General features: G+C 43.8%; 1 protein-coding gene across 2 annotated transcripts; it reads left to right on the top strand.

Annotated features, from left to right (window-relative positions):
• Positions 1–33,737: 33,737 nt before the first annotated feature.
• Positions 33,738–132,319, top strand: PTGFRN (prostaglandin F2 receptor inhibitor). Of its 2 annotated transcripts, XM_030580813.1 has the most exons (9): positions 33,738–33,837; positions 71,244–71,609; positions 72,733–73,152; positions 79,880–80,263; positions 85,229–85,651; positions 99,765–100,184; positions 111,763–111,870; positions 120,838–121,143; positions 127,299–132,319. In XM_030580813.1, the coding sequence occupies exons 1-9, from the start codon at positions 33,786–33,788 to the stop codon at positions 127,463–127,465; spliced, it is 2,646 nt and encodes an 881-aa protein (XP_030436673.1). In that variant the 5' UTR covers positions 33,738–33,785; the 3' UTR covers positions 127,466–132,319. The 2 variants fall into 2 exon arrangements, with proteins under 2 accessions (XP_030436673.1, XP_030436682.1); XM_030580822.1 differs by lacking the exon at positions 72,733–73,152.
• Positions 132,320–144,179: the final 11,860 nt, after the last annotated feature.

Below are 144,179 nucleotides of genomic sequence, written 5' to 3'. Positions count from 1 at the left end.
CTCACTCGTCCGATCCACTGTGCAGCGAGGGGTGGGGGGACCATGGCTGCACACAGGCAAGCTGCATAGGGACCAGGGTGGAATCCACATTGCTGTAGAAGACCCTCCTTCTCTTCCCAGGTAACACGCAGCAGTGATATATCTTGCAGTAGGAAACCCTGTTGAGAATTTAGGGATACTACTCAGTGCAGGGTGCCAGGTTCGCGGCACCCCCCCCCCCCGCCAGCAGGTCGCCAGCACCGCGGTGTGTTCCGGTCTCCCCCCTCCCCGCCAGCAGGTTGCCAGCACCACGGTGCGTTCCGGTCTCCCCTCCCCCCCCCCGCATCAGCAGGTCGCCAGCACCGCGGTGCGTTCCGGTCTCCCCCCCACCTGCCAGCCGGTCGCCAGCACCGCGGTGCGTTCCGGTCTCCCCACCCCCAGCAGGCTGACAGTTCCGCGGACCGCCCCCTCCCGCCAGCAGGTCGCCAGCTTCATGTTCCCTACTGTCCCCTGTGCAGGCCACCAGCTACCTCCTCTACCCAGTGCAGATAAACCCCAGTGAGCCATCAGTCAGTTCCTCCTCCCAGGTGAAGTCGGGGCAGAAACACTCACCCCATTTCTCGCCATGCCTTCACTTCCCTGGCCTCTCTGTGTTATGTTAGGTATGTGGGAATGATGCTACAAAAAGTCTACAAACTCCTTCACTGTGTGATAATAAACAATGTAGCCTCTGTGTATTACATGTTTCTATCTATGTTTTTTTTAGTGACCTTGACTAATGCAGCCGGATCACCGGCCTCACGTCGGTTGCAGAACTTGAGAAAAAATCAGCGAAAATCAAAAGAAGAATTGATCAAAGCAGTTATGAATCACTACAACAGAGAAAGTAGGAAGACGCAGGAATGGAGAGAGAAAATGTATGAGTGGAGGCAAACACAAAGCAGGAGAAAGGAATTGGCTACCAAAAAAACCTCAAAGCACTCGATAAGCCTCCTGGCTCGCCAAACTGACTCTTTCGAGTCTCTCGTAGCCATGCAGGCAGATCTGTACCGTGGTAACCCACAATCCTCCCAAAGCTCTCTTTCTTGTTCCCCAGTATTTGCACAAAACACCTTTCTCCAGCAGCCAGTTTCTTATTACCCCCAGCTGCCCCCAACACCTGTACGATCACCTACCAGCCCTGATAACTACAATCCTTACCCTGTGCACTCCACCCCCATTACTCTGCAGCATAGTAATCCTGAAGTGCAGCAGACATTGAACAGCAATCTAAACAGGACATATTCAAACCTCTGAATGTACAGTCAACCACCCTAACCCCCCTGGCCTTTTATGTACTGTACTTTGAATAAAGGATTTTATGGCTTTTACAATACTTTTTATTATTGCAGAAAGTGGTAAATACTGTACTCCAAGGTAGAAAGGAGCACAGCAAAGGCACCAAACATTACTGTTGGCTCTCAGCATCAAATTGCTCCCTTAAGGCATCCCTAATCCTTGAAGCCCTTTCCTGGGCCTCTCTAGTAGCTCTGCTCTCTGGCTGTGCAAATTCAGCCTCTAGGCGTCGAACCTCGTAGGTCCATTCCTCACTGAATCTTTCACCCTTCCCTTCACAAATATTATGGAGGGTACAGCACACGGATATAACAGCGGAGATGCTGCTTTCCCCCAAATCTAGCTTCCCATAAAGACACCTCCAGCAGGCTTTCAAACGGCCAAAAGCACACTCCACAGTCATTCTGCACCGGCTCAGCCTCTAGTTGAACCGGTCCTTGCTCCTGTCAAGCTTCCCTGTATACGGTTTCATGAGCCAAGGCATTAAGGGGTAAGCGGGGTCTTCAAGGATCACAGTGGGCATTTCGACGTCCCTTACTGTGATCTTGCGGTCTGGGAAAAAAATCCCGGCCCTCAGCTTCCTGAACAGGGCACTGTTCCGAAAGATGCATGCATCATGCACCTTTCCAGGCCATCCTGAGTAAATGTCAGTGAAACGCCCACGGTGATCCACAAGCGCTTGCAGAACCATGGAGAAATACCCCTTGCGATTAACGTACTCTGATGCCAGGTGAGGTGGTGACAGAATAGGAATATGCGTCCCATCTATTGCCCCTCCACAGTTAGGGAAACCCATTTGTGCAAAGCCATCCACAATGTCCTGCACGTTCCCCACAGTCACAGTTCTTAGCAGGGTGCGATTAATGGCTGTGCAAACTTGCATCAGCACCATTCCAACGGTGGATTTTCCCACTCCAAACTGGTTCGCCACCGATCGGAAGCTGTCTGGAGTTGCCAGCTTCCAGATTGCAATAGTCACCCACTTCTCCACTGGCAGGGCAGCTCTCAATCTCGTGTCCCTGCGCCGCAGGGTAGGGGCGAGCTCAGCACACAGTCCCATGAAAGTGGCTTTTCTTATCTGAAAGTTCTGCAGCCACTGCTTGTCATCCCAGACTTGCAGGATGATGTGATCCCACCACTCAGTGATGGTTTCCCGAGCCCAAAGGCGCCGTTCCACGGTGCTGAGCACGTCTGTTACTGCCACAAGCAATTGAGTGTCTTGAGCGTCAGGCGTTTCAGTATCATTGTCTGACTCCTCACTGTCACTTTGCAGCTGAAGGAATAGCTCCACTGCCATGCGTGATGTGCTGGCAACATTCATTAGCAAGGTCCTCAGCAGCTCAGGCTCCATTTGTAACAGAAATCTCAGAAATCGTGCTGCAGACTCACAATGCCGCCAAACTGCTCGGAATGTGTAGCAAAGCAACACAGGGCGTTGGAACAGGAAGCGGAAAGACCCGCACACTTCCTTCCCCTTCCCACAAGCCACAGCGCCAAAATGGGACGAGGTGCTCTGTGGGATAGCTGCCCACAGTGCACCACTCCCAACAGCGCTGCAAGTGCTGCAAATGTGGCCACACTGCAGTGCTGGTAGCTGTCAGTGTGGCCACACTGCAGCGCTGGCCCTACACAGCTGTACGAACACAGCTGTAACTACCAGCGCTGCAGAATTGTAAGTGTAGCCATACCCTCAGTTTCCCAGTTCAGTCACTTTATTCTCTCTAGTATCTTAAAAATCCATTCTCTCTTCTCATGGTCCTTGTATAATTGCTGAAATGCCTTTCATCACCCTGGCCTTCTCTCACCTTTATTACTTTAGCCTTCCCCCACCTGGAGTCTCTCACATCTCCCTACTCAAGTCTGTCCAAAGTGCTGCTGCTGACATTTTCTGCCCCTTGCTCCGACCATGTTCTCACCCTCTTTAAATCCGTCCACGACCTTCCTGATTCTTACTGCACTGGATTCAAGTTCCTCCTCATTTCATAGCCCTACATAATCAGGCCTGTTATCTCTGCTCTCAAGTCCTCTTCCTGTTATAGCGCTCCCCTGAATACTCCCACCTTATTCCTCCCACTCTTGCCTAGTTGCCTTCTGTTACCTGTGCCTGAAAGATTCTCCCTGCCCTCATCCACTAAGTGCCCTCTTTCTCTTCATTCAAAGTTCGCCTCAGCACTCACTTCTTCAAGCAAACCCTCTTCTCTTTTTCTCATCAGTAATCCCCCCACACTTCCTTCCTCTTGAGCTTTTACCTTATTCAGAGACTGCAAGTCTTTTGGGGCAGGGAATGTGGCTTATTGGTGACTGCACATTTCTGCGTACATTTATAGTCCTAAATAAATATTTTATAACCATAACTCAACTTTGCCATTTAATGGCTATGATGAGAGTTCTGCTCAGTACTCCTCCATGGGAGAAAAGAGGTTCAGGGGAAGGAAAGGTGGTAGTTGGGACTGCAGCTAGTGAAACATAACTCTGAGTTTCCCTGTTGCACCCTCTGTTTCTAGACATCTTTTTTGAAACTTTGTGTTTCCACAGAACATAATCTTTAAGGGAATGGGAAGTACAACCTGCCCTGTACAAACTCATCAATTACATGAATCCTATTATTTGTTTCCCCTTCTCCTCCAATCTGGCCCACTTGGTAAATCTCACCTTTTAGACTGTAACCTCTCTGCGGCAGGGGTTGTCATTTATTCTGTGTTGATGCAGAGTCTGGCACAACATGGCTGAGGCTTTGAGGTGCTACCAACAATATACATGTTAGATGATGATGATGTACCACAATCCTGACCCAGGCATGGCTATGCTTGCAGATGTAGAGTGCTATGAGCAGGGCCGGCTTTAGGAACTACGGGACCTGATTCGAATACCCGGCAGCGGTCTGAGTCTTCTGCACTTTGGCAGTGGGGGGGTCCTTTCCTTGTTCCGAGTCTTCCGTGGACCCCCCGCTGCCGAAATGCTGCCAAAGACCCGGACCATTTCTGCGTGAATAAAAAAAAATTTAAAAATTAAAAAGGCGCCGTGGGTGCGGGGCCCTCTTAGGCATGGGGTCTGATTCTGGGGAATCAGAGGAATCGGCCTAAAGCTGGCCCTGGCTGTGAGTTAAACTCGCCTTCGTAGAGCACAGTAGGGAAAGCGCTGCAGTCTGTCCACATTGACAGCTTCAGGTGCCCTGGCATGGCCACATTTGGGGCACTTGCAGCGGCATTGGGAGCAGTGCATTATGGGCAGCTATCTCAGCATGCAAGTGACTGAAATGTGTTTTTCAAATGGGGGATGGGTGGGGTGGAGTGTGACAGGGAGTGTGTTGTGTGTATGTGGGGGGGAGAGAGTGGGTTTTTGGGGTGCTGAGAGTGTGTCAGCATGCTGTCTTGTAAGTTCAGACCTCGCTCTCCCTCTCCTGCCTCTTTCTCACTCACTCAAAGCAAACAGTAAATGTTCTTTTTCCTTGGAGCTGATAAGCAGCCGGCTTCTCCAAAACGGAGCTTTGAAAGGGCATTTCTGCATTCCTGCAGCTGATTTCACAACAATGACAAGAGGTGGCCACTTGACTTGAGAGGATTATGGGATGTTTCTGGAGGCTGATCACAGCACAATAATGCAACACCTCATTCACACTGGCGCTGCCGCTCCAGCGGGTGTGCAGCAAACATTATTCCACTCGCCGAGGTGAAGTACCAGCAGCGCTGTAGCTGCAGAGTCAGAGCGCTCTACGTGCCTTGCCAGTGTGGACAGGGAGTGAGCTAGGGTGCCCGGGGCTGCTTTATTGCTCTGTAACTTGCAAGTCCAGCCAAGGCCCCAGAGGGAGTACTTACAGTGGAGAAACTGTGGTCTCCATGACCCATTCAGTCTTTGGCCCCTGGGCTGTCACCACCCAGAAGGGGTCAGCTTTGATGGCTGGTTCTGTGTTGTGAATCGTGTCCACCAGGAATGGGATTGAGACCATCTATCCCCCTCCCCACCAATTCATGTCACTCAACGACCCACCAAACAGCCAGAAGATGGCAACAGCTCTTGGTTGAGAGGGCTTATGTTTAAAAAGACAAGCAATACCTGATGTCTTTTACAACTAAAAGCTAATTGATGCAGCCCTACTGTAGGGGTGAATCCTTAGATCATGCTGTGTGATACTCACAACACTTTCTTCATGGAAAAAGTGCAATGATTATTCACCAGAGACCCAAAAACATTCACTATGGTCTGATTTTTAGAAACTTTTTGCTGTTTCATTGTCTCTAGTCAGTGAATGCTGCTGGTCCTCTCTGAAACTTTCTAACAGGAGCTCTAGTCTGATGTAGAGCAGGACATGGGAAAAACAGCTCCTATGTAAATGCGCGGCAAAAACAGGAGACATTCCACGCTGTTGGAAATAAAGTTTTCTACATTATTTTTAATTGCTCTGTTTAATTTACTGCTCATAAAATGACCAAACACACTGTTAAATTAACCCAAATAGGAACAGAATGCGGACGTTAAAAATAATCTATTTTACCAAACAGTTCCTATGAGAATCTCCTGCCTCTTTCATGCCCGTATCTTGCTGGGCCTCATGTATGGAGTGCAACTCTACATCATCAGACTGCCATACGGTGGCTTCCAATGTGACTGTTTAATGGGTTGGTTGTTTTTTAATGACGTCAGATACTTTGAAAACCACTGAGATTTATTGGAATGCTCCTATGTTATGGCAGTGGTGACTTGTCAAGGTAGGTGGTGGTAGTGGTGATGACACTTATTCTAACCACTAATTCCCATTACAAATATCTCTTCTGTTTTACAGGGGGAATACCTGAGCAGGCCATACCCAGGACAATAACCTTTATAACAGAAAGTGCTACGGACGTTTTTGTGACCAGATAGTAAGGACTTCAGTTTTAACCAGATGTTTAGTAAGAAGGCATCTCCCAGCACCATACCAAGCTATGAGTTCTATTAAAATATTCTTTCCCATTATATAATAATATCTTATAGCAGGGAACAGTTGGCAGGGACGAACTAACAGATCTTTACCATCCTTAAATTCTCTGATTTTTAAGAGAGTATGTTTTGAATGTGGCATTAGATCGCAAGCTCTTTGGCGCAAGGGCCACATCTTACATGTTTGTGCAGCACCTGGCACAACAGTGCTCCTGTGCTGGTTGGGACTCTGAGCATGATCTCCATACAAAAGAATAATGACGATATCTTGGCTGCTTGCAAATTGAAAAGGGAGAGATGGCATGCTAAGACTTGTAGTCTCTATCAGCCACACATTGTATTCAAATTAATGGTGGCTGAAATTTGTTCCAATGTATGTAAATTAGTTGCATCTCACAGGCTCTCGGGAAGCTGCCAAGGTATGGTGGGTTTTGTTGTTGTGGTGGGTTTTGTTTGTTTTGTGGCTGGAGAAAGTTTGGGCATCATTAAAATGGCATTTCCTTTCCCCAGTGCTACAGCAAGGGCAATTTAAGGCTGGCTTCCTTGCGATATCATTGTACAGGATGCTCACAGTGTATTTGTGATGTGCACTTTGCAGGCAGTTCAGCAGCTCGCTGCTCTCACTCAGAGAGACAGCGAGAAAGGATCTCGGTTCTGTGTCATGTTTCCTGCCGACAGAGACTGTATTTCTTAACCTGTCCAGACATGCTAAGGAAGCATTTGTGTGATCTGACAAGCCCATCCCACAAGAACACAAGAAAAGAGCAAAAGAGGCAGATGGAAGACAAAACATCCTTTTAGAAAGATCAGAACTTCTAAAAAATTAATCTAGAGAATGTTTCTCCGCCAATGGGATTTCACTAAACCATTGATCTGAATCATGCCACAGATGGTAATGTCTTTCAAAGTGTTAGGAAAACACAGGTCTCGACCCTCAGTTTCCTTGCATCGCAATTTCTGATCCAGAAACACAATGAGCCCAAAAAGGAAGAGCATGTAAAAGCTGCCGTTCAGCAGCATTGCTATTAAAGATCTGAATAGCTGCCTCGTGGATGGGAAAATTGCCCCCCTTTTGTTTAGCACAGCAGTTTGAATAGGTTCGCTGAGTAAAATGCACGAGGCACTGCCAACATACTGTGAAATCTATAATGCTGCTTTTAAGTTTAAGACTTCAATTGGCATTGCTCTGCGTGGGGATGACCAACTTGACAGAAGGCGATCCCAGTTATGACGTCGGCAGCAACGGCGCTCCAACTGTCAATCAGTCTGCAACCGGTTTTAGGCTAAGTTAGATGTTTGCAGGAAGAATCAGAAGTTATGAAATTAAGTGCTTTACGATGGTGTTTATTGGATACATAACTAGCTATCATCCATCTATGGTCTCTGAGCACAATATCTGAGCACCTCTCAATGTATTCATCCTCCCCAGTCCCAAGGCCAGTGTGAGATAGGGAATTGCTATTCTCCTCATTTTACAGTTGGGGAACTAAGGCACAGAGAGACTTGGTGATTTTCTCAAGGTCACACAGGAAGTCTGTGGCAGAGCAGGGACTTGAACCCAGGTCTCCCAACGCCAATGTTAGTCCATAACCATTGGACCATCCTGCCTCTCTAAAGCACCCATTTGGAATTCCTTAACAAAGATGCTCAACTTAGTAAAAATGTTATACACACAACTGCATTAAAAGGACCTTGTTAGGGTTGCAAAGGCAAGCACTCCAAAGTTAGGAAAATGCCAGAATTGAAAAGAAAAGAAAAGAAAAGAAACAGAATTGAGCAGAAAAGAAACGGTCTGACAACAGACTGAGGGGTTGAGCGGCTGTTTTTAGGAGAGCAGACACCAGAGAAGAGATTACTAATATCCTTTCACTTGGAATTTTCATAAAAGTGGATTGAGGAAAATGCACTTTTCTTCAAGCCACATAATGCCTGGCAGACTCACAGCATAGAGAAAGTGGATGTTTCTGTTACTGATATCATCCTTGGTCTTACTAAGCCACCAATGATAGAAAAATGCATTATCTGAGGAACTGTCCACCTCCATCTACACACAATATGGCTCTAATTACATTCAAAAAGATCTGATGACAAGTTAGGGCTTGAGCCAACAGCCAATGTCCTTTCAAATCCATGGAAAGACTCCTGTTGACTTTAGTGGGCATTGGCTCAGGCGCCATAACCTACAAAAAAGTATGAATCACTGGAATCCCCTGCAGAGTTGCATAAAAGATCAGATGCTGCTCCCTGTTAAGTACTGGGCGATTTGGCCCCAATGTCAGTGGGAGCAGAATCAAGCCCCAAATGCAGTGAGTAGCAGGAAATAGCTCTGTCAAAATAGCACCTTGAAGTTCCTGGTTTACACTGCCTTTCTTATTTGCAGATCAAATGTGTGGTGTGTGTACATATGTAGCTATATGACTGACTTACCTACTGCGCCTTCATGTTTCTAAGGCGTCTGCCTGCCTGCAAGGGCAGCTGCCGGTTGTGTTCAGTTCAGAAGATACAGAATTGTTAATCACTCACTTTCTTGTTTGGAGGCTTCATATTTGTTCTTTGTTTGTTTGCTTGTTGTTTCCTTCATCTACATATATGGGCCAGATTGTCAATCGCTATTAATTTGCATAGTTCCCTGGAAGCCAGGGATTGAAACTAGCTAAGAAGCTGGCCTGTTGTCTTTTTGCTCTTTGTGTCCAGGAAAAACAACAATCCAAGCTAATTCTTGTAACTGGCAATGCTGAAAATTGTAATCTAGCTGTGCTCTATCTCATACAGACTGAATGAAATAGAGAGTCTGCTCTTCGAACTGAGCTGACAATATTGTTGCACAAGAAGAGACTCCAGGTGGGGGGAAGAGAGAGAGAGAGAGAGAGAGAGAGAGAGAGAGAGAAAACTGTGCTGGCTGTGTGGAGCCACAAGGAATTTAAAACACATTGAATCATTATGAAACTCATCTTATGTCACTGAGCAGTTATGATTCCAAGACACAATGAACAGAAATGCCAAATAAGGAAGGGCCATTATTTTGCAAAGTTACTTTGCTGACTGTAACCACACTTGAATCTGTGAACACTCTGGGGACTTGAGTATGTGAGAGAGAGCATTTTTTAAGAAGTAAGAATTGTTAGAAATAAACAAAAGAGCCTAAGGTGCTTTTTTGTATGGCTTTTGTCTAAGACTGTAGGTTTAAAAACTATAATATAGTAAGTGATTAGTCCATACTTTGACAAATTGTTTAGATATGTTGAAAAATATAGATGAAAAATGGCTGTAACCTCCCATTGTCCAATGCTTCCTTCCTCTTTGTTACCAAAATGTATTATGCACAGTGACTGTGTGTGAGCAGTAAATGGACTGATAGTGCAATTAATCCAATTAGAAACCCATGAATGGAGAGAGATTTCTATATATCACATCAGCAGTTACAGATTTGCTAAGCAACACCACTTTTTGATAAATGACCAAGTCAACTTTCTCAGCTGACCTCTTTGGAGCACATAGCATGTTATCTGAAGAAAAGGGTGCAATCTAGAAAACTTTAGTGCACTGTCTGCTAGGTAAATAACATAACCTTCTCAATACTAGTTGGCTACTGCAGGTATATAGCAGTGGTGAAAGAGGGGTTGAAGGTTTAGTTCCATTCAGATAAGCACCCAGAAGTTTGCTGATTAGTGGGTAGTTTCTTCAGCTGTGTGCAGGGCCTTGGATGACTATCCGAAGTTAACAAAATTAAGGTCCATCTGTCTCACAATGTGAGGATTTCTTCCTCCTTTAGGTTCTAGGCCTTGGAGTTCACATGGATCCATAATCTGAACATGAAGCAGTGATGAGTGAAACTTAAAAGATTTGATGCGTCAGTTCAAGTAAATAAACTTAACTTTTGGGGTATCTGAATCTGTTGTGTGTGCAAAACTGGACTAGAAATGGCAAGTGAACAACCTGTTTCATGGTATCCTGCTACTTTCTCTAATGGTCCTTGCTAGACCGCAGCAATGCTAAATCAAGTATAATATTGTCAAACCTCTGAAAAAGGTCAGATTGGGCTTGATTTAAGTTTGGGGGAGGATAGAAAGGAGAAAATTTGGAAGACAGATTATTTATCCACATCAAGTTCTCCAATTTGTTATAAAGTATTTGGGAACATTAAATCCAAATTCTACTTAACTTATGAGCTGAAGTGGCTCACTGAATCAGAGAGAACATAACCATTACAGATGTTTTTTGTGCGTGTTTGACACCAGAGCAGGAGGCAGGGCAAATTGATGTCTATTTAACCTGGCTTATAGTTACTGGATATACTCCTATGCTTCCAGTCGTTGTCGCGTCAGGCTTCCTTTTTGGAGATGCAGAAGGCAGCTGCCTGGATTTCAGCTCTTTTGGGATTTTTGATTTTCTGAGGTCATTTAGACAGCAGCATTGTGACTAGGGCTGTCAAGCGATTACAAAAATTAATCACAATTAATTTCACTGTTAAGCAATAATAGAATACCATTTATTTAAATGTTTTTTGATGTTTTCTACATTTTCAAATATATTGATTTCAATTACAACACAGAATACAAAGTGTACAGTGCTCACTTTCTATTTATTTTTAAATAAAAATATTTGCACTGTAAAAAACAAAAGAAACAGTATATTTCAATTCACCTAATACAAGTACTGTAGTGCAATCTCTATCATGAAAGTTGAACTTACAAATGTTGAATTATGTACAAAAAAAAACTGCATTCAAAAATAAAACAATGTAAAACTTTAGAGCCTACAAGTCTACTCAGTCCTACTTCAGCTAATTGCTCAGACAAACAAATTTGGTTGCATTTCTTGTCTACAATGTCACCTGAAAGTGAGACCAGGCATTTGCATGGCACTATTGTAACCAGCGTTGCAAGATATTTACGTGCCAGATGTGCTAAAGATTCATATGTACCATCATGCTTCAACCATCATTTCAGAGGATATGAAATGCTGATGACAGGTTCTGCTCGATAACAATCCAAAGCAGAGCGGACTAATGCATGTTCATTTTCATCATCTGAGTAAGATACCCCCAGCAGAAGGTTGATTTTTTTGTTTTGTTTGTTTTTTGTTTTTGGTTGTTCAGGTTCTATAATTTCTGCATCAGATTGTTGCTCTTTTTTTAGAAATCTCACATTGGTGCCATCTTTGTGTTCTGTCAAATCTGCAGTGGCAGTGTTCATATGTCAAACAACATGTGCTAGGTCATCATCTGAGACTGCTATAACATTAAATATATAGCAGAATGTGGGTAAAACAGAGCAGAGGGCATACAATTCTCCCCCAAGGAGTTCAGTCACAAATTTAATTAATGCACTATTTTTTTAACGAACATCATCAGCATGGAAGCATGTCCTCTGGAATGGTGGCTGAAGCACAAACGTTTAGCATATCTGGCATGTCAATACTTTGCAACACCAGTTACAAAAGTACCTTGCGAATGCCTGGTCTCACTTTCAGGTGACGTAAATAAGAAGCAGGCAGCAAGTTTTTCTTTGTTATGGAGACATACCCTAAGATAGTGTTTCTCAACCAGGGGTACATGCACCCCTCAGGGTACGCAGGGGTCTTCCAGGGGTACATCAACTCATCTAGATATTTGCTTAGTTTTACAACAGGCTACATAAACAGCACTTGTGAAGTCAGTACAAACTATAATTTCATATAAGCAATGACTTGTTTATTCTACTCTATATATTGTACACTGAAATGTCAGCAAAATATTTGTTTCAATTGATTTATTTTATAACTATATGGTAAAAATGAAAAAGTGAGCAATTTCTCAGTAATAGTTGCTGTGACGCTTTTGTTTTTTTATGACTGATTTTGTAAGCAAGTAGTTTTTAAGTGAGGTGAAACGTGGGGATACACAAGACAAATCAGACTCCTGAAAGGGGTACAATAGTCTGGAAAGATTGAGAACCACAGCTCTAAGAGGCCCAACTGAGAATGGGGACCCATTGTGCTAGGCCCTGTACATATACACAGAGACAGTCCCTGCCTTGAAGAGCTCACTATCTAAATCAGTGATGATCAGGAGCTGCAAGTGGATCTTTAATGCATTTCCTGCAGCTCTTTGCAGGACATGATATTAAAACACTGTGTAGTTTAATTATTAACTAATCAGGATGCTTTTACTATGTTATTAACCAATCGTAGACTATCTGGTCAATCATTCTGCTGTGAGAATTGTATATAAATACAAAAATAGTAAACGAAACTATGAATTCACACTACTATGGCTGTTTTGGGTAATGTTGATTACCAGTTTGGCTCCTCAACCGGTGAGGTCTGAGTATCACTGTTGTAAATTGGCAAGGTAGAGGAAGAGAAAGGAAGGCCTGTCATCTCCATTTATGGAGAATTGAGGTGCAGAGAGATTAAGTGATTTGGGAAAGGTCACACAGGAAAGGGTCAGGAAATGAACTCAGGTCACCTGAGTCCCAGCCCAGTGACTTAATCAGTCCTTCCTGGTCCCAACTGTCCTGCCAAAGCACAGCGGTGGTGGGAAAGAACCAACACACACAGAAAACAGGGCATTTTAATTTGTGACTAAATAAAACCCGTCTCTAAATTCTCTGTGGTAGTAGGGGAACTGGCCCCTTGGTGGGCTACATATCAATTTACTAGTGTGGCTTCTCCTTAGAAATTCATCACTCAGGCAGAAACACAAAGAAACAAATGGTGGGGGAGAACCAAGAGTTCAATATTTCATAATAAGCTCTCTCTCTGGTAGCAGCAGCTGCAGTTTCTCCTCTGAGTTCTTTTCTGTTTTTTGTCTGAAAGAATCAGCAGCTGCTTAGGAAATATTCCAAAAAGATTCATTGAGAAGTTCCTAGTTGCTCTTCAAATATTACTTGACAGAATCAAGCTCTTTGGGGGCAGGGACTATCTTCTTTCTTCTACATTATATTTGGACAATATGCTCATCTAAGAGTATGTAATATGGGGAGGATAAACCCAGAAGGTTATAGAAGACTCAGAAACCAGTTTTTCATGTCATAAAAGGGAAAACAATTTGTTACTTTAAGGGGCCTATTTAATTTATTGAAAATTCCCTGCTAAACCATTCTGCTTTCCACCTTGGAGTATGCAGGAATGGTGGAACAGGTGACACCAATGGAAGGGTCAATCTGGAGTGTTAGAATTCAGAATACTCTAAAAGTCTTACCTTTAGGATGGATTAGCCAATGACATTTGGTTCTGATGAAGGAATACTACTACTTGGTTTTGTATTGGTTGTGTGGTGTCAGCTGATATCCTGTTGGCAAGTTTGAGGGGGAGAGTTCTTCGGAATAGCACAGAATTGTCTCTCATATGCTATCCTATTATTGTTCTCATTCACCTTTGACCCTTCGTTATGATTACTACCAAACAGGAATTTTTCTACAGCTACTCAGGGCTCTGGCTGAGAGAGATACCAGGCCTGATCGCAATCAGAAAGCTTATAAAGAATCTTCCTGTTATACAGGCCACAGAGGAAGATAAGTTGGCAGCATTTTCAGAGAGCATGATGACCCCGTGGCACAGGGCTGGCCTTACCATGAGGTGAACTGAGGCGGCCACTTCAGGTGCCAGACTGTGTTTGTGGGGGCGCCACTAGGACCCGGAGTGTATAAAATTGTGTCTGCTGCTGGTGCATATGTATTATCTCTGCTCTAGATGCACAGAGATGGTGGAGTGCTGTGCTGGAGGAAGGAGGGCACAAGAGACATAACAGGCAGGCAGGAGAAAAGGTGAGGGAGAATAACAGAAAGCAGCAGGAGCTGCAGGGAGAGAGATGAGGAGGAGCCTTTTATGTACCTCTCTAGCATCGCCAGGAGCCTAGACTGATTAACACCAGCTTCTCAGGGAGTTTCCTGTTTCCTGCTGCTTCCCTGAACTCACCTGAGGAGAACAGGCAGTCAGCTGAAGCAGTAGGAGCCAGTTAGGCCCTTAAGACGCTGATATCTTCTCTCACTCAGGCCCTGCTACTGGCCTGCTTATTTGTCCCCTTCAGTTGAGTGTTGAGAGCCAGTATAGCTGGCATAGAACAACAGTCATGAGTGAAAGAAAAAAATGCCCCCCTGGGGCAGCATTCAGAAAAAGAAAGAAAGCAAAGGAAGCTTTTCTATCTAAGCAGGAAGGAGCTCTCCTGAGATACATAGGCACAAATGTTCATGGTGAGCCTTCCGACCCCAGTGAGGATATGAGTGGTAAAGAGATGCCTGATATTCCAGTTAGTCAGAGTGCAGGTGACCTGGCAGCTACTGCAGCATCCATATCTCCATCTTAAATGGATGTAACCATGCACATTCCTGAATAAAAGTGTAGATCAGAGAGGAGTGTGGTGGAGGTGCAAGAAACAGCTGCTGCTGAGTTTAGTTCCTTAAGTCAAGATGATCCAGGACTGTGGACCCACTTAAGCAGTAGCCTGAGGGACTTCCTTGTAATGCATGGGCCACAGCAAGTGAAAAACTTCATGTTCCCCAAAGACAATGAAAATAGAAGGTTCCATCCAACACATTACTGGCATGAAATCCCCAATGGTGACAAAGTGGAGAGGCCATCGCTTATGTACTCAAAAACCCAGAATGCTGCATACTGTTTTTGTTGCACACTCTTCCAATCTAATGTTCCAGCCACATTAGGTTCTACAGGAACAAAGGACGGGAAAAATATGGCTAGAAATCTGGCATGCCATGAGAAGGCAGCAAATCACCAGAGAGCATTCCATAGGTGGAAAGCGCTTGAGATGAGACTAAGGTTAAAGGCCACCATAGATGATCAGCATCAAGAGAAGATTGCATCAGAGTCTTTTTACTGGCAAAATGTTCTGAAAAGGCTCATTGCCATTGTGAGAATGCTTGCTATCCAAAACCTAGCACTGTGTGGCACTTCAGATCAGCTGTATGTGCCGAACAATGGAAACTTCCTTAAAATTGTGGAGCTGGTGGCTGAGTTTGATGTTGCATCTAAGAGTCACCACCCAAGAAATGTACATGCACCACTATCTTGGAAAAACAATTCAAAATGAGATCATACAGTTACTGGCAACAAAAGTCAAACAGAAGATTGTGGCAGATCTGAAGTCAGCAAGATATTACTCTGTTATTCTGGACTGCACACCTGACATCAGCCATACGGAACAAATTACTTTAATGGTGCATTTTGTAACAGCAACAGAACCTAGTGAAAATGTCCCTGCAATGATGACTGTCCGAGAGCATTTTCTAGAATTTATTGACATTAATGATACAACAGGAGCTGGTATGACAAATGTGGTTCTTAAAAAGCTGAAAGGTACGGGAATTGCGATAGCTGATGTGAGAGGTCAGGGCTACGATAATGGTGCCAACATGAGAGGAAAGAACAGGAGTGCAGACACGGATCTGAGAGTTAAACCCTCAAGCTTTTTTTGTCTCATTCATTGAACTTGATGGTCAGTGATGCAGCATCAGCTTCCAGTGAGACTGCTGAATTTTTTAATGTAATTCAAAGCATCCATCTATTTTTCTGCATCAACTCATCGATGGCAAATTTTGAAGCAGCATCTGGGAACATCCTCTCTGACACTGAAACCACTGAGTGCCACACGATGGGAAAGTTGAATGGAGGCGATAAAGCCTATCAAACACCAAACTGGGAAGATAGATGATGCCATAGTTGCCATTATGGAGGATAATGCTATGACAGGAACTGTTCGTGGGAGAACAGTGGCAGAGGGAAATGGAATCACCAGAAACATACATAACTTCAAATTTCTATGTGACTTAGTTTTGTGGCATGGCATACTGTTTGAAAGAAATGTTGTTGTAAGCAAGAGAGTCCAAGGTGTTGACCTTTATATATCTGGAGCAATGGAACAACTGGACAAAGCAAAGTCATACCTACAGTCTTACCAGTCAGATAAGGGATTTCAAAATGTTCTGAAGAGTGCACAGAAGTTGGCAGAGGAACTTCACACTGAAACTATTTTCCCACCCATTCAAGAATACAAGTCACCAAAGAAGAAGACATTTTGATTATGAGGCACAGGATAATCCCATAAGAAATCCCAGGCAACAATTCAAAGTTTAATTCTTTAACCGGTGCTAGATTGTGCAATACAATCAGTTGAAGAACATATCATACAGCTCAAGGAACACAGCAGTATATTTGGGATGTTGTATGATATTCCAAAACTCCTCACTATACCTGAAGAAGACCTACACCAGCAATGCAGGGCACTAGAGACTGTGTTGACACATGATGACATGCGTGATATTGATGCAGACAAGAAAAGTTACATTTGCTGTTCAGTCGTTTGAAAGTTAAGTGCTACTTAAATTTTTTGAACAAGGCATTTTAAGTTGTTAGTTCTCCTTTATTGGGATAGGTAGCAGAGCAGTACAATGAGAGGAATAGAACAGGAAGAAGGCACAATTGAGACCTTTCAAAGTTTTGGCCCAAGTGAGGGTGCATGGGGGCATCATTTGAGCTCCCTGCCTCAGGTGGCAAAATGTTGTGGTCTGGCATTGCCGTGGCAGCTAGGACCTGTCAACCTCAAGAGTGAGTCTTATGTGTATGGGAGACAGAACTTCTCTGCAACTGGCCCATGACTGTGGAACTAACTTCCAGAAGCAGAATACATTTTCCCACTTCTTAGGATCCAATTTATTATAACCATTCATATTCTAACTTACATCAAAACAATCTTCGCCTGCTCCACAATATCTTCAGTCCTTTGCTGGGCGAAACAGTTCTTTCCAAGCACTCAGGTCCTGCTACATGGGATTTCCTAAAGACACTCTGCTTCAGGTTTCTGCTCCAGTTCCTCACTTCAGGTAGCTTGAGCCAGGTTTTTTCACTTTGCTGGTATGGTGAGTCCCTTCTCCAGCCCTCTTTGACCTTGGGTCCCTTCTGGAACCTCTGCAGGATCCTTCTATAAGTCTCCGTCCTTGGTTACCCTTGTATTAGGGCTTCACCCCCCGCTTGCTTGCTCTTTGCTCCCCACATTCCTCTGAGCAGGGGAGCTCAGGCACACTTGAGAGTTTTCTGGAAAGCGCCCCCCCCAACTCTTCTTAATCTTTGATCTCTCTCTCTCTCTCTCTCTGATGGCGTAGGCTCACCCTTCTAGGAAGCCATGCCTTTGGGTTACTATCATGTGATGATCGAGCCCATGTCCAGGTCCAACTGCATCACCCGTGACTGGATGACAAGGCATGGGTAAAGCTGAGCCCAATCTCTTAAAGGATCAGCCCACCTTGCGACAACTGCTGTGATGCTCACAGACTATGTGCTAGATAATACCAAGGCTCCGAAGCCTCACTGAACAATGTCAAATGCATAGCTGGAATTGAGTTTGACTCACCTGTGTGTTAGCGTTGTTAAAATAGATGTTAAGTGATAAGAATGTGTGGACTGTTTAGACTTTATGAAATGCTTGAATATTACTGCATGCATTAATCTCACTTATAATATCTGTATTGTATGCTATAAGGTAATAATTAAATGTTTGTAGCTATAAAAGTGTTTGCTCTAAAACTGTAGACCTCCACTGTCAGGCGAGAAGCATTACCAAATAAGTTTGCCACACCAGGTATCCCCTTCTGCCCAACAAAAGAAGACCTGCAGACACCAGACAAACCATTGTGGGACATCAGCGCATAAAAGACTTTCATTAGTTCTCCCACCATCACCACCACACATGAAGAGGAGATGTGCAGAAATCCTTGTTCCATCAGACTGAACTCTGGAGGAAAGGCATACAAATCCCTATAAAGAAAATTTATCACATTTATCACTATGCTGCTTGGAATTTGGAGAGGACAATATTTCTGAGCATAAGCAAGGGATCCCAAAGCTGTTTAGCTTGGGTTAGCCTCAAAGGACATATAGAGCTTGCGCATTAAAGCAGCTTCTATTACTTTTTGAAACCTCAGACAGTCTTAGGTTTACCTAATATAACCTTGTAAACAACTCTCATTTCTTTTTCCTAGTTAATACATCTTTAGTACGTTTATTACAGGATTGGCTACAAGCATTGTTTTTAGTGAGAGATCTAAGGTACAATTGACCTGGGGTGACTGCCTGGTCCTTTGGGACTGGGAGTAACGTGAATAATATTGTGGATTTTTGGTGTAAAGGACCACCTATCACAAAGGCAGGCTCATCTAGGTGGCAAGATAGATGTCTGGAGGGCCCAAGGGGATGGTTTGTCACTCCATGGAAAAGCTGTTATGGTGCTTTAGGAGTTCACACTTGTTACTTGCTTGGTGAAATTGCATTATAGAACATACCACTAGTCTGGGGTTTGTACCCTGTTCTGGTGACAGTGTGCCCTGACATTAGCACTCATGGTCATGAGCTACTCTAGACAGCTTCACATCCACAAACCTCAGTGTGATCAGAACTAAATGCATTTCTTCAATCTAACTTTCCCTTGGTATCCTTGCCAAAATAATACTTTTCTTTAGATAACAAAAAAGAACCCCCCTCCCATTGTCGTCTCAAGCCAGAGATGTAGGATTGTTCTGTTTCAGCCAGATATAAGTGAAAATGGACACGTTGGCAAGTCTCTGACAGATGTTTTATGCACTGCATTCAATAGGGACCACTGCTTCATGTTCTCTAATCTTATCCAAAATTACCTCCAGATAGGTTGCTTGGTTTGTGTTATACGGAAATAAATCACTGGCTCTTTGGTGCCCACCACTCTGGAATCTTGTATATTGGGTATTTAAACTCTAGGGAATGTGACAGAGTGAACTTGGGGTTAACAGCTTCTGCTACTGGCGCTCATTTGTAAGCAATGGAAAAATCCTGACTCTTCCTCCATATTGGAATGTGTCCAACAGGCCTGGAACCTTGTGACTCTGTGCAGATCAGCACAGTTATAATCTGAGAAGGCGTACATGTTTGTGCATGTGGTGTTCTCTGCCAAATTATTTTAACAAAAACAAAATAAGATTGTAAACTAGAATGTTCCCTCAAGAGAAAAGTTGATGAACTTATTCCTTTCTTTTATTTTCTCTTTCTTTTGTTTCATTTTTTTCTGGTTGTATTCATTACCTGCTTAAGTATTATGTTACCACTTAATATTACTGTAGGAAAATAACACTCTTACTGTATTTTGTCAGCTTCGTTCATGAAGCTTTCTATTATTTTACAGCAATAAAAATAAAATCAATGATAGAATCTCCACTCCCAAATAACAAAGTGAGATGCAGAGATTTGCTTGTGTTGGCTTTAATAAGTATGATGGGTGTAATCTAAGAAGATTAGCTACATTAACTAATTAAACAGGAGCTCCTTGGTATCTAAGAAGTTTGTGAGACCTTGTTTTGCCCAGCCTGGGCCTTTCTTTTCTGCCATTTTTTCTTTGGGCCCTTTCATTCCTGAGCACCCAGTGACAAATTGTTCTGAGGATGCATGGATGTTACTTGATAACCTGCTTCTGGATTTGTGATGGATGGAATGTCTGTAGAACCAAGTAGATGACACTGGAATTCTCCCTCTCCTGTGCCCTGTTAGCTCACCTGAGCTACAGTTATTCAAAGGGCATGTATACAGACAATATAAATGGGAGGGTCACTGCTTCAAATAACATATAGTCTAACTCAGACCAGTCCTGTGCAGGGGACAGCTGTTCAGGTCTGAAAAGGTGCAGACGTAATCACAGAGGAGACGAACGTAGGAAAGCCTCTCGATAAGTTGGTTTGAGGAAAGATTTGTAAGAAGACAGGGTGATGGGAAGTGGGAGGCTGTTCCAACTGAAGCAGGGAAGAGCCTGAAAAGAAGCCTGTAGCCAAGAGTGGGGGAAGGAGTTTTAACTTTTGGAACTAGACTCCTCCATTCAATGATCTCATTTGTGAAATGCCAACATTTCCAGATCTTTGTTCAAGGCATTAGGAGCAACTCTTCCAATGGCCAAGCCTCTATTTCAGTTGTGAGAATTATTCTCATGGCCAGAGAAACAGTCATCACCTCTATGTTCGCACTTCCAGATCTAAACATGTCTTTGCAGCAGCTCCCTCCTCTTTCTGTGCAGCCTAGGACAGTCACCATCTGGGCATGCCCTAAAGGAAATCTTCCCAGGCAGAGCCTCCTCCTGACTCATTCCACTCCAGCAAGCACAGCACCTGCTTATTGCTGTTAAGAGAGAGCTAGGAGCCCCTACAATTGCTGGCTGGGAAATCCCTGCTGAAAGAAAAAGCCTGCACCTTCCTCTCTACAGTGGCCTTTTCTGATCAAACTTTATTCCAAGAATGGAGAGAGTTTCTGTTGCTGATCATCTGGGCTTGTCTCATGACTGTGTAGAATCCAACTAGAAAGAGCCAGTTTCCTGAAGGCTCTCATACATGCCAGTAATGATCTCAGACTCGCATAACTCCTCCAAAAACAGGGCCTGATGCTCTCTCATAGTAACTAAACCGCCATAACAAACGTACATCCCTTGTGGCTGCCCAGCTCACCTGATCCCCCATGACAAGCTCTGTATGTTCTAAGATATGTTTTCAGTCCTCTTTCAAGGGGGTCAACCTTTCTACTGCCCTCCCCATCCCTATGGCAAACACACTGCTCCCTCTCCCCCTTCTCAGCTAGATTCAATATTCCAAAACCTCACTTTTGTACAGGATAGAGGAACAGCAGGCCAATCTAAAGATCCCATGGCCTGAGGCCATTGCAAGAGAATTCAGAATAGCCAAAGGTTCCTGTATGTTCCAATGATTGAGAGAAAGCTTGAGCCCAATTCTTCTGTCCATTTGTACATTGTAACTTCATTGAATTGAATGGAGCGCCAAAAACAATATAAAGGAATAATGATTCAACCTTCTTGCCTGTAGCCTCTATGTGCAGACCTGAACTGTACAGCTTTTGTGATATATTCCAAACTGTTCAAAGCCTAGCTATGGGGATTGTTTTAAACAACGTTAACATTATTTATTAATTTTGTTTCTACAGACCAATCACCTTCTCTCCTAAAACAAGTAACCCATATCTTGGATTGGTGTGCGCTAATCATTCCACAATGATACTAATTTTGATGCCTATGATATGTGCATCTCTTTGAGGCTTTTCCTAGCACATTACAATCTCTCTTACAGCTAAATTCTGCCCTGGTGTAAGAGGGCCACAGGCAGACTTGGTTGCTCAACTAACTTGGGCATACAGTATTAAGGCCTTTATGTGCCAAGAGCAAGACCTTGAAATGAATCTCTTTTCTTACTGGCAACTGGTATAGCTCATAGTGTGGGCACTTGCTCCTCTGCCAAGACACTCACAGTATATTTCATCTTATGATAATGCACCGTCCTTTTCGTACCTAATAATTTGGCCTTTTGGACTCTCTTGGTCACCAGACATGCTTATTGTTCTCCCAAATGGCCGCATTCGAAGCCAGTTGTTGAAGTGGAATACAAGTTTTACAAAGGCACAGCTGCATTGGGCAGTATCATAAAGTTCTGCAGAATTCCCCAGCGAAAGGCTAATTGGAAGGATTGGTAACAGATATGGCTACAGTGAGAAGTGATCATGCAAGCTACCTTTCCGAAAATTCTCCAAGACTCTCGCCAGAAGTGTTGGACGAGCTGACAAGGCTGCTGCATCATAGATACCCAAAACAGCTGCAGGGTCAAGAGCAAAATGTCCGACTCTGGAATCAATGAGTCCTTATGCAAACACTCAAGAATGACATGCCAACCAATAGATTTGCAGGGCAGTGTGCAATAGCTTGTTATCAAATGCCCCCTGGCAGTGAAGACTGAGACATCTGCAATTCCTGACCCATTTTCCTGCTGGCTTGATAACTAGCTAATTGGTCACCCAATGGGGAAGCAAAATAGAGAGAGAGGCACCAAATCACAACGAGCAAGAGATGCTGAAGCATGAAGAGGCTCCTAGAAAGAAATGAAGGGAAATGCATACACAGGTTGTCTTGTATACTGTTATTATTTAAGCATCACACTCTCTGAGTTGCTACTGGACCTGTGTGAAAAATTTTGCCATGTTGTCTGTGAATTTTTATCTTGCTTTTATTTTGCATGCATTTGCATCTTCTATTGTATGCTTGAAGTTTCAAGTTAAAATGAACCTAAAAGTACATATCAAAACCCACCAAAGCTGCCAAGTTTTCCTTAGTTTTCATCTGAAACCAGAAAGGTCTCCTTAGCATCCCCTCCTCTGGTCTCAGCAGAGAGGGAAGATCCCCACAATTCTGGTCTCTGGAGCAGCCTTTGCAACAGGATCTCTGCTCTGCAGGATTCAGTTCTTCCTAATGGCCCTGACCTCCCTTCCATTTTTTTTGAGGCTGACCAATGGTCCTCACTTCCCTCAACCCAGACTCCAGGATCAGACAAGATGCCTTTTAGGTTCCTAGCATGCTTTGGGGCCAGCCAGCATCTTGACGTGTCTCTGTAACCTGCAAGTCTCTAGCTATTATAGCTACAATTGATTTAGGAGTCTATATATGGATTTAGCAGTGTAACTTTAGGCACTGGGTTTTAAAATTTACACTGCTAAATCCATGCGTAGACACTTAAATGGTGTGTGTGTGTGTGTTCAGCATTTCTGAAAACTCAAGCTACCTATAATTAAGTCAGCATGTTTTAATATCATGCAACTTATATTGATCTGTCTACATCTGGATTTAAAAATCTAACTTTAGGCACCCAGATTTGAAAATTTAGCCTATATGCTGTGTCAAGGAATCTTGTAAGGAGTCTAGCATGAAGTTGATCATGAAGTCTGAGAAAGAGTTTATGAAGTAATGATTCCTGCAGAAAACAATGTCTGCCTGCTTCTTTCGAAGGACCCAGACTTCTTCTGAATTCATAATACATTCCTGCCTTGCAGAGCAGCTGTAACACTAAATTCATTAAGTTTGTAAAGTGCTTTGAGAGCCTCAACTGGAATGTGCTAGAGAAGTAAAAGGTATTCCTAATTATGACTAGTATTATTTTATTACATTGGGCATTTTTCCCAAAAGTAGAATCTAGTCTATGATTAGTAATAAACAGCACTTAGGCCCAATTCAGGAAAGCATTTAAGTACAGTATGTACTTAAGTGCTTTCCTGGATAGGGATGGACTTAAACTCATGCTTAAGTGTTTTCCTCAATGAGGCCCTTGTCTAGGACACTGAAGCTTATTTTATTGAGAAGGGGAATGTTGGCCAAGTCGAGTGCTGTTTGAATAATATTGTCAAATAGTTTATTTGACCACTTTCTTCTGTAAATTCTCAAATAAATCATTCACAAATATTTTTCTTCATGATTTGGCTAACTACATATGGCTGAACAATATTTATCAAACAAATTACTCACACATTTTCCCATCAGTCAGCAATAACATATTCCAATTTTTTTTTCTAAATATACTATTTGGCCAGCTCTATCCAGGACAAATTAACATAATGCCTATTCTCTTTATCAAATGCCAAGATGATCTTATCATGGACAGCTCAACAGAGGCAAGTTTTAGTGTGTATTATATAATGGGAAAGCTGAGCTTTTCACAATTCTTTGTGAAATGTCTGCTGTTCCCTATATTTCTATTCTGCTACTGAGATCGGAATGACAACAGGGGCATGCATTTTTCATCCAAATGGATACCAAGCATATTACAAAACTGATTGTAGAGTGTACAATACGTAGGAATCATGCCATCCACCACTGAAATGAAACAACTTCTGGAGTAGAACATGGAAGCTGTTTAATATTGCATGGCAAGACAACAACAGTTTAGGACAAGAAGTGAAGATTACTGTACTCAGCTGAAACTACAAGAGGAACTAGAGGAAGCATGCAATCAAGCAAAATGGAATTTGGTCAGTACAGTGGGGGGTCATTCCTCTAGCTCTTGAGAAAAATGCCAAAGAATGTTTAATGATCATGCATGGTCAAGACCAAGACGGCACTTCTGCCTGTAATATATCTCCCTGTACAATGCTACGGCACTGGTTCAGTATGGAGTCAGGATGAAGAGTGGCAACTAATGAATTGCCATCTTCACTTCCTACTGCACCCTGGATTTGGTGCAGAGGTCTATGCAAATACAGACTTTACTCACAATCTAAGCCTGGTAGGGCAGCTGGAAAATAGAATTCCCATTCCATGAAAAATGTCATGTTTTTAAAAAAAATGTCATCCAGAACAAGAGCAAAATATAAAAAACCCCACAAAACCAACAACAACAACAAAAAGGACATTTTTCACCTGAACAATTTCCAAGAAAAATTGAGTTTTAGAAGAACTTAAACAGAATTTTCCAGCTATCTGGCTGGAAGGCTCTTTTCAGTTTCAGGGGCTCTCTGCTTCTGCAGCCCCAGACCTTCGGGGTGGGGGATGAGGGGGCAGGTAAGGGCCAGGGAGGCATTCTGCAGAAAAGCTTTTGTCAGTTTCACTGGCAGAAAGTGAACTGGACAGGAACTTCCCAGACACGCAGCTGCTGAGCTGTCATTTGGAGTTTTCCAATGGAAAATTGAATTTTTTGGCAAAACTGAAACTTTCCTGCAGAAAATTTTGGTTTTGCAACAGGGCATCTTTTGTTGGAAAATCATTTTGATAAGAGAAATGTGACCAGCTCTATAAGATTTGTGCTGAGGTAACAAACTAGGAGGACACTTAGTTAGAGCCATAGTCCCTTCAATTTGTTTTGATTCCCTCCGTGAACTACTACAGAGAGGGATTTGCTGGGGAAGGGAGAGTGAGTTGTTTGTGTATATGGGCGATGAAGGGTTCTTGTTTCACTGATGGTGAATGAGTGCTGTTTTTGCTGCGTGGGAATAAATGGGGCTTGGTTTAAGGTGTATATATGCAGTACTGCCAACCCCATTCATTCAAAAATCATGAGTCAGACCACAGCAAGTCATGTGACTGGCTTACAAATCATGCAACTATAAAAAAATATGTTGGGTTCTTTTTATTTGCTTTCTGAGGTCCAGATCCTCAATGGGAATTAGGTGCCTAAATATCTTTGAGGATCTGGACCTGAGCCTTTAGAGGTAATTTGGGTCATGTTTTCAAACTTTTCTCCACAACCAGGAGGGCTAAACACTAACTTACTCACTTGATCACTTGACTCCAAAAACGTTCAGTGTCACATGTTTGAGTGGGTAGAGACAGTGAGTTTGTTTCAGATTCCAGGGTATGTTCATAGAGGCTTTTGAGAGATTGCTTAGGGCTTGGGGGCAAGGCTGCCAAGTGTCATGCATCTCACAGGATGCTCATACAACTACAGGTGCCCCTCCCCTTGGATTCTCATGCATCCAGCTGGGAGGCAACAGGTATTCCCTAGATGTTGTTCCTTCCTGTTATTGGTAGGCACTGTGGTGCCTGCTGAGCAGGTGGCTAAGTGTCTTTCTGTCTCTCTGGTCTCTGTTTCCCCTCGGAGTTAGTAGCCACCATAGAGCAGCTGCCAGAAGCAAGCTGAGCAGAGCAGATGCAGCAGGACAAAAGGCCAGGCAAGGGGCTTCCCTGCCCAAGGTTCTTTCCCTCCTTCTTCTGCATTCCCACTAACATTATGAACTTCCTCTCCCCAAGTTAGGGTTGCTGGGTGCTTACGTGCATGGGCCCTTCTGCCACCTGCTTCTAGGGAGTGTTGAGCTTCGACTCATACTTGCTCCAATACTCCAGGGTGAGTTTGTATGTATCTACACCAGTAGTGGGCATCCTGCAGCCCGCAGGACACACACGGCCTGTCAGGGTAATCTGCTGGCGGGCCATAACAGTTTGTTTACATTGACCATCTGCAGGCACAGTCGCCCACAGCTCCCAGTGGCTGCGGTTCACTGTTCCTGGCCAATAGGAGCTGCAGGACATGGCGGCCAGCATGTCTCTGTAGCCTGCACCACTTCTCGCAGCTCCCATTGGCCAGGAATGACAAACCTCAGCCACTGGGAGCTGTGGGCAGCCGTGCAAATGTAAACAAATGGTCTCTTGGCCCACCAGCGAATTACCGATGGGCTGTGTGTGGGCCACAGGTTGCCCACCACTGATCTACACCATCTCTGCCCTCTACTACTTAAGCAGGGAGAATAACTGACTCTTGTCCACAGAGGTGAAAGTAAGCCAGTACAAGCCGGTACGGCATACCGGCAAGAGCCAGTACGCTGTGCCGGACTGTACTGGCTTTTGCTGTGGGGATTTAAAGGGCTCTGGGCTCCCTGTTGCAGCTGGCAGCCCAGAGCCCTTTAACCCCCCCCCCGCCTGTGGCTTCGGCGGCCGGGCTGGGGCCGGATTTAAAGGGCTCTGGGGTGCCACGGCTGCAGTCAGCCCAGAATCCTTTAAACCCCCCACCGCAGCTGAGATTTAAAGGAATCAGAGCTCCCCGCTGCTGCGGGCAGCCCAGAGCCCTTTGAATCCCGGCTGCAGCTCCGGTAGCCAGGCTGTGGCCAGGATTTAAAGGGCTTGGAGCTCCTCTCAGCGGCAAGAGCTCTTGGCCCTTTAAATACCTGCCCCAGCCCCGCAAAGCTCAGGGTTCCCTGTGGCAGCCGGAGCCCCGGGCCCTTTAATTTGCCCCTGAGCTCTGGGGTGCTCCCAGCTACCTCTGCAGCTGGGAGGCCCTGGTTGATTTAAAGGCCCTGGGTCTCCCAGCCACAGCTGGTGTCCCAGGGCCTTTAAATCTTGAGAGGCCATGCCCCTTCTGGATTAGGCCACGCCCCCCTCAGGACTCCGGCAGTACCGGTAAATCCTGTAAATTACTTTCACCCCTGCCTGTCCACAAGAAATATCAGGCATGGGGCTTTACCAAACTTGGCAATTGTGGAGTGGTGTGAATGTGGAGTATGTGCATCGTACTTCAGGATCACTGTGTGTGTGTACATACTATAACCTAACCCTCAAGTCTGGACACTTCCCTGTGATACGGTTGTATAAAATGAGAGATGCCTTCAGCCCAATAATTACAGAGCACTCAGTGTTCGAAGAAATGTCAGTAAACTATTCTGCAACAGCATCAGTAAAAGAATAATACAGTATCTAACCAACAACAACGTAATGCATGAAAGTCAAATTGGATTCCTTCCTGAGAAACAAACCCCTGACCACATATTTACTCTGCATGTCATAAACAAATATGTAGAAAAAAACCAACCAGCCAAACAGGGGAAAATATTTGCCTGCTTTATAGATATTTAAAAAATTTTGATTCAGTCTGGCTCTCAGGACTGAACCTTAAGATGCTACAAAATGAAATCAGTGGGAAAATTTGACATAATTAAATCCATGTACCAATCCATCAAATGTGAGATAAAAATAAACAAGCAACCAATCTTTCAAGCAATGAAGAAAAGTAAAACAGGGAACCTCAGCCATGCTCTTTGCAACTTACACATTCAATGAATGATCAATCTCATGGAAACACATTCAAGGTTCCCACTAAACACAAAGTTAAAGGATCTACATCTTCAATGTCTTTTACCTTTATGGAGTCATTTACACCTGTGCAAAATGAATGCAATATACTAACAAATCAGAATGGCAATGTTTTTCACTTCCCTTGCACTGGTGTAAATGACTACACAAGGGATAGGGCAATTCTGAATTGGGCCTTTGCAGCTGGGCCTTATAATAAATGCCTTTGGACGCTTCAGACTGGCTATTGAAGCACCACATGGAAAAGCTATTCAGGCCTCCTATGACATAATAGACTCATAGACTTTAGGGTCAGAAGAGATCAATGTGATCATCTAGTCTGACCTCCTGCACAAAGCAGGCCACAGAACCCTACCCATCCACTTCTATAACAAACCCAAACCTATGTCCAAGTTATTGAAGTCTTCAAATTGTGGTTTGAAGATCTCAAGCTGCAGAGAATCCACCAGCAAGTGACCCATGCCCCATGCTGCAGAGGAAGGCGAAAAACCTCCAGGGCCTCTGCCAATCTGACCCGGAGGAAAATTCCTTCCCGACCCCAAATATGGGGATCAGCTAAACCCTGAGCATGTGGGCAAGACTCACCAGCCAGCACTCAGGAAAGAATTCTCTGTAATAACTCAGATCCCATCCCATCACCGACCACTGGGCATACTTATCTGCTGATAATCAAAGATCAATTGCCCAAATTAAGCTATCCCATCATACCATCCCTTCCATAAATTTATCAAGCTTAGTCTTAAAGCCAGATATGTCTTTTGCCCCCACTACTCCCCTTGGAAGGCTGTTCCAGAACTTCACTCCTCTAATAGTTAGAAACCTTCATCTAATTTCCAGTCTAAACTTCCTAATGTCCAGTTTATACCCATTTGTTCTTGTGTCCACATTGGTACTAAGCTTAAATAATTCCTTTCCCTCCCTAATATTAATCCCTCTGATATATTTATAAAGAGCAAGCATATCCCCCCTCAGCCTTCTTTTGGCTAAACTAAACAAGCCAAGCTCTTTGAGTCTCCTTTCATATGACAGGTTTTCCATTCCTCGGGTCATCCTAGTAGCCCGTCTCTGAACCTGTTCCAGTTTGAATTCATCCTTCTTAAACATGGAAGACCAGAACTGCACACAGTATTCCAGATGAGGTCTCACCAGTGCTTTATATAACGGTACTAACACCTCCTTATCTTTGCTGGAAATACCTCGCCTGATGCATCCTAAAACCGCATTAGCTTTTTTAACGGCCATATCACATTGGCGGCTCATAGTCATCCTGTGATCAACCAATACTCCAAGGTCCTTCTCCTCCTCTGTTGCTTCCAACTGATGTGTCCCCAATGTATATCTAAAATTCTTATTATTAATCCCTAAGTGCATGACCTTGCACTTTTCACTATAAAATTTCATCCTATTGCTATTACTCCAGTTTACAAGGTCATCCAGATCTTCCTGTATGATATCCCGGTCCTTCTCCGTGCTAGCAATACCCCCCAGCTTTGTGTCATCCGCAAACTTTATTAGCACATTCCAGATTTTTGTGCCAAGGTCAGTAATAAAAAGGTTAAATAAGATTGGTCCCAAAACCGATCCTTGAGGAACTCCACTAGTAACCTCCTTCCAGCCTGACAGTTCACCCTTCAGTACGACCCATTGTAGTCTCCCCTTTAAATAGTTCCTTATCCACCTTTCAATTTTCATATTGATCCCCATCTTTTCCAATTTAATTAATAACTCCCCATGTGGAACCGTGTCAAATGCCTTACTGAAATCGAGGTAAATTAGGTCTACTGCATTTCCTTTGTCTAAATAATCTGTCACCTTCTCGAAGAAGGAGATCAGGTTGGTTTGGCACGATCTATCTTTAGTAAAACCATGTTGTAATTTGTCCCAATTACCATTGACCTCAATGTCCTTAACTACTTTCTCCTTCAAAAATTTTTCCAAGACCTTACATGCTACAGATGTCAAACTAACAGGCCTATAGTTACTCGGATCACTTTTTTTCCCTTTCTTAAAGATAGGAACTACGTTAGCAATTCTCCAGTCGTACGGTACAACCCCCGAGTTTACCGATTCATTAAAAATTCTCGCTAATGGGCTTGCAATTTCATGCGCCAGTTCCTTTAATATTCTTGGATGAAGATTGTCTGGGCCCTCCGATTTTGTCCCATTAAACTGTTCAACTTTGGCTTCTACCTCAGATGTGGTAATATCCACCTCCATATCCTCATTCCCGTTTGTCATCCTTCCATTATCCCTAAGCTCCTCATTAGCCTTATTAAAGACTGAGGCAAAGTATTTATTTAGATATTGGGCCATGCCTAGGTTATCCTTAGCCTCCATTCCATCCTCAGTGTTTAGCGATCCCACTTCTTCTTTCTTTGTTTTCTTCTTATTTATATGGCTATAGAACCTTTTACTATTGGTTTTAATTCCCTTTGCAAGGTCCAACTCTACTTGGCTTTTAGCCTTTCTCACTTTATCCCTACATGTTCTGACCTCACTAAGGTAGCTTTCCTTGCTAATCCCACCCTTCTTCCACTCTTTGTAGGCCTTCTGCTTTTTCTTAATCACCTCTCTGAGATGCTTGCTCATCCAGCTTGTCTACAACTCCTGCCTATGATTTTTTTCCCCTTTCTTGGGATGCAGGCTTCTGAAAGTTTCTGCAGCTTTGACTTGAAGTAATTCCAGGCCTCCTCCGCATTTAGAGCCACAAGTTCTTCAGGCCAGTCCACTTCCCTAATTTCCTTAATTCTTTAAAGTTAGCCCTTGAGAAGTCAAAAACCCTAGTCCCAGATCTATTTTTGTTTATCCTTCCATATAGTTTGAACTGAATTAGCTCATGATCACTCGAACCAAGGTTGTCCCCTACAACCATTTCTTCTATGAGGTCCTCACTACTCACCAAAACCAAATCTAAAATGGCATCCCCTCTTGCTGGTTCTTCAACTACTTGGTGAAGAAATCCATCTGCTATCACATCTAGAAAAATCTGAGCCCTATTATTCTTGCTAGCACTTGTCCTCCAGTCTATATCTGGGAAGTTAAAGTCTCCCATGATCACACATTTCCTATTAGTGTTTACTTCATTAAAAACATTAAAGAGCTCTCTATCCATATCCAAATCAGATCCCGGCGGTCTGTAGCACACCCCAAGCACTATCTCAGGGGAGGCTCTGGTAGTTTTCTTTCCCACAACTCTGATAAAACTGCTAAAAGTATTCAATGGTAGAATTCAGGCTATGAATCAGTGTTCATCAGCTAGAGATGGAAACGGAGACACAAAGCACAGTGAAAACTGAGATTCTGATCCTGCAAATGCTGGCATATATGAGCATAATTTTATGTACATGGCTAATCTCATTGAAATCAGTGGGACTGCACATGCAAGTAAAGTTAAGCACATGGGTAAGTACTTGCAGGACTGATGCTTGAGAGAGAAAGGACTGTTAAACCAATGTGATAGAGGACAGTGGAGGTAGAGAGAAATCTTCTAGTCTATTTTCCAAATTACAGGAGCTTGCAAATTATCAGATTAAGGTAATTGATTGGGGGGAAAAACAGCATAACCCCGAAAGAAAGGAATGCTACAGCAGAGCTAATCAGGTGTAGGCAGTAATGACAGATGAACATGGGATAATATCAATATCCTGGATATCCTTCTTCAGACAGATGTTTGTGGCTTCTGTCTTATTCACACTTTGGAAGCACTGGTTTAGTCTGTCCTGTCAATGAACCATTGTTCAATTGAACTGAAAAATTCTCTTACCCAGAAGCAAAGTCTGGAGCTCAACTTTGCCAACCAAATTCACTAAACGGCACTAAAAGCCCAACAGAAATTGGACACACACAATTCTGCAAACAAATTCTACATGTGTGGAGGAACCCCAGGGATACTGGTGGCAGGGCAGAAACAGCGTAATTCATCTTCCTAATCAATTTACAAGAAGAATCCATCTTAGCCAATGCTCCTTCCACTGCAAAGCACTAGAGGATTAAGAACTAATCCAAACTAAAACAAAATCCATTCCTGTAATCACACCCAGGTCTCAACAATACTAACGTCCTGAGCAGAGAAGGAAACATTCTGGCATCAAACCAAAGAATACTCAAAACCTAAACCACCAGTTGATTGCACAAAGCACTGGGAAGAAAAAAACAAACCCAACAAGCTAGACTGCTGAAGATCCTTGCACAGTCAAACTTGCAAACCTGAGGCAGGCTCCTCTTACCAAACAACTGATAATCAGTAACCCAGGTGGGGATCAGGAGGCATAAAGCATAATTGGAAGAGAGATGAGAAACAACTTGTACTGTGGCAAAGGAACTGAAACAGAAGATAGTGTCCAAAATACTAGAGTCCAAGAAATATTTCCTCAGTCAGGTTTCCTCAATAATTTAATAATTTAATTTTCCTTAATAATTTAACTAACCCAGGGAAAAATGAGACAGCAGAGATAGCATGACTAGATTGTGAAGAAGCCTGTCACTAAATCTGTGGGGAGCCATCAAGGTACTGATTGAACTCCCAAAAGACTGTAGAAGCTCATGGGGAGATGCTTGGTGTACAGTAGGGGTTCTCAAACTTCACTGCACTGCTACCCCCTTCTGACAACAAAAATTAGTACATGACCCAGAAGCGGAGACTGAAGCCTGAGCCGGCCCAAGCCCCGCTGCCCCAGGCAGGGGAGGGACCAAACCCCTAGGACTGCAGCCCCAGGCACAGGGCCTCTAACCTGAGCCCCGCTACCGAGGCTAAAGCCCTCAGGCTTCAGTTTCAGCCCCAGGCAGTGCAACTTGGATTTTGGCCCTGGGCCCCAGCAAGACTAATGCCAGCCTTGGTGACCCCCATTAAAATGGGGTCATGGCCTACTTTGGGGTCCCAACCCACAGTTTGAGAACCCTGGTGTATGGTGTTGGGGAATAACCCCAAAACACACTGTGAAGTCCTGTCCTGAGGGGACAGATTCCTGACACCTCTCACATGGAGCTGAGGGTCTGTCATGGCACCACTTCTATGGCTAAAGTATTATGGAACAGATGAATGAACCGTTTCAGACATGGATGTACTTGGTGAGAAGAGAGAGGATGGGGACCCCTCTGTGACTAGGGGTGTCACCCAGAGAGTACGTGTGTGTGGAGGAGGAGGGAAACCTCTCTGAGATCAGGGAAATTCCTCCTCACTGGTGTGTGTATGTGAGGGTGTGTGTGTGTAGGCAGGGGGAGGGAGGATGAGTGTGTGTTCAGGCAGGGGAAAATTAGTGTGTGTGTGTGTAGGCAGGGGGAGATGACTGTGTGTGTATAGGCAGGGGAAGGTGTGTATGTGTAGGCAGGGGGAGGATGAGTGTGTGTTGAGGCAGGAGGGGGTGATGTGTATGTGTTTATATGTAGGCAGATGGGGGATGAGCACCTCCCACTGACCAGGGTACACTGCTTCCCCCATGTCTGGGACCAAGACAGGGCGGCCCAGAGGATTCAAGGGGCCTGGCGCAAAGCAATTTCAGCAGCCCCTTCCATAAAAAAAAAAAAGAAGTTGCATTACTATAGAATTCTATATTCTCGTGGGGGCCCCTGTGGGGCCTGGGGCAAATTGCTGCATTTGCCCCCCTCCCCTCTGGGCAGCCCTGGACCAAGAGGTCCCCCTTCCCTATTTCTGTCCCTTCCAGGGGCGAGCCCCCATCATGTCACGGGATGTGGGGAGAAGAGGAGGGTGGAAGCTCTCAATGGAGCAGGATTTCCCTTCCCCTCGCTGTGACCAGGCACCCCCCCGGGCAGGGGTTACCCCAGCGTGTGGGGGAATCTCCTCCGCTGGAGCAGGGCATCCCCTCCTGGGGTGGGCGGGGCTCCGGTGCGAGCGGGGCTCCAGGGCGGGCGGGTGGCCGGCTCTCTCCTCCCCTTTAAGGGGGCGGGGGCCGGGCCGGACCCCAGCACCTCCCCCGGTACCTGTGGGAGGGGGAGCGGGGGCGGGGGCTGGCAAAGTTTGTCTCTGTGGTTGGCTGCGCGGCGCGGCCGGGCGGCTCCAAGCCCGGGTAGCGAACGAGCGGAGCGGCGCGGGCAGGCGCCGGGGCGCGTGGTGCGGGGCTCTCTCGGGTCGGCGGCGGGGCCAAGCTGCTGGGCGCGGGCTCCCCCGGCTGGTCGGTGCCCGCGGGCTGGAGCCGGGCGGGGGGCTCCGGGTCCGAGCAGCCTCTTCCGCCCCGCACGCAGCCTGGCCAGCATGGGGCACCGCGTGGGGAGCGCGCCCCTCCTCCTCCTCCTGCTGCTGCTGGGTGAGCCCCTGCGCGGGGTCATGGGAGCGGGGCGGGCGCGGGGGGTTACTGGGGAGCGGGCGCTGGGTCCCCACGGGAATATTACCTCCCCTCCCTTCGCTGTGTAACTCCGCGGAGCGGCTGCTGCGGCGCTGCCCCGGCCAGGGGGGTTTCAGGCGAGCTGTCCCCTGGGGAGTCCCGGCTCCTTGCGGTGGCCACGCCTGCGCTGGGTGCCCCCTCCGCTGTGGGCTCAGCTGTGCGAGGCAGCGCGTTTGCGGCGCCGAGGCACTGACCCTGGATTTGCTCTGCAGCTGGAGCTGCCCCCCCCCTGCCTCCCTCCCAGAAAAGCGCACAGCCCCGAGGAGTCCCCCCCCCCGGGTTGTATTGATCCATGGAGCTGAGAGTGGCTGGCTTCCTCTCCTGCCTTGCATGTTGGCAGGGCCTGAGGGAAGCTCACCTTGAGCCCCTCCCTTTGGGCTAGGGAGCTTGGCACGGGTTGGCCTGTGATCGTTTATATCCTGCTTCCCGACGGTGCGTTTGTTTCTTGGAAGGGGTGGGGGATTAGGGAGTCATTGAACTTTCCAGTCACTTACTAGTCCCAGTATTGTAGTTCAAAGTAAAGCTGCTGCTTCCCTGAGTTCATGCCCTGTGCACATTGCTGTGATTCAGCCCTTCTTAACCTCTGCCAGGTTCCTTTCTCTCATTGTTTGGTTATTGACTCTGCCATGGCAATGTCTCCAGCATTTGTTTTTACTTCATGTTTTTTTTGCTATGACAGCTAGGCTTAAAAAAATGCAGAACCCTTCTACTGGAACCAGGCAAGGTAACAGTAGAAAGGGCTGGCATAGCTCAGGAGGGAATCCAGCTCCTACCCTGGCATTCAAAGGCTCGCTGGCACTGATTTTAGCCTTGTTAACGACCATTCTGAATCTATCAAACTGATTAACTCTTAGCACATCTGTAATTACTTATTAAAGTATAAATCTCCTGAGTAGCTATGCTAGGTATGGGTGACAGTGCTAGACAAGACAGGAGGTGTACTCTGTGCTTCTGCCTTGGTCTCTAAATACTGTGTTGTTTTTTTCTCTGTAGATTTAATGACACTTTTTTAATTGTCAGATAAGCTGTGTGAGCGCAAATAACCCCAAAGCAGTTAATTGAGATCAGTAATCTCTTGCTGTACTGGCATTCATTTTAAAGACTAGATAGTATGCTCCCTATGACTCTTACAGCTTCAATAAAATAACTGAGACATGCAAAATACTGCTTTTTCCTCCTCTTTAAAAAGAGACTGAAATACTCTTGTGCATTTCAGTGTAGCCTGTATACAGTGTATAGTCAGCCTGTGGAATTAATTTCCATAGGAGGTCAGGGATATAGAGTGTAGCTGAATGTATAAGGAGGTGGGATAACTTTGACATTATAGTAGTAATTACCAATTCTACTAGACTGTAGAAAAGTACTATCTGTTCAAGATAAGGGTAATGAAATCTTATACTTCAGAGTCAGGAAGAGATTTTTCTCCTGTACAAGCACAGTTGGCAAGGAACGTTATAGGAGTGTTTCAAGCTTCCTCTGAAATGCTGGATATTGGCTACTACCAAAGCCAGAATACTGGACTTGATAGTACAATGATTTTGTGTGATACATCAAATGTTATGTTCCTGTGTTCACCTGTAACAACATATGAGCTCCCTGGGTAATTGATTAGCTTACCTTTTGTAGTACTGTTTATTTTTTGACAGTCTATCACTGACAGTGGGCAAAAATGAAGATGATTTCTGCCTCGATCATACAATCAAGTATTTTTTGCAGATGTATTAAATGTGTGTTTTGCAACTGACAATAGCATTGGAGTAGGGGTATATTTAAGTAGAGACCAAAGATTGCTCAAGTGTGAACAGAATTACACACAGTATTTAAATGATGCTGCATTATATCCATTTAATTGGATAGCAGTACTAGAGGTGTTGCTGCATTGTTGTTATATGCAGGACTTGAATAGTCTATTTTATTATTTGCTTGTAGCAGATGGGTGCTAAGCCATTGATTTTTTACAGAATTTAACCTTTCATTTAAACAAAACAAATTTTCTAGCCTTCATGGCTGTTAAGTTAACCTCCTGAATGTGAGCTCTTAGTTTTGTCTTCCTGAGGCTGCAGACAGAGTATGCTCTGCCTTACAAACAGCTGAGGTGTATCATAGAATATCAAGGTTGGAAGGGACCTCAGGAGGTCATCTAGTCCAGCCCCCTGCTCAGAGCGGGACCAATCCCCAGATCCCTTAGTGGCCTTCTCAAGGGTTGAACTCACAGCCCTGGGTTTAGCAGGTTAATGCTCAAACCACTGAGCTTTTCCCTAGGCTGGGCTTCTCAGCAGGCTATTGTTTCTGGGCCTCAAAGGGGTTGTGTGTGTGCATGCATTTTACTAAATGGAGTCTGGGTTTATCAAAAAAAAAAAAAAAATCCCTGAGTGTAACACTGATTTTACATGGTGCTTTAGAAACTAAATCTTATGTTAAGATAAGCCCCAAAGGCTTTTGAAGGGTAGTGCTGCCTTTGTAGGAGATACAATGTGAATGAAATGTCCCTTTAAAGTGTGACCTAATGGCCAGCAGCAGACTAGAAGGCTATGTTCATAGAATGGTTTGCTTGAGCACTCTGGGTGGGTATAGCTGCTTGTTGATTTTTCCCTTATGTTGGGGATTGTTCTATTAAAACTAGAAATGCTGCTGTTACCCAGAAGCTCCTGAGCCAACATTGCCTGGTGAGAAGGTATAAGTGTTTAGGCATGGTTTTCTTCTGGTATAAACTGCTTAGAGCTGAGGGTAACTTAGAACAGAGGGAAGCTGGGCTTCACTTGGAGAAGTACTTTTCTTCATACTGGGAAGAACAGAGTTTCTACTTTTGCTAACCAGTGGTGCATTTTCAATCAGTTAAATGTGTAATAAGTGCAGGTAACAAAATCTTTCTCTTGCACCAAACAACTATCCTTTAAAGAACTGTTTTTCTGACGTTCAGTTTGTTCAGTGAGAGCTTTTTTATAAGTGCAACGGGGAGAGGATTTTGGAGTTTAGAAAAGTTGTTCACTGCTTATGTGCCCTTCATAGGGGTTTGTACTGTGCACACTAGTGTAGTGCAGCTCAAGATACGTGTGACTGAAGCACTTGTCTGCCAGATTAGGAATAACTTTTATATTCTTAGCAGAGCCAATAGCTATTTAATGAAAACGACCACCATCACAGCTGCCAGTGAGGGGCCTATTAGTGCCAGTCTCAGCAGAGAAGCTGTGAAGTCTGAACTCTCCTCTCTCCTGGCTTAGGTCTCTCTGGGACACTGGGAGGGGAAATTTGCTCTGCTGTTGCCCATGTTTTCAATCTGCAGGGCTGTCAAGCCAACACCGTTGGTCAGTATGAAAATTACTCAGAAAAGAAAAACATCCAGGATAGGACCCTGTTCTTTAATAATCTTGTGATTATTTTATTATTTCTGGCATTTGGTGTGTGTTTAATCAGCAACCTGAATAACTGCCAGCTCTTTCATTCTTAATTATTTAAAAGTATCATAAGTATTTAAACTTAATTTAAAAAACAGAGCTTGCCCTTATTTGTGTGAGAAGGAGCTTGGGAAAAGCAGATGGAGACAATAGTCAGGTTCCATTACTGGCATATCTGCTCTGCATCCAAACATACAGTGTTCTTCATTGCCAAGAAGCCCTTGCAACAGCTCCTCTCCTCTGTAATTCCAGAGATCTGTCCAGCATTACAGATCCCTGCCAGAAACCTTCTGGTATGGACCTCAGGTTATTTGTTATGACTTTCACCTGAAATTGTTTGGTTTCTCAACTGCTACAACAATTAATAATTTGAATCAAAGATTGAATTAAAACTTGGCAGTTAAAGGCTTCCAATAATTAGTCACCTGTGTATTGTTATAATTGTCAACCTCAAGCCTTTTCTAGTCATTTTCAGCAATGGGGGAGCTTACCAAACCTAATACAGTGAAACCAGCACTGAGCTCTCTAATCCTCTACCTCACTGGCATGCTTCTGCTGGCAGGCTTTTTATTCTACCACTTGGAGTAAGAGAGGGGAAAAGGGCAGTCCCCTCATTGGTGTTTGGAGGAGTGGGAGACATCACTCCAGTTCCTTTCCTCCTCCTCTCCCCCCCAGAGATGGATGAAAGTCCCACCAGGAGGGGAGTATCCAGCCCGGTCTTTGTCATCTTTAGAAAGGGGAAGTATTTTCCACATAATCTTGTTTGTCTGTCTGATTTATGTTCTTGGAGGGCGGAGTTAGGAAAGCAGGGGTGGGAGGAAGAGATGGGAGGCACAGCTATTTATCCTCATCCCCCTTCCACAATTTGCCCCTGACAAGGTTGTAAGATGTTTCTTCCCCTGTATTCCAGGCTGACTTTCACCAGGGGGGAGTGCTGCTTTCTCCTATATCTGCTTGTGCCCTCCCACCCCACCTGACAGGCTGGCAAATAGTAGCTTATCCTCATCCTTTCCCATCCTTGGTGTGATGTTTCTCAAAAGCCCATTCAAAAGTTCAGCGTGGAAGTAGTTAGCACATATGTTTGTTTCCTAGAACTGCCCCCTCTCCTCCTGCCACCCTTGATTGTTGCTCTTTAAAGCAGCAGCCTGTAGTCTTCAGGTAGCTACTGCTGTGGTTGGCCCAGTGCCCTGCTGCTGATGCATAAGCCTACCTGAGCAAGAGGTAGGATAAAAAGTGAGGGTCAATTTTTAAAAAAAGTGCAGCCATACTCTACTGAAAGGAACCCCTTTAAAGAGGGTACATGTGCATGTAAAAGTCAAGCTTATTACAGAAACTCCATTTTTCCTATGATGATTTGTTTCATGGACTTTACAGAACTCTATAGATACTGTTGCAGGGCTATATTTTCTGCAGTACCTCCTTAATGTTAATAGACGTTCATAGGTCCATCTAATAACTCTAAAATTTTTCACCCAAATCAAATAAAATGGTCCTTATTACACACACTTGTGTGTAACAAATTTGGAAGTTTTCTTTAGAGCGCTGCAGTTACAAGAACTCATTTTTAGAAAGTGGAAAATGTAATTGTCTTTTGAATGTTTCAGAAGTCATTTTAGTGCTTTTGGTAAAGTCACATGTTGGAGGAGGGTACAGATTATTCTGATCTGTCTAGAGACCAATCGTTAGAAATTCCAGTCAAAAATGCTTTATATGTATTTAACCTCGTTGGGTCAGAATCAGGCTTATAATGGAGTATTTCACAGCTTTAACAGTCACTATCTTGTAGCTCAATAATTCTCCAAAACAAATGGACAAAAAACCCCTACATTAAAATGGAATTAAGTTTAAAAATATATATCAGTTTAAGAATAAAAAAAATTAGAGGGCTGTTGCAATTATACCCAAACTTATAAGAACCAGGAAGGGTCCACAGGAGTAGGCATGGAGTTTGTCGTCTGCACAGTTTGTAAGACAAAAATGCTTATGGATGCTGAATGTTTCATTTTGATAAATTATATTTCTTGAGCTTTTTTGGTGATTGGGGTGGTTTAGTGAGGGTTGTCATCTAAACTGCATTAGCACTCCAAGAGTACCAAGCCTTTTGCCAATACATGTGCCACAGTTCTGGAGAAAATAGTTATAGAAAGACACACCAGCATCAAGTTCTTGGACATCACGATTAGCTTCAACAATGTAGCTCTACGGACAACTATATATAAGAAACCCACAGATCACCACACTTACTTTCACAGATCTAGTAAACATTTCTTACTGTGTCTGGAGTGATATCTATAACAGTGGTTCTCAACCTTTCCAAACTAGATGTACCCCTTTCAGGTGTCTGATCTGTGTTGTGTATCCCAACTTGCACTTCACTTAAAAACTACTTACTTACAAAATCAGACATCAAAATACAAAAGTGTCACAGCACACTATTACTGAGAAATTGCTTACTTTCTCATTTTTACCATATAATTATAAAATAAATCAATTGGAATATAAATATTGTACTTACATTTCACTGTATAGTGTTTATACAGACAATGACTTGTTTATACTGCTCTGAAATTTTAGTTTGTACTGACTTTGCTAGTGCTTTTTATGTAGTCTGTTGTAAAACTAGCCAAATATCTTGATGAGTTGATGTAGCCCCTGGAAGATCCGTGTACCCCCAGGGAGACGTGTCCCCCTGGTTGAGAACCACTGATCTGTGACTAAGCACTCAGATATCACAGAATATGTTCTAAAGAGAGAGTCTGGGATCCACACTTAAAACTGCCTCACTGAAAAATGATGCTCCATGGGAGAAGTAGATCACATCATGGAACCGGTCATCCAAATACACCGAGAAAAGCTGCTTCTATAGAGAAATAAAATCCCCTGCCACTGCGCACCCCTACTTGTCACCTGCTGCCCCATCCTGGAGCCTATGTGGGGTATTATTAAACAATTACAACTCAGACTCAATGGAAAATCTGTCCCAAACACTCTCTTCTGGCCTTCAAATAATTCCCCAGCCTCACCAAGCTCATCAGCAGAAGCAGGCTCCCCACAGACTAGGACCCACCAACTCAAGCAGCCACAGCCCCTGCCACAAGAACAGATTCAGAATCTGCAGACATCTCTCTACTGTTACCATGATCAGTACCACCCACAATATACCTTTCAAGATCCCTGGGTCCTATATGTGGCGTACATCATCTAGTGCACTAAATACTCCAATAACAACTATGTGGGTAAAATGAGACAATCACTATGTTTTCAAATGAACTCGCACAGAAAAATGATAAAAGACAAAAGCCCCATCTTTCCTGTGAGCAAACGCTTTTCACAAAATGATCACTGTGTATCTGACCTCTCAGTCCTCGGTGTGAAAGGAGACCTGTGCAATGCCCTCAAAAGATGAGCCCAGGAACTTAAATTTATAATTCTGCTAGACACCAAAATTCATGGTCTAATAATGGCAGTGGATTTGTAGCTCATTACAACAATCTGTAACCCACTAACCCTCCTTTGTCCTCTGACTGTAGAGGTGTTAACTGCCTGTTTCACCTTGAATGGTCTCTTGCAACATGTAAACTCCTTATCTGTTCCACCCTTATTATTACCGCATCCATCCTGTCTCACTTATAAAAAGACAGACTGACAAAAGTTTGGAGAAAAGGGATGTAATGTGTAAGCGACTTGGTCCGGACATTGATGGGTGTACAACTTTTATTTTTTGCTCTTCGGAGCACAAGGTATCTGGTTTACCAACCATTTTGGTGTTCACTAACAAGTTAATTCAGTCCAAAAGTTCCATGTTTTCGGAAACCCTTGAGGTTCGTATATTTGCAGAAATAACTCTAAAAGTAACCAGCTAACTGTAAAGGCCTGATGCATCAGATTGTTTTATTCTTTTGACCTTAATGTAAACTGTTATTTTCTAGACCAAAACACTTTTGAGATAGGATTTTCTAGATCACAATGTGAGGGCACCTAGAGCCTTGGATACATAGCTTTCTTTTTTAAATCTTAATAGATAAAACCTAAGAGATTTGAAAAGTGAATAACTACTAAATTTTAGAAGTTCCATATCTCAAAACTGGCTTATCTGATTCAACTTGGACTTTAATTTTTTTTTTAAAAGGATCTTCCCTGGACTGAGTAAGCAGGACAAGGCAAACAGGATAGAGCTTTTTTTCAGAGTTAGATGAGGTTTCGAAAGGTGGGCTTATAATGGAAATCATCTCACAATCTTAATTATGGAGTCACTACCGTGTACTATAATTAAGTTTAACATCCTTAAAGGAGATTTGACTAAGAGGTGGGGCAATGTCACTAAACTTCAAGAAGGGGATTTTAAAAAGAAAAAGAAAAGAGGTAGTCAGAGCCTTATGGGGGAAGTTAGTAGGCTAGAATCACTACAGTAGGGTTGTTATGGAGGCTGCTTAAGACATACTGTAGAGCATCATGGAAGACTTTTCTATTCCAAAACATAAAAAGGAAACAAATGGAGGAAGAATCCTAGCATGGCTGTGTTAATGTATAGGAGTTTATCGAGATGGAGCTCCAGCCTAAGCAATGCTAATAGAACAGAATTGTTCTATGCAGTGTTGTTGTTGTTATTGTTGTACCACAATATTAGAGAGACTAGCTGGTGAGAGAGTATTTTTTTTACTAGACCAACTTCTGTTGGTGAGAGAGAGAGAAGCTTTCAAGTTTAAGACGAATTGTGTATGTTCGAGCGTGTATCTCTTTCAGTAGCAGAAGCTGGTCCAATAGAAGATATTACCTCTCCCATCTTGCCCCCCAGAATAATTGTTGACCGTTAACTGGTGATTAAGAACCTGATCCAAAGCACTTGCCCAGGGAAAAGTGCAAATGAAATCATTGGTAATTCTGCCTGTGGAGGGGAATACAGTTCCGTATAAGTGCCAGGAGGAAATCTGAAAAAGCAAAGCCAAATATAACTTTTATGTTTCATTTGAAATGAGAAATTTGTGGAAAGTTCAGTGGGTTCATAATATCCCCAGACTATAGAAGGGGCAATCTGAGATTATAAGGAGACTGCATCTTGCTTTACCAAAGAGGATGATGAGAAAATAACTGCTGGAGAGGTTTTTTTTCAGGTAGTGAAGGTGAAATAGTATCACAGAGAAGTATCAAGAAGTGATGAAACAGGTCAAAATTTAACTGGACTTGATGGTATTTGTGTGTGTTCTAAAAGAACTGAAGAATCAACTGAGCTGCTAACAAAAATAACTAATAAGGAGGAGACTGAAAGTTGGCCAGTACTGTAATCTACCTTTAAAATGGACCTAATGATGGTTTTTGGAATTCATTGACTGGTGAAGTTCAGTACCAGGATTAATAGCTGGGGAACTAGTTAGATTGAATTCTATGACACTCTATGAATATTAAAGGGACAAACTACACAGCAGTTCATACACAGAGCTGCTAGCAGTGCCTATAGTTCAGGTTGCCTAACACTTTCCAGTATAAGACCATGTTTGGAACACTTTGCCTCAGGAGGTTGTGGAAGCACCTTCACTGGAGGTTTTCAGAAGGAGGCTGGATAGCCATCTCTCTTGGATGGCTTAGACACAACAATGCTGCATCTTGGCAGGGGGTTAGACTAGATCAGTGGTTCTCAACCAGGGGTACGTGTACCCATTGGAGAATACCGAGTTCTTCCGGAAGGGGTACATCAACTCATCCAGATATTTGCTTAGTTTTACAATAGGCTACATAAAAAGCACTAGCAAAGTCAGTGCAAGCTAAAATTTCATACAGACAATGACTTGTTTATACTGCTCTATATACTGTACACTGAAATGTAAGTACAATATTTATATTCCAATTGAGCTATTTTATAATTATATGGTAAAAATGAGAAAGTGAGCCATTTTTCAGTAACAGTTGCTGTGACACTTTTGTATTTTTGTTTGATTTTTGTAAGCAAGTAGTTTTTAAGTGAGGCGATACTTGGGGGTACGCAAGACCAATCAGAAACAGTAGTCTGGAAAGGTTGAGAGCCACTGGACTAGATGACCCTTGCAGTCTCCTCTAGCCCTATGATTCTCTGTTTCAGTTATTTATAACTAGGGTTGGCTGAAATTTATTTTTCAGTTTTTCATAATTTTGATGGCTAATACCTACACTTTAAGCATTTCTTTAGATTTGTATCAATTTAACTTTTCATAGTTGTGAGAAATTATGAAGGGAGGGATCAGACAATATTTTATGACAGTAAATGTTGAGATTCAAAAAGTTAAAGCTTCATAACTATCAAAACACAAATGATCAATGTCACATGTCAAAATATAAAAGTAAATATTCTCAAGTCAAACTGTAATAAGTTCTCAAGCAGCATTTTTCTTACTTTTCTTATCTGTATTTTCAATGATTATAGATGGAAAGATTCTTTGTTGGTTTGGCTGTGTACAGAGAAATTGATTTTATTGATAAAAGTCAAATCCTTCCAAGTTTACTTATAACATTGCCAAACTTTAATCATTCAGGCTAAAATTTTCCATGCTGGGTGTCTGCTCAGGCTGAATCGTTTTTTTTTGTTTGTTTGTTTTTTGAAAGTTTAAGCAAAAATAGTTTTTCTGACCAGATTATTTTGCTCATATTAAAAAGAATCTTTACAGCTTCTAAGCTGAGAAGTAATGTACATTCATGCTTTGGAGCAAAGACCTGAAATTTGGCCCAGAAGTTGCCTTTGTGTCAGGAATGTGCCTTTTGCCTTTGCTGAAAAATGCCCCAGTTTGGCCAAATTATAAGCTTTAGAAAAGTATTGTTTATCATCTGTAATAATAACCATAAGCAATACTCACCTACATTCTCCAGGGGCATTTCTTTCTGCTTTTTGCAGCACTCAGCATTTCCCGATCTTGTTGTTCAGAGATAAAGAAAAAATAAGGGACTTCCCTTGTAATAAGAGCCTGTTAGCAGCCCTACTTGTGACCATGCATTGGAGAACGCAGCTGCCTTGGCTGGCAGGGTCTTAACTCTCAGACGAGCTAGCCCCTGCTAACCTTGCCAGTCTCAAAAGATCAGTCAGCAAAGTAATAGGCCTAAAGCCGATTCAGGGTACATTCCATCCTTGGCTCAAATGTGCCTTTTTTTTTTTTTCTTGATATGTTGTGGCCATGGGGAATCTTTGAACAGGTTAGAACCATAGTGCTTTCCCATACAGTCTGCTTGCTTTGGACTGAATGCTGCAGAAGAGAGAGTTGTCATCAGCTGGGGTTCAGTGTTTGTGACAGGGGTTGCCAGCCTCTGGCATGTGGCTCGCTAGGGTAAGCACCCTGGTGGGCCAGGCCATTTTGTTTACCTGCCGCGTCAGCCGTTTCGGCCGATCGCGGCTCCCACTGGCCGCGGTTTGCTGTCCCAGGCCAATGGGGGTGGCAGGAAGCGGCATGGGCCAAGGGATGTGCTTTCCGCTGCCCCCATTGGCCTGGGACGGCAAACCGTGGCCAGTGGGACCTGACATTGGCCGAACCTGCCGACGTGACAGGTAAACAAACTGTCCCGGCCCGCCAGGGTGCTTACCCTGGCAAGCCATGTGCCAGAGGTTGCTGACCCCTGGTTTGTGACATAGGACACATGCTTGTTCTTGCTGGCCTGTTCACTAGTTTGCACTGACACGTTACCCTTTATGATAAGCAGTGTATCCTCTAGCTATGGAATTTGCCTTAGAACCCCTGCTGTAAAATGGAACTATTCAGCAGACTCTAAACTCTTGTTTTAAAAATGTTTCTGGCCCATATGTTGGCAAAGAATATCTGCCAAATATGTAGCATACTTGAACCAATCCAGCACTCTTCCTGGATTTTCAGACAATCCAAAATCATTTAGTGAGAAGTGACCTGTTTCTCCTCATCTGGGTGTTAACTCTGAAGCTTAAAGATGACCATTTAAATCCCAACTCTAACTATATCACTGCTGATCATTATAATAGCAATATATCCAGCTAATGTACTTATCCACTGTGGTTGAATACAGTGACTGGTATTGAGTAGTGGGTCACTGAGATAGACGTTTACTATTGAGAACTGCTGGGATGGACTGAGGTGTTCAAAGTTCCTTCCTGTCTACTCTAACCCTACCCATAGCATGAGGAATGGAGGGTGGAAAGAGATGATGCATCTCCCTCCCCATTGGCAAAAACATCTTCTGCCTCCTTGGCACCAAAAAACCACTACTGTTCCCTACCCAGATGTCAAAGCCTCTAGCCTGTCCCCTGACAAGAGGAAGTGGGTATTCACCCACGAAAGCTCATGCTCCAAAACTTCTGTTAGTCTATAAGGTGCCACAGGACTCTTTGCTGCTCTGACAAGCGTTGTATTTTTAGTGCTAAATCCCTATGCCACAATGAATATTTGGGGTCAGCATAAAAGAAACGGACCTTAGTGTCTAAGTAACACAGAGTGCTACATTGCTAGTATTGTGCATTTCTTGTTTAATTCAGTTTTAAAAAAAATCAAATTTACTTGCATTTGCTGCAGATTTTCCAGTCTGCTGCAGAAACTAGGTGACTTGCCTCAAACTCCAGGTGTAGATTTGGCCCAAGGCATGTGGGACCTTAACTTTTTAGCTTGCTTAAGGGCAGTGAGATTTCGTCCAGGTGTTTATATGCTCCTTTGGTGACCAACTGTTCAGGTGACAAAGCTCTGACCAGTGACATTTCTTCAACAGATCCTTCTTTTCAGCCTTTAAAAAAAAAAAAAAAAAAAAAAAAAAAAGGCAAGCAAGCCTGACAGTTTATTTTGGTAGCTTAGAAACGGTGCTTCTTTGGGGGCGAGGTAGGTTTGGCTGCCTTATATCTTTGGGAGACCTAGCACAAATAGGGGGCTGAGTAGACCTGTCTAGGTTATTGACCAAGTGCTGGGCAAGTTGTACTGATAAGTGTTTGTCAGTTATACACAGCTATTGACAAATGTGCGTTTGGGAATACTGGGAGGAACATGAAGTGTAATAAGGTGACAGACTGTGGGCACTGAAAATAGGCTGTTTCAAAAACAGGGGAAGAGTGTTTGTTTTCTTCTGCAAGCGAAGAATGAGGTAGGAAAACCTTCACCAAGGAACAGTCCTTGCAGAGGGTGAGAGAGAGCACGTCCAAGCTTTGCTGCTTTCATGCAGCACTAGGAAGGGAACTTGAAACAGCAGATCTTGAGAAGTCACCTTGCCTATTACTCACCAGTGCTGAGTAGTAAACTTTCCCTAGGAATTGAGGGATCTAATGGATTTCTTCAGAACATAAGCTTTAATTCAAAACAAAGTCTGAATGGGCCCTGGGGACTGTAATTCTTTCCCAGCTATTAGAGGTAGTCCTCTTGGCTATGGTGAGGCACACTGGTAATGGACAGCATAGGAAAAACTTGCACTGCTATTGTCCCTGCTCTCTGTCCTGTGGGTAATTAAAGGACTTTGGTGTCCAGGACTGAGTTGAGCACCTCTTACTAGCACTTCACCTTCCCCTGCTCCCCACAGTTTTATTTTCTATGTATTTATACAGTAATTTGAAAGACTAGTGAATTGACAATTATTTCCATTAAATGCAGCTAAGAGTGACCTTAACAAGCATGTGGGGTAACTGACTCCCAAACCCAAGAACTTCTCTTAGATGTTGTTCACATACCATCATCTTATGATAGAAAACCCACCTGACAATCTTCTTGACTCTGGGGAGAGACCCCAGTAAGCAATTCCAGGTGGCTCATTCTGTGTTTTATATCCTTAAACTTTTTTCTTCTCTAACTCTGTGTAAAAGCTGCAATTGGCCATGGTTGCACATGTAAGCTATTTAAAGGGAAGGTCAAGACTTGGTCTCCAAGGTGCATGATTTTATTGGAGGTTAACAGAGAATTCCGTTTTGCCCCTAATAATTTCCCATATTGAGAGGTGCCCAAACTTCGCCCAGTAGAAGACTGAAGTGGCAACTTGCAGGAGCTTCACAAGTTCTCCAGAATCGTGTAAAACAGCAGATGCAGTTCAGATATATTGTTGTGGTCCATGGAGACTATGGGTTCCTCCGTATAAGTGTCACTTAAATCAAGGTGGTATGTTACCTTTTGAGATCTATAGTTTCTCTAGGTCACTCTGTAGCTGTGGCTCTGCTTCAGCAGTCTCTGCAATAAATGCAATAGTGTGGATCTATTCCAGTCTGTTATACTGAAATTGCATTACTATTTCTGAAAAAGATGACATGAATGCGCTGAGCTTGATTTTATAAAAAGCTGATAGTGCCTGCTGAGAAACTTGAATAGCTTTCTATTTAGAGTGATAATTTTGCTTATGTGGCACATAATTCTGTCTTTCCAAAACTTCATCTGTTTCCTCTTTATTATTAGGCTCTTGTAGGAAAATGACATCTCATCTGGCTTTTTTAGAATTTATCTGTTTCTACACTTGAAATCATAATCCTGTCTTCTATTCTTGTTTTCCCTTTCTTCTTCCAGTTGAATCTACTGCTTCTGTCCAAAGTGCTTTCTTCCCAGTGCCAGAATTGCAAAACGGATGAGGCTCTTATTGGTCTCTCTTGGGTGCGGCTTCTCCTGGGAAATTGCTATGGGCAGCAGCCATAGTAGAGTGATATTCTGTCTTTAAAATGTGAGAGGTGAGGAATCATGAGACAGCCATGGGCCTGTGCTGAATTTAAGCTGTTTACTGAGGATTAAGACCAGTGTTTTGTGTACTCCCTGTCTCACCAGGCCTAAATTATGCCATAATTATAATCATTTGATTTATTACCCTTATGATATTTTTTGCCACATACATGCTGAAATAGGCAGCACGTAGAAGTTTCGGCATAAACGTCAAGTAAACTCAAAACCAGAGGTTTTGAATTAGCCATGAAAATGGGTATTAGTGCAGTATGCCTTCTACTTATTTTGAAGTGCAGTTTGCTTAAAATCTTCATTTTTAGACTATCTCAACGTAATGCTTCCATGTTTTCAATCTGTGGCTTAAATTTGTATTTCTGATATGAACTTCAGAAGCTGCTGACGGGGATGAGGTGAAGACTTCGGTTGTGGGGGCTGTTGACATCCAAGAAGGGATTGGGGAAATGTATGCCATATTGCCATGAGGGTTGCTAACAGTCCCTTATTACAAAGGACATCCCCTATTTTTTCATCTCTGTATATTAAGATCAGGAGTTGCTGAGTGCCGCAAAAAGCAACACCCTTGGCGAATGTAGGGGAATACTGCTTGTTGTTTGTTTTATTTATTATTAATAATGATAATATTGGGAGGAGGGGTGAGGGTGCTAAGAAAACAGACCCTTATTTTTGAAATACAATGTTGGCAACCCTAGTGTCAGTGCCATCCAGGTTCAGCTAAGCTCGTGGCACTGGGAGGTTCTCTTCCTTCCTTCCTCTTTCTGGGCAGGGGTGGAAGTGACCTGGAGTTCCGTTTTCCTTCAAAACTTTCTGGAGCTCTGTTCCAACAACCCTTGATCCCTTCCAGCATCTTCACTCCACCCTCAAATCTGCATCCAACAAAAGCAAATAAGTACATTTGTTGGATGTTTCTGCTACAGCTAGCAATGAAATAATTAATAAGGATACTACATTTGCTGTCTTTAGCTTCAGTGTTCAGACCCACTAGAACAGACTGAGACTCAGAGCTGCTGTCTCAGGCTGTGCATAGATTCATGACTGCATTGGTTTACATTAGGTCTGTGTTTGGGAGGGTATTCTCACCAACCAGAGGAGCTAAATGTTAACTTCTTAAAAACTAGATTCTGTCAGAGGGTGGATTCTGCAGCTGTGTAAACACAGGGCTGTGATTATCACTTCAAGTTGAGAACAAGCTATATAAGTAAAGGTGTTTCATTAAGGCCAAAGGTCTTTTCTTCCAAATTGTTTATATTATAAATACTGTAGTAGCAACCAGATGCCCAGTCACAATTAGGGCTGTGGTGTGCTAGACACTGAACAAGTGCATAAGAAGTATGTAATTCTTGCCATAAAGAATTTATAAACTTGAGTAGAGTGTGTATATGGTAACTCTCACAAACTTAAACACAGCCTGTTCTGAATATTTTGTAATCTAACTCTGACTAATGCAGTGTGAGAACAGCTTTATTAGAGACTTATAAAGACATATAATAATCAGAGAGACAGATACACCTGCCAGATAGATCACGAACAGTTAATTCATTACATTTATATAGGGGCTTTCCAACGGGATCCCAAAGAACTTTAGAAGCGTTCACTGACTGCAAATTATATATGCTTTATAGGAACTGAATCTCCCATAAATTAATGCATCCACCAATAGAGTGAAAAAACACAATAATATGAAATGAATCAGGACAGGACAGAAAGTGATGAATATCCTAACTGAGACTACAGGTAATTGTCCTTGTAAACTGGTTAAATGCAAGGTGTGTGTCTTGACGAACAAAAGGGGTGTTTGTTTTTTAATTAATGTTTTAAGCTAACATGATTGAAAAAACACCCCTATCAATGTAGAGCTAAGGGTGAGCACTTGTACTTTTTTGGTGCAACGAACACATACTGTGTATATAGATTTACAGTTGAACCTACCAACTAGTAGGTTACAAAGTGTACAACTTGCATAAAATATTTTACAGTATGAAGCCTCTTCTGTTTGAATATTTTGAAATGTCTTAATGTGATGGCGGTATCTCCTGGGAAATGTTGTTCAGATCACTAATTTTTTTTTTCAATTCAGTTCCTGTTGCTGAGAAATTAGGGAAGGAAAAAAATGACTTGTTAATTAGGACCACACAAATGTAGCTCTTTGTTAGTTCTCAAGAGGCAAGATAAGTACTTGTTAGTTACTTTTTTGATTGCTCTTATAAGAGTAATAACTGATTTACTGTTTAATAATTAACTAAACAAACTTTATTTCAAGGTGGTGGAGTTAACATGACTGATTCCGGGGTATAAACAAGGAGGTAAAATCATACTTTGAGATACAATAGAATAAAAAAATTATTTACCAGAGAAAATGAACAGGAATCTTACTTTTAAGCTTCAAAGCAGGAATTGCAAACAATGAAGAAATAATAAATATCTGTTTTAATAGGTTTACATAGGAAGGACCTGTCAGACTTTTTGTTGTGGCTTTTAAATCTATCAACATGTATCTTGTTGGCTTTAGACATGGCCTAGATGCAAAGTTGTGTTTTTGCTTAAAAATAAAGATTTTTTTTTTTAATGTTCAGAAATCTGTGATAACTTGATAGGTTTTTCTGTTGCAGCTGTTTCTAAGAGATAATTATATCATAGCTCTTTCCCTCCAGCTCACTGGGTTTTGTGGATGTTAACACCTCAGAGTTATCATGGGATTATCATGGGACATGAGTGGGGGGGCCATTTTCTCACATCAGGCAGGTTTATTGTTTGTTCATCATTTATTTTTTGGTTAATGTTTTTGGTCAGAGCATTCAGCTTTTTTGCATGGGAGGTCAAAGGATCAGAAGTAGCTAGGCAACTCTTGGGTTTAAGTTGGTGCTGGGTAAATGCTATGGAAAATCTGTTTTGCTTTTTTTCCCTCTTTTTGTGGGGTGGGAGGTTGTTTGCCTCATGTCTTTCAAAACATGAGTACTCCTGTTCTCTTTGTCACAAAGACCAGGGTGGGAGTCCCTTGGTACGATTGTTACGATACTCTGATAAGGATCAGAAACTAGCCCTGGGTTTGATGGCACAGTTGTATGCATTTGTCGGCTGACCTAATCAAAAACACTTTTCTGAAAACCTGGTTCCAATAGAATTGTGCAACTCCTTTGTAACCTGAGCGCTACTCACAGTCAGATGGGCCAGCTCGGGGAGCTGATTATAATGGCTGTATTTTAGTTTTTTAAATAGCATCTTCCATTCAGAAGGGTCTCAAAGAGCTTTACAGAATATATATATATTAATAATTTCATAGTATCTTTTATAAGTCTGGGGGACCATCATACATATTCTTTAGGTGCCCCCCCCCCATTTTACTTTATTTTTACAGGCTTTGGTGGAGAGTCCTGAGCTCAGGATCCTGCTATAATTGTTCCCCCTTCTGCTTCTCTCATCAGTCCTTGTGTGTGTATGTGAGGAGGAGGGGCGGTGGGTGCTAATCCTGAAGTCCTGATCAAATTCCAGTTTGAATACAGCAGAAAATTACTAACTCAACTCCCCTCCTCTTGATTTTAAATGAGAATTTCTTCACTTTCTGTCTTTAGCTGCTGTCAGTGTTGTGCTGCGCTGTTTAACAGCTGCCATGCCATGGTGAGAAGTGGCTGCTTTTCAGTGATGGGTGAAGTGATTCCTTTGTAGAAATGGATATACAGGATCGGCGCTAGAGGTTTGAGCGCCCTAGGCGGACGGCAATTCACCGCCCCGTGCGCTGGTCCCACGGCTCTGCTGGAGCTGCTGCAGTGGTGCCTGCGGAGGGTCCGGTGCTCCGCGGCTCCGGTGGAGCTGCCGCAGTCGTGCCTGTGGGAGGCCCACCAGAGCCGCGCAAGCAGCCAACCGTCCGCAGGCACGACTGCGGCAGCTCCACCGGAGCCGCGGAGCACCGGACCCTCCGCAGGCACCACTGCGGCAGCTCCACCGGAGCCACCTGCTGCTCCCTGCGGCAAAATGGCGGCCACCATTTATTCTGGCGCCCTAGGCGATTGCCTAGGCTGCCTAAATGGTAGCACCGGCCCTGTGGATATAGTGATTAGCATAAGGCTGCCAAGATCTGAAGTAGTCACAGGCCACACCCTCATGAGGAGGGCTGCTGCTGATTTTTGTTGTTGTTAATTTTTAGGCAAATGAGGTGTATCCCCTCTGGCTCCTGAACAGTTGCTCGCATGCTCTGTGGTTGGGTAAAGCTTGGTTCTGGAGCTTTTTGCTCATGAAAGCTGCAGGCATTATGATGTCTTAGACTTTACATGACAGAGATGAGCAAGACATATTGGTGTCATAACATTTCTTCCCAGATCTGGACCTTAGCGTCCAAAATATGGGTGTTAGCATGAAAACCTCCAAGCTTAGTTACCAGCTTGGACCTGGTAACACTGCCACCAGCTAGGAATTATACAGTGCCTAGCTCACTGTGGTCTCCCCAAAACCTTCCCTGGGGGACCCTCAGACTCAGATGCCTTGAGCCTTACAACAAAGGGAAATAAGCCCCTCCCCTTGTTTCCTTGTTACTTCCTCCCAGGCTCCCCTCCCTGGATGACCCTAGGAGATTCCTGGCTTCCAGTCCTGGAAACACAAGTACCGAGAGATCTAATCTCTCTTCCCCGTCACCCAGAGGGTATGCAAAGTCAGGCTTAGTAAATCTAACACAAAGAGATTTTCCCCCTGACTTCTTCCTCCCACCAATTCCCTGGTGAGCTGCAGACTCAATTCCCTGGAGTCCCCGCTAAAGAAAAACTCAACAGGTCTTAAAAAGAAAGCTTTATATAAAAAAAGAAAGAAAAGGGCATTAAAAATATTCTCTGTAATAAGGTGACAATACGCAGGGTCAATTAAAAGAAAAAATGAATAAACAGCCTTATCCAAAAAGAATACAATTTAAAACATTCCAGCAACTACACACATGTAAATACAAAAGAAAACAATATAAACCTATTGTCTTACTATCCCTGTACTTACAACTTGGAAACAAAAGATTAGAAAGCCAGGAGATAGAAAAATCACTCTCAGAGCTGAGAGGGTCAGACCCAAGACAAAGAACAAAGAACTCACACCCAAAACTTCCCTCCACCCAGATTTGAAAAAGTCTTGTTTCCTGATTGGTCCTGTGGTCAGGTGTTGGGTTCCCTGTGTTAACCCTTTACAGGTAAAAGAACATTAACCCTTAGCTATCTGTTTATGACAGGCGGAAAGGACTGGATATGGACACCCCTCCTCCTCCGTGCAGCAAAGGGTTGTTTGTTTTTTTGGCTGTAGCAATAGCATTGTTTTGTTACTGTATTGATTCTTATAAACATACAAGCTGATTCTCAGTTTTAGTTACTAAACAATTTCAGGTACTTACATAATACAAATATTAGCTACTTACCATCTACCTAACTGTAATAAAGAGAATTCTCTTTCCATTTGCAGGATGACAAACAAGCTAGTACAACCTAGAACAATCCTACAACTATATCAGCAGCCAAACAAAATAACGTGATCTCCCCCCATCCTAATATTAAACAATTCCTCTGCTGGCCCCAAAGTCCAAGATTCTATACATTTTTTTTTCTGCTCCTTTACTACAATCTCTCTCCTCACCCTGTCTGTCTACCAGTTTGTTTGATTCTCCATTCCCTTTGTTCTTGAAGGAGTTCTTCTAAAATTCCATGCTTCCTTTTTCACACTCCCCGCTGACTCATGCTTTGAAAGTGAAGTCTCCTCAGGGCTCCCCTGCTCTGTTCGCACAGAGAATGAGACTGAGTTAGTCCTAACTGATGTGTTCTGCCTTAGGTTGCTGTTCCAGGTTCCCAGTCTTGGACACTATGTGGTGATGGTGGCCATATAAATATCTAGTTAAATGATAGGCATAGTCAGCAGGCTGGTTTGCAAAAACATCTGGTAGTACTTCAGAAATGTGCTGTGAGGCAGTGGGGTCTTGTCATAACATTTTTTCCCAGATCTGGACCTTAGCGTCCAAAATATGGGTGTTAGCATGAAAACCTCCAAGCTTAGTTTCCAGCTTGGACCTGGTAATTGCTGCCACCAGCCAGGAAGAGAGAGAGATATTTTCTGTCTTGCCTGGGTTTGGGGGACAAAGAGAGATCAATGCTCCTGACATCCAGACTCTGAGGAGATTAGCATAGTAAATAGTGCTGCTCTGCATGACCTGAAATTGGCTCTTAAGTGCTGATTAGGATCCATTGGTTGTGAGAGAATGGGTCTGAAACTGGTAGTCTTTGTTGGTTTTCCAGATTGTCACTGTACTCATGAGGTGGCAGTTCGCCTTGCACCAGGAAGATGCCCAAAAGCCCTTCAGTAAGGGCTATTAAATTACAGGAGCACCATCTTGTAGGAGATGCATTAAACTTAGTAATCACACATTTGCTTTCTTCTTTGCCAGAGTGCATGGCTTTCAGGCTTCTTGATCAGTGAAGAGGCAGCATGATGTGGTGGAATAAACACTGTGCTGGAAACCAGGAATTCTTGGTTTCCTATTCCTGACTGTCACTGACTTATTGCATGACCTTGGGTAAGTCAGTTAATATCCCTGGATAGCAAAATACTCATATTATATCAACTGTCAGTAATGGGGTATCTGAACTGCTTGTGGGGAGATGGCTCAGGACATTTTATCATCATGCTATACAAACCATGCTCTGTTTTCATTGTTTGTGCCTTAACTTGGTCCTTAGAATGGTTGTTTTTACAGTGAAAGTGGACCCCGAACTAATACAATGAAGATGGATCCCTAGACAATAAAATCTTCTTCTGTAGGAATTTACAGTCTGAACGCTAGTTCATCACCAGCTTGTCACTGCAGTTTTGCCTCATGGCAAATAGTTTGCAAATGCACTCTCAGGCCATGGCTACACTCACACTTTACAGCGCTGCAACTTTCGCGCTCAGGGGTGTGAAAAAACACCCCCCTGAGCGCTGCAAGATACAGCGCTGTAAAGCCTCAGTGTAATCAGGGCGGCAGCGCTGGGAGCACAGCTCCCAGCTCTGCACGCTACACCCGTAAGGGATGTGGTTTACATGCAGCGCTGGGAGAGCTCTCTCCCAGCGCTGCCGCTCTGACTACACTCACACTTCAAAGTGCTGCCGCGGCAGCACTCCTGCAGCGCTGCCGGGGCAGCGCTTTGAAATTCCAAATGTAGCCATACCCTCAGACTTGGTACCATGGTGGTCCTGCACTCTCTGTTTCACTGTTTGTTTAGCACTTCCAGCAAACGCACTGCCTGGTCTCTCATCACCTCAGTCATCAACACAGATTATGTAAACAGGGAAGAAACGGCTGCTCAAGAGAGTCAGGGCCCAAGGTCAGTGGGAGAGGCTAGAGCTTGACATGCATGTTTTGGGTTGGTCAGTTTTGTGGCTGCTGTTGCATGTATTCTGGCTCTGCTGGATGGTTCTATTTTGTAATAATGCCAGTTTTTGTCACCCAAAGTGCAGCTTGCTAGAAGATCAGGCTACCCGGAGACTGATTTCAAATGGTTTTTCAAAAGAGGATTGAAAACTTATTGGAGAAGAAAAGGGGGAAGATGAGATTATGGGCATGTCTAGACCAGGAAAAATGGTAGTATTTATTCCTCCAACATGTTGGCTGACACATTTTAGTTAACATGACTTTACAGTAGAACCTCAGAATTACGAACACCTCGGGAATGGAGTTTGTTCATATCTCTGAAATGTTCATAACTCTGAACAAAACATTACAGTTGTTCTTTCAAAAGTTTACAACTGAACATTGACTTAATTCAGCTTTGAAACTTTACTGTGCAGAAGAAAAATGCTGCTTTCCCTTTATTTTTTTTTTTAGTAGTTTACATTTATCACAGTACTGTATTTTCTTTTTTTGTCTCTGCTGCTGCCTGATTGCATACTTTCCATTCCAAATGAGGTGTATGGTTGACAGGTCAGTTCACAACTCTGAGGCTTTACTGTATGAGACCTTCCACCTAGTATAGATTGGATGATGAGGGAGCCAAGGGTTGACAGGTGTTGTGTTTCTAAAAGTGACCTTCCCTGTCTATGCGAGGTGTAAAGTCCTTTGTAAAATCATGTTGGTTAAAATATGAGTCAATGTCTTAAATAATGACCATTTCTATATCTACATAGACTCATAGACTCATAGGTCAGAAGGGACCAATCTGATCATCTAGTCTGACCTCCTGCACAAGGCAGGCCACAGAACCCCACCCATCCAATTTTATAAAAACCCCTATCCCAGGACCGAGTTATTGAAATCTTCAAAATTGGTTTGAAGACCTCAAGCTGCAGAGAAACCACCAGCAAGCGACCCGTGCCCCACGCTGCAGGGAAAGGCAAAAAACCTCCAGGGCCCCTGCCAATCCGCCCTGGAGGAAAATTCCTTCCCGACCCCAAATATGGCGATCAGCTAAACCCTGAGCATGTGGGCAAGAGTCACCAGCCAGCACCCAAGAAGGAATTCTCTGCAGTAACTCAGTTCCCATTCCATCCAACATCTCCCCGCAGACCATTGAGCAGACCTATCTGGTGGTAATCCAAGATCAATTGCCCAAATTAACAATCCTATCATAACATCCCCTCCATATACTTATCAAGCTTTGTCTTAAAGCCAGGAAAGTCTTTTGTCCCCACTACTTCCCTCGGAAGGCTGTTCCAGAACTTCACTCCCCTAATGGTTAGAAACCTTCGTCTAATTTCAAGTCTAAACTTCCTAATATCCAGTTTATACCCATTCGTCCTCGTGCCTACATTAGTACTAAACTTAAATAATTCCTCTCCCTCCCTAACGTTAACCCCCCTGATATATTTATATAGAGCAAGCATATCCCCCCGCAGACTTCTTTTGGCCAGGCTAAACAAGCCAAGCTCTTTGAGTCTCCTTTCATAAGGCAGTTTTTCCATTCCTCGGATCATCCTTGTAGCCTGTCTCTGAACCTGTTCCAGTTTGAATTCATCCTTCTTGAACATGGGACACCAGAACTGCACACAGTATTCCAGATGGGGTCTCACCAACGCCTTGTATAACGGTACTAACACCTCCTTATCCTTGCAGGAAATACCCCGCCTGATACATCCCAAAATCGCATTTGCTTTTTTAACAGCCATATCACATTGGCGACTCATAGTCATCCTGCTATCAACCAGTACCCCAAGGTCCTTCTCCTCCTCCGTCGCTTCCAACTGATGCGCCCCCAACGTATATCCAAAATTCTTATTATTAATTCCTAAATGCATAACCTTGCACTTTTCACTATTGTATTTCATCCTATTTCTATTACTCTAGTTTATAAGGTGGTTCAGATCTTCCTGAATAGTATCCCTGTCCTTCTCCGTGTTAGCAATACCCCCCAGCTTCGTGTCATCCGCAAACTTTATTAGCACATTCCCGCTCTTTGTGCCAAGGTCAGTAATAAAAAGGTTAAATAAGATCGGTCCCAAAACCGATCCTTGAGGGACTCCACTAGTGACCTCCTTCCAGCCTGACAATTCACCTTTCAATACGACCCTCTGGAGTCTCCCCTTTAACCAGTTCCTTATCCACCTTACAACTTTCATATTCATTCCCATCTTTTCCAATTTGACTAACAGTTCCCCGTGCGGAACCGTGTCGAACGCCTTTTATGCACAGATAAAACCTAACGATGGTGGATACACTGGCCCAGATGGTCTTTTCCAATCTCAAAATTGTCCTTTAAGAACAATGGCTTAGATTTAGTGCCCAAGCTCTGTGCTGTACAATCCACAAAAATAGTCACTTACATGTCAAAATGCATTGGGACTGCTCCTCTCAGGCTGTGTTCTTTCAGAAGAACTGCTGAGAGGACTGCTCCTCTCAGCGGCAAAGCTGTGCCACTGTAAGGCCACCTGTGTAGCTGCTCTGTGCCATCAGGAGAAAGCTCTCCTGCCAGCATAATTAAACTGCTCTCAAAGAGTGGCAGTAGCTATGTCGGCAGGAAAGCGTCTCCTGCTGACATAGCACTGTCCACACCGGCGCTTTTGTGTTGGTCAGAGTTGTGAAAAAGCACACCTGACCAACAAAAAGTTGGACCAAAAAAGTGCTAGTGTAGACATAGCCTCAGTTACACAACAGCTTAGGAAAGAACTGGAATAATAAATACTGTATAACAAAGTAGCTACTGTATAACAAACGAGCTATTATTGAACAGCTGATTTTAATCCTGTAAATTCTAGTTGGCAGACATCTTAATGTCAGAAAATTTATGTACAAATATTTACCGTTTGGTTTGACATTTGTATTTCCCTAAAATTAGGAGTGACAATTGGAACTAATATTTCCACAAACATTTTCAGCTTTGCTTCCAACCATGCCAGCTTTTCCACTTTAAACTTGTTCTTTTGTTGTAGCAGCTATATCAACTTTTCAGCTTATTCTTCCTTAAAATTTAATGTATTCAAACTCTTCTCTTGGAATTCGGTTTCTGAGGCAGAACAGCAGATAATTTCCCCCGTTGCTTTTTGGAATAACTTAACTTCCTGGAACTAGAGAGACTAAACCTGTATGGGCAACTCAGCCCATTATCCTTTTGGAGGTAGGTAAACTGAGTTCCATGCAGAGTGCTATGTGAGGGTCTTTTCTTTTGGGATTTTACAGATTTCTTCACTACTTTCTGCAGCCTATTATTACCTTCAACTATCAGTGGCAGTGAAAGGAACTACAGAGCCAACACTTACTAGAGTTGCATTTGACATTATGAGAAAGCTAAAACCACAACCGTTAATGTCGTAAACATCTAGCAATCAGTGATCTATTTAGAACAAGGGCTACGTTAGCAATTTACAGCAAGCTACAGTTGTCTTCTCTCTTGTGAATTCCTCTTTAATACCAGGTGTAATATCTTCATCTGATTTGCTTTGTGTAGTGATCAAGATGCAGCAGTGCACTTTGGGACCTGTACTCTCAAGTAGGCTGTGATACAAAATACTATAGCCATATTTAGTGTTCCATTCTGGCACATCATCAGCCAGTCACTACTTCTCCACAAAGTGCCACTTCGCTTACCAGTCTCTGCATCTTGGGTGGTGCAGGGTTCATCCTGACAGCCAGAAGAAAATAGACTGTCAAACTTTCTAGAAGATGAGGAACTATAGTATAGCTGGGTCATTTAAAAGAGGGAAGTGCAAGGGGCAGGCGTTATCTTTTCTCTACCAGGGATTGGTGGCTTGGTAGGCTGGAACTCCTGTCCCATAACTCTTCAGTAGAGAAAAGAATCAGGGTAACTGAGTGATGATTTCCCTGGGAAGGAGGCATCTGAGGCATCCTTTCTTCCTTCCTCGTTGGCAGGTAGGAGGAACTACTCCAAGGCAGACTTATGGCCAGTGATCAATCGTGTGGTAAGCAACTATTTTTAGTCTTGCACTGTGAAGCTACCAGCTTGTGAGCAGACAGTTTTTCTCATGTCTCTGCTTTGGTCACCCCTGACATAGTCATTGGGCCTTCCTATTGCTGTTCCGACAGGTCCTGATCTTACCCATCCACCATATATATCTCAGGCGGTGGCAGCATACAGGCACTTGTATGAGACAGGTGGGGAAACGGATCTGAATTTAGCTGAGTTTTCATCTGACCCATCATGCTGAGGCTGTCTGTGCTTCTGACCTTCCAGCAGAGCTCCTTTGCCTTAGAGCAACTTCTGCAATGAATCAAAACCCTCTGGCTTGGAAGTTTAGCCTCTCTGGGACCCCATTTTAACTGGGAAGTGTGGAACACTGTTTCCTGTGGAAAGATCAACCCTTTTCTCCAGGTATTAATATTGGGCCCATTATCCCTCCCAGTCTGATTTTTTTTTCTCAGGACCTCAGGTCTTCTGTTGCCCACTTAAGAAATGCTGGGTTACAGGTTGCTCGGGTGAGTTGAAACTCCATTCCTGGGAAGGGGAGATGGATGAGATAACAAGTCAATATTGTATGGAAAGAAATGTGTGGTTTTAACCCTGGTTGCTTTGTATGTGGAGCAGGACATCAGAACTTATGGAATGGGATCCAGGAGGTATTCTGCATGGGCTGAGCAGCAGGGACCTGCAGGTCTCTGTTCTGGTCTCAGTGACATCTGAGTTACTAAAAAATCTAACAGAATTAGTCTCTGATCACATGTTTGAGGCTTCACTTAAGATGCAATATGCGTTTCTTCAGCCTGATGGAGATAATGGGTTTTAAGCAATTACACCCAGGCTTAATTCCTTTAGATAAGCACTCTGCATTATCTAAAAAAAGAACCCCAACTGACTGGGAAAGAACAATGTAAATGTCTCTCTCATGCACTCTCCCATTCACTCTTTACTGATGTCTTGGAATGATAATGCTGCAGATCTGTCGAGCCATAACAATCTACAAGTCGTGCTCTGTCTAGATGGTGCTGCAATAAGGGAGGTATAACAGCGCTGTCAGGAGACAGGGTACAGAGCTCTGCACGTTTCAGACACTCCAGTGCTTGTAGGATGATTACAGCTTGGCCATTAAGACTCAAATTTGACCTCTCTTAATGGAACCCCCAGCATGCTCTCTCTGTAGTCTCTGATTGAGATGCCAGGTGCTCTGAATGCTCTCGCTTGGAAGGAGTGATGAGAGCCTACTGTTTCATTTAGTATACCTCAGCACCTCATCCCTTTGTGTGGGTCTGCATTAGGGAGAGGGGTATGGTGCTGGGGTGAGTGGGGCTATGAAGGGAGAATGAAAGAGATTTCCCTTAATTAGATTTAAGATGACTAATTTATTTAAAGTAGCTAGCTGAATTTCTGACACCCAGAGAAATTCCTTTCAATCTGCCTAACCTACTTCTTGCCAGACTGCAAAGCGCAGTATGAGATAAAGGTTATAATTGGATGGATTTTTTTTTAACTATGGTGTTTGTATAAACATGTCATTTTTAGGGAGGTTATATTATAAAATAAAATGTATGTAACAGCAATAATATCAGAGGGTGTTGACACAAAGTATGGGTGCATTCATTATCCCCTTCCCTTCCCAGTGGTGGTTCTGTGACTGCATTTGTTTCTTGGTTGGAGCTGCCTAATGGCAATCTGGCATGGAAGGATCAGAGATAAGGAGCAAATTGGCTTTCACTTCCTGGGGAAGGAGAACTGTAGTGCTGCTGAGGAAAGGTAATAGAGGAATGGTAGACCTCCTGTCTCTTCAATCACTGTTCCGTTCACAGATGACAGGCACGTGAATGGTTTCTGACAGTGGTCTGACCAGTCTTCCTCTGGAATGCAGGCTGCTCTGATGCACTTGCAAGGGTGTTTCCTTGGCAGTGCAAAAGGAACAGGGCTTGTTACCGCTCTGTAGAAGTATCATGCTGTCAAGGTTTTTTCCCCGCTTTGAACTTTAGAGTACAAGAAGTGGGGACCTGCATGACCACTTCTAAGCTTAATTACTAGCTTAGGTCTGATACGCTGCCACCAGCCAGAATTTAGTGTCTGGCACACTTTCTGTTCCCCCAAAACCTTCTCTGGGGAACCCAGACCCCAAACCCCTTGGGTCTTAAAACAAGGAGAAATTAACCATCCCCTTCCTTCCCCCCCCCACCCCAGACTTTCCCCTCCCTGGGTTGCCTTGAGAGGCTTCACACAGATCCAAACTCCTTGGATCTTAAAACAAAGAGGAATTAACCATCGCCCTCCTTTCCCCCCACCAATCCCTGGTGAGTTCAGACCCAATCCCTTGGATCTTAAAACAAGGAAAAATCCATCAGGTTCTTAAAAAGAAAGCTTTTAGTTGAAGAAAGAAAAGGTAAAAATTATCTCTGTAAAATCAGGATGGAAAATGCTTTACAGAATGCTCAGATTCATATAGACTAGAGGGACCCCCCAGCCTTAGATTCAAAGTTACAGCAAACAGAGGTTAAAAAATCCTTCCAGTAAAAAGAAACCTTTACACGTTGAGCAAACAAACATAAGACTAATCTGCCTTGCCTGGCTATTACTTACAATTTTGAAACATGAAAGACTGATTCAGAAAGATTGGGAAAGCCTGGAATGATGTCCCATTCCTCTCAGTCCCGAGAGCGAACAACGAACAAAAAAACAAACAAAAAAAAGACTTCCCTCCACCAACATTTGAAAGTATCTTGTCCCCCTATTGGTCCTCTGGTCAGGAGTCGGCCAGGTTTACTGAGCTGCTTAACCCTTTACAGGTAAAAGAGACATTAACCCTTAACCATCTGTTTATGACACATGCGCATCACAAGTTTAGTGCATTTTCAGTTGTAGTATGTAAGGGGGAAACCTGGCACTTTGCTAGAAATAGGAGACATGTCAGCTAGCTGCTGGTGGAAGCAATTCCTGGATGTTTGCAGCTGATGATACGCTAAGGGGACTCTTTCCTTTGACATAACGCTTCACTGAATCAAAGCCCAGATTGCAACTGTGCTAATGATTCTCCCTTCCTAAATACCTCTATTTTCGAAGTTGGCTGCCGTATTCTTCCTGTCATAAATTGTTGTACACTGTTAAAAAGATGCTTTGTTCCACCCCAGATATGCCTGCATTTCATTGGCAAACCAAGCATCCACTGTGTATCTGCTTGAAAAGCACTTCAGCGTGTTCATCCCTGAAAGAGCTCAGACATATATCATTTCATATGGTTGCCTTGGTTGAAAGAATCCACCTGGATGTTTCAGCTATCGTTGCCTGTCTGGAGCATAGACATATGGTGCTTATTCTCAGCCAGTTTGCTCGTCTTTCAGCTCTACTTTTTGCTATTGAATGGCTTTTTAATTGGCATCCCACTGCTTATCACATCACACTTACCTTTTGAGCAGCTGACATGGCAAGTTGACCTTCTCCTTCCTGCCTGTTGAAACCATGTTCTCCTTTCATTGAGTGGATGTGTCTAGGCCGCAGAAGGAACTTCTTACAAGAGAATGGTCTCCAAAACAGCAGTCTGTTCTGTTGTGACTCTACAGTGGGCATGCTTCGCAAGTCCCAGCAGTGAGACATGAACGGACTAGCTAGGGTGGTAAAGAGTCCCTTATTACCTTTAGTACAGACATTTTCACCTCCAGAGTAATCTGGAAACTGACATTAGTGTACAATCCTATGGTGCTAGCAAACAAGAGTGCTCTCTCAGTGTACTTTCCAGGTCTGTTGTGCTCTAGCAATAAATTCACTCTGCCTGTGTCATAAGAACAAGGGCTACGTACAGAATACCAGGTTTCTGTGCCTTGTAGGTTACTCTACAGAGTCAGTACTTTCTTCTCCTATATGTAAAACCTGAGCAGTCAAGAAGCATCTATAATTTTTTAGTATCGGGTGCTCGTCACTTCCTATCAGCAGGATTCTCATTGATTGAGGCAATAGCTGCAAACTGGTATTGATGGAGGGAATAATTGGGTTGGGAATTTCCTTGTCATTGAGAATAAATTTGTACAAAACTTAGAGGTGGGATACTTTTAAAACTTCTCTTCATCTGTCCCTCACCATCATAAAACCATGAGCTGTGCTGCAGATAGTCTGGTTAACTTCAGCCTGTCCAATCAATCTGTTTCCTCTCCTCCCCACCTCTAACCCCTCCCAGCCTACTATCTCCACTCTGGCATTTATTTCATCATTGGATAACACACAAACAGTGCATACAGGTGATTGAGAGAGAAGCCAAGGGGGCAGGTGAATGTCTACTGTATAGCAGGTACAGTGAAGAGGGCAATAATGGGACCCGCACAACTGTTAATTAGAGGGGAAATAGACACTAGTCCAGGGGTGGCCGAAGTGTGACCTCTACTACACAGTGCCTCCAAGCTGACCTCTGCTTAAATACAGCAATGAGGCTTATGAAGACTACAGGTCTCAGTAATGCAACCTTCCATCTTGATGCAAGCTGCTTGTCACTCTGATCAAGGTGAGGTATTTGTATGCTGGGACTTGCGGATTCCAGTGGGTATATTAAAAGGTGTGAGCAACTGAAATGTGCTCCATTTAAATGTTTCTGATACATGATTAGCATGGCTCTTTGGTTTACCTACATTCTGGTGGTTCTAGCTTAATCCCCCTAGAGGGCAGACACTAAGTTATCTGGTCCTGTCATTTGTATCACAAGGCTGAGGAATGTTCGCTTGTCTGTTGTATAATTTTGGCCTCACTACAGAGATCCTTTTGTTTTGTAAAGTAACTCCAGTTCTTCAGCTGGTGGCCTGGTAAGTCTTTAAAGGAGATTAGCATTAAGACAGGGTTTCTGTTCAACCAGGTTCAGTGTCTTAATTCTAGTTTGTTATATGAAGACAGTTGTCTTTATGTCCAAGCTAAATAAACATTGTTGGTGGTCTCTATAATAGTATAAAATATTAAACTTTAAGTATCCTCCTTGCTTTTCTGTCAGTAACATATACAGTGTCTTGTCTTCTCCCCCATCTCCCCCATCTGTTTCTGCAGTTAAATGGGATTCAGGTGAATTCATTACGAGTATGCCACCCTGTATGAACACTGAAATGTATTAGATGTCTTAGGAGATAATGCTCCCAATAAACCAACAGTTTGGAAACTTTCTGTATATCACAAAAGCTGAACTCTGGCTGCTCTGAGGGATGAGGGAAATATGAGTTTTAAACAATGCATTTTAAAACCAAATATTAATAAATTCTCTGTGTATCTGCTAATGCAAATGGGAGTTGTTCTTCTGCCAAGACCAGAGTTCATAACTGTAGCAGAAACCATGTGCATCACTAACCTCAATAGAGAACGAAACACTGTACTTGGTTTTTAGGGATAACGATGGCATTGACTGCAGCAGGAATAAAAGCAGAACCCCAAATTCCGGGGGTTGGTTGATATCCAGCCTTCCAGATCACCTGTAACATCATGGAATGTGATCTGTCACAGGAGTCACCCAGTAATGGGTATCTTGGGCAACTTAATGCCCTATCAAATGCCCTATCAGGTGAAGCTGTGCTCTTGTGTTGGCTGATCAGAGAATGAGGTAGAATCTCAGAACTGAGAGAGACCCAGTTTATATTAGCAGCTGCAAATAGTGTTTTCAGAAAATAATTTTTTTCCTCCAATTCTCTGCCACCCCAACCCCCCAACATAAGAATGGAACAATCCCCTATTGCCAAAGCTGTGCCCTAAGGAGGGGATTAGTCTGTGCTTTACCAGTAGGGGTGTTCGGGATGCATGCCCAGCAAATTCACCACAGAGTCTATAGACCTGGTTTTCAGAGGTCTCACACTAAATGCTCACACTTCAGTTTAAGTCAATAGGATCTGTAGTGATCTTGAAAGAATGAGGTGCTCAGCTGACTCTGTTAATCACAGTACAAATGTGTAGACCTCACCACATTAGAGATGGCAAAGGCATGGCTAGATTGGGTTACTACAGTACACTGTATGTGGGGCTACACCTGAAGACTAGTGGAAAACACAGTTACCTTCTTATTTAGGCCACGTCCACATTACAAACTTTTATGCATGCAAGTTACGGTGGATACAACCATTAAATTTTGCATATTGCTCAGGCATGTGCATACTTATCTTCTTGCATGTTCATTGTGTGTTCTCACCAGGGGAGAGCTTGTGTCGATGCAAATCACAGTGCACTATGGGTAGGTATCCCTGTGTGACAAATGCTGCTGTCTGGGGCAGTGACTTTTGGGACACTTCAGTAATGTTTTGTGGGATAGAAGTGACTTGCCCGGGGATTGCTGAGAGCCAGAGTTTAACTTCCCAACAGGCAACTTTCTTCATCCCATAATGCCATCCATATCCCATAATTTTTATGCCTTTAAAAATAATAATCCCACAAACCCATATGGCACTTTGTCTGCAGTCTCTGATAGAAGCACGGAGTTCAAAGAGCACTGTACTATTTTCATGAAGGTTGCAAACACAGGGCGCACAATTATCCTGAATTTACAGACCTGCAGGAAGTACCGCAACAACCGAGGACATGATTTCTTCAAGGACAGTTTGCTGAGGGACAGAGTGGAAAAACAATTCAAGGTTGGTGGCGGCACTCATGGAGCAGCTGCGGGAGGCAGAGGACTGCTGTGGTTCCAAGAACTAGCAGATGATTGGAATCGTATTGTAATACAGATTTGGGATGATGAGCAGTGGTTGCAGAACTTTCAGATGCAAAAGGTCACAGTCTTGGATCTGTGGCCTGAGCTTGCTTCAGCTTTCAGCTTAGGGACACCAGAATAAGGGCTGCAGTGACACTGGAGAAGAGAGTGGTGATCACACTCTGGAAACTTGTAACATTGCATTGCTACCAGACAGTGGAAAATCTTGTTGAAATTGAAATTGAAAATTCCCCAGGGGAAGGGAAGGGATGAGCCAAGGTGGGGTGGGGAGATGTCATGCAGGTGTGCAGGGCCATTAATTGTCCCCTGCTATGCAGGACTTTGATCCCTGGCAATGCGCAGGGCATAGTAGATGGCTTTGCAGCAATGAGATTCCCGAACTGTGGTGGGTGATAGATGGCATGTGCATCCGTATTTTGGCACGATCCCGCCTTGCCACAGAATACATCCATAGAAATCTATGGTTATGCAAGTGTTGGTGGATCACTGGGGACACTTCATGGATATCAACATGGAGCTGGTCAGGGATGGTGCATGACACTTGCACATTTAAGAACACAGGACTGTTCAGGAAACTCTGCTCAGACCTTCTGTCCTGACCAATAGATTGCCATGTATAATGAAGGGTTAGCCTTTCAGTAATTTACTGATATAAGATGAACTAGTTTAAGCAAGGGTGAAAACTTTTTTCTTTTTTTTTTTTTTTTAAGTTCATCCTATGTTAGGGAGCTTGCACTACCTTAACTAAATCCATTTAGTTAAACCTGGGCAGCTTTTCTAGTGTAGCCAAGGCCTTCAATATTGCTTTTCCTCATGTTATTTCTCAACAGCTGTGATCAGTAGCCTCCAGATTCTAATGTCTGGGGGCTCATGGCAGAGTGTTGTAGGTGAAGTATCCTGGACTCTGGAATTCACTCCCCTCGCTGGTCTGACAAAGACGGTTTTGACTTACAAGGCACATGGCAAGGCTCATCCTTTGCTTATGACTCTCGCCCTTCAGGAAAGAGTGGAGGATTAGGGAAGGATACAAATTGAGCCTTACTGGGGTTTAAATGTGCTTGAGTCCTTTAACACTGGGTCAGTTTGTAGTACTAACTTAATTTGTGGTGTGCATGTGTGTAGAGAGAGGAGATAAACACGCTATAAACCAGTACATTAGTCCCTCTAGCTTCTGTCTTCAGCAACCTGTAGGAGCACATCTGCATGCTTATATTCATCTCCTTCCTTACTCTGCAGACAGTAAACTCTGCCTCTCTCTGGGTGGGCTCCTGCATTAAAACTGAATTGGAGTAAGTGGAAGAAACATAGCTGGGTGGTGCAGTCCAGTTTCCTTACTAAGTAATAACTAAGTGACTAGATCTATCATGTAATTATATGTCTTCCTGCTGTTATTTCATTTGGTTTATTATGGTGCTTTCTTTTTCTTAAAAGATGTTAAAAGTAAAAATCTACATTTAATGGAGCACTAAGGTTGGAAACTTAATACCATGAAAGTCAGGAAATTAGCTAGGCTTACCACAGTGTTCACTTTGCCATATCATGCTTATGCCCAGTAGAAATAAATGTACTACTAAATGAAGGGTTGAATGTGGGCTGTGATTCTGTGGGGGAAAATGCATTTTAAGAGTTAAGAGCAGGGGTGATGAAGACCACCTATCAATGCTTCGTTCGTCTGTTAGTTGAATTGCTAGATCATGCTGCCTGTGATCAGAAGATAAACAATCATACCAGATAGTTTTGTGCCCAAACAGTCAAATAAATTATGTTAAAATTGTTGTGGAGGTTTTAATTGTTGTTGCACTGAAGTAAGTACTTATACTTCCGACTGGTGCAGGTTATGGGAAAGAAGTGTGGATGGGCAGGGCACGCCCTGTGGGCAGTGACATGGAGCCTCTCCCTAAGAGAGAGGGGCTCCTATTGATCAATCCTGGCATTCTGACTGGGCTCAAATTCATATGACAACAGCATGATTTTAACCAATGGGATGTTTTTGTTGGAAATCCTATAGCTACATTTGGATGTGGCCAGAATCTCGCATTAATCCCCCTGTATCCTATGCATGTCATTGATCTGCAAACAGGGATATCATTGAGTTTAATGGACCTTTTCTCAGGCAAATATGTTCTTCCATGTCTATAACAGGTGGCTTCCCTAGTATTAATGGTGAAGTGAAGTGGTAAAAAGTTGTCGAACTTTATTTTTTTAAGTCTCTGCTCAGAGTTCTTGTGAGTGCTCTTGAGAGGACTTTGGATATTAGATTCACTTTACCGTGCTTTATGGTCCTACAAGTCAGGGTGGTCTCGGGAGGACAGGTCCTTTCAGCATCCTGGCTGCCCCTTGGCATTCCCAAACACTATACCAATATGTCTTGCAATGGATGTGTAGCTAGGGGTGATGGAGCAGGATTATAGGTTTGTGTAAGTGATTTTGTTGAGAGACTAAATCTGAAAGGATTGCGTCTTTTGCTGAAAAAGTGTTTTCCTTTCATGGAAAGGCTGGGGTTGTGAATCAAGGCAGCTCTCGTTCTCTCTTGGGGAAGTGAGCTAACCTGCCAAAGCCAGTCTGCAGCTGCAGAGATTATTCTCTGGCTACAGAGCCAAACCCACCGGAAAAATCTCACTACTGTTTCTTTGCCAGGTCATCTGGCTAAATTAAGTGGTTTGCATTTGGTCCTAGCATAATGTATTGCTTCTCCAGTCTTCTGCAGGGAATTATCACGTTCCTTTGTGCCTGCATGGTTGTGGGATTTAAGGAATGCTATCTGGGACTATGTCTTTCTCGCTCTTCTGTACAGCTCTGAGCACTGTTGGTTTTCCAATAAATATTTGCAATATTATCCAGTCTTTTGGTCCATCACCATCTGGTGGTACAGGAATCATGATCTACCAACCCTAAGCATTTGTGCCCCGGTCTTCATTGGGGTTTTGGAGTGGTGCTTGGTGGGGACTCTTTGCCTTTCCTCTCTGTTCTGAGTTTTGTGCTTGTATTTTAAGCTGCTGTTTCTCCTGGACTGTACACTTCCTTTTATTTGTTTTGGAATTTGTTTGTCAGCAGTTCAGGCTGGATAATTTAATCTTGATCAGGCTCTTTTCTTCTGATGTAGAAAGGAAAGACAACGTTTTTCACTGAACTGCTCTGTGGCAGAAAAGGGGGAGAGCCCAGGGTACTTTTTGAAATGTGGTGCGCAAGGGGAGAAAGGACCTTGCCCTTTGGAACCTTAAATATCTGTGACTCCATGGCTTATAGTCCTTTAGCCAGCAAATGATGACCAGATCTGATTTTCTACAGATCGCGTACAGAAACTGAATGTGCACAAAAGATTTGCCAGTGGCAAGATGCACACTTGTCATATTGCATTAATGACATTTTACCACAATTACAGTGTTTGTTACCTATCGTGGATAGAAACTCTAATATGCCAGGGTTTCTGTCAGAAGATTTTAGAGGAGGATTGAGAGTGTAGTCAACAGGTAGTCTCAAAGTGTGCCCCAGAAGTGGGAAAAGTTGGGGATCTTTTAAGTAAATGAAAAGTTTTTGTTTTACTTTAATTTTATTGTGGACTGTGAGGAGAGGGAATGCATAGGATTACAGAATTGTTTAGAGCCACTAGCCTTTGGAGCAGAGGTACTGAACTCTATTCTGTGGAGAAGGCTAAATACCATTTTTAATTTTGGTTGTCAAGGCAGAGTAAAAATGTAAGACTTCACAGAGATTTTCAGAGAGATCAGGTTAGAATGTCTTTTGTGTAGAAACGAAACTGTTAATTATTTGTTTAGTACCTTATTATTGCATTCAGCATTACTTAGTTGGAAAATCTGCTATCCTTTAGGCCCACTGCTATTTCCATCCTGGGTTTCTCTTCCTTTCTCATCCTCCTTTCTGTTTCTCTCTTCTCCTTTCTTCTCTCTAAATATTCTAACGCTAACTTAAACAATGAAAGAGTGAGTGCTTACAATTAGTGGGTTTAGGTTTTAGGTTCTTTGCAACCAGAAGGGCTAAAATTCAGTTTTTAAAAGAATGAAAACTTAAGTTCTGCAAATTCTGAACATACTGCATAAATAAATCATACACCTAGATCCTGCCTCTGGGTCTTGTTTGACACATCTGCTCTAGAAGCTTTGGGGGAGCCCATGAGTGTTTTGGTGATCATTATGTCACATGGCAACTAGATTAAAGGGGAAGGGAGCCCAGTATGTCCAGGCTTCAAATCCTGTATTAGCTGCAGACTTTCACTTTGGGACAGCTTGGCCAATTAGTTGCTTCTCTTGTGTAGTCACTCCACCTTCTACATACAAAGGGCTGTGTCTTAGTTGAAATTCTCTGGAGGCAGAAGCATTATGGCAATAAGATTGGGTGGTAAAGTAGAAGGATCTAATTCTTGGTTCAGTTCTTAGTTATACTATGTAAAGCCACTGGTGTATCTACTCTAGCAACATGGAAGAGGAGAATAGCGAAGATCTAAGTCTGAAAGAAATGGATTTTGTGGGATACCCTCATCTGATGTTAATGATTGAATCTCAGTTGGCACTCCAGAGAAAGATGGAAACTCCCTCAATAGACAGTGTGTCACTAAGCAAACAGTGATAGAATGAATACACAATGGGACAGGGAATAATGCTCAGAGTATTGCAAAGTGCTTATATAATCAGTGATGCATCCCTACCTGGAATACTGTGTTGTCTTATGGCCAACCCATCTCGAATATGTTATCAGGCATTGAAATGGTGGGTGACAAATGATTAGAGACAGGGGAAGACTTCCAGTCTTTTCACACTGTCCTCATACAGAACTGTTTGTTAGAAAGAGGAGTGAATGATAGAATATAACAGTACAAAAAGGTAAACAGGGCACTCTTGTTTACCCTTTCTCATAAAGTTAAGGGGACATTCAAATGAAAATTGAAAGACGACAAACTTAAAACTGAAAAGAGGAAATTCTTTTTTACACAACAGATAGTTAACATGTGAAACTTGTTTTCAGTAATATCTTGTGATAGCTTAACAAGAGTCAAAGAATTAGAGACATTTATGCGGCTATTCATGATCCATAGTTACATTAGGCATGAAATGCAGATAGAGGATAAAGTACCTAATGTGTAGGACAGCCTGTAACTGACTGGGGTTAGAAGGAAAAACTTGTCAGGTTATTCCATGATTATCCATATTTGGGCTTCTCACATCTCCCCCTGAAGAATCTGATACTTGGCACAGTCAGAAGCCAAATGCTGGACTGGCCAGATATCACATTTGACTCTGCATGATAATTCCTTTTGCTAATTGTCTGTTTTTTCTCTTCTCCCACCTAGCTTTCTGCAAAGGGCGAATTGTGAGGGTACCGAAAAGCCCACTCATTCGAGTCGAAGGTACAGAGACGGTGATTCCTTGCAATGTTACTGACTATGATGGACCCAGTGAACAGAACTTTGACTGGGAATTTTCCCAGGGAACTGACTTTGTGCGGATTGTGAGTACCTGGGACTTGTCATTCACCTCCCAGCAATACCAAAAGAGGGTTGGCAGTGGGGAAATCGTGCTGAGGCGGAGCAGCAATAATGCTGTGTTTCTTCTGATCAAAAGTATCCAGCCAGTCGACGAAGGAGAATACAAGTGCATCACCCCCAGCACAGATGCCACTGTTCAGGGAAATTACGATGCTACAGTCCAAGTGAAAGGTATTTCCACAGGGTGAGGGGTGTTTGTAATCTGTAGCAGACAAATACATACCACTGGGTGTTCTCGTCATGTTGTACATCTATACAGTCCTGAGAATAGGCATAGCCCCATTTTGTCTAAATTCCTGTTACTAGTTATCTGTATGTGGTTCCCCCTCCCTCCAGGTCCTTTCCTAAAGCCACCCTTCAAAAATATGCCCTACAAGTGGTGGCAACAGCAGAAGGAAGTGAGATAAAGAGGCGAAGGAGGCACATTATTGTAAATGCCACCAAACTTTTTCATATTACCAACTGCCAAAAACCAATAACAAACTAAAAATTATTTGTTCTTAGAGTCCAGGATGCTGCAAATTTACAGTCTTTCCAGATTCGTAGATTCCAAGGGACCATTGTGGTCATCTAGTCTGACCTCCTGTATAAAACGGGCCACAGAACTTCTCCAAAATAATTCATAGAGCAGAGCTTTCAGAACAACATCCAATCCTGATTTTAAAATGGTCAGTGGTGGAGAATCCACCACAACCCGTGGTAAAATATTGGTTGATGTTGAGGCAGGGAGGATAACTTAGGAAATAAGAGTGGTGATGGAGGATATTTTGTAGCTGAGGTAATGTCATCAAGGAGTTTCCCAGTGAGGTAGGAATAGTTTCCCTTTTTCTAGACAACATGCTGTGTTCCTTCAGCAGCAACATCCTGGCTTATCTCCTTTGATGATAGAAAAGGAGTTTTTTCCCCTTGGTGTTTCTTTTCTGAATACTACAAAAACAGTTAGGCCCTTCCATGGGGATGTACAATAGATTAGAATTGTGTTGCCTTGGTCTTGCCCTAGAGAGCAGAACTAGAGAGAAAGGGGTGATGATAAAATTAAAGACTTCATTCCTGATTCCTGAAGTGAGTGGCTTGCTCTGATAAAATACCTGGGGTTTAATGTGACTTTGTTTTTTGAGAGGGCAGGAAGGTTGTGGGGGAGATAAGTGATTGTCTAAGACCTGTTGTGAGAGTTCAGTATAATTGCATAGTTGGGTCAGTCAGCCAACAGCATTTCCCATCTCCTCTCCTTACCATTTCCATAAACTCTCATATATTACTCTGTGTGTTTTATAATATTTTCTTCTTTGAATAGTGATTGCCGATGGCTTAACTGTGAGTGGATCTAAAGCTCGGTCCTCGAAACCTCGCAAACTGTCTGAGGGAGACTCATTTGAATTGCGCTGCTCAGCTTCCACCATCTCCTCGGAACACACTCACCTGCAAGTTACTTGGGAGCTCAAGAATGGCCCAGCCTGGCAGGAAATCCTCTCCCTGACATATGAGGGCAAGTTCCAGCCCAGCCCGGAATATGAAGAGCGCTATCTGAGTGGAGATGTGCGCTTGGACACAGTAGCAAATGACATTTACCGACTCTCTGTATCCCAGGCACTGCCAATGGATGAGGGCCTCTACAGGTGTCTTGTGAGCGAGTGGGTGAAAGGTGCAGATAGTTCCTGGCAGAAGATCCAGGAGAAGAATGTGGAAGTAGCAAACGTGGTACTTCAACAGACTAGTGAGTTTCAGGTGCACGGGTCTCCTTATGACTTGTAACCATGTCACACCTAAGCCATGACAACTTGTGAGAGCAGAAATGTAGCAGGGAGAGCCTGGGCCAGTACTCCTGGGAGAACCTAGATTGCTGCAGGAGGTGATACTGGTAGCTCTCTTCTTTTTGAGTCAGTGCTGAGACAGGGCCTCAGCATAGTGCTGGGGGAGATGTGCTGTTGAGGGCTCTGTCTTTTCAATGAGGAATAACATCCAGATTCCAATCACTTATGGTATGTCTACACAGCAATTAAACACTCGCATCTGGTGTGGGTCAGGTGACTTGGGCTCACCAGACTATAAACTTGCTGTGTGGATATTTGGGCTTAGGCTGGACTCCCCCCCCCCCCAACTTGGGGTCCCAGACCTCGGGCTCAAACATTTACACAGCAGTCTTTAGCCCTGCATGCTGAGCCCTGCTAGCCTGACTCAAGCCAGTCATGGCTGTGCCACAGGTCTTTTATTCCATTGGAGACCCACCCTTAATGGTCGTTTAATTTCCTGTCGCACCTCCCAAGAGTGTTACTGTGTCTTGGTGACATTTCTACTTGAGTACTTGTATTTTTATCTCCCCAAATTCATCTCTCTTTTTACTCTATTTTCTGTCCTATGGTGTTAAACAGCAGCCTCTCTTCTCCCCAGAGGTGTCTGTGCTTCAGTGGCAGGTGTGTAGTGTTTGCTGTATATAGATTTTCAGGGTAAAGACTGATCTCCTTTCAAAGTATGACTGTTTAGCTCCGCTTGTGTTCATTTTGCTGCTCCCAACCCATTGGACTGCTTGCTCTGTAATGTTGGCAGCTGTTTAGCAAGGAGTATTTCTAAGCACTGTGGCACACCTGAGTAAGGCACTATAAATTACATGTGTTTAGGAAACACGAAGACTCCTGGTGCTGGGCTGTGAGTATCTGAATATCTGTTGCCCATAGACTTCATGAACAGATACACCGAGCACGTAACTGTGCTAGCCCTGCCAAAGTGTGGAGTTGGGGGAGTTGTAATAGTGATGCATCTTATCATACAGTAGTTGGTGGAAGAATAGGCATGATGTCCCCTCAGAAATATGAGAGTGATAGTATTTTAGGAAGTGTGTGTGACAGACTGACAATGTCCTGAAAAACCTCATGGAATTAAGACACTTTATTAAATTAAGTTAAACTTTGTTTCGTTAGGTTTGGTGCATTTGGGATCCATTGTATTGAAAATGCAATTGTTTGTGTTACTGTAGAATTGTATGTAACTTTTCTAGGGACTGGACTAATATAAATGTTAGGAACTTCAAAAGACTTTTTTGGACAATGCGTGTAAAGTAGATTTCCTAGAAAATACGGGGGGGGGGGGGCGGCGGTGTGAGGAGAATGCAAATTATCCACTTTGAATCCTCCCTTTTGAAACTACAACCAGGGGAGGAAAACCAATTGTCCACTAACTACCTGCTGCTGGAAACTCCAGCTCTAAGACCCCTGAGCTGTATATAAGATGCTATGAGGGTGCTGATTGTGAGCTGAAGCTGTGATTAACTTGTGACCATAAAATCTGGATGGGGTGTGGAAGGAGTAGGCTGCTAGAAGCTGCGTTAGGGTTGGGCGATTATCTGGTGAGCTTACCACAATGCATGTAGATTCTTTAGTGTTTTCCCTGTAGTGCAGTTTACCTTAAGAATAAAATAGGCTTGCACAGGAAGAACAGTGTGGTCATTTATACCTCTGTTATCAGTCTCTGAAGAGAAAGCAAATAGGTGAGGTTGGGCAGCCTGCTTGTGCTGGGAATAACACAGTGTAGGCAGGGAGCTGGGCAGCATGGAAATTCCCTGGTCAGAGGGAAGTGAGGTGTTTGTCTCCACCCAAGAAAGGCAACAGCTGGGGAGCTGGAAGCCTGAGAGGGGGTGCCCTTGCTGGATTGGTGAGAGGAAATACAGGTGCAGTTCTGCTAAACTGTGACAATGTGTTCTGGCAGCCAACGCCTCTGCCATGTGAAATCCTTTGTCATAGAGAGAACCCAGAACTTAAGGTTAGATAGCTAATTCCGGTTGGTGGGGCTTAGTTGTGAGCTCTGCTGGATCAATCTGTTCCCTCTTCTCTTGGGGTATGTCTGCTAAACAGGAAAGCTCTCAAATGCTCTCTCCAGAGTCCTGGGGTACAATGCTGAGTAAGGGCTCTAATTCTGGCATTGTGTTGTCAAGTTCATAAATTTTTGAGAAGTTGGTTTATGTAGGTGGGGTTTAATCAGTGGTTGAGTGAAGGGAAGTCACTAGGGATTAGCAACTGTGCATGAGCAGGGAATGCATTTTTGATGATATTTTTTATTTTATTGTAGGCTTTTAAATTCAGCATGGTCAATGGCAGCAATAGCAATTTGTCAGGAGCATGAGGCCAGTCCTAAATTGCATAAAGTTGAGTAGATCACATCCTCCTCCCTGTATACAAAATGGAGGATGGCCAAGTGTTGCCTGTACATGCTGTATATACCATCATCATGCAACGTGGCCTGGCGGCTTGGCTTTGCAGAGCATTATATGCTAGGTCCTGTTGTCTCTGTAGATTGTACCTCCATATTAAAGATAAAGGTGAATGAAAGTTATTCCAGGCTATTTTGGCCATCCTGGACACTACAGTCGCTCCTGTAAATAAGGAGGTTTGAACCTGCAAAACTGATATGCCGTTAATTTTTGCACATGACTAGCTGTGTATCTTCATGAATTGGTTACTGCTAACCTTGTCCTATTGCTACCTTCCATTCTATTGTTTGTCACTTTTGCTTGCCTTGTTTTGAATTTGATTCTAAGATCTCGGGCACAGGGAGTTCCTCTTCTTTCTGTGGTTAAGTGCACCACCTAGCATGATGGGCCTGTAATCCTAAATGAGGCATTCAGGCACTTCAGTGATAGTAGAACAAAGGAAGCTCAGGAATGTGGGGAGGGGTGAGACTCTCTTACAAAAGTATCTCTTGGTTTATAAATCTAGTGTTTGAGTTCCCATGGCTTGTGTGAAGATAACGTGCGTTTGTTGGAAGATCCCTTCACCTTACAGTGGAGTTGTAATATTAGTCTATTACAGCCCTGCAGAATTACTGTGGAGGTTTTACTAGCCCTCTCTACTCATATCATGATGATCATAACAGGAAAAACTAATGATCCGTTAGTCAGCTGTGAGGAGGTACTTGGGGCATGTAGGTGACTGCAACTCTGCAAGTCTGGTGTAATGTGGTGTCAGATTGAGCCTTCTGACTTTTCTGTGCTGTCAGATGCAGTGGTAAGCTGTGAGAGGAGTAAGTGCTTTACAAACTGATAGACAATATGTACAGGAATGAGCATATAGACAGAAATCACTTCACCCACCATAGAAATGCCCAGCCACCTTCTGAGATGGACACGTGGCCACAGTTAAGGAACATGTAGCAACTTTGCTTGTACATGGTCTAGTAAAATTGGGCTCTAATCCTTGATTGGGGTCCATGGGATCCTCAGGTCCCTTAGGACTCCAATCAGGGATTAGAGCTAGTTCAACCAGACAGAGCTATTGTTTGTACGCTAACAGTCCTTGGACATGTGCATAAACAATGTGAATAAATAAATAGACCAGGGGTTGGCAATCTTTCAGAAGTGGTGTGCCGAGTCTTCATTTATTTACTCTAATTTAAGGTTTCATGTGCCGGTAATACATTTTAACATTTTTAGAAGGTCTCTTTCTGTAAATCTATAATATATAACAAAACTGTTGTCTGTAAAGTAAATAAGGTTTTTAAAATGTTTAAGAAGCTTCATTTAAAATTAAATTAAAATGGAGAGCCCCCCAGACTGGTGGCCAGGACACGGACAGTGTGAGTGCCCCTGAAAATCAGCTCATGTGCCGCCTTTGACATGGGTGCCATAGTTTGCCTACCCCTGACAAATGAAGGAGAGGGAACAAGGTAGCAGACACCTGAGAAGTCTTGCAGCAAGAGGTAAATAATAGCACTCGTTAACAAAGCATAGGAGATGAAAAATGTGGAAGTCCCTCCTAATGCATGCTTTTCATTATTTAAACTAGGGCTGTCAAGCAATTAAAAAAATTTAATCATGATTAATCACACAATTAAAATTAATAGCAATTAATTATGGGATTAATCACACTGTTAATACTAGAATACTATTTATATTAATATTTTTGGATGTTTTCCACATTTTCAAATATATTAATTTTAATTACAACATCGAATACAAAGTGTACAATGCTCACTTTATATTTATTTTTATTATAAATATTTGCATTTTAAAAATGAAAAAAATAGTATTTTTCAGTTCACTTAATACAAGTACTGTAGTGCAATCTCTTTATCATGAAAGTTGAACTTATAAATGTAGAATTATGTTAAAAAAATTGTTTTATTTTTGAATGCAGCTATGTAAAACTTCAGAGCCCACAAGTCCACACAGTCCTCCTACTTGTTCAGCCAATCGCTCAGACAAACAAGTTTGTTTACATTTGCAGGAGATAATGCTGATCTCTTCTTATTTACAATGTCACCAGAAAGTAAGAACAGGCATTGTCTGGCACTTTTGTAGCTGGTGTTGCAAGGTATTTATGTCCCAGATGTGCTAAACATTCTTATGTCCCTTCATGCTTCAACCACCATTCCATAGGACCTGCTTCCATGCTAATGACGGGTTCTGCTTGATAACGATGCAAAACAGTGCAGACCAACACATGTTCATTTTGATTATGTGAGTCAGGTGCCACCAGCAGAAAGCTGATTTTCTTTTTTGGTATTTCAAGTTCTGTAGTTTACGAATTAGTGTGTTGCTCTTTTAACACTTCTGAAAGCATGTTCTGCAACTTGTTCCTCTCAGATTTTGGAAAGCACTTCAGATTCTTAAATCTTGGGACTGTAGGTGTAGCTATCTTCAGAAATCTCACATTGGTACCTTCTTTCTGTCTTGTCAAATCTGCAACGAAAATGTTCTTAAAACAAACAACATATGCTGAGACTGTTATAACATGAAATACATGGCAGAGTGTGAGGAAAACAGAGTAGGAGACATACAGTTCTCTTCCAAGGAGTTCAGTCAGAAATTTAAGTAACACTTTATTTTTTTTTTAAAGAGCATCATCAGCATGGAAGCATGTCCTCTGGAATGGTGACCAAAGCACGAAGGGGCATACAAATGTTTAGCATATCTGTCATGTAAATACCTTGCAATGCTGGCTACAAAAGTGGTATACGAACATCTGTTCTCACTTTCTGGTGATGTTGTAAATAAGAAGCAGGCAGCATTATCTCCTGCAAACATAAACAAAGTTATTTGTCTGAGCATTTGGCTGAACAAGAAGTGGGACTGAATGGACTTGTAGGCTCTAAAGTTTTACATTGTTTCGTGTTTGAGTGCAGTTATGTAACCAAAAAAAAAAAATCTACATTTGTAAGTTGTGCTTTCATGATAAAGAGATTGCACTATGATACTTGTATGAGATGAATTGAAAAATACTATTTCTTTTGTTTATCTTTTTTACTGTGCAAATATTTATAATAAAAGTAATACAAAGTGAGTACTGTACACTTTGTATTCTGTGTTGTAACTGAAATCAATAAATTAGAAAATGTAGAAAAACATCCAAAATATTTAATAAATTTCAATTGATATTCTATTGTTTAACAGTGCAATTAGAATCGTGATTAATTGTGATCAATTTTTTTTGTTTACTCACAGTTAACTCGCGTGATTATCAACAGCCCTAAGTTAAACTAAACTAAATTGATGCTGTCACCAGCTTTCCAGCCTACTGATCACAAAGGTCCTCCGTGAATGCTGGCTGTGACCATGAGTTCTGTGGACTGAGTACAACCACTGGCCAGGAGAGGAACCTTTTAAATGCTCTAAGTTTGCCAGAGCTGAAGAAGAGCTCTGTGTAGCTTGAAAGCTTGTATCTCTCACTAGCAGAAGTTGGTCCAATAAATTATATTAGCTCACCTACCTTCTCTCTCTAATATCCTGGGACTGACATAGCGACAACAACACTGAGTAGCTATTTGCATTGCTGTAAAATCTGTAGTGTATGTTGGACACTGTAGTATGTGAAGAAGCACCAGTCTATGGAACTATCATTGTCCTCTGTGCACTTTCATTTCTGGTCTTGGCAACCCTATTAAGGTGAGTCAGGAGTTCAAGACTTGGCCATGGATGCTTGCATTAAGTCACACGTAACTTTCTGTAGCTGCTGCTGCTGCTTTTTTTTTCTCTTTTTTATTTTTACTTATTTATTTATTTACTTATTTATTTTGGTCATCAGAGCTCAGAATTGTTTAGATAGAAACTAAATTCAGCTCTGATATAAATAGGTGCACTTCAATAGGAATTCTGCCTTCTGTGAGTTAGGCCCCATGTGTCTTAGCTCGTCTGTAAGATAAAGGAATATTATTCCCATTTTTCTCATGGGGAAGCAAGTGCAGAGGTTGTTCCTTGCCTAAACACAGACAGGAAGGATGTTGGAAAGCTGGGATTAAAAACTCAAGTCTTGATTTCTCCCTCCCATGTCCTAACTCCTATACACACTGATAGTTCGTAACTTTTTTAGATCGGTACAAACCTGCAGTCAAGTCACTAAGCACTGAAAGCAGAGAGCTGAAGTTACTTGAGAACTTACAGTATCAGAGCATTAGGCACTAAATAGTTTGAGACAAACTCTTGAAACTAACACTTGTCTTGTTTTTTAATATTCAAGTTCTGGATGTGCTTATTGCCACAAGCAACATGTCTGTGACTGAAAGGGGCTCCCTGGACCTAACCTGCAACATCACAACAGACAGAAGTGGCATCTTCCAAGCTCAGGTGACGTGGTACTTCAGTGAGTCACACAATGATACCTTGTCAGATGCCCAGGTTTTGTTGAGTGTGGACCGTGATTCTGTGGTCAGCGACTCTCCCCTCATCAGCCTGAGTCACGTGGATAGAAATTCCTATCACCTGCTAATGCGTGATGTGGGTGTGGAAGACTCTGGCTACTATTTCTGCCACGCAGCTGTCTGGGTGCCACAGCACAATGGGAGCTGGCACAAAGTGGTGGAGAAGACCTCTTCACTAGTCAGCGTGGTGGTGACAGCATTAGGTGAGTGGCTCCATCCTGAGGCTCAACAGATAATGAGCCATTCTTTTCCTGAGTTCAACTCCACTGTAGAGTGTGCAAGGCAGACATTACAGGGTCTGTTCTGGCCACCCCACTATCCTATTGACCACAGATATGGAAAAATGTTCCTGCGCCAGGGTCTTTTTATCCATGTCCCTTGCGATACAGATCCATTCACACCCACTCTCCTCTTCTGGCCTCTGTTGTCATGTATTTTAGGAAAGAGAGGCATGCTGGAGATTTGCAGGAGCCTAAAGGCCTTGTACTACAATCTATGTAAACTGGTGAACTTTGGAGCTTCCACACCTTTGGTAGATTGATAAAGTCCCTATGGGAACGGTTGTATTTATTCTTTTATGACCGGTTGTTCCATAAGTGTGACTTTGTAATCTGTTCTGTAAAAGTTTTTATACTGCACTCACTGAATGCCTCAATATTCAGACGGATGGTATTTGTTTGCAGGTGACCATTTAATGTAAGTTTCCCTGGACTAGCAGAATTTTCTATTCACTGTAAATAAGTTTTAAGATTTTATAAATGAGTAAATTTTTCTAATTTTAAACTTAGAAATATACAAAGAATTGTGTCTTTGGCTGTACACAGGCCTACCAAGCCAGGCAATCTTTGTACAGTAACTTCTCGTGGCTCCACGCACTAACCACACGTGTCTAATCCAGTCATAAATTTACTGATCTTATATTACTTTTTAGTGGTCTCCCCTATATTATTTTATTATAGAGACCCTTAATACCATATGACAGGGTGGCTGACCTATGGCTCCGGAGACACATGTGGCTCTTCAGAAGTTAATATGTGGCTCCTTGTATAGGCACCAACTCCGGGCTGGAGCTACAGGCACCAACTTTCTAATGCGCCGGGGGGGTGCTCACTGCTCAACCCCTGGCTCTGCCACAGGCCCTGCCCCCACTCCACCCGTTCCCTGAGTTTGCTGTGTCTTCACTCCTCTCTCTCCCCTCCGCCTCCTGCATGCCACGATACAGCTGATCGGGAGGTAGAGTGAGAGGGAGGCGCAGCCCAGCTGCCAGTGGGTAGGAGGCGGTCAGGGGTGGTGTTAGTGGATGGGAGGCTGCTGACATATTACTGTGGCTCTTTGGCAATGTACATTAGAAAATTCTGGCTCCTTCTCAGGCTCACCCCTGCTATGTGACATCAAGGGACTTGTTTTATAAGTCAAAAGTCATACCGTGTGTCACTTAAGAGTAAGTCATGTCTTCCAGTTCAGATGGTATGTTAAAAATCCTTGAATTACATCTGTGATGTCAAGTTTCAGAGTGGTAGCCGTGTTAGTGTGTATCAGCAAAAACAACGAGGAGTCCTTGTGGCACCTTAGAGACTAACAAATTTATTTGGCATAAGTTTTCGTGGGCTAGAACCCACTTCATCAGGTGCATGAAGTGGAAAATACAGGAGCAGGTATAAATACTTGAAAGGATAGGGGTTGCTTTACCAAGTGTGAGGTCAGTCTAACAAGATCAATTAACAGCAGGATACCAAGAGAGGAAAAATAATTTTTGAAGTGATAAGAGAGTGGCCCATTACAGACAGTTGACAAGAAGGTGTTAACTCTTGTGGACAGGATTATGATGTAGAATTATAGAAGCTGGAGACGGAAAAGACGTAGTAGGCTCATCTAGTCCACTTCAGCTGCAGGAGCAGGATAGTGTTCTCCCCACGCTCAGAGGTGAATGTGTTATTAGGTTGATATTCCACTGTGTCTTGCCTACACCAAAGATGGTGAGTTAACCAGCTCTTGCTCTGCATTACCCTGGCTGAACTCTTAAGCTACAAAGATCCTGTTTTTATGCAAATATCCTGAGAAGCAAACAGTCACACTGGAGTGATCCAGAAAACCAAACCTAAGCAGAATTTCTAATGAGCTGTATTTTTCAGTTTGCCATGACATGTCAACCTCTCAACGAATGATTAAAACAATTTCTTTATTTGACTTTTGCATTTAGGATCTAAATTACTTTTGACAGCATTTCAAACCCAGATGGGGAGAGGGGACATTTCTACCCACTCTGTATGCTAAAATCCAGAAAGTACTGATTATCTTTCAGAGTTAAATGAGCCTAGTTCCAGTTAGTGCCCAGGCTGATGTGCAAATTACCCCACTCCCCCCAGTTCTGCCAGTGCACTCAGTTGTGGCTTGAAGCCTCCTACTATTCCAGTTCAGAGCCATTCCTGATCAGACACTGGCAGTAATGCCAAACCGTGGTGCCGGTCTGAGGATTAAATGGAGGCCAACAATCCTAAATTAGGGTCTGAACCCAGGTACTCAGAAGTGAATGGCCAAGTCTCGAGGCTGATGATCCCATTGAGACCTCTTTGAGTTACTCTTTATTTCCCACATGCATTGTAGGGAGAATAGGCATACTTGTTGGCATTTCCAAAACAATAAATTAGCCATTAACATTTTAAAAATGTTCCCAATATGCTTTAAGAGATGAATGCCATTGCTATCCTGTGCTGGTCCCCTTCTTCCTTTCAAACTATCATCTGGCCATTCCCAACTTCCTGTCACACTGCTGGGCTTCAAAACCTGGCTGCAGAAGGTCTGCAGAGACTTTGTCTCTGGTCTGAAGCATCGCTTAGGCTGGCGGAAATTTCCTGTCCTTTCTCTCACCGCTTGGCTGAGGTGCAGGAGTGTATAAAAGCTACTCCTCAGATGATAACTGCTGCCTAGGGCTGTGAGGGGGTGGGAGAAGAGTTCTCGGCATGTGAGGTTCTAAACTGCATCCTAAACTCACCACTAACCCCCTCCTCCTTGATTGAAGTTCAGTGCTAAGGCGGTATTAAGTTACTGAACTGTCAGTGAGGCTGTTCGTTGACAGCTGACAGAGTGGAGGAATGAGGCTTATCCAGGGAGCCTTTTATTCCTTTTAAATCCTCTGTCTGAGATTGTCTGTCAGTGTGATGTGCCTAGCCAGAGTGGTGCTGTCAAAGCCAAAACTCTCCCTAGCAATCCTTCCTTCCTTCTCAATAATAATAATTAATAATTAATACTAATATCAAAGTGATTAGATGAAAATTGTTTCTTTCAGCTCTTTCTCATCCTGTTCCCAGCCTGAGAAGAATTTCAGCCTTCAAACTCTTCTCATCTTTGTACCAAGCTGCTAAAGCAGTCACAGGACACAACCTTCTGTAGCTACCACTCTTGAATTGTAGCCACTCTGGCTTTGAAGGGGTCAGATTACTGCAGTATGGTTTGAGTAACTTGTCCTTCAGTTTCATGTCTTCAGTTTGCAAGACTATTGCTGTGTGTAAATAGGATCTGAGGAGTGGTCTAGCTGTCTTGGATCTGTGGGGATTTAGTTCTCTTAAGGATTATTTTTTTAGGCCTTATTTATACTGGGAATTTTAGGGAAATTTCCCACCATTGCTGGTGCTAGCAACCATGAAGGCAGTAGTGTAAACTAGCTTCTTGCATTTTTACCCTTGTCATCTAATCCTGTAAAAACCAATGATTAAAACAACTGATGTCTAGTCTACACTAGTGCTCCCATGGTTGCTAGCACTGATGAAGCTGCACTAGCGATAGCAACTGCAGGAGATTCGCTTAAGATTTCCAGTGTAGATGTAGCCAGATTAAGTGGAATTGCACTATCAAATGCTCCCAGAGACTATTAGTGCACCTGGAGAGAAAAGGCACTAGGACTTATCTCCAAGCGTTTCCACTAACGTGTTCTAGTGCCATGTTTCAGAGCTGGCTACATTTTAGACTTACATTTTCTTCTCTGTCCCAATTATAGACAATTCTATTTCTGAGATTAATACATCAACCACAAGATAAAGGAATAAAGAATAAGTTTGTTGAAAACAAAAACAAAATGTTGCGATATTTAGTCAGAAAACAGTAGGACGTTTGATGTTTTTCAAGTAACATTAAAAAAAAAAAGTAATACAGGAAAAATAAGTCTTGTCTTATTAGTAGAAAGCACTTATTTGCATAACTAAAATTCAGTGCTGAGAGATTCTTACCATAGTATCTCAGTTCACAAGCCTGTAGTCTGCTGTCTCTGTAATCTAGTAGAGAACAAAGTCATGCAACCTTGTCTCATCATATCCTGGGTCAGGACAACCATCTTCTCCAACCTTAGATTCAGCCGCTCAGCTCTTAAGCTGTGAACTTGGAGAGATTCCAGCTCCATATGGGTTGTACCACTTCACAGTTCAAGCTCAAAATTGCTTTTGGTACATGCATCCTTGGTTATCATATTAACCAGCTAAACGTTCGAGGATGCTTGCTGGAGTTGACCTTGACAAGGTGTTGGCGTTGTCCAGGGCCAAGGCAGGAGTTGGTATTGGGGATCTGTGGGGTGTGAGACAGTAACTGGGATGGGGTGGTGTCTGGGAATGGCCGTTTTATCCTGGACAGGGAGAGGAGATGGGGTGTCACTAGTCTCAGTCAGTTTGCAACTTGAGAATGAAGTGTCCTGAGCTCTCTTAGGAAACACACAGAAGATTATTTAAAATCTGAGACTGAAACCTGCACACTTGGATGTTGGCGAACAGGCCAGGAAAGGAAACATTATTTCTCAAATGCCTCATCACCTTGAGAGGCTTTGGACCTGATTTTCTGAAGTGCTGGACTCTGGCAACTCCAGCTAAAGTCCATAAGAGCTGAAAATCAAGCTCAACAAGTAAATTGGATGTCTAAATAAAAGGCCACTTATGAAAATTTTGGTCTCTGGGACTTGCTGATGGTCACACAAATCTATGGCAGAGCCGGAATCCAGGTTCCCAATCCCCTGATTTCACAAGTCTTCTATATTTAGCCCACATGCTTTTTGTGTGTCATGTTTGATAGCTCCAGATATCAGGACTACACTTGGTTTTCACTGTTATGTTGGAGTGTTTGCTTTTTACTTGCTACTTTTAACATGTTCTCTTGGCTTTCTTCCTACTTTCCCAATTCCCTTGCAGAGCTGGACTACCAGATAGTTCTGAATGCTTCTAAAACACCTAAATTTTCAGACGACCCCACAGAACTGGAGTGCAGGATCATGAATGCACAGAACACAGAAGCAAAGTTACGTTTTACGGTCTCCTGGTACTACAGAATGCACCTGCGCAGTGACGCTGTTGTGACAGATGAACTTCTTGCTGCTATGGATGCAGACTGGACGCTGCTGGTTGGGAATAAGAGCAGAGAGAGGATCCAGAATGGGGAAATAATTTTCTCTAAACAGGCCGTGGATACTTTCAGTTTACGAATCAAGTGGACCTCTGAAGCAGACAGAGGAGATTATTACTGTATAGTCTCTGCCTGGGGCTGGCACCACAACAACTGGGTAAAGACCAAGGATGTGATTTCCACGCCGGTCAGTGTTTTCTGGGCTACCCAAGGTAGGTATTTCACACTTACTGGTTTAAATCTCCTGCTGCTGGTAGCTGCTGATTTCTTAGCTTTCTCTTTTATAGCACCTGCCAGCCAGAAGTATTCCAGTGGGTTTTGGAAGCTACATATATATACATTTAGGATTTGTTTCATCCACTACAGAATTGTAGCCCCTTCTGGAGTGAAAGTGAGCAACTACTTAATGGTACTAACAGTATCATGCAGTGTTTTGGAAAGGAAGTGAAGAATAAAAGTGTATCCATCAAACTGCAGTGGGAATTTAGGAAGGCAGAATGTAACTTTCAGAACTGGAATCAGGCCAGAGCACTGAGGTTATTGTGCTTTCTATTCAAAAAAATGTCATTGTACACAAAGCACAAGCGGTCAGGATCTTTAGCTCCCACGTAAAGATTTTTCCAGGATGCATCTCGTTGCCAACAACTGGGACATTCTCTCTGCCTCTGTAATGCCTTTATTGTTAAGCTGGTAACCTGTGCTTGATACTTTGTAAGGCCCAAAATGAAGACAGTCCATGCCTTGACAGGCTTACAGCCTGGAAACTGTAGTCTTCTCCCCATCCTTTACCTGTAGGTGTTGTCTTTAAGAAGGCACCACAGAGAAACTTGCAGGCATGCAAGGAACTGGCTTTTGAAAAATAATTGCTAAGTGTGAGAGCCATACAGTGCTGAAACTCCATTTAGAGCTGGGCAAGACTTTGACTGTTCATAACTGAGGCCCCATCTACGCGGGGGGCTAAAAAAAATTACCTCAGCCAATTCTAAAAAACAGTTTAAAATGGGTTCAGGCTGACTCCGTCTAACTGGGTACTTTTGGGTCGGTCCAAAATATGTTTAAAACAGAGGTTTAACAGTGTTCCAGTTTAGATATAGGGTCACTGAGTGGGGGATTAGACTAGAACATAGCATTTAAGCAAAAGGCTTTTATAAACTTTCTCTTTGTTTAATGTGTGCATCTTGAAAAATATATTTGTTTAAACAGTCTGGTCCCCTCCACCCTTGATTGGCAAAGCCATGTCTAAAACCCAGCTAGCTTGAACCAGTTTAAAACAGCTCAGGTCACAGCCTCAGACTAGAGAGGGACCAAAGGGAATCCCTACAGTGATTCAGCTCCAGCAAAGAGAAGATCTATAAGAATCATGCATAACGTTCAAAGCACGATTTGTAACTTGGCCTGGGAATGGAGAGGTTAAATCCCTGCAAGATCAGACAAGTTACAATGTTTCTCTGAAGCTTGCTTCTCCAGCAGTGATGTGATTTCTTTCATAGGAAAGACCTCACATGGCAGTCAGTCCAATCATTAATATGACAGGCACTCAGTCTGATCACTAGTAGGTACAAACAGAAATACCAAGCACCATGTTAATAGAAACATCTGATGAAGAGAACCTGCTTTTGTTGTACAAGGGATGTTGCCCCCAGGAAACTAAGCTGTATGCCACAACATGCAGCATGTATGTGTGCCATGTATAACAGTCTTCTGTTCAGCTGAGGCAACCTGGAGCTATGAGATGTCTTTGTCCATGTTAATTTCTGTGGAAAAAATTGTGGCAGGTGTAAAATTCCAGTTTCTGGTACTCTTCCAAACTTTCTGCTAGTTTTGCAATGTTCACTGATATGCAAGTGTAACTATTGTAGCCCAAGTGTCAGAGGGTTTTCTAAATGAGACATTTACTGGAAAAGAGTGGGGCCTGAAGTGCACCAACATTGTAGTCAGCAGCCACAAAAGCGTTACGCTGCCGCATGCTTTTCTGTTCCTTGTGCTAATTGGTTTAACAAGAATCTGTTGTGATTTTGAGTTCCTGGCTGTTCCCAAGCCTAATAAAAAGAGGGAAGCCTACCTCCTGTGTGCTTGCCTAAAGAGAGAACCTTTTGCATGTCCCCTTGGAAGCCAAAAGTTGGCCTGTTCTAAATACAGCTTGTGCCTTCACTGCAGTTTTTCTGAGATTCTCTCACGGTTAGCAATGCTACCCTGTGCTAGTGCAACACTGAGTGAATTTGAGGGTACATCTACACTACAGAATTATTCCGATTTTACATAAACCGGTTTTGTAAAACAGATTGTATAAAGTCAAGTGCGCGCGGCCACACAAAGCACAATAATTCGGTGGTGTGCATCCATGTACCAAGGTTAGTGTCGATTTCTGGAGCGTTGCACTGTGGGTAGCTATCCCATAGTTCCCGCAGTCGCCCCCGCCCATTGGAATTCTGGGTTGAGATCCTAATGCACGATGGTGCAAAAACAGTGTTGTGGGTGATTCTGGGTAAATGTCGTCACTCATTCCTTCCTCCGTGAAAGCAACGGCAGACAATAATTTCACGCCCTTTTCCCCTGGCTTGCACTGGCAGATGCCATAGTATGGCAACCATGGAGCCCGTTTTGCCTTTTGTCACTATATGTGTACTAGATGCCTCGACAGAGGTGGTACTGCAGTGCTACACAGCAGCATTCATTTGCCTTTGCAAGGTAGCAGAGATGGTTACCAGTTGTTCTGTACCATCTGCTGCTGTCATGGGTGCTCCTGGCTGACCTTCGCTGAGGTCGGCTGGGGGCGCAAAAACAAAAATGGGAATGACCCCCCGGGTCATTCCCTCCTTTATGTTGTATCTAAAAATAGTCAGTCCTGCCTAGAATATGGGGCAAGTGTACTAGAGAACCAGTGTATCAGAGAGCACAGTTGCTCCGTGTCAGATCCCACAGAAATGATGAGCTGCATGCCATTCTAGGGGGTGTCCCTGCAACAACCCCACCCATTGCTTCCCTTCTCCCCCAACCCTTCTGGGCTACCATTGCAGGGTCCTCCCATTTGTGTGATGAAGTAATAAAGAATGCAGGAATAAGAAACTCTGGCTTTTTAGTGAGATAAAATGAGGGGGAGGCAGCCTCCAGCTGCTATGATAGTCCAGGCAGGACATTAAATGGTGGAGGGGAGAGGAGCCCAGCATCCCGCTGCTATGATAGTCCAGGTAGTACAGAATCTTTCCTTTAGACATGAAGGGGGGGGGGGGGGCTGATGGAGTTCAGCCCCTAGTTGCTATGATGAGGACGGTTACCAGCCGTTCTGTACCATCTGCTGGGAATAACAGGGAGTCATTCCTATTTTTACCTAGGCGCCCCCGGCCGACCTGACCTGAGGCCAGACAGGAGCACTCATGGGCTGATAACGAGGATGGCTACCAGTCCTACTGCACTGTACCGTCTGCCACCAGGGAAGGGAGGGGAGAGGATGCTGCTGTTCATTGCCCCAGCACCGTGTCTACCAGCAGCATGCAGTAGACATACAGTGACACTGAAAAAAGTCAAAAAACGATTTTTTCCCCTTTCACGGGGGGAGAGGGGGAGTAAATTGACGAGATATACCCTGAACCACCCCGGACAATGTGTTTGACTCTACAGGCATTGGGAGCTCAGCCAAGAATGCAAATGCTTTTTGGAGACTGCAGGGACTGTGGGATAGCTGGAGTCCTCATTCCCCCATCCCTTCCTCCATGAGCTCCATTTGATTCTTTGGCTTTCCGTTGCGCTTGTCACACAGCACTGTGCTGTGGACTCTGTATCATAGCCTGGAGATTTTTTAAAAATGCTTTGTCATTTCGTCTTCTGTAACGGAGGTCTGATAGAACAGATTTGTCTCTCCATACAGCGATCAGATCCAGTATCTTCCGTACGATCCATGCTGGAGCTTTTTTTGGATTTGGGACTGCATCGCCACCCGTGCTGATCAGAGCTCCACGCTGGGCAAACAGGAAATGTAATTCAAAAGTTCGTGGGGCTTTTCCTGTCTACCTGGCCAGTGCATCCGAGTTCAGATTGCTTTCCAGAGCGGTCACAGTGTTGTACTGTGGGATACCGCCCGGAGGCCAATACCGTCTATTTGCAGCCACACTAACCCTAATCCGATATGGTAATACCGATTTCAGCGCTACTCCTCTCGTCGGGGAGGAGTACAGAAACCGGTTTAAAGAGCCCTTTATATCGATATAAAGGGCCTCGTTGTGCGGACGGGTGCAGGGTTAAATCGGTTTAACTCTGCTAAAATTGGTATAAATGCGTAGTGTAGACCAGGCCTGAGAGTCACCGCAGTTTGGGAAAGACCAGTGTCTGTCCATGCTTTACAGAAAGGAGGGAAGACTTTGTACTGCATTCATGGATCCATTGGGATTCATGGGTGTGCAGTTGCTTGCTTGAAATGTAAAAGCCACATGTAGAGATTGAGGACTCTTCTTTTGGCTTGTCTTATGCAGTAACTGTCTTGTTTGTCCATTAATGTATGATTGTTAATCCACCTTGTTCATTCTCAGGAGACCGATATAGCTTAAAGGCTTTTCTGCTTGCTCAGCTTTGCAGATACAGCCAGTCATTAAAATACGTCATGACTGGTTTCTGACATAGTCTGTGTAAAGTTCTTCTGTTTGTTTTGAAGCCATCTTGGCTAGATCTAACGTCACTTCACTTTTTTGTTTATTTTTATTTCAACACGGAACATAACTTTTATGTAAACAAACAAACATGCTACTAATGGTACCTGAGGTTATTTAATACCGAAGAAATCTGACAGTGAGATTTGCTACTTTCATCACAGTTGCTTGCGTATAAACAAAGTTGTCTGCTTGCATGGAGATTCCAGGCTGGTCTGGATGTCATGCCTGATCCAATGCTGTTGAATTTAAGTTTGCAGCACTGTATGGGAATGTTCGAATAAGAGAGAACTTCTCCTTTCAATTATATTGTTCTGTAGACATCCACATGTTCTACAAACACTATCAGGCCTTATAAAACCCTCCATTTCTTATATAAAATCTAAATATATGGCCTAAAATTAATTGATTTTTTTTCTTGGCCCGAAGCAGGGCTGGCTTCAGCGTTTTTGCCGCCCCAAGCGGTGTGTATGGGAGGGAAGTTGCGATAGGGGAACTTGCAGCTCTACTACCGCTGCTTCATTCTTCGGTGGCTATTCGGAGGCAGGTCCTTCCCTCCAAGAGGGATTGAGGGGCCCGCTGCCAAATTGCCACCAAAGAGCCGGACATGCCGTCCCTTTCCGTTGGCTGCCCCAAGCACGTGCTTGCTGTGCTGGTGCCTGGAACTGGCCCTGGCCTGAAGTCCCATGCAGCAATCACCCGGGTTTACATTGTGAGCAGAAGCTGCATGATTCTTGTGCTTCAGAAATAACTGAAAATAGAAGTGAAAAAAAATTGTGACCCTTTCACAGCTTTTCTTGATACTTGCTAGTGTAGGACAGATTCACGAGAATTAGGAGTTGATACTCTTCACTTGTAGACTGTGCATTGGAGATGCTTGTATAGTGATTACCCTTACTTTTAACCTTCCAATTTGCCTTAGTTAACAGTACCTTGGTGTTTGCAGCACCACTTAGAGGGGGGATAGTGCAAATAGTGAGGTAGTGTAACTTAAGGCAACTAAAATGATTTTAAAGGTAACTGCATTGAACGCCAGTCCTGTCAGAACATCTGTTTTAGCTACAATATCCCTTTTTTCTGTTTTTTGTCAGGGTGGGGATTGGTGGAATAGTGCTTTTTTTCCCCTTTGTTTCTAAACTCTCCCTCCCTTATAACCGTCTGTCTTTTCAGTATTGTCATTATGGCCACATTTTGAATTGATCATTCTCTTTGAAATCTTGTCTTCGGTCATTACCCAGAAGTATATTCTGCGCCGTTTGCTAAGGCCTTGAAAAAGTGTGTATTAAATAGTAGGAACAACAAAGGAATACTGTAACTTACAGAATTGAAACAGCCAGTCACACAAGTCAGGAAGTACTGCAAGACCGAAGGGAATAATTTGGCTAGGATTTCTTTTGCCTTTGGCCTTGGTCTGTTTGGAGTTACACCCAGACCGACAGTAAGTTGGGGGTGTATTCTTGTGGTTTCCTTCCGGGATCTTATCTGTTAGGTTTTTTGTCCTGCTGACAACATAAACTGTGCCCAATTGTGCCCTTTTGTATATGTAGGTATTGGGTGGATTTTTGTTGCACTTTTGACCCTTTTCGTTAATTGAAGGTTCCAGGAGTCTAACTTAAAGATGAGTTTGTGGGACTACTGCAGATAGGAGGAGATGCATACTCTAGAAATATTGAGGTTACAATGCTTGAAGAAAGTTCCTCTTTTTTTTTTTTAACCTTTTCGGCCAGCCTTTCTTTAAAAGTTAGTAAGTTGCACTATTGCTTAGTATTAGGAAATGTGAAGAAATGTTTTCCCCATTTCATTCTTTATTTAACTTCTGAAGCATTCTCTAAGTACCAAATAATCTTTGATTTTTCTGTAACCTGCACAACTACCACTGGCTGGCCTGTCCAGAGGGAAATGTTGATGATGGTGCTGTTCTGTAGCTTGTGTGCTGTGTGCAATGAGAGCGAAAAGCAGTATTTCACAGATCACATTAATAGGGCCCCCTAGTCTTTCCCCAGTAGCAACTGATGGAGAGTGGTTTTGGGGAGAGCTTTCTATTTTGATCACTAAAGACATACTAATGGCCATACTGGGTCAAATCAGTGGTCCATCCAGCCCAGTATCCTGTCTTCTGACAGTGGCCCGGGCCAGATGCTTCAGAGGGAATGAACAGAACAGGGCAGTTTTTCTGTGATCTAGATTCTGGCACTTTGAGTCCTATTTTAGCCTAAATCCATACCTGGCTACATTGATGATCCCAGCTATGGCAGTGAGTGGGGTACAGTTAGTTGCATAAATTAATGTCAAAAATATTGATGTCTTATATTAGGGATGCAGAAATGCTCACTCTTTTTCCCTTATGTGACTTTTCCTTGCTTCTATTCAGCAATAACTGTCTAAGCCAGTGGTGGGCAACCTGTGGCCTGTCAGAGTAATTCACTAGTGGGCTGCGAGACAGTGTTTACATAGACCATCCACAGGCATGGTCGTCCTTTGGCTTCCAGTGGCCGTGGTTCACTGTTCCAGGCCAACGAGAGCTGGGGAGATCCAGTGTGGGCTCCAGGGACATGCTGGCCGCTGCTTTCCGCAGCTGCCATAGGCCAGGAACAGTCAACTGCTGCCGCTTGGAGCTGCGGGTGGTCGTACCTGCGGATGGTCAATGTAAACACTGTCTCAGCCTGCCAGCGGATTACCCTGATGGGCCACAGGTTGCCCACCACTGATCTAAACACATGTATGTTTCCTGGTGATCCCTACTGTGCTTACATTTCCTCTTTCTTCTGAAGCAGTTGCCTTATGATCCTTAAACTTGGATGAATAAGAAGGTGGATAAACTTGGCTAGAATGAGAATATTGGCTTCGTGTCCCCGCCTACGGCAGCAAGGTACAAAAGGCCATGAAGTAGGATGTAGATAAAGGCAGGCCGGAGTGCCCTATAGAGCAGAACAGAGCTACCTTAATGTAAAATCTAAATAGGACATTTCCTGAGAAGGGAAATGACTCTCATGGAGTCCTGGCGATGACTGAATCATTCCAATTGGAGAGGTTGTTCTCTACCCTTTCCTTGTCACTTCTGAGATCAGAGCATCGTTGTAAGAACTGTTTTTTACAGTGGTCTTGTTCTAGGAAGCCCAGATGTTCTCATGAAGGGGATTGTTCATAGACAAAGCGGGGTTCCATATAAATCAGAGAGTCATGGTGATTCAATATTGCAAATGTATATTGCATGTTTATGAAAACTCCCTGTGTATTAGGTCCTAGAATTGACTCGTCAGACTCTCCAAACGCAAAACAAAAAGCTTCCTACCCATCTCTGAAAATCAATTCCTCCCACTGTATCCTGTGTGTGCAAAAGCCTGACTGAAGTTGTGGGATTTGCAGCATGTCCTGACTGTCAGCCAACTCCAGTTCTATCAGATGAGTCAGAGAAGTGAATCTGAGTAAGGCCTTTTGCTGAAAATGCTTTTCCACAGTAAGCCCTCAAGACATAAACTGCGGATTGTCAACTTGAGTCTTCCAGCTGATTTCAGTTCCCAGCATGAAGCATTTATAAAACAGCTAGGACCTAAAACACTAGGCTTTATAGTTTAAACCTAAAATCTTGAATTGTACCCAAAAACTAGCTGAAAGCTAGCACAGTTTATGAAGCAAGTGTAATATGCTCCATGCATGAAACACTGAGTAGTGCAGCCCCAAGAATAGCTCACTGCAGTAATCTAATATGAAGGTGAGAAAGGTGTGGGTAGCTGTAGCAATATGCTTATAAAGTGCAGATGGATAAGAGCATGCTCAGATACTACTGTTTCCTGAAATTCCAGAAGTAACAGAGTATTGCGAGGTGGCCCATATAGGTCTGTAATGTTTATAGAAAAAAGTGGTTTCATGTTTTATATTTCATTTGAGAAATACTGTCACTTGTAATCATGTAATTAGGGGACTATCATGATTTATACACACATGTGGTTGAGTTACTTTTGCACATGGACACCACTCAGCTCCATATCTCCTTTTCGTGCCCCCAAATAGTGCTCTCTTGACTTTCTCGATGCCTGTCTGAGACCAGGGCCTGAATCAGAGCTAACTGGCTGTGGCTCAGTCCAGATAAGATAGGAGTGATGCTGACTGGATGAGGGAAGCAGTTAGATGGCAGAGGCAATATTGGTTCTCATGAGAGAAAGGATACATCTCCTTTTTATAAGGTTCACAGCCTGCTGATCCTACTGAACCTTGAGTTCTCTTTGGTGTATGCAAGCTATGCCAGGTTGGCTATGAAAATTGAGAACAAGAAGCAATACGCCACTCTTATTACGGAGTAAATATAAAATAGCAAAAATTTCCAGCCAAGTCCCCCCCCCCCCAATAGGTAAGGCAAAAATATTTCAAATATGTATAAACTTTCAAGAATGTTAGTGTTAAACAGGAAATTAGAATTAAAGATATAATTCTACAGTAAACCACAGCCACTTAAAACATCAATCACAATCTTAATTCTGTCCCATTTGAGCTAACAAATACCAAACTCCGACTGGGGAGGTTGTGGGAAGGGGTGAAAGCATTTAGGTACTATGGCAATGATGTAAAAACCTCAGATGAACAGAACATTTCATTACTGTAACCAGTCCTCAGGGGGTGCTAATAAGTTAGCTGTAATGCTGTAGTAGAAACTGACTTATTTCAAAATGCACTGCATTGTAGACATTGAAATTACTAGGTTTATCAATTATGACTCTGTTCACTATGTAGTGAAAAGCATTTTAAATTCAAAGTTGTGCTCTGTTCCTCTTAAGAGTTAGAAGTTCAAATGGGGACATATGGCACATACTTAATTAAATTCCGTACACTTTATATAACGTTATCTATCTAAAGATACCTTACATTATTAAAGCCATTTTCAAAGCATGTGGTTTGAGTACATAAATGCTTGGGTAAAGCCATACCTCAAGATGGAAATAGACAAAGGTGCTATTCCTCTGTTAATTACATACATGGACTACAGACTTTATTGTGCTTGTATTTATCAATGGAAAACTACTTAAAAATAACCTTCCAGGCAAGATGTTCATGAGCAAGAGTTGGACAGTTGGTCCACAAATCAAGCTGTGAGGTGTCACCAGCACTCTTAACTGACTTAATTTAAAAAATGCATAATTTCTGGAAATGAACTGTTTCCTGTTTCGAAAGCCAGAAGAGGAGCCCTGATCAAGCAGTCCTTAAAAGGAGGTCATTGCAGGCGTATGTGAAACCATCAGTAACTGGTCATAAATCATCTGCTAACCACAGTTCCTATGCACCATCATTTGGAAAGGAGACCTGATGCTATAAACCTATGGCCTGCCAAAAGGAGTCCCATTTATATGAACCCCCTGTAGGCTCTAAGAATCAGGGGGCCCTCTCCTAAAGAGCCTAGGAGTGGAGCCACACCCCTGTCAACTTCCTAAGGGCCACTGGCTGGGGCTGTCCTAAGGCCTGCAGAAAGGGAGAGGTATGAGGTTTGCAGGAGACTTGAAGGTGATCAGAATGCAGTGGAAGAACTTTCGCCTACCTTGACTCTTGCAGTTGTCTGGTTTCTCTGGAGCAGGTCATGTGAAGAACTTCTTCCTCACCCTCCTTGCTGCCTTTTAATCCTCTACAGAGTTGGTGGGCTGTCTCCCATTTCTCTGTGATTCTCCCCTCCCCCTTACTCCCCCTGAGTCTTTCTCTTCAGCCACGTGACACATGGTGGTTGAGGAGCCTAAGTAGGCTCACTGGATGGGCTCACTAAGGGTTTTTAGAGGGGAGATTGTTGTCCCAGGGAATGAAGAACCTCCTCCCTGCTGCCCCCTCTCTGTTCTCTGGACCCTGTGCAAGAGTGGGGGAAGCAGAACTGTGACCAAGAGGACAACATGAGGTCTGGGGCAGGAAGGAAGGCAAGGAAAGAGATCATTCAGGCTCTCTGCCCTAGGCCCAAGAAGTGGCAGGGAGGTGATAGTCCCCTTCTGTGCTGCTTCCCCTTCATCCTCAGATCTCCCAAAGCCCCCTCAGTAGACCTATAGTAGTGATACTTTAGACCTTAGTGGTAAAAGTATCCTGATTGGCTAATAAGTTAGATTGGTTATTAATTAAATCACACACTGTTTTAATAGCATATGCACCATGAGACACATGAAAGAGCCACTTGTGGCTTTCGAGCCACAATGTATCACTGCCTTATAGGAGGGGACTGGGCAAGCAGTGCCTGGGGGACAGCCTACCTAAGGTAAGTCCCCATCCTCAATCTTGCTTACCACCTTACTTGCAGAAGAGCCAGGAAGTAGGCAAACCCTTATCTCTCTCTTCCCTCTTCCCTGTGTGACTCTTGCTGCTTTCAGACTTGGTCTGTTGAACTTCTACTGAGCCCTAGCACGCCAGAGTTGATGTGCCATCTACCATGATTACTTGTTATTTAATCAGGTCCTGGGCACTAGATCTCAACTAGGCAAGTCCATCAAACTAGGTTTTCTCTTCTTTCCATTTTCTGGCTACAGAGTGGCGAAATAGAGGATTCTAATTCATCCTCAACTCCTAATGTATAAACCCTTGGGCTGATTTACTTAAATTTGATAGAATAATTCTACCCATTTCAGACCTAACCTGCCAAAATTTGTCTTACAATGGAAACTCAGTTCCAACTTAAGCTGTGGCATGCCCACTGCTGCCTAGAAGAGGCATTCAGAATCCAACTGCACCGGTAACTATTTTAATAACTACATTACTGTCCATGGGATTTCATTATATTCCCTTTTACTGTTGTTAAACTGTTTCTGCTTAATGTGATCACATACTTTACACCTGGAAACAATGACAAGTTAAACTGCCAGTTTATGGAAACATTCAGCTTTCAAACTTGTACTCTTCTAATTAAGAATATCAAAGTTCAAATCAGTGACCTATAAATAAAAGCATTGGAAATTATTTATTTATTTCACAGCACATCCCATATTTGGAGAAAATAGTAGCATTTTAAGTTTATTAAGATTAAAATAGCTTGACAGGTCTCATGAAAACTACAAAGTAGATGCATTTCTACTTAAATGACACTACAAAAAAAATCATAATAATAGGCACTTACTGCAACTCTGCATGTGTTCCTTTGAGATGCTAATGATCGTGTATGTTGCTGAACGCTGCTTATAAGGGGTCCAAGTGCTTTCAACTCTCACTGGGCTTCATCCTGCTCCCACTGAAGTCAGTAACCAAACTCCTGTTGACTTCAATACCAGTGGGCTTGAGCACATTGACTTCAGTGGTAGCTGAGGATGCTCACCTGTATTGGACCATTATGACAACCAAGTTGATGTAAATATAAAGAAGTCAAATTCAGTTATGCAGTTATATATTGTCTTTAGCTTATAAACTCTTTGGGGCAGGGACTGTCTTTTACTATGTTTGTTCAATGCCCATACAATGGCATACTCAAGGCTGCTAGGTACTACAACAATATAAATAATATAGTGTATCAAAGTTTGTAGAAATGATGGTATGAAAAAACAGAATGTGATTGTATAATTAGACTGTATTTTAATATACATGCATAAGGGGCAGAGACTTGGTTGTGCATGCAACCACAATTTTGTTGTATGGAATATCTAATTCCACTTGCCCAAACCACTGCTAACACCATATTCCTTTTCTGTTCCTGCTGATGCTTTATATAGCATTGCATAGTGATCTACTTTGATTTTAAAGTTGTCATACCCGGTTTCTCATTTCGTGCACTGTTTACTCATTGGGAAAACTGCTTACAGGCAAAACACTCCAAAATGTAATCATGACTAGTATCTTGTTGCTCTCCTGGGGAAGGCAGAAGTATTTGTTTCAATTGGGGTGGGTATGTGTTGCAGCCTTACTCTAGCTTATTTCCCTGTTGCCCTGTAAAGTTTTGCCTTGCACAGTGTGGCTGGGTTTGTGTTTCGTATGGAGTCATTTTCATTACTGGAAGAAAATTCACTGTAGCAAAAACAGTACTGAATGCTGAGCTGACTCCAGTCTACTATTTGCACTTCTGTGTTTTCTTGCCATAATAACCAATAGATACCTTGACTCGTTTGGGTTGACTGACAAATATACTAGTGTTGTGTGGCGCAGGTGAAGGTTAGACAGAGAGCATGCTTGTGCAGACTAGGTTAATATGGTCTCCCAAACAACTCAAGGGGTTACCTTTAGGGATCAATCTTGCTTTGTTTAGAGGGGACGGACAATGCTAATCTGGAGGCTTTTTCAACTTATAATGTGCGTGTGTGTGGGTGGGGTAATGTTGTACCCTCTCCACTGGAAGGAGCCATAGCTCATGAGATAGATGAAGGATCAGTCCAGGTAATCAGTTGGAAAGATATTATTGGGGTCATCTTTTTCCACCCACTTCAGCCAACCTTGGACACTGTTGGAAGTTAAGAGAACCCTGTATTCCTCCTGGAAGGGATGTGAATTGGAGCCTTAATTGCTCTTTGTCTTGTGGATTGGCCACAAGGCCTTTGTGTAACTCCTTTTGTTCTTTGAAATGTAGCTGGTACAAAGTTCTTATCTAAATGTGGAAATTTCACCAGTTTATTTAAATTGTTTGTAAAATGTACTGATGGAAGGTAAACTGATGCTTCTGTACAGCTATTTATCCGACTGTTTCTTAAACTGACTTCAGTGAAACCAGTGCAACTTCTGTGTGCAGACCAGGACATAGATATTATGGTGTTTGGTGGTTTAAGTGCCTCAATAAGTAGGACTGTTCTCAACTGTGTGATCTTTCCCAGTAGTGAACAATATACTAAAGTTTGCAACTCACCTACCTTTATCTACCTCTGTGTTTTTTTGTTGTTGGTTTTTGTTTTTTGCCTATAACTTTTTTTGATTCTTTGCTCTTGAGCTCAAACTTTCCATTTCTGGGGACTCTGCTCCTCTCCTAGATGAAGAACTGTCCAAAATCCTGTCATTAAGGAATATTTAGGAATAAGGCTCTCACAGACTTGGGAAGGAGCGGGGAAATGTAGGGCAAGTCCTCTACTCTTTTTATTTGACATAATTAATGACAGTAAATATGCAACTTCTAACATTCCAATATTAGTTATGACCGATTTAGACAAATAAGTAGCATACAGGGGTGGAAGATGTATCCTGGATTTTTTTCCTACATGTAGAAAGCGTTTGGGGGACTTTTTTGTTCTTGTAACCAAACCTCGTTATGCTCTGATCCCAGCTGATCTTGCAAACTAAGCCAAATCAGGGTAGGACACTACTGGTATGGATCTTCAAGGCAGACCCATAGTGCTGCAGGAGTTGGTGTTGATCCAAAAGGCTGCAATTTTCATTTTGTCACTGGTGCTGAACTAATGCCCCAGCACTTTGATCTGAAATGGCACTTCCCATAGCAACATAAAACTGAGGCCTGATCCCTTTAGGGACTTATTCAAATGTAGGGTACTATCCTTGATGTCCTAGCCACATCTGTCTTGGGTAATTAAGTTCCACCTGTCACAGTTTCTCTGTAGTGTCTATCAGGAATAATTTTCTTCACGTCCTATCCTAAGCTGTTTATGTAACAGTGTGGGCTGTTAAATAGCAACCTGCATATTACACCAGCAATAGGTAAAGTGTTCTAGGGCTGTATCTACTCGTTTGTGAAGCATTTTGGAAAGGTGTTATATAAATGCAGACAGCTATTTATTGCTTCTAATTTCCTTCCCTCTTTCAGATTATACACTAACAGTGGAGGCAGTGAAACTAAAGCCGCTCTTCATGGCAGGTCACACCTTTGAGATGACGTGCAAGGTGTCTTCCCAAAACATCAAGACCCCGCGTTACTCTGTTCTCATTACAGCAGAAAAGACACTGATGGATCAGTCAAACCCTAATGGAACCACTCGCATAATCTCCTTGAACCAGGATTCAGTGGTAAGACTGGAAGACTGGACAGACCAGACCCGAGTGGATGGTGTGGTCCTGGAGAAGGTCCAGGAGAACGAGTTCCGCTATAGGATGTACCAGACGCAGATGTCTGATGCTGGTCTGTATCGCTGTGTGGTGACCGCCTGGTCCCCAGGTGGCGGTGGCATGTGGCGAGAGGCAGTGAATGGCTTATCCAATCCCATCCAGATAGATTTCCAAACCTCAGGTCAGTACAGAACTCAATGTGTACGTGCTTTGGGAGGGAGCTGAGTGCTGCACGGTGCTTGTGCCAGTGTCACTAACCTCTAGGGTCATTGCTGCTATTCCTTAGCTCAATCTGAGAGCATCTCCATGCTGAGATGGGTCTGGTTGTTAGAATGTTGTGTATCTCCACTCCCCCAGGCACTTCTCTGCTGTTCATTGTGTTTGGTTATATCTTGGAATACTTTAAATGAACTGGGTCTGATATTGGAGTCCTGGCCCACATTCCTTCCTTTGCTAATACAGGCTTGAAAGTCTCTCATGGCATGACCTATCTCTGAGTAAAGAATGGCTACTACGCTTGCCAGCTCAGTCACTATATTGCTGGTATATAACGATTGCTTTGGGAGAGCTTTAATGCTAAAAAGCCATGGAGAATCCTATTTCTGTTCTAAAGCAAACTTAATTAGTTTGGAATAAAATTGCCCAAGTGCATTTCCTATCAATATAATTGCAAAAAGTCCAGGAAATTGCCAGTTAAGCCAACTTTAACATTGCAGCAGCTTCTGCTTGCATGCCCCACTACCCAAACATCTTAAAACCCAGTCATACTTCATTCCCTGGGACTCCAAACTGTGAGATGGTATTTTGAATTTCAGCAAATAGACAACTGCAGTGCATACATCTGTTTTTCAGCATTGCACTCAAACTCTCAACCTTAGCTGCAACATCAACTAGATTAAGCTATTTTCAGACGGATGTTGTCTGTACATGGGTGTGATGTCCGTGTGTACTTGTTTGTGACTGAGGCATCAGGTAGGTGCATTTCTGATTTGTTATATGTTGCATTCAGTTACTTTTTATGGTGCTGAACCATCTGGGAGGGGTTAGAGTGGTTATACAAGAGCTGAGGCTGCTTTGGATGTTGATGTTGGCTTAACTGGTGATTTCTTGGATGTGTAGTGATTACATATTTCAAATTCCCCAAGAGCATTTCCATCAAAGTTAACGGCTCCATGGGCAAATTGACCCTATGGGTTTTTTTTATGTATCAATGCAGTTAGCAACGTCATTTTTATCTCTATTCCCATCCCCACATGCTTCTTCCCCTTGCACCGTCTCACTCCTCCTCTGTGGCCTCACGCACAGCCCAGAGTCACAGTATGTATCTGAAGCTTTGGGGGAAGAGGAATTCTGGGTTTGGTGAGAGGATAGAGCTTTGCACAAACTAGGGTCTGTTCATTTCCAGTTGCCTAAATAGTAATAAAATGATACTCAACCAGCCAGTATCTGAAACTGAAACATCTTATGGCAAGGGCCACAGGCTAAGCCTTAAGCAGTCGTTAATAAAATGATGTTCTCCATTGCAACTGTGCAGGGCTCTGACGCTGTCAGAAACTAGCCCTACTGAAAGTGCACCTGACCTTAGAGAGCCTGGACAATGTCGAGGACTGAACTTCCAGATGAGTTTCACTACTAGGCCTTACTATTCTTCCCCTCTCCCTCTTTGCTTGTAATCATAAAATGGTCATTCTAAAAGCAGACATTACCCATGCTCTGGTACCCCATTCAGAGTACCCCAGCTAGTGGCTTATCATTTCAACAGGACGCATGTTACCTGAACGTTTGTGTTGCCAGTGTACAGAGTAATATGAGAAGCCTGAAAAGGTGAGCCTTTTCCCTCTACCCAGAGCCACTCTTACCCCCCCCGAGAAGAGGGTCACTAATATGACTCTTTTGAATGTATTCGTATGATGTCGCTTTGTATTCATGCTAAGCAGTTTAAGAACAAGGCACACCATTAATATCCGCAGTATGGAGGAAAACCTGTGAGCCATGTAAGGGATGGGTCTGTTTGTTGCATTGCCATCTTTCCTGGCCAGCCTTCCACACTCCCTTCAAAAGAGAATCTAATTTCCCTTTTCAGTCCTTCCAAGAGAAGAAAAGGCTGTTTCCCAAAATAAATCTGGCAAATAGCAAAGGCTGATTTAAAATTTTCACATTCGCAATTCAAGTTTCATGGCACATGAACAAATTTCACAGTCTCGTACAGTTCTGACTGTAATATCGTCTGCACTGGCCTTCCCAGTCCCCCCGAGTAGTAGCTTTTCTAAAAGCTCTCTTGCAGCTCGACCTGCTCCTCACTTTGAGAGATTAGCTGATGATTTAAAATCCTATTTGTCTGCAGGTTATTTATTTGGGACCTTGTCTTGAACTGTCTTTATACAGTTTGGATGGGAAATGCTGGTGTTGCCAGACTGAAGCAACTCTGGAGAAAAAAGAACTCCTCAAGCTCAATTAGAAGGGACATTGGCATACATGCCAAACCAAAAAATGACTTCCTGCTTATTGTTAGGAACAGGGGCACACATGAGAGTGCATACCACACGTCCCTTCCTCTAGCCCCATTCCTGTCCCCTGTGCCTTTTTGTTCTGTTCTTGGATTCAGACAGGCGAGTCAAATTTAGAGGAATGATTACAGGCAGATACAACACACCTAGCTTTCTAGAGGGAATGAATATCTATGGTTGGGCTTACACAGAGATGGGTTAAAATACAACTTAAATTCAGGATACATTGTGGATTGAAGTAATAGTTACACAGATGAATAGCAAAGGTAGGGAGAAATTTAAAAGCATAGTTTAAGGAGAAGTGTTTTGACTAAGATTTGAAGATTACTCACCAGGCTCAGGCAGAAGATGCCCAATAACAGTGAAGGTGCTTATGCAAATGAATTTACCCTTATATCTCTTTCATGTCAGACAGGAGGTGGTATCCCTGTTTTACTATGAGAAAATGGGCATAGTGTCAGGGGGGCTGGAACAATTTGTATAGTAGGGGTACGGAGAGCCATTGAACCAAACTGTAAACCCTGTATATAATGGAAACCACTTCATGCCAGGGGGTGCGGCAGAACTCCTGGTTCCATCACCTATGTGCAGAGTTTGACTTAATCGAGGTCAAAGTTAAGAGGTGAAAGGTAAGGTAGGCTATTCTACATAGCAGACTCTGCAGAAGGGAAGGCTCTCATAAAGACTGTGTGAAGGGAACAAAAGCCAATGGGTGGGGAGTAGTGAGATGAGGTCCTTGACAGGCTGGAACAAGTCCGTGAAGGATTGAAAAAGCTAGAAAGTGCCACTATGCAGTAAATCCTGAACTGAGAGGAGGCCTGATAGGGGTGAACTCTGACTTGCTCCAAACGATGCTTCCATCTTCTGCTTGGTAATAGCGCTGCTTCACGCTCTGGAATTCCTGACCGTTTAGAATAGTCACTGCTGACCAGCAAGGCATTTTAACTGCTGCTGCTGGTTTAAAATCAGGTTGCTTATCTAAACAATTAACAACTGTAGTGTTCCAATCTCCAATTTGACAAGCTCAAACTATGACAGTATCTTGAGTCCACGCTTTGGGGGTAAGGTGCAGGGATGGAGAATAAATAAGAAAATAGAGAAACTCTCTCAGCAAAGGAAGTCGTTAATGAGTGTTACGTGAAAGCTTTTAGTGGTTGTAGGAATATCCTTCTGTGTCTTTATTGATTGCTGTTTGGAGCTGGGGGACTTGTTGGATTGGAAGTCCTTTCCTCTAACCTGGCTTCCTTCCTGATCTGTTTTGTCTGAGCTTGGCTATGTTTCAAGTAAAGCTTTTTTTATGCACATACACCTTGTGAAATGTGACCTGTTTGAAATGCAGGAGGCCTGTAAGATTTTTATATACAAGCTGGAGACTACACACACGAACTCCAGTATTTCCCACCAATAATAATCTTGAAATGTGGCATTGTTATGAAAAGTTTTTTTCCATTAATATCTGTGGGAAAATGTCTCCCTCCAGATTCTTTCCAGTGGTGGCACAACTTGCTGGCTGCAGGCAGAGGCCACCTTGTTTCTTTGCTCAGTGCTGAATAAGGATGAATTTACTGCAATAAATTCATGGTCTGAAACTTAAAGGAAAAACCTACTTGAAATTCCATTAATTGAAAGATGTGATAAATCTATATTTCAGAATCACATAAATTAGAAGTATGTGGGAGAGAAGCAGAGGGGAACTACTAGGTTTAGTCTATGTACTCCCAGAACCTGAGTCGATGGGAGATTGTTCCCTAGTGGATAGCTTCATAGATTTTTATGGCCAGAAAGGACCATTGTGATCACCTAGTTTAACCTCCTGCATACCCTGCCACAGGACTTGTTTTAATTCTTGCTGCAAGTCCAATAGCTGTGGTTGAATTAAAGCATATCTTCTAGAAAAACATCCAGTCTTGATTTAAAGATTTCCATTGATTCTCCAATTCCCCTTTTTTAGTCTACTTTGAAAAGTATCCTGAAAGGGAAGAACTGTCATTTCCTTTGGGAGATTATTCTGCAGTCTAATAGTTCTCACTTGTTGGCAAATATTTCTTGATATCCAGTCTGAAATCTCCTTCTCTTAATTTCATGCCATCACTCCTAGTGACATCTCCTGGCACAACCCAAAGCAGTTCTTCTCCCTCCTTAGTACCTGCACTCTTCAGATATGTGTACATGTGTCCTCTCTTAATCTGGCCAAACTGTGTATCTGTTTAGTTCTTTAAACTCCTCACAAGGTAGTCCCGTTCATAGGGCACACTCCTCCAACCCAAAGCTCATGATCCTTCCTAGCCTTCCTTTGGACCAGGCTTCTTAATAATTAGAACAACATGTTACAAGTAGAATACTTTCCACCTCAGGGTATAAATCGTGCATGCTAGGTGATGTTAGAGCTGCCCCTTCATACAGTGAAACACCCTTGCTAGACCAGTGACCCAATTCTCATTAACCTAAAGGATCTGTTGTTAGCCCACTTGGAGAAATTCTTTGAGTCCTTTGAGGGCAAAGGTCTATTTGGCAACTGAAATGTGCTAAATCAACAACCCTGGAGACTGGCGACTAGTAAGACTCCAAGCAGTGCTAACTGCTTATTCCACAATATGTCTTTTTTCACTGCACTCACGGGAGATCACCACTGAAAGAGAAGAGTGTTCACTTCCCCATAGCCTTTTCCATCCCCTTGCTGAGCTGGGTAACAAAGGTCTAATTAGCACTTAACTGCATGTCTGGTTTTTGGGATGTGGACCCCTATTGGCTAGGCCTCAGACTGGGACGAAAACATTCATTTCGCGCAGGTCATTGTACAGCCATCAGACAGTAATGGGTTCATCCTTCTTCCTAGCTGGGCCACAGTTGAGCCAGTGACCTTGATGTGAAAAGCTTCCTACTTGTGTACGCAGAGGCACCCAGTCACCTTGCAGTTCAGATGGCTTATTCCATAGGGTTAAATTCTTTGCCATCATCCCCCAGATAGTATTTAGAATGGCTTCTCCCACAGCATGGTTACAGGGCGGGTGCAAGGATGTTTCGCGTCCTAGGAGAAACTTCCACCTTGGCTCCCCCCCGAGGCGCTCGCCCCGACCCGGGGAGCCATGCAGCAGCTCACTGTCCCAGCTCACCTCTGCTCCGCCTTGTCCCCAAGCACGCCGTCGCCACTCCACTTCTCCCACCTCCCAGGTTTGCTGCGCCAATCAGCTGTTTGGCGCCGCAAGCCTGGGAGGGAGAGAAGCAGAGCGGGGTGGCGTGCTCAGGGGAGGAGGTGGGGCAGGGAGTGGTTCCCCTGTGTGCTGTGCCCCCCCCCCTTACTTGCTGCAGGTGGCCCTCACCGTGCCCCCTGCCCCAGGTCCCTCCGCCTAAAGGCCGACGATGATCGGGGCGGCCGACACGAAATGCCACCCCCCAAATGTTAGTGCCCTAGGCGACCGCCTAAGTTGCCTAATGGGTTGCATTGGCCCTGCATGGTTACACAGAGATCCAATACAGTATTTCCGGTCCATAGAAGTGATTTGATGGTGGTGGTTATAATGTGCTTCTGTAAAATAAGATGAGAGAGATAAGAATCGAGCTTGGCTTCATTCTGCTGGCTGCCTCCAGAGAAACCCCAGCGAAGGGTGAAAGCTGGTGAGAGTCAGAAACAAAAGGGAATTTAAGAAGCTTCTTGGTGTAATCTTCAACTCTGGATTACATCTGTGAATGAGCTCATTACACTGCAATGTTTTCACTTGTTTTGGAAGGAGCAAAGATAAACCAAGAACTGTTGAAATGTGAGCTGTGTATTTGTTGTTAAACTTGTGATTAAAATAAAGCTCTGCCCTCTGTTAACCCAGAGATCTGACTTCTCCCTTTCCTTCTCTTTCTGCATCACTCACTCACTTGATCAAATATATTTGTCTTAATCAAGGAAGTGAATGAAGAGCAATACAGCAGAAACTCCCTGGCAAGAAATCCCTGTATTTTCTACCCTTTTAGTGGGTAGAAATATGTTTAGTCGTCATTGTTTTTTCCCCTCGTCAATTTGTAGTTGGAAATGTAAACCACAGATTAAAGTACAGAGGGTTCTTTCCAGTAATAACTATTATGAAATTTGGGATGGTGCTGGTTAGGGAAATCTCTGTAGAAAGAATAAAGGCAGTGGAGGAGGTTGAGAGGAGTTTATTACCATAATCTGCTCTTCTCCAGGTCTCTTCAGTGCAGTAGTGGATGGCTTAGTGCCAGGGCAGTTATGAGTAATATTTTTGAATAGAGAGAATTTGCAGATTGCATCAATTTTTCCTCGCATGGTTTATGGCACTGCCTGATTTCAAGGAGAAAAGGCACACTGCAATGATTGCTGCCTGGCTATTGAGGAAGTGAGTATGTGACAGAATTCCTTGTTTGTACTTCTGATTCTGAGCCACAGTTATCTTGGGCAAGTTACTTAACTTCTCTGTCCCCCACTTTTCCCATCTATAAAATAGGGATAATACTTGTTTACATGAAGCTAAATTTGATTTTTGTATAGTGCTTTGAGAACACAGTCTAAAGTGCAGTATAGAAGGCCAGAAGTTAAGGTTGCCACCTTCCATTAGAAATCCTTTTTCCCATTACTTCTAACTTTCTGAAACATTTATTTTCTGCACTTTGCTTGGTCTTGATCTAGCAATCTAGAAAGATCGATTGCTATCAGTTCAGCTGTTTTTATTTTAAATTCTCTGCATGAGTCTTTAAAAATAAAAGGAAAATAATCTTTAAACTCAGAGGTTTTGTGCAAGTATAACTCAATCAGCTAAGCTAGTTTTGTTCAAGCCTGGCTTCTTGTGTAGATGTCTTTGAGCTCTAAGGAATAAACCAAGCTTGATGTCGTTTGAACCATTAGCTTTTTTCAGTGAATCCTCAGAAGAAATTGCCGTAGCTTTTTAAAAAAAAATCTAAAGCTAAGTCACTTCAAACTGCTAGGCACTGAGATGTTCTCTATTTTTGGATTGAACTAAACTCTCTGGCCCAGCATTTTGGCCAGGAGAGTTAACCAGCAGTGGCATTCAGAAGGAATTAGCAACTTTTACTGTTTGGTTGTTTTTTAAATTATGCTTAACCTCATTCCTCCCTAACCCCCCACTCCCAAAATCAAGGTGGTGTACTGTTGGACTTGAGTAATCAGTCTTTCAAAAATGAAGAAATGAAGAGCTGTGGTTGAAAGATCTATTTTAACTTTGTCATTGTGTTTATAGTGTTTTAATATAACAACTTTTTAACCTTTTTTACAACCATAATATAGTAGAATAAAAACGGGTATTTCTTATTACCTGAGTACGTACTACAGTTTACTGTCTGAATTCGATCTTGGTTTGATTTTTAAGTTTCAGCGAGATTTACAAAATGTCAATTTAATTTCAAAACTAGGGAACCAGTTTTCCTCTAAGAATGCTTGTCAGAAAAGTTTGAACAAACTTTTTCATTGGATTTCTTAGCTTGAGTCAAAGCTAAATTGGCTTAGACCTTGATTTTTCCAAAGTTGAGGTCATTCAGCTTTAAATGTTCCAGACTTTAACCCTACCGAATAATATTTTCAAACTTGGCTTGATTTAGGTCTCAGTGAGATTTATAAAACAAGTCATGTGATTGTCTGTACTGTAACTGAACTTTCTGTTTGTAGTTTGTAATAGTGACTGTCCATATTTTAAAGTATTAAGTACAGGCAACAGGGTTAAGATGGAGCTATGAGCGTGAGGTAAAACCAACCTGATTTTCACCGATGTCCCAGAAGTCTTTACTGTTGCTCATTTAACTTGGGTGCCCTGTGCTAAGAGGCATGCCTGAAAGCTGCATGCAGTTGCACTGATGCCAGTGCTTGCCAAGATGCTTTTCTTAGAGCCCTCAGAAAGAAAGTGCCCAGCTAGCGGATTTTTTGCTATGTATGCTTAAGCTGACAGATCACAGCATTGTTTTTCTGTGGGAGTGATTCACTGATCATTCCTGCTCATCTCTTCCTATTAGCTCAAGGCAATAGCACTCTGAAAATAAAGATTACTTTCAGCTTCCTTTTTTTTTTTTTAAAGGAATGGGGACTTGGTGGCTGCAGGGGACTTTTAGTGAATTATGGAGCACTTCACAGCTAGGTCACTAGTACAAATTCTGCCCAGGTGGGTAGCAGCCAAAACTTGTTACTTTCTGATGGTGGTGTTTCAGTGGCCTGCGTGACATAGAGTTGGTCATCTCAGTCCAATTCCTGGTTAAGTGCCCACATCACAAACAACCATAACCCTGAGCATTGATTGTCCTCAGGTACTTGCAACCTCTGCAGAGGGACAAAGAATTGGATGAGCCACGAGCTGATCTCTGAAGGTGGTCTTTTCAGGCCAGAGGTCAGGGATGTTGGTGTGAAAAGTGGGATGGTGCCTCACTGGGAAAGTGCTCCCCTCGAAGGACGATGACATTCTTCCCTCCTCCTAACTTTCTTTGTGCTTCAGGGACAATTTTCCCCAGTGTAGAGAAGATTTGCAGGAGTTGTGTACTCTGGAAGGGAACTAATGATTTCCCACTGGTTACTATGGTTTACCCAGGGGAAGTGTGATCATTAAATGATGGACATAGGGAAGCAGCTGCCCTATTTGTTGCATCAGTGTTGCCCTAGAAACTTGGGCATGCTGGTGATAAGCAGGGAGATGAAACTGATGGTCTGAAAGCAGAAATTCTCTTTTATAAGGATGAAAACATTTGATCTGATATTAACCTAAGCACTTTGACTTCTGCCTTTAAGTTCTTTTATGGTAAAGGGTGCTCAGATTCTGCCCAGCTGAGAAGCTGCACTGGCAACTTGCTGGGGCCTTGATGGCTGCAATCGATGTCTATAAAATGGAGTAGATTGCAAATGACCTCATCTTTTAATATAGAGAGACGTGACCTGCAGAAACTACAGGTCAGAATGTGCGATGTTCTGCATTGATAACTCTCCCTTCTGCCTACACACACACAGAGTATCGAGGCTACACTTTTGAAACACTCAGCAGGGCAAAGTGACATTGACAAGGATCAGACAGTTCTTCTCTCGCTCTGTCTGTCAATGGTCTCTAGGGAAGTATGTATAGGAACACAAGCTTGATTTCTTTTCTCTCCACCAACAAAGTGGCAGGATCTGTGGGAATGCAGAGATTCTCTCCTGACCTGAAGTGAGAGTTCACTCACTGATGCTGAATCACTGCAGTCACTTACTGTAAAATGGAGTGCATATAATACAGGATACAGTGACTATGGTGCCATTCAAATTCAGTCTACACTGCAGTACATTAGACTCTCGGAGAGCAGTGGTATGGCAAGCAAACATGGCTCAATCATGCACTGAGACGTTGATGTTTTATAAATCTAAATAAAATCAAATGAAGGGATGCTGTCCTGAACGTGATGGTTAACATTGACTTTGTAACAAGTGCGTTAGCATCTTTAATTTCTAGCCGCACAACTCACTGAAGACTAACAGGAAAGAGCTTAATTTGTTTTATTTGAAGAGTAAACATTATAACAACACCTTTATGGCAATGAGATTGCTGGCTATCGTTGGAAACAATTTGAATTTTCATTGGAAGATCTTGGACAGGTCTGAGGAAGTGGTCGTGCTAATATTCCTTCCCCTTTCCTTGCGAGGGACTGCGGGGGCGGGGGGCTCAACATGTTAACTCTTAAAATGTGTGTGTATTATAATGCATTTATAAGGCCCCCATCACAATAGCATCTGAACTTCATAAAATTCTGCGTCTCTTAAATGTTCTATGTTCCTCTTAAATATAAATATGTTCTAGCAGACTCTTCAAGTCTCAACCAATAGTTCATACAACTTCTAAGGCTTCTCTGTTGTTCATTTATCTCCATGTTTTCAGGGACATATTACACTTCTATATAATGCCTTTCATGTGATGGTGGTTTTATAAACTGGCATAAGTAGACATTGCTTCATCGCTGCCAAAATGCAGCCATTTTGGGATGGTGGTGGAAGGAATGGGAGATTTAACTGCACACAAGAATGTTGCACTACAATTTAACAGAGAGTAAAGGAAACTATGCCTATTTGAAATCATAGGACAAATTTAGGAAGCCACAAAGTAATTGCTTCCTCTTAACTGGAACTTTGGCTCTTGTGAAAAGTGCTCTGTAATCTCTGTGGACCACAAATAGTCAGCCCTCTGTGGTCTTCAATATCTCAACCAAAAGGTTACACTTCCAGAGCATTCGTTCAGTAGTAACATGAAGAACAAGTACAATCTACTCACTCGCTAATACATCTTCCTACAGAAACCTGGATTTTCCTAGGAGGTTTCCCATCAGAAGCCTGACAGGACTCTGCAAGAGTTATGAGGATTATTGCAATTAAAGTAGGGCCTAGACCACAGAATGATGGAGACAATCGTAGGCAGTGCTGTCTAGTTTCTCACCTCTGGTAGGTGAAGCCTTATTTTAGTGGAGGACTCATATTATGGGATATTCAGATATCTGTCCTTCAGTCTTCTGCCTACAAAAGAGGTACAGTTCTAGCCATGTAAACATATGAGAAGTACCATCACACTGTCATTAATTTTGCACCACGGATTTGGTACTGGTCAAAAGTGGGTGTCTTGATCCTAAAGGCTTTTCTGTGATGCACATCACCTTAGTAGCTGAACATCTCACCACACCCCTGTGAGGGTATATCTATATCACCGTTGTACAGCTGGAGGAGTTCAGATACAGATGTTTTGACTTGCCTAGGCTCATAGAAGAAGTTGTATATGGTAAAGCCAGGACCCATATAAAAATCATATGGAATTGTGGCCATATAATAAAGGTTACATGTTTTAAGAAGTGAGTTGGATTTGTTCAGCTCCTAATAGATATCTCCCCGTCACACACATCAGTGGCTTTGCAATCAAAGCGGGGGCGTGTGTGTGTGTGTGTGTCCAAGACTGAACAGGTGAAAGACACGCACAGGGGCCTCCTCCAGGGCAAGTGGGAGGCACATTGGCAAAGGACAATTTGGGGTAAACTCCTACTGCCATACTGTGCCTGTTCTATGAATCAGTAGAGGACTTCAGAGCTGGTGATTGGTACTTTCCACCGGCAAATCAGTGTCCTAAAGAATATGTAAGTGGCTCCATAAATCTTCACTCTGGGAGCAGAGGCAATATAATAGTCATCTAACATCAGAGTGCTTCACAAACTAATGTAGATTGTTTTAAACACTGGTTAAAAGCTTTTGGGTAACACAAAGAAGGAACCTTGAATGAATAATGGGATTAAATTGCTATCTTTTAGGTCCTGTATTTAATGTCTCGATGCATTCGGACAACCCGACGGTTTACCAGGGCGAGCTGGCAGATCTGCTCTGCATTGTCACCATCGACAGAGCGGCACTTGAGCCAGGTACCCCACTGAACTTTATTTCATTTTTGGTTTTTTTGGAAATAACTCAGTTACCTTCACTGTACTGTACAACACTGGCAGTCGGGACACTATTCGAATAGGTCTACAAATCAAGAACAACCACAAAGCCCCATATTACTAGTCAAAGAAATGGAGGATATAGAAGATACAGGCCAAAAGGTTGTGTGTTGTGTGTATATAAAACAAACTGGTAGGTTCTCATTTCAGATCCTAGTGAAGAGGAGTCCTCATCACAAATCTCCATTACTGTTCACACTAACAGTCCCCATCACTGGCAGTCTCAGCAAAGAACCAAAGATTGAATGCGCCATGGGTCAGTCACCCTTAGTTAGGAATGAGATTCAGTGTGGGGAAAAAGCTGTGTATCTTCTGTGGGTAGTCATTAAATCTCCACGTGTCAGCTTAGCACTGTTTGCCCAACGCTAAACATACTTTATATCTTGTTTTTACCATTTTAAAATTTCGCCAAGATGCTAACAATCCTTTCTCATTGCTGATCTCGTTAGTAATGAGCCTGCTTCTAGATTCAGGAGCTTTTGTATGAAATATCAAGAAGAAATGTTTCACTCTGTTCATTGCTAACATGGCAGGATGCACAGTGAATGCAAACCTTAAAAGGCTGTGAGGTTCAGAGAAGCACCAAAAGTTCAGAAATCTGCTCAACACTAGCGTGGCTGATCCTGATTTGGGGTAAAAATACCGTGAAATAGCTTTAAATGATATATTTGTGCTTTGAGAGCTCAAAAAGCTCAAAAACGAACAAAAAACTTAGGCTTGATGAGAGTTTTGGATGAAGGTTTAGCTTGGTTTATATTCTCTTCAATTTGTCCCTATTTGTTATGTAAATTAATACATGTGACACTTATGACCTCTGGAAGCATGATGCTTCTCCAAAAAAGAATAAATAAATCGCTTTTTAGTACAGAAGGTTGGAACATGACATACCAAGAGTTACTCAAGACACCACCTTATAAAGTTCCAGGTTGGCCAGGTATATATGAATATAGAGGCAAATGCAGTGCAGTAGTAGTCTGCTAAGTTACTGCTCTGTGCTGCCTGTGAAAATGTGAGTGAAGACTGTAGTGGGAATGGTGGAAACCTGGTTTGAGTGTCTTATTTGAATTGGTCTGTGGGGAGAAAGTTGAGTAAACTTCAGTGTCAACAAGATTCATAACCCTGGAGAATGGGTGTGGTCTGCAGCAATATAATTGTGTTTTTTTGTGCCCCAATCTATCCTTAGTGTGCTTTTCAGAAGACCCTTTTAGGAATCAGCAGACAGTTTAGTCTCCATGGCTCATTTTCAGTTCTTGATGCCTCTGAGATTTCCAACAAGGAGGCCATTCAGTGTACATTGTAGTGAGGTTTATTATATGACTGATCTGGGGTGTATGGCAAATGAGAGATTGGAGGTATCCGGACAAAAGGTGGAAGAATGATAGAGAACAGAGTTTTACACTGGAAAGGTGACCTCTCCAGGGAACTGCCAGTCCCTATGGCCAAGGTGTGAATGGTGCAGTCTCATTGGAGTTGAGATGATTATTGAAAGCATTGATAGTGCTGAGAATTAGAGATGTCCCTGTCACCTGGAGCGGTCAGTGCAGAGTTTCCATTATCATAGCACTGAAGATCGTTGTAATTGATTCTGCTTCTGGGAATTGCCTCATTGCGCTTGGCAGATCTATTTCTGCAGATTCTTAGGTCTGTAGCAGCTGGGCAAACAGACCTGTATTCAGGTTGTACAGTGGATGTGCGCAGCAGGGAATAACTAAGTGTGGAATTGTGACAGGTGTCCAGTGATCTGTGCAAACATTGTTTAACAAGATTTGGGATTCAGACCAGTCTCATCTGTGTCCTCCTGGAGAAGCCACATCTGGGCCCTTCAGGCATGCTTGGCACCTCTCCAGCCCTCTGCTGGACCTATGGATGGGAGTCTGATATCTTTTTGACCTGTTGGTGGCCTGGACTATATTTAGTGAGACAACTCTCCATATTGCAAAATTTAATTCACAGTTGGAGTTAATAACTCAGTCTTAGCAGAGATGTCAAGGAAATGAACAGACCATGGAAACGCCTCTCGAACTGGAACTGACACACAATGCTGGGGAAAGCTTGCACCAATTGAATACATAGAGAAGAGTTGATGTACTTTCTGCGTTGACTGAGGCTGGGAGGATTTCGGAGTCTCTTGAGATAACTGGAACAATGTATTACAGGTCTCCCTCTGCCCCCCAGGGTGTGGGAAGTTAAGTGAAGGCAGAGCAGACATCACTGCTCTTCCAACTGTCAGCTTAACCTGCACAGAGAGAGAGCACCACACCTGGCCCAACCTGTATCTTCTGGAAATCACAGAAGTCAAGTGTCCATATTAAATACTTGCTGTTTTGGTCTCTGACATTCCAGAATTGTTCATTTTAGGTTATCTCATGAACACAGAAGAGCCAGTGGATTTGAGAGGAGCTTTTTTTTTTTTTTTTTTACAGGCGGCAGACATGTTGTTGAGGGCATTACGCCCAGATTTATGCTGAACTATTTTTATCTAAGCTTTGCAGCTCTCCTTCACAAGTGTGCAATTCTAATAGATGTTTATATTTCATGGAGTAAGGAAGGGAAACATCTGGGGTGATCTGTTTACACACTCAATTTTCATAGCCATCTGTGCAAAGTACTTATAGGAAGATTTTGAAATATTTGCTGTGCTTTAGAGAAGACAGTGTCCTTCTCTTTATCTGTCAGCCTATCTTCCTTTTGTTACGCCCAGGATAAATTAGAGTACTTATAATGCTACTGGTTCTAGGTCAGACTTAGGTGGGGCAATGTAACATGTCTTAGCTAGCTGAACATTTATCCATCATTGAAGGCACTTTTGGATGTGTCCCTCAGTGCTCTGCTCTGGCTGCAACCCTATTCAAAGAAGTGCTGCTGCTGCTGCTGCTGCTTTGAGCCTCCTCCTGGAGTATGCATTATGGAGGGTTGGGACGCACTGGAATATCTGTCCCTTACAGATTCTTCATCTGGGAGAGCCAGTTTTAGTTTAACAGCTGTGATTGGTGCACTGAATTTGAACGGGAAAAAAATATATTTTACTTCTTTGAGTAAGGTAGTGCCTCTGGTGCCTCTAGGGCAAGAGTCTCTTCTATTAGTTCTGTAAAAATTCTCATTCTAACAGATAACAGCGTCTCCCAAATGACCTCTTCATAGGCCTGTATTCTCAGGTACTTGAGAATATTACGGTGTCTCTCTCTGAAAAAGTAGTTTTATATGCTCCAGACAGACCCAGTGAGTGCCCTGGCAAATTAACACAGCCAGCTTCTTTACCTATCTTGAAGTGTTACTCTCAGCTCTCTAGGAAGCCCTATTCAACCTCATATAAATTTAGTAAACAAAAAGGGGTTTAAAATTGTGATTCAGCACAATTGCAAGAGGCTAAAAGAGCTCTGTTCTGTCGAGTGGCAGTGTGTAATGTGCAGTAGCTAGGCTGGGAATAGGATTCACTGTCCTGAGGACTGAGTGGTCAGGAAAGTAGCTAAAACCCAGACAGCTTAGTCCTGTGTGTCAAATTGGAATATGCATAATGATGTGCCTTACATGTTGATGATTCTAGCCAGCCTGGAGGGAGAAAGCAGGAAACCACCACATTAGTCTGCCTGTAGAGAGGACCTGAGAGTTTCATGACCCAAAGGGATCATCAGCCCCCTGGATTTGTCACTGGGATATTATATTTCCCCCTCATCATATTCCAGGGTGCATTTAACCTCTCTTTTTCTGGTGCCTGATATCGACTAACATAAGATTGTATGGTAGGGGCAGGGAAGAATGGCAGGGAATTTGTGGTGACAGTGATCTGTTCCAGTGATCCAAAAATTAAGACCTTTTTTGTTCCCCGGTTAAAATTGATGCTTAGTATGAACAACTGACATGGGGATGGAGGAAAGATTTTCTTGCTTTTGGGGATGCCAGTGTATAACCAAATTATTTAAATATGCTGTTTAATTGATCAGATCCTGGGAGCAACTGGACATATTTGCTACTAATCTTTAGAGAGTACCGAATTATGTCCTGCTGTTGCTAAATTTCCCATGATTTTGTAATGTGAAAAATCACACACAACTCAGGAATAAAGCAAATGATTTTGGCACACAGCCCCTTCAAGGGATATAGTAACAAGGAAATCTTTCAGGCAGACAAACTCTCTCCCCCTGATTCTCTTGAGTGCGTTGGTACTGAGTCACTAATTATGCACTGTGTATACTGATACATTGGCATAATACTATTATGCCACAGTGTAATTACAAAAAGCTAGATCTAACATTCTCAAAATGACAGCAAGATCTTGTAGCTTTCAACTCATTTATCTCTATATGAAGGAAAAAGAACCTCAAATTAACAGTATAATTTTAAACAGAAAACAATTCTTCAAAGGTAGGAATTTGCCTGAGACGTTAAAAAGACTTGTTTGTTAAAATTTTATTCTACAAGTGTAACCTTGTGTGACTGGGGACTTGGGGGAGGCAGTGGGTCAGAGCTGTGTCATCTTTGATGTCATGTATCCTGGAGAATGTCCAAGTGTTCTTACTATGACTGGATCGAGCTTGTCTGATGTACAGTATGCGGAAGTAAGAGGAATTTATGAGTAATGTATATCTTCAGAGATTGGGTGTAGCCAAGATGTGTGGACCTGTTACCTTGGGTCACAGTTTCAATCCAGCTTGGTGGAGACAAAAAAGCTAATGGCTATCTTAATGATCTTTGGAATGAGTGGATGATTCTCAGTCTGGCTTCTTGTGGACTGGTGCCCACTACCACATTCAGCACTAACAGGCCCCTTTTTTAGCAGTCTCCGCAGAAGTCAAGAACTGACTGGCCTATGGTGATGGAACTTCTCCTAGAAGTGGTCGGTTCAGGTACAGAATGAGGGACACTGGTGGTGGTGAAGGGAGCAGGCAAGACAGAGGGTGAAATCCTGGCTCTATTGAAACAAAGGAGATTTTTTTCCCCTTGACTTCAGGTGGGACAGGATGTCACCCTGAGTAACTAAAAGTAGCCTCTGCAGTTACAGGAAGTAGGGGTGATCTCCATGGACTGTCTGTCAACAAATGTGCTTCAGGGCATTAACTAATCCCCAGGTGAGGTTGGGTAATGTTTCCCTTCTCCAGAACTGCAAAATACACCAGGTACTTCTGTGGGGGTTCTGTGGCATCTTCTGGTATTGGCCATTGTTGCAGAACTTACTGGGTGAATGGACTATTTGGGGATGTCAGTGTCTCTTGCTATATAGTGTGCTCCTATCTGCTGTCTTTCCGTCTTTTCATTACAGAAGACATTTTACATGAAAATAGGACATTCTATTCCATAACGTTTATCTGCTCCTGCTACATATTTCAATCCTGCTTATGGGTACTTCCAGGTCAATTAATCATATTACAAACAGAACTATCCCCTCCAATACGGGAATAAGTAACAGGCTTTGAAATGCAATACATAGCTATTAAAGAGACAAGGTAGGTGAGGTAATATCTTTTATTTTACACAGAGCTTTTCTTCAGGTCCTTCCTGAAACAGGAAGAAGAGCTCTGTGTAAGCTCGATCACTTGTCTCTCTCACCAGCAGAATTTGGTCCAATACAAGATATTATCTTACCGACCTTGTCTTTCTAATCTCCTGGAACCATCATGGCTACAACTCTGTGTGCATACATAGATGTGGCACCTGCTAACTATAGATACCCCCTGCAAGTGTAGGGTAGGGCTAGGTATTGAGATTGAAGCTCAAATCAGGGCTGATGGTGCTGATATCCTGCAAAATGTTAGTGATATTTTGGTTGGACCTTACTCAGAAATGGAAAACATGGACCTTTTCCAGTTTTAGATCTGATGTGGATCCAAAATTGTACAGAGTGGCTTGGATATGGGAATTCAACTAATTCATATTCAGTATCTCTTTTTCCCGCCACTGATCTGTATCCAAAATTCATAAGGACATGGGCTTCAATTTTGGCCCATCTCTGTGCTTAATGTGTAGGGGAATAAGAGATGCAGATAATGTATAGAAGCAGCAGAATTGTGTCTAAGGCTGCATCCTCATTACGCACAAAGCCATGCTACCTACTACTACATCTGAGGCACTTGTGTGGTAAGAAGTGCTCAACACAGATTTCCTTTGACAGTGTGGGCTACTGATTATTTAGTTAAGAACAGTATTATTTGTGTGCTGTGTATTATCTAGAGCCCATTGACTATAATGTGGCCAGGCTCGGAGACCTCAGGATAAAGTCCCTGACTCTGGTGATCAAGGAAATAGTGTTAGGCCCCTCCTGCTTATCTTCCTGACATTGTGGATAGGTCAAGTACAGAATGGTCCATCCCACCCCTATCATCCCAACACACAGATTATGAGAATATCTCATTATTGCTGTCAGATGGGATCTATCTTTAGCAGGAGCTTTAGACAAGTTTGTGTTAAGTCATAGTTTTTTACGCTCTCTTTTTTTAGCAGCTTTCTGTATATTACTCCTATGTAATAGCATCCATGCTGGTTTTCTAACCTGCTGTGCAGTGCACTGGGGCTTTAACATAGAGGATGTTGCAGTGATTAAACTGCATCCTCAGCTGCCAGCCTAATAGGGTTAAAAGTGCAGATCTGCTAAATGGATCAATATGATCTTGTATGAGCACGGAAAGGGACGGTTGTACTGATGGACTCTGCCTGCCTGTCAGCCGGTGTTAAAGGAAGCAGTCACTACCAAGACACTTGGTAGATTATCTCCTTGCAAGTGCCATGTGTGCAAGACATAGTCCCTTCTGACACATAACTAAAGTAAAACTTTGGCAGAAGGGTGGGCTGTTTCATGGGCAGGATGTGAAGGCAAATATTGTTGTTTTATGAGCAATTCTAGCATGCTCATCTCTGTAGTACCTGGAGGCCTGCCTTTTTACTAACTACAGCTAGGAGCTTGTCTTTTTAGAGGAGAGACTTCTCTGCAAGCATGAGGGACTAGACAAGGTCAAGGACATTGTTTGGAAACTATTACCCACTAGCAAACTTCTAGCATTCTGCTCTTCAGCCCTTGTGCTTTAGCTTAACCATGTGGGAGTTACAAATGTCTTACCCTGCTTCTAGGCTTGCTTAGCAAAGACACACCTATGAAATTAAACTTGACATTTCAGCCTAAAATAGCAGGAAAAAGACAAAAATAGATCTGCTGCTGCTGCCCCCAGTAAGTAACCCTGTCCCTCGCCCAGCTACCCATAGCCTTCCTACTGTTGTACCCCAGCCCAACTTCATGGCACACTTACTCTCCCCACAAGTACCTGCACGATTTACCCACTCTCCCCTAGTTGCTAAACCTTTGTTTTGACAATACCTTAATCCCATTCCTCTTCAGCTGCTAAACACTCATGTACTGCCCTCTACTAGAGCACCCCACTGTGACTCTTCCATCTGTTCTGGTCCCACTGACAGCCCTTCCCAGGAGCTAAAAATCCCTTGCTACCATCCCTGGAAAAAAAGCCCCAACCACCCTGTCATGGCATAAACCCCCACTCTGAACCTTAGCGTCCCAAAGATGGGGTACCAGCATGAATTCCTCTAAGCTCAATTACCAGTTTAGTACTTGTAGCGCTGCCACCAACCAGGAATTCTAGTGCCTGGTACACTCTGGTCCCCCCAAAACTGGCCCGGGGATCCCCAAGACCCAGTCCCTCTGGATCTGAACACAAGGAAAGTAAACCCTTTCCCTCACTGTTGCCTCTCCCAGGCTTCCCCTCCCTGGGTTACCCTGGAAGATCACTGTGATTCAAACTCCTTGAATCTTAAAACAGAGAGGAAAATTTATCTTCCCCCCTCCTTCTCTCTCCCCCTCCCAGACTCTTCCTGAGAGAGAAAGTAATCCTAACACAGAGATAAATTAGCCTCTCTCTCCCCCTTCCCTCCTTTCTCCCCACCAATTCCCTGGTGAATCCAGACTCCATCTGGGGTCTCACCAGAATAAAAAACAATCAGGTTCTTAAACAAGAAAAGCTTTTAAATAAATAAAGAAAAAACAGTAAAAATTATCTTTCTAAATTTAAAATGGAATAGGTACAGGGTCTTTCAGCTATAGACACTGGGAATACCCTCCCAGCCTAAGTATACAAGTACAAATTTGAACTCCTTCCAGCCAAATACACATTTGCAAATAAAGAAAACAACCATAAGCCTAACTTGCCTTATCTACCTAGTACTCACTATTCTGGACATATAAGAGACTGTATCAGAGAGATTGGAGAGAAACCTGGTTGCACATCTGGTTCTCTGAGCCCCCAGAGCAAACAACAACCAAAAACTAACAGCACACACACAAACTTCCCTCCCTCAAGATTTGAAAGTGTCCTCTCTCCTGATTGGTCCTCTGGTCAGGTGACAGCCAGACTCACTGATCTTGTTAACCCTTTACAGGCAAAAGAGATATGAAGTACTTTTGTTCTATTAACTCTACTTATCTGTTTATGATACACCCCACTAAGTGTCCTAGCCCTGACTCTTCCCTTTCTGCTGCCTCTGCTTTACAAGTGCCCACGACTCCCATAAACTCCCTATCATAATTAGATAGAATTCCAAGGATTGATGCCAAATATTGATCCAAGCCTACTTAGAGTTTCCTGCAATCATCATCTTCCTTGTGTGTCTGCTCAATTCAGAAATGAGGTTAACTGCCTCAGAGTTCATATGTTCATGATACCTCCTGCACTGTAGTCCTTATGTGATTTCCCCTGTTTGTGCTGGAAAGCTGAGTTGTCAAAGAGCAGAATGTACCAGGAAAAAAAAAACTATGTTGTATTTTGAGTCATTTGGATATAGTGCTCCTTTATGTTCCGAGACACCAGACTGCGCCCATTTACTGACTAAGTGACACTGTAAATATCCTTCAGAGCTTGCTGTCCTTGACAAATTGTTTGTCTTTAAATTCAGATGATATGTCCTTCGATGTCTCCTGGTTTGCTGTGCATTCCTTTGCACTGGACAGAGCCCCTGTCTTGCTGGCTTCCTTGGATCGGAAAGGGATTGTGAGCCAGCCCAGGAGGAACTGGAGCAGCGACGTCAGCCTGGAGAGGATCAGCCCCATGGAGTTCCGGCTGCGGGTGCATGGCTCGGAGGACCAGGATTTCGGCAACCATTACTGCTCAGTAACCCCTTGGGTACGATCAGCCACAGGTGTCTGGCAGCAGGAACCGGAGATCAAATCCAAGCCCATATTCATATCTGTGAAAATGGATGGTAAGGATTTTAGAGACTTTCCTTGTTGAGACTGGGGAATGTACTTGCCACATCCCTGTTGGAGCCCTCAAGTACCAACTATTCCCCATTCTACCCCCACCTCCACACGTTGGAGGCCCCTGCATTGTAGCTTCCTCCTTTCTGCAGAAGGGAACTGTACAGGGTACTTCATAGCCTGTCTGTACACCTGCTGTATTCTGCCAGTGGGGACGCTGGGGCTCAGGAATAGCAGTAATGACGCTTTGCCCCATATTGACAATAAAAACACCCGTAATGCTATTGGCCTGATGTGTATTGACATAGAACTAAAAAGCTTTTTAAGTACTCTGCAATTGCCTTTAAATATGAAAAGTGCTAGTTCTATCTGCAGTTAAACTTTGCATTTGCCATTGCATGTTAAACTTTTAATGTCTGATCATACAATGTGCCCAGCAGTGTATCGTGCTTACAAAAGCAAAGCTTTCCCCTTTCCCAACCCATTGAGTGACCTGATACTTTGCACATCTATTGCATCTTTTAATCAAGACTCTCAACATGATTTACATTGTAAACTAACCCTGATGCTGACCACACAAGGGAAGTATTAAGTCATATCTATGTTACAGACTTCGGTAAATGCAAGTTCTGTCAATGTAAAGCCACCGCAGTTAGTACTTCGCTTGTGAGAACATGACTGCTTGTGTTGATGTTGCATGTACACACCAGGAGAGCTTGTGTCAATGTAAAATGCAATGCACCATGGGTAGATATCCCAGTGCGCCATGCGCTGCCATCTGGTGAAATATCCTTTGGGAAATTTTTGCAACGCGCACACGAATCACGGGGAAGGGGGAGCAAGGGGTCAGATTCCCATCAGGCAACTTTCTCATCCCATAATGCCATTTCTCTCCTGTAACGTTTTTGTGCCTTTTTAAAAAAACCTACAAACCCACACTTGTCAGTGTCCACCATCTCCAACAGAAGCATGGAGCCTGCACAGATGTGTACTATTGTCCTGAACATTACAAACCCAGAGAACAATGCCCCAGTATTTGCAGAGCTGCAGGAAGTACCGCAACAACAGGGGATGTGATGATTTCTTCAAGGACAGATTACTAGGGAACACAGCAAAAAAAAAAAAAAAAAAGTTCAAGGTTGGTGGCATTCACAGAGCAGCTGCAGCCAGTGGAGTGCTGCTTCTGGGCCTGAAAGCCAAGCACTGACTAGTGGGATCACATTGTAACGAAGGTTTGGAATGATGAGTGGTAGCTGCAGAACTTTTTCAGGTGGGAAAGGCTACATTCTGAGCTTGCACCCGCAGTCCAATGCAGGGACATCAGAATCAGAGCTGCATTGATGGTTGAGAAGTGAGTGATGATAGCACTGTGGAAACTTGCAATGCCAAGTTGCTGCTAGTTAGTGGGAAATGATTTGGGAAATGGAAAATCCACAGTGAGAGGCTCTTTCATGCAAGTGTGTAGGACCATTAACTGTATCCTGGTACACAGGACTGTGACTCGGGGCAATATGCAGGACAACATAGATGGATTTTCAGTTGTGGGTTTCGAGAGCTGTGGCATGCATATCCCTATTTTGGCCCCAGCTACTTGGCTACTTTTCTATGGTTATGCAAGCGTTGGTGGATCACCGGAGATGCTTCACTGCGATCAGTGTGGTCAGGGAACATACATGGTGCTTCCATCTTTAAGAACACAGGGTGGTTCAGAAATCTGCAGCAGGGACACTTTTTCCAGATAGGTGGATTACTACTTGGCAATGCTGAAATGCCAGGAGTGATCTTGGGGGACCCCGCCTACCCTTTGCTCCCCTGGCTTATGAAGCCGTACACTGTCCACTTTGACAGCCCCAAGGAAAGATTCAATTACTGGCTCAGCAGGTGCAGAATGACAGCTGAATGTGCTTTTGGCAGATGGAAGGGATGTCGGCGGTGTTTACTCACTAGATTAGAGCTCTGAGAAAAATATCTCAATTGTTATAACTTCCTTCTGTGCCCCACATAATGTCTACGAGGCAAAGAAGGAAAAGTTGCTGCTGGGATGTAGGATGGACGTGGAGCAGCTGTTGGCTGACTTTGAACAGCCAGACACAAGCACCGTTAGAAGAGCTCAGTGTGGAGCTGTGCAGCTGAGGGATACTTTGAAAGAGCATTTTAACCATCAACCATAGCAGTGTGGTGTAGGAGGCTGTGCTCTACCTGGCCCTGACCTTTTGGCAGCTGTCAAGAGTTGTGTAGTGCTTGGTGGACTTTTACGTTCATCTTTTAACAAACCAGTGAATTATGTGGTGCTAACTGTGCATGTATAATTATTACACTGGGTTTTTCACTTAATTTATGAATTCTGTGGCTCTGATCTCTTATGAGTAATCTAGTGGCACTCAAAGCACAGACATACCGCAGAATGTGATGAAGTAGTAAAGATAAATTTATGTCCAAAAAATAAAAATGTATTGCATACCCAAACCAGTGCCAAACATTGATGTGCAAAGAAAAACCAAGATAGTGTAAAATTGTAATTGTAAATTAATAGAACAGAACTTTAAAATTAGAATGGTGGAAAACATTCATGTCCATGCCAGTCCATTTCTGCCAAACATGCACCAGCGCTTGCTCTCACAGGTCATTGTACGTGAAGCTGTGGTTTTCCTTACTGTCCCTTGGTGTGGGGGGATAGGGGTGTGGCCCCTGATGCAAAATGGAATGTAGGGAGCTGCTGAAGTGGAAGTCTCCATTGACTGTAAGGGGAGGTGAGTCTGTGACTGTTGGAGCTGTAGATCAACAAGTCTGCAGCATTTGTGTTTGCTGCCTGAGAAACTGCATTTTGTCCTGGTGCATCTTCCTCTCCTTTTCCTGTTGGTACTCCTGCGTCTTTCTCCTGCCCGTTCGTTCCTTCTCCAGGCTGTCTGCTGTGCTCACCCTCCTGGCTCTCTGTTCACCGTCTGATGCACCACTGACTTTCATTATCTTGGTGAACATGCCCTCCTTAGTCCTCTTCTTTCTCTTCCTCATCTGGGGATGGGCGTATAGGGGGCACCTTTCAAGGCCACAGTGGCAGCAGGTACAGATAAAACAGACAAATGTATCATACTTGGGCCTCGTCCAGACTAGGGGAGGAAAATCGATCTTAGATACGCAACTTCAGCTACGTGAATAACGTAGCTGAAGTCGAATATCTAAGATCGAATTACTCACCCGTCCAGACGGCGGGATCGATGTCCGCGGCTCTCCATGTCGATTCCGGAACTCCGTTCGGGTTGATGGAGTTCCGGAATCGATGTAAGCGCGCTCGGGGATCGATATATCGCGTCTAGACTAGACGCGATATATCGATCCCCGAGCAATCGATTTTAACCCGCCGATACGGCGGGGTAGTCTGGACGTGGGCTTACAGTCACAACAGAAAGCAGAAGATCTCAGAATTCCCTTCCCTTATTCCCCTGCAAGTTTTAAACAAGACCTGCTTATTGACCCTCTGGAGTGCCTCTGCACAGCACCAGTCTCCAGCAGCAGCCACGGTCACTATGGCCATTAGGGGAAAGGTGGTGAATCAGGAGGGAATTGTTTGGTTGTGTCAATCAAAAAATTTCAGCACTTATTTCCATGGGCATGAGTACAGGGCAATGGCACTGAGTACTGGCACTGTTTACCACGGGCAGCAATGATTTTAGCTGATATCTTGCTCTTGAGAGTCACAAAGCCCAGAGAACACTGTGGATGCTGGTGTCCTGAAGCCATCTGGGCCCATATGCCATTAGCCTGTTTACTGTAATGGTGCCTGCCAAAGTCATCATGGAGTGATGTGGGGAAAGTGTCCTACCATGGAGGCAGAAATAAAGCAGCCATCCCTAAAAACATTCGGGAGAGGATTGAAGTGTACCTCCATGGAAGTTTCATCAAGATCTCTCAGGAGGATACAAGGGACATCTCTGTGCACATAAACAAAGTGCTCCATGTCATGCATGCTCCACACTGCCTACCTCTACAGGAGACTGAAAAGCAGAAAATACTACCTCTGTGTGTTGTACCTTTACCTCTTCTTGTTGAGTAAAACAGTGAAGCGTAGATACCCGAGTCCTGCTAACCTCTGATTGGGCCAGGTGCCATCTCCACATCTAAACATGTGAAGGGAGAATGTATGCCCACATTTACCCTGAGGTTCGTTCTACTGGATCAGGCTCATTTGTGCTTGGCTGGCGGTACTGGCTAGATGGTGAAGGAATCTCCAAGTTCTTGGCTCGTGGCATAGCAGGATCTCCTGCTGCTTCTCCCTTCTCATTGTTCTAGGCAAGGGTCTCTGTATGGGCATCCATGGTGATCTGCAGGGCCCAAGTATGGCCTGCAGTTCATTGTAAAAGTGGCAAGTCTGTGGCTCAGCACTAGATAGACGGTTGGCCTCCCTGGCCTCATGATATGCCTACCATAGTTCCTTCATTTTCATATGGCATTGCTGCTGATCCCTGTCGTACCCCTTTGCCTGCATCCCCTGTGCAATCTTTTCATATATGTCCATGTTTCTACGACTGGTCCATAGCTGTGTCTGCACAGCCTCTTCTCCCCAGAGGGCCCTCTGGGGAGATCAAATACCTCCTGTCTCCTCCAGGCAGGAGCATGTCTATAGCGTGTAGCTGGTATGGTTGGTTGGGCAGTTGCACACAACAGCGGAGAGCTACTGGGTGCACTTTTCAAGCTGTACAATCAGGAAAAGGCATTCCAAAAGTATGTGTGGGTTTTAAAGGGAAGTGGGTGGCTTCCAGCATCTGGGCAGTGGAGTTCACAACTGTGTCCAGAGCAGTCGCTGTCTGGCATTGTGGGACAGCTACTGAAGGATTGTTAGGGTTGATACAGGTCACACAGTGTCTGCGCTCGCACTGACCACAGTGTGTAGACCATGGTGCAACGCCATTAGGAAAGATGGCATCTCTTGTCAACAAAGGTTGACGTAAGTCACCTTAACTTTGTAGTGTAGACCAGGCCTTAGCTACATTCCTCAGATGGGACCTGAGGCACGGTGGATTGTCATGCAATTAGTATGAAAATAAATAACAGAACCCAGGAGTCTGACTCCTAATCCCCTGTTGTAAACACAAGATACACTGCTCCCTGTGCTCATGGTTCTTGACCTATGTTTCAGCCCTTTTTGCAAGTTGCACACAACCGTTGAATTTCTTGAAGTACGAGAAACTAGTTTTGTTAACTGCTGCATGTATTTAACATTAGATGCATGCATACAGCAGATAGTTAAACTGGGATTAGTGATAATCTGGGAGGCATTTCAGGCAAAGCACTTACCAAAATACTTTCCAGAAATTCAAGGAATGGCCTCACTGAGAGCCCCAATGAAGATGAAATGAAGCATTAGTCTTTGTTCTGCTCTCTGTGCAGATAGTGAGTTTCTAATGCTCCACTCCCGTCCCTGGTGGAACTAATCCAACAATTAATATTGCTTGTCAATGTGAGCCATAGAGAGAGCTGCAGTTGAGTCAGACTCTGCATGCGCCTCCTGGAGCAGTGTGCCTCTTGGGCTGATTTACCAAATCCCCTGAATGGGTCCTCATTCCAGACCATCCATTTCACTGAACTGCAGGGTGCTCAGCGCTTCTGAAAAGCAGACCACTTCTTTGGGCACTTAAATATGGACTTGACTGGAAACTTCTAGGTGACTAGAATGAATTTGCTTCCTAACGAGCTCTAAATCTACTTATTCAGTCCTTCAAAAAGTCAGAATCCTTGATGCGTCACTTGGAAGCTGTTTTGTAAAAGGAATGGGTTTCTGTCCGGCTTTGTTTAAATTGTTGGTGGATGTATCTGCTTTGGTTAAGCACCCAAAATACGAATGCTCCTCAGGACTAGATTAACCTTTGGAGTCTGTCAGATTGGAACTGGGAATCTCACAACGAGACATTCTCTTATGAGATTTTGCATCCTGTCTTCCTTGTTTCCATGTGGGGGGGTGGGGTGAGAGCTGAATTTTTTCAGAACCTTCAAAATGGGAAGGGGGAACTAGAATTTCATTCTTTCCAATGTCCAATGGTTTCATCTGTCCCTGGCTGATGTGTGTTTTCCCTTTCTTAGACAGAGCAAACGTGTTTGGCATTTCTCTATACACTGTATTTAATAACTTTTCTTTGGCTTTTTCTTTTTTCTCCACCCTTCCTAGTGCTGAATGCTTTGAAATATCCACTGTTGATAGGCATTGGTCTGGCCACTATCATCGGACTCTTATCCTGCCTCATTGGCTACTGCAGTTCCCGCTGGTGTTGCAGGAAGGAAATACAAGAAACCAGACGGGAGCGACGCCGGCTAATGTCTATGGAGATGGACTGAGTGTGAGAATGAGACTACGCACGTTTCGGGAGAGATTTGGGCAGTTGGCCTGAGACAGAGGTGTGTGACAAACATGCATGCCCAATGGACAGTATCTTTCTCTCTGATCTAAGCCAGGACCTAGAGCTTCTCCTCTCCACATGCTAAGTACTGAGCACACAGGCCATGTGTACCAGCACAGAGCTCTTCTTCCAGGGACACTTACTGTGGGGACGTTTTCTTCTGACACGCAAACTGTTCTGCAGCCTTCGGACAAGATTCACTGTTAAATCCTTTTGTCTTGTTTCTTAGGAACTTTCTTTGTGTGTTAACATTGTTGGGAAGGGGGGTTATTGTGGTGGGTGGGGCTTGGGAGAAATATTTTGCCTTTTATAAAATTAGCTGACCTGTTCTCTCTCTCTCCTCCCTCCCCTGCCCCCCAGGGTTTGGTTCCTGTCTCCAGTGCTGGGAAGGAAACAGCCGTATGGGGTGCTCTAGCACTTGTTTGGTGAAGATGCAATGGTCAGGGGTGGGTTTATGCTTGTCAGGGTGCCCTCTCTTCCCCTATTTTCAGGGGTTTGCAGTTCACTCCAGAATACAGCGTGTATGGACTGTCTGTTTGAGACAATTTTTTTAAACCATTTTCTTAAATATTTTTTTTAAAGTTGGTCTTTGTTCTGCTGACAAGTGCTACCTTGGCAACCCTAGAGGCTGAATGCTCAGACCAAGTACTTCACACCGCAGATCTTCCTTCCCGCCACAGCCCCTCCCACTGTGCCTCTACCCTGACACACAGGGAGCACTACTCTCCCTGAGTGGAGAGTTCAGTCTCCTTGGCCTCTCTGCTGAGACCACCAGCAAGGCACCAGTTACCAGTCATGGCGGTGGTGATGTGTTCATCAGAGGAACACCTGTCCTTTTAGGAGGAGGATGGAGACCACCAGATCTTTTCAGGTGTATGGTCAACCGGCCATTGGCTGGAAATGATGTGGGAACCAGCTGTTACCTATACTCAGAGTAGGTTCATTTCCATTTTGTTTCCTTGCAGTCACCTAACACAAATCTCTGCAATCTCTAATTTGACAGCAGATTAGAGTGTCTATTAGCAATGCCCATGATCAACAGCAGCCACATTGTGACTCAGTGTGGGTGCAAAATCAGGCCATCATAGGAGGGGAGAGTTTGTTTTTTGTTTTAAACAGGTCTCTGTCTCTTTATACCTGCAGTGATCCCTATCTTTTCAATAGGTCCTCTCCATTGCTGGGCACTACATGGGCAGCTCTCTCCAGGGGGTTTGAGGCATATTCATAGGTGCTATAGTATGAAAGCCCAGCTCTGGTCTTTCACAGTCCCCTGGCATAGCTCCTAAGGAGCTGCTCTCAGTTATCCGGGCAGCTCTGTCTTCTAGCTCAGCTGGTGTTTTTAAGCAATAAAAGTCAGACATTGTGTACAAAAGAAGTATGCTGATATCACATTCAAGGTTTGGCTAAAATCAACAAAGATGGGAATTTGAGTTACTGTCAATGCTCCATCCTTCTCCATTATGCTTTAGGAATAAAGAACCAATGATCGATGAGCACAATTAACCATCTAGACTTCCATTATATTCTAGATCTTTTCTATGACTAGTAGTCCATTTGTGCATACCTTCCAGGGGTGGTGCAGGATCTAACTTCCTTGTTATTAACATGAATTCATTTCACAGCTGAGCTAGTGAAGTCTTTAACACTGTTGTATTATAACCACTGCAAACTGCATTTATTTGAGATGCTCAGTTACTTTTGTCATGATTTTTTCCAGTACTGGCACAAGACTCTTTCCCTAAAAGAGACTTAGGCTAAGATTTTTCACGTGACTATTTTGGATGCGTGCATTTCAAAAGCAGCCTGACTGTTCCCAGTGAGTGCTCAGTGCAATTGTTTTGTAGTTTGGCCCCATTTAAGGTGTCTCATGTGGTCATCCCAAAAGGAAAGCACCCAAAATCACTAGTCACAGCTGGAAAATCTTGACCTGAATCTTCTCAGCAGCCTTCCCTATTGCTAGCTTTTCCTGCAGCTGAGCCTCCTGAATCTGCAGGCAAACATTGCAAGAAGCTGGCAGGGGAGGAACACATAGCCATCATGGCACAAATGAGTTCCCCATGTAAAAGTGTAAGAACTTGCGTCTATATTCTCCAAAAAGAGGCAAGCACAGGAAGTGATTTGCTAGAGCAGAATGTCCTACTCTTCCAGAACCAGCACAGAATGTTTGTTATCCTCTCCTGCGCTACCTTACCACTGAGGCACTCACTTGCTGGTCTTGTGGGGCACTGAGTTTGCACTGATGTCCTCTTTCCCACACACAACTAAACAACTCTTACTGTTCCTGCTTTAATATTTGCTTTCCTCACATCATTGCCTTTTTTTTTGTTAAATGTTTCTAGCATGGGGCAAGTGGGGATTAGTTATCCAAAGCACAAGTCACTCACTCTCCTTGCAGGTTTAACCCTCATCTCTGTTGCTGTCAGTTACATTTGGGGGAAACAGAATCAGGCTCGTAATGCAGTAATATGGAATGAGCAAGCGAGGAATGGGATCTCCTCCTAAGCACACACTGCATGCTGGCATTTTCTCCCCACAGAAAGAAACTCGGGGTTATTTTGGCTGGGAGGGGGGGTCCTTGCCCATTAGTGAAGGTTCCCCATGTCCTTAGCTAATGTCAACCTTATTTTTTGAGTAGTGTCCCTCTGGGTGCTCCACTCTGGGTGCGTCTGGGCCCCAAATTCCCTTGATCAGAGACTTTCATTAGCAATGTCTCTTTAACCTGCACTTGCGCTGTTGGTATCCCTATATCCCGCGCCGAGGCTATATCAGGCTGCACAGGCAAACTGCCCCCTCAGTTACTTCTCAGCTGTGTCGGCATAATGGAGTTAGCATGTCCGCCTCTTGCCTACCTTGGCAGTTACGGAGTTTCTCTCTAGTTAGCTAGTTTGGTTTGTTCGTAGTAGTTAGATTAGTATTTGTTTAAATTTAAGAAAAAAATAATTATAGAGGGTGGAGTCCAGTCTTAGATCAAAGACTTTTCTGTTTGCTCACTCCACACCCACAAGGTTCATGAAAGACCTGGGAGGACCTTCTTCCCACAGGCCTAGACTTTCCCACAGGTCTTGTGTAGGACCCGAACCTAGTTCCCAAAAGCCTCACAAAACTCCCTTTTGAACCAATGGACACCTGCTCCTTATTGACTTTATTGAGGAAAACAGCTTCCTAGTAGCTACTAGGAAGTTCTCAGCCTGCAGAGACAGAGAGATTGGGGCCTTAATGGCTGACCCTCCTTTCACAACATTCCACAAGGATAAGGTGCCCTTACAGCCACGTCTCAGGTTTCTCCTAAAGTAACATATGAATTTCACTTGAATTGGAGCATATACCTATCAGTTTTCTTTCTGAAGCCACATACTTCCAACCTGGGGACTGCTCTCCATGCTCTAGATGTCAGGAGGGCATTATCGTTTCATCTGAACAGAACTAAGCCATTTTGTAAACCCAATAGACCATTTTGACTTGTCTGCAACTGAAACCGAGTTCTGCCATTTCTACCCAGAGACCTGCTCTAAATGGATTTCTGGGTGTTTTATAGCTTGCTACCAGGCTGTTGACATGCCACCACCATCAGCGTTTTGGCATACTCAGCTAGATCACAGTCTACATCTACGGCTCTCCTCAACAATGTTCCCTTTCTAGAAATCTGCAGAGCTGTTACATGGTCTTCTATACGTAGCTTCTCTAGGCACAGACGTGGCTGTTGACAATGTAGGTCTCTCTAATGTGATGGACTCCAATCCGAAGCGCCTTCCTTCCTGGGGGGATACTGCTCAGGAGTCACCAAGAGTGGAGTGCCCATACAGACACTACTCGAAGAAGAAGACTTTACTCACCCTCTATAGTAACTGTGCTGGTCTTCAAGATGTGTGTCCCTGTGGGTGCTCCAGTACCCACTCTCCTTCCCCTTGGTTTCAGTTTCCTTTGAGACTCAGTGATGCAGAAGGCACTGAGGGGGCAGTTCACCCATGTAGCCTGCTACAGCCTCGGCACGAGGATAACTACAGTGCATGCAAGGGCTGAACGGATGCTGCTCCTGAAGATCTCAAAGGGCCTCTGGGACACACGCGCACCTAGGTGGAGCACCCGTATGAGCACAAATCTCGAAGAACCACAGTTACTGCACAGGGTGAATAACCTCTTCTTCCATCAGAGCATAACACATCTCCCTATTCCACATGAAAGGAGTTGGCCACTAGATCTCACAGCTGCTAGCCCTTTGGGAGGTGGTGCTCCATCCCCTTTCTCTCTGTTGTTGTTGCTGCATTTTTGAAGGCAGAAATCTTTGGGGCAGTACTTCCCCAGCAGGTCTTCCAAGTGTGCCAATTTTGTAATACCCTTTTTTTATACAATGGGAATCTCGTCTCTAACGAGAAAAACTGTGTCTTAATCACTCTTTCCCATGATTTTTTTTTTTTTTTTTTTACTCTAACCACTTGTGTGTGTTAGGAGTGGTTGGTATCAGGAGGTTAAGGATTAAGCTGCATGAGGTGCAATGCAAGGGTTCAGTACCCTCTAAGCTGCAACTCCTGGGATTGAAACGAATAGCCAAGTATGCTAAGGGCTCCTGTCGATCTTACTCTGTTCACTTTGCCACAAGTTTCCTACTCAGTTACAGCTGGGAAATTCCTCTCTTCTTGGACTCTGAACCAGGCATTGCTTGAAAATCACTTAATGAAATCGACAGGAATTGGTGGAAGGTACGGAATAAGGTGTTTGGCACAATTCTGGAATGCCAGAATTGAACGGTTCTAATGATGCTCTGTATTGTTTCTTTTTATGTTCAAAATAAAGAGCGAGTCTTTTGGTAACCGTTCTGTGGTCAGAATGTTCACACTGCAGGCAGCTCTTCTCATCTGGTTTACACTCACAGCTCCCCTCAAACAGACATCAGATTTGAGCCTCGCAGCCCTCTTTTCTCTTCTCCCCCACACCCATCCAATTTAGTAGGTATTCTCCCCGTTTGATGAACAGTTTAAATGACTGGCCTAAGGTTATATGGTGTATTATCATCCAAGCTAGGTCTCAACTTTGGTTCCGTGCTCTGCCCGCTATAAAACAGGCCATATTGGGAGCAGCAACTTTCTCCTCCTGTCCACCCTGAACCAGACTGTTGGTTGCACAAGGGCCATGAGTTAATGCCTATGGTATCCTCTAAAACCAGCGTATCAGGGCTGCTGGCTGGCTCGCCTGACTCTTCCAAACAGCAATCAGGAAAGTCAGTGGTACTAGAACTGAAAATCTGTTTGTTTCTCCTACTCTGTCTGCTGCTCTCTGAGAGCTGTAACGTGCCAGTGTAGACAGTGCACCAGCGCTGGGAGCCGCGCCCCTCATGGAGGTGTTTTTTTTATAGTGCTGGGAGAGCTCTGTGCTGTGCTGCGACTACACAGGCCACGTTAAAGCGCTGCAAGTGAAGATGTGCCCCCAGTCTGGGGTGTTTTTTTTTCCTCTTGTCACAGCTGGTAACATCACCAAGCGCTACAGCAGTGTGAAGAATGCACCTCCCTGCTCTGCTACGGTAAGGGTGGTAATTTGTCCTCCTGTAAGTATTTAAGTCTGCTGGTGCAGAAGCCGCTGGGAACCGCCTGTACTCGTTCTTTGGCAGGGTCAGTCTTTCAGGTCACTCATGCTATCCTGCTTGATCACAATACCAACGCCACCTCACGGTGACACGTAGCGCTGCTGAGTGGTGGCTTGCGTGGCAACTCCTACCACATTGTATGCCTTGGTTTCTTTCCCTCCCCAGCTCAGGTCTGGCAGCTATGACTGAAAGAAAAGATCACGACAATCTGTATGGAGTTTTCATGATTTCCCAGTTTCCAAGTTATGACATCTTTGGAGCAGGGATTCTTTTCAAATAAGTGTTGGTAGTGACTGAGTGCAATGAGGACGCTATGCCTGATTTGGGAACCTTAGGTGCTATCATAACACACACAAGTGAGATCCCTGGGAATAGGATGATGGCCCAGCAGCTTTTGTCCTGTGCCGCTGCTGTGCTGGCAGTGTGCCTGCTAGGCTTGTGTTTTCCCCGGGAGGTTGTCTTGCACCAGAATTACTTCATGAGATTGCTGCCATTTGTAGAACCAGGAGAGAAGTGCTAGTATTGTTATCCATTCTCCTGCTGTTTAAAACCGGTTCTCCACTACGCCATTGTACTGTCTGAACATGGTTGCGAATGGTGTTGGTTGTCAGGATGCTGAACAGACTTAGTGTAGACCAAAATATCTACTAACTGAAGAGACCCTCCACGTAGTTTCTGTATAGGCATTAAGTTGCCTAGTGTGACACAAGCTACCTCAAAAACATTTTCTTGACAACACCTGAATGCGGAGCTGGTGCTGCAACCTCAGACTTCTGCAACCCAGTCGGACTTCACTCTATGTAGTTTCTTCCTATTTTTCTCCTTCTTTGCTCTGTGCTTGGGTTTCCCTTTTTTCCACGTTTGCTTGGGAGCATGGTATCAAACCCACTACATAGCCGCTTCTACTAGACCTATACCAAATATCTAGCTCTTTCCCCACCCCACCTCAGTGGAAACGGTATTTGAACTGCAGCCAAACAAGCCAAATGGGGGATAACAGTGCAAATAAAATTCTACTAACTATTTTTTCCATTCTTCCTACATTTTTTCCATTTTTCTTTCCATCTTTTATCTCCAAATGCTTCCTACGTGCTCTCCTCTCTCTTTGCTTACCTTTTTCATTTCCCATCCTACTTCCCCTTCCTTGCCATCTCTCCCACCTGTATCCTGGGCTCCGTCCCGATCTCTCTTCTCCTAGCGTCTTAACCTTCCTGCCCTCTGTCTACAGTGCTCCTGTTTGCTAATTTTCTTCGCCCCTTCCTTTCTCCCTCCCTCCCTCCCAAGCACATATAGTATGTCCATCTGCCCGCGAGTGTAACATTGCCTGTCCTCAAATAGCTTGCTGTGAGGCAGACCGCGCTAGCCTCTGGGAAATCTCCCACCCTTGCATTAGCATTAGTGGAGCTCTGCCAGTGGTAGTAACAGCAGGAGCACTATGATAGGCAAGGTCTGGGGGGTCTTTAACCACTGGGTATCATCTAACTCTGTTCTGAGCAGGTTTAGATGATGGCGCTGCTCTTGCTAGAGCTGGGCTCAGTGTAGTGCAATGGTGGGAGATTTCCCCCAAAGGCTAGTGTGTAAACAAGGCGTGAGCTAGGCTCTGTACAGCATTTGGAAATGTTTACAAATGTGGCTAGAGCCAAGCCCCAGAATTTGAAAGCAAACGGGGGTACAGTTGTCCCACCCTGCCCCTTGCCGGGCTGGATCCTGCCCCTCGCCCTAATAACATTTTATGGCCTTCTGTTCTCAAGGACCCAAGAGAACATGCTGTAAAACTAAGCACCAATGATAGCAAACAGTTCCAAACCAACATGGAGCACAGAGCCAAAGCAGAAGGGGCCAACTTCATCCTCTAAAGAAATAGCCTTTGGGCTGGTTATTCAACAGGCAATGCTCTTATTGACTGGTATTACATGCCCCAACCGAACCTGTGGCCTTGTTGTGCTAGACACTGTCTATAACACCGCTACTAAGATGGTTCCTTTCCTGAAGAGCCTAAGTCTAAACATCCAAAGAGTAGGGGAAAGGAAGTATTACTGGCCCCATTCAACAGACAAGAACTGAGGCTCAGCTTGTGACTCTTAAATAACCAATAAGCCAGTGCCCCAGAATGGTAGTTGGCGGTACTGTGCTGTCTGTCACTAGTGCCATATTGCACAGGACATAGCATATATGTGCTCAGGATCTGTATGTTGGTGTGTGATGTCTGTTGTTAAACTGGTTTTCTCACCAAATTTCAATGTGAAAGGGGATGTGGTTACCTCTGTAATGCCACTGCTGCATCCACTGACCATGGCATTCACTCCTTGTCCTGCTGAGTAGTGCTGCCACTTCACGCTCAAATAGTAGCTGCATTTCCTTAGTGGAAGGCGTTTTCCTGGGGTATGTACGATAGGCGTAGTGCTTGGGCTCCTTTGGATGAAAGGTGCTATGTTAATGTAAGACTGGTCTCGCCATGTTGTAGTGCTGGTCCTGATGGATCATTTATCTAGGTACTTTCCAAATCACTCCTCATTCTAGAACCATTTGCACCCCTGGGACTAACAAAGATGGGACAGAGACACTGTGCGACAGGAGAGGCAAGGTAGAAATTGTCTATCCAGCACCGCACAAATGTATCTGTCACAAAAATTGCCGTCTAAGAAGTTCCCATTTCTTAGTCCCACCTGCTTTTAAGAAACAAGTTTGACTTGGCATAATGAGAGTTTCTTTTCATGTAAATGTTGTAACGGAGAAAGGTGCTGGAGCAGCCTCTCTCCATACAAATGGCAGAGCATTGGTGGTTACCTACACCGTCCTGCAATCTGGTCTTCAGGGACCACCTCTGCAGGGGAGAGCAGGTCAGCTTACATAACCTGTTCTGTCTGTGGGTGTTTTCCTGAGACTGACGACAAAGGGATGGGAGGGCAGCAATTGTATTGATATAAATAGCTGTCTGCTAGCAAGTGAGCAGAGAACGCTAGCTTACTGCACCCTGGCCACGGAATAGCCATCACTTGGTATCTCTTCAGATACTGCCAAACAGTGCTAGAATGTAAACTGGAAGTGAAAGGTTCTGCCCCCTCCCCTCACTCTGCTGAGCCATGCATGATCCCAAGTTAGCAGATTATATTCATTTCAGAGGAGCTATAAATCACTAAGAAGCAGGTTGGAGGCTTTAGGAGCCTGCAGTAAGCCAGAGTTTGCAGCTCCAGGCTTTCAGCTGAACCCACTTTGACTCTGCTAATGGACCTTGTGAAATCTGAGCAGCTTCTGCGGCTGCTGCCTGTCTGACACACACAGTTTCAAGGGGAGGGGGAGAGAATTGGTTTCTGTTTAGAGTGGAGTGTCACTGGCCAGGCTCTGGGGATATTGTACCTGTTACAGTGATGAGAGTGAGGCCCTTTAGGACTGGGTAGAGTCAGACACAGCCACGGGTGCAGGAGCTGTGAGCTCTGCAGAGCTCTGCCACTACCTCTCTGCGTGGACGTGTCATGTCCTGATAGTCCAGTGCTGACCCCTTGGTTCTTAGCAGGGTATTTTCATTACAGTCCATTTCAGCGTGTTTGTACAGTACCCCAATCACTCCACAGAGCCAGGGTGGGTGCTTTATACATACAAGTGCCCAGCAGCTGTCTCGCTGCAGCCTAGTTGCTTAGACCTGCAGGGAGACTGCTTCTCACCCAGTGTCAGAGCTGCTCAGCCAGTGCCTGCGAACAAGCCACTTTTGTGGTTACAAGCCGGGCTCTCTCGACAACAAAGCTCAGGGTTTTAGGTGATGGCTCTCAGTAGAGAGCAGGAGCCCAATTTTAGGCAGCCAGGTTTGAAAATTTGTGGCTTGAGTCAACATTTATCCCAGTAGCTGGCGTCAGATCAGTCAGTCACAGCACAGTAAGGCCCAGTGCTCCACGCTCTGATTGCAATCGGCCTATCTGGCTTTCAGCACCCGCAGCAAAAACCATTGGTGAGTTCATTCCAAGAGTTCCAGCTCCCTCAGGCCTTCACTGAATGTTTCAACAGAACCCTCATTTCCTCCAGGAGGATTCAGCTCACACACACACCTACCTAGAGGAGCAGAGGGAAAAAAAATCCTGAGTTCAAATCCTAGCAACTTGGGGAGGGGGAAAGTGCTGCGCTATCACGATTATCTCAGTGTCTTGAGGGACACCAGCAGCCTTCAGATAATCAAGCGAGCTGGCGCAGCAGACTTTGAAGTCTGCTGTCAGGTTTTCTCAGCCCTGATTGCAGACTTCAAAGCCTGCCGGTTAGTTCCCCTAATTACAGAGAGCAAGCTGACTGGCTGGCTGCCCGAAGGCCAGCCAGATCAGCTACACTCCCACGTGTATGTATTCATGTGCTGAAAGCTCACGCTGGAGCACAAATATCTGAGTCCTCCAGTCCTTGCGTGGCCCAAACTCTCCTCATTACCTTCAATGGAGTGGCTGGCCTGTAGTCACTTAAGCTCTCGCCTGCTGTTTTAATGCAGTCAAGTCAGATTTCAGTGGATAAAGGCTTGTGCAGCAAATGCCACTGAGCCAGCCAGCCTTAGGGAAGCCAGCTGGCCCTGACTTGTGGGGGAGAACCAAGCAAAGGAAATGAAACTGCCATTCCTCCTGCAGGAAGCAGCTGCCTAGGGAGCTCTGAGTGCAGCCCCTATTATCTGAGCCTCGCTTGTCTAATGCCCCCCCTGGGCTGTGACCTGGTTTCGGATAAGAGGAAGGGTTCAGTTAAGGGAGGTGTAGTGATGAACCACCCTGGGTAGCTTTGACAGCAGAAAGGCATGTGCAAGAGTTAGGTTTGTGCAGCAAGGAGGCTATTGATTCTCAAGCTTAAAAACTCACGGTTTTTAAATTTTAAAGTCGTGTGGGGTGTGTGTGGGGAGGGAGGAATGCTGTCACCTCCTTGGCCCTAGACTGCACGCTGTGATAGCGGGAATAAATAGAACTACTCGGATGTTAGTCGATGAATCATGCATTCACAGTTTTGCTGTTATTTCTTGAGTAAGTTATTTAGGGAATAGTTTGCGTCAGGTCAATCGCTGTTCAAATCAGATTGGACCCATGATGAACAATGGCACCATCAGGCACCTACGTTACTGACCTGTGGATCAGAAACTGTTTCAGAAAGGAGGTCAAGTATCATGCTAATTTTACATATGGGGAAACAGAGGCATGGGGAGATTAAGTGACGTGCCTTAGGCAACCCTGTATGTGGCTGCGGCAAAAATAGAGCCCATGTCTCCTACTCCTGTGCCCGGTCCCACTAACCAAGTGTCTCAACCTTTTTATCTGCCACTGATTAAATGGCTAGGAGGCAGGGGGACCTGCCCCATAACTCTGCGTATCCTAAAGGACTCCGGGATTTGGATCACAGTTATTTTTGGATATATTGTGGGTTGAGGTACTTGCGGAGCGTGGGTCTAGTGGTGCGGGGACCTTCTCCCTTTCCTCTCCCCTTCCTGCCTGCATATCCTTCAGTTCTGGGACTTCTCTGCTCCAGGGAACCGTGAATCCAACCCCATGGCCCTTTGAAGCACACTTCTGCTGCCCTGGATGGGCAGAGAAGGGAGGAGCAAAAGCAGCAGCAGGGAGGGCAGAAAGAAAGCTCCTGCTTCTCTTCCCTGCCTGGACTGCTGCTGGGCCCCATGGAGCACGGGCATTGTTCTGCCGTCTCAAGGTTGCAGTCCAGGGTGCAGTCCTGCAGATGGCCCTTCACAATTCAGTTCCAGGTCATGCCCCACAGGAAGAGCAGCCTCTCCCAGGACGATGCAGCCTATTTTGTTTTAAATAGCGACGCTACCCCTACTCCAGCGTAGACCGGGCCTAATCATGTTACCAAACAGTTGACAAAAGCAAGTGATAGCCTTGGTCTTACTGGTTGCTAGTCCTGCCAAGCTAAACTACAGCAGGGCATTATAAACTGTTACATACCTGGTTAAACCTTGTCTGCACTGGGATTTGAAGATACGCGAGTCTCTTTTTAGCAATAGTGAAGCATGGTTCAAAATGCCTGATGTACAGAATGGCAGAGGTGATACATGTAGCTCCTCACTTGCCCTCCCGCTTCCTGACACATGCTCTTAAGGCAAATGCTGGGAGCTGGTTGGGGGATGGGACCCAAGAGGGGAATGGAATAAAAATTTCAGCTGACTATTGTTTAATGAGAATTTCCTTTTTGGAATTTTAAAAAATTAAGCAGTAAGTGTTTGGGAAAAAAGCTGGGTTTTAATGTTAAGCTGCTTATTTAGGTCTCCAAGTGCTGGAGATACAGTATTTCAAAACTAATTAGATTGACAGAGGCTTGGATTTGATTACAGGATTTCCAGCGGCCAAGGGTTTTTTAAATTAAATGGTTACATTTGAAATGGTAGAGAGAATTAAACAGCCACTGCTGCAGCCAATTATTAAACACCTCTAAGAGCTGCTAAAAGTGATAATGCTGTCAACCGAAAAGCCTTCACTGCCCCTTTCTGCCCAAACTGCAGCAAGCCCTAAGATGCAGGAGATAGGGCCTACTTGCCAGATCATTTTGACTAACAGAAACACATTAGATGGGCAAAAAGAACAGGAGTACTTGTGGCACTTTAGAGACTAACAAATTCATTTCAGCATGAGCTTTCGTGAGCTACAGCTCACTTCTTCAGATGCATCCGAAGCTGAAAACGTTTCTTGGGCAAAGTTGGATTTGCCCATGGTTTTTAAAAGCTGGGAGGAATGGCTGTGCTAGATGTTTGAGGAGTGGGGGCCACTCTGTCAGCTGTTGACAAGGAAGAATGGCAGTACTCTGAATAGGCAGGTGCTGTCAATCACAGATACTGACCGGGCCAAGGGCTTCTCTAATGTAACCGGGAGCCTATAGCAGGCAAGGGGGTGGAAATCAATAGCTCAACTCTTAAAATAAAATAATCAGTCTGTTCCTTTAAAACAGTGACTGAACACAGATCGTCTTGCCTCGGTTTGAACGGCTTCTTTTTCACTCTTTGAAAACTTTAGCCCTGCTTTTCCTGTCTCAAACACTGCCTCACCCGGTGTAGCCATGGTGGGATGGGCTCACCTTGCCTGGCCGCCCTTGGCACCACACTCGTGAGGCCCCTGCTCTCTCATAAGGTACAGGCCAATTAAGGCATCAGCTTGAATGACTGTCCCAAAGGGCTTTTAAAATGTTGATCATAAACAGAGTGTTGTATGAGTTGTCCTCTGTTGGAAAGTTTTAACATTTACAGGCACCGCTGTTAGCATCATAGATAAAGGTGGCCCTGATACATCTTATTATCAGACCCTGCTTTCAGTTGCTTTACCAAGTTTTAACTGTTCAGGCTGAACTTTCTCTCTGGCAATTTTTTTCTGGAAAATTTCAGCCAAAATTGTTCAGCCATTTCCAAGGAGAGTAAAGAAGAGGCATTGGAGGGGCGTGCGGGGGGAAGTATGTGCTCATGTGATTAAAAACTGTATTATAATGCACGTGCACAAGGGGGCTGAATGAAGATTGTAACGACAGCTTTTATTGTGGCAATGTCAAGCACTCAAGTAAGAATATGAAACCTTAATGTTTTTTTAACATATTGTGTGTGTTACATGGGTATTTATAGATTTAAAAAGCCTCCACTATTCCAAATCTTACATTGATCAGGCTTCCCTTGAGAAAATGGTGAGAGGTAACATCATCTGTCCCCAGAGGGTGCTAGAGTAACACTTGTAACACATCATTCAAGGTACAAGTATCTACTTGTGCCCTAATTTTTTTCCCCAGCTCTAATTTCATATCTAATCAATTCCCTGGGAGCTAGTGCATAGCTGGTCTATGTATTATCCTGGTCTTTGTTGAGTTTATTTCATTTTCCGCTCGCGCTCGCTCTCTCTCTCTCTCCCTCCTTTTTTGTTCAGTTACCTGGAAGATAGAATCGCTAAATCTCTCTCCACTGATCTGTCTTCACTGAAATGGTTTTTAACAGAACTGGCAACTTTTAACCAGCTTTGTAAAGGATTCTGATTCTTTCTGCTTTGTGCCTTTGCTAGCCCTCCCCTATGTTTGTTTTAGCATTTTCCCTCAGAGGAGACATGTTTTTAAAGGCTGCAAATTCCTCCAGGCTGGGAGCTGTTGTTTCTCTTTTTGTTTAGAGAGCTCTATACACACACCTATGTGGCTGGATAAAGCAAGTGTATCCTGTTTTTCTTTTCTTTTGCAAATGCAAAGGTCAGTTAACACATCATTTGACTTATAGACTCAAAGCCAGATTGTCCCGCTGTGTGTATTATTTCCACCCTGACTGAAGGAAACTCCATGAGTCTGACCTCTGTTTTTCTTTTCATTGCTCTGTTGGGGTAGCAATGGCAGTTTGCTCTTCCACGGACCTAGTAGGGGAATTGTTTGACCTGGGATCTTCAAGTAAGTGAGGCCAGCAGTGCTGGGTTTACAATGGTGCCAGGGGCACCGTGGAGCTGGGCCCATGCTCAGAAGGTCCTGGCCTGCTCTGTTTGCTCTGTGCCCTGAGACCCCACCAGCCTGCTGGCTCCCTCCACCCCCCAGCCCACCATTGCTCCTCTCAGCCTGCCCGCCAGCCAGCTGAGGGATCCACCCCTTGGCCTCACCCGCTGGTTTCTCTCTGCCTCCTGACTGGACCCCAGTGCACTGCCAGCTCCAGGCAGTCTCTGCTTCCCACCACCTGTGGGGCCCCACCTGTGTCCCTAGAGCTGAGCCTCCTGAGACTGGTGCAGAAGCCAGGCCAGTCTTGGCCAGTTGTGAGGAGGGTAGGGGGGCTTGTCTGGGCCCTTCCAGGCAAGTGGGTCTTGAGGGAACCCAGGCTGTGCAGGCCCTGGCTGATCATGCCACTCCAGAGGGGCCAGAGTGATTCCGTGTCCCAGGACGCTGACAGCTCAGCCCAGCAGAGAGTCACCTCCCAGCAGGGCCGGTGAGTGGGTCCAGCAGGCAGGGTGTGGGGGAGTGGGTCTGTGGAGGGCCTGGGGGGATGCTGGGCTGTGAGGGGGCAAGGAAGATCTGTGTATTGAGACACTATGGAATGGGGTTCTGTATGGGGTGCTGGACAGTTGTGGTGTTGTGCAGGGCGCTGTACATTAGTGGCAGGGGGCTGGGCATAGCGGGTCCGGGAGGGGCTTTGGCCATAGGGAATCGGGGTGGGGGGGGCATGAGATGGGCCCACCCTAAGGGGAAGGGGTATGCTAGCAGCACAGGGCCAGGTGAGCCATTGTGCATCTGGCAACTGCTGGTTTGACTCGTGCTGGGCTGCCCCATGTCATGCCCCATTGCCCCTGGCTGGCCCCTCGCTCCAGGGACTGAACCCCCTGCGCCATGCTCCATTGCCCCCACGGGGGCCCACAAGTATGTTTGGAGTCAGGCCTACAAAAGGTTAATCCAGCCCTGGAGGCCAGAGTCATCTACAGAGAGCCATGGCAGTAGAATGCTCCCGGAATGCTCCTTAACCCCTGCCCAAGGGGGTTTCATGCTGGAGTGGAAGAACTAAGGTAAGCTAAAGCAGATGTGGTAAAGACTGACCTAGTCCAGGAACAATGCCATGGGCTTCAGCCATTTGCTTGACCCTCACACCTTGCCAGTCATCTCCCATGATGCTTTGTCACAATGGAGGGGCTTTTGCAGCTTTGTGAGGAAGGGCAATTGGGGAACATCCCACAGAGCTTATCCCCTCCCCCTATACACATATACCTATAGAGAGACACGCTGCTGCTTGTCATGATCAGCCACTTTCTACTTCCTGCCATTTGTGGAAACAGAAGGCAAAATTACTCCTCCAGATCCCTGAAAGCACACACTGCTTTTATATGGTTGCACATAGGAGGCAGGCAACATCCTGGCGGGGAGCTCTGTATGATGAGTGTGTCACCAAGGACTGAGGCTGGTCTCTGTAGCTGAGGCTGCTTGTCTGTACTGAAATCATTCAAGCAGGCTAACAAGCAGCCTGAGTAGGAGCTAATAACGTAGCGAGTCTTGCAGCAAGCAGTCTCTGTCTTTATCTCCCAGAGCAGGCTGTGTCATATGAATCAATTTGTTAAAAGGAGAAAATAGAGATCTTATGTTTGGTTTTGTTCTTTAAATAAACCTTGCTCCCTCTCTCACTCTGGTGGGATCACGCTAACAGCGTTTGTTTTACAATCGGCATTCCAATGGCATGTCCCTGAACCAATCTTCTATTTCAGCTGTTACCCCAGCAGTGCTGCGGGGAGCTACACAACTCTCGACTAACCATGTTGTGTCAACATCCTTCCTAGGGAAAACTCCTTTCAGAAAGTCCCCCTAATTCAAACCATTTTCTGTGGGTTAGCCAGATGCCCGAGGGGGCTGGATTTCCCCTGGGCAGTTGCTCTCCTGCAACATTCCAGGTGTGCATAGAGATGGTGTGGACAGACCCCAGGATGCCCTGTAGGGGGCAGCTTGAAGCTGAAAGCCAGAGAGGTCATGGTGTTCCAAACCATCCCATTGAAATGAATGGCAAAGCAGCACTGGCCAGTATGCAACTTTTTGCCTCTCTCTCACAGAAGGAAAGAGAAGCAGCAGTGCTCCCCTCTGTAACTGTATGTTGAACCCTGCTGCCACAGCTCCAAAAACCAGGAGTCTCAATTTCCATTGCAGTCCCCCCAGACCACTCTCTGGGTCTCTTCAAATGTTTGCCGATGCCGTGGGTTTTGCTGAGCCTCTTGCATGCAGCTGCCTTTCCACCAGCCTTGCTTTGCTCAGGTGCATTTCGTGGGTGTGTGCAGACTGCTGAGCGGAGGGGCGGAAGCTCATTTTCCTCTGTGGACACCATTTCTTCAGCAACTGCAGAAAGGGATCCCAGAAGCTTTGGAAGCAGGAGGCCTGTTCAGGGCTTTCCAATGCCTGGCCATTAAAGTTAATTGAAGCAAATGCCCGCTTTTGGCATGCAGTCTTTAATGATGTCATAGAGAACTGTGGGGCAGGTGCTCTCCTCTCCCATTAACCTGCCTCATGGTGTTAAAGGGAGCTGTGGGGGAGCAGCTGTTTCCTAGCTGTGGGGCAGATAAGTGGAGGGGAGGCTTTCAAGAAATCCCTCATCAATGAGGCCCCGGAAGCCATGAAACGACATCTGTGTTGAGATTTAAAGCGG

The sequence above is a fragment of the Gopherus evgoodei genome, chromosome 1 (genome assembly GCF_007399415.2).
Source record: "Gopherus evgoodei ecotype Sinaloan lineage chromosome 1, rGopEvg1_v1.p, whole genome shotgun sequence".
NCBI classification, from domain to species: Eukaryota; Metazoa; Chordata; order Testudines; family Testudinidae; genus Gopherus; species Gopherus evgoodei.
This window is presented reverse-complemented; position numbering and strand designations above follow the sequence as displayed.

Excerpts from the sequence above, each read along its gene's own strand:
- PTGFRN (XM_030580813.1), top strand. The coding sequence starts at position 33,786 with ATGGGGCACCGCGTGGGGAGCGCGCCCCTCCTCCTCCTCCTGCTGCTG. Across the intron at positions 71,610-72,732 it reads TGCTACAGTCCAAGTGAAAG|TGATTGCCGATGGCTTAACT; the intron begins GTATTTCCACAG and ends TTCTTTGAATAG. Across the intron at positions 85,652-99,764 it reads TGTTTTCTGGGCTACCCAAG|ATTATACACTAACAGTGGAG; the intron begins GTAGGTATTTCA and ends TCCCTCTTTCAG.